A 144,179-nucleotide genomic window follows, 5' to 3' on the forward strand; every position below is an offset into this window, starting at 1 on the left:
GGTGGGACTGACTGGATCTGTGCAGTTTAACAACGTGAAAAGAGCATGAGTGCTATACATAGGAGAGGAAAGAAGCGAGGGGCCAATGTTGATGGAGTGTAGAGAGTTAATGCCAGGGCGGTGGATGTGTGTGAATGCAGCGGCCAGGATTAAAATTACACAAATGCATATGGTATATATTTGTTGCACTCCTAATGTACAGGGAGTAGATGTATATAAATGTCTTACCTATCTCCTGCCCTGTCTAACTGCCATGTTATAACTGCCAGTACTTTGATAAACTGTACTTGGATAAAGTGTGCATAAATGCCCCCTGCATAAATGCTATCCCCAAGCTATGTCTGAATATATAGGAGGATAAGACTTAGAACTTTTTTTTTTTTTTTGGGCTCTCTCTCTTCTCGTTAATCAATCACACTAAATTGAGACACCAGGACCCAATAAAATGTTGTGGTCAAATAAACACATATCCAGCACTACATGGATCATAAAGCACTTTGAAAAGTTTCTTGACCTCACAACATAAGGGGACAAGCAGAGTAAGTTGAAAAAACTATATACCAGATATAAGCTTGCAGAGTTGAAAACACAGAGATAGCATTCAGGATTAACTGCTTGCTGATATTGAATGGAGACACAGGAGTGGATTCAGAGCAGAGATTGGAAAAGCTGGTTACCATATAGAAGCTTGCAGAGTTGAAATCACAGAGATAGCATTCAGGATTAACTGCTTGCTGACATTGAATGGAGACACGGGAGTGGATTCAGAGCAGAGATTGGAAAAGCTGGTTACCATATAGAAGCTTGCAGAGTTGAAATCACAGAGATAGCATTCAGGATTAACTGCTTGCTGACATTGAATGGAGACACAGGAGTGGATTCAGAGCAGAGATTGGAAAAGCTGGTTACCTGTATGAAGAGAATAGAGATGCGTGTCACATTCATCCATGTTATAACTGCCAGTACTTTGATAAACTGTACTTGGATAAAGTGTGCATAAATGCCCCCTGCATGCTATGTGGGCTGTGTTATATACTATGTGGGCTGTGCTATATACTATGTGGGCCATGCTATATACTATGTGGGCCGTGGTATATACTATGTGGGCTGTGCTATATACTATGTGGGCTGTGCTATATACTATGTGGGCCATGCTATATACTATGTGGGCCGTGGTATATACTATGTGGGCTGTGCTATATACTATGTGGGCTGTGCTATATACTATGTGGGCCGTGCTATATACTATGTAGGCCGTGCTATATACTATGTGGGCCGTGCTATATACTATGTGGGCCATGCTATATACTATGTGGGCCGTGCTGTATACTATGTGGGTTGTGTTATATGCTATGTGGACTGTGCTATATACTATGTGGCTGTGCTATATACTATGTGGGCTGTGCTATATACTATGTGGGCTGTGCTATATACTATGTAGACTGTGTTATATACTATGTGGGCTGTGTTATATACTGTGTGGGCTGTGCTGTATACTATGTGGGCTGTGTTATATACTATGTGGGCTGTGTTATATACTATGTGGACTGTGTTATATACAGTTGTGGCCAAAAGTATTGACACCCCTGCAATTCTGACAGATAATATTGTTTCTTCCTGAAAATGATTGCAATCACAAATTCTTTGGTATTATCTTCATTTAATTTGTCTTAAATGAAAAAACACAAAAGAGAATGAGGCAAAAAGCAAAACATTGATCATTTCACACAAAACTCCAAAAATGGGCCAGACAAAAGTATTTGCACCCTCAGCCTAATACTTGGTTGCACAACCTTTAGCCAAAATAACTGCGACCAACCGCTTCCGGTAACCATCAATGAGTTTCTTACAATGCTCGGCTGGAATTTTAGACCATTCTTCTTTGGCAAACTGCTCCAGGTCCCTGATATTTGAAGGGTGCCTTCTCCAAACTGCCATTTTTAGATCTCTCCACAGGTGTTCTATGGGATTCAGGTCTGGACTCATTGCTTGTCACCTTAGAAATCTCCAGTGCTTCCTCTCAAACCATTTTCTAGTGCTTTCTGAAGTGTGTTTTGGGTCATTGTCCTGCTGGAAGACCCATGACCTTTGAGGGAGACCCAGCTTTCTCTCACTGGGCCCTACATTATGCTGCAAAATTTGTTGGTAGCCTTCAGACTTCATAATGCCATGCACACGGTCAAGCAGTCCAGTGCCAGAGGCAGCAAAGCAACCCCAAAACATCAGGGAACCTCCGCCATGTTTGACTGTAGGGACTGTGTTCTTTTCCTTGAATGCCTCTTTTTTTCTCCTGTAAACTCTATGTTGATGCCTTTGCCCAAAAAGCTCTACTTTTGCCTCATCTGACCAGAGAACATTCTTCCAAAACGTTTTAGGCTTTTTCAGGTAAGTTTTGGCAAACTCCAGCCTGGCTTTTTTATGTCTCGGGGTAAGAAGTGGGGTCTTCCTGGGTCTCCTACCATACAGTCGCTTTTCATTCAGACGCCGATGGATAGTACGGGTTGACACTGTTGTACCCTCGGACTGCAGAGCAGCTTGAACTTGTTTGGATTTTAGTCGAGGTTCTTTATCCAACATCCGCACAATCTTGCGTTGAAATCTCTTGTCAATTTTTCTTTTCCGTCCACATCTAGGAAGGTTAGCCACAGTGCCATGGGCTTTAAACTTCTTGATGACACTGCGCACGGTAGACACAGGAACATTCAGGTCTTTGAAGATGGACTTGTAGCCTTGAGATTGCTCATGCTTCCTCACAATTTGGTTTCTCAAGTCCTCAGACAGTTCTTTGGTCTTCTTTCTTTTCTCCATGCTCAATGTGGTACACACAAGGACACAGGACAGAGGTTGAGTCAACTTTAATCCATGTCAACTGGCTGCAAGTGTGATTTAGTTATTGCCAACACCTGTTAGGTGCCACAGGTAAGTTACAGGTGCTGTTAATTGCACAAATTAGAGAAGCATCACATGATTTTTCGAACAGTGCCAATACTTTTGTCCACCCTCTTTTTTATGTTTGGTGTGGAATTATATCCAATTTGGCTTTAGGACAATTCTTTTTGTGTTTTTTCATTTAAGACAAATTAAATGAAGATAATAATAACAAATAATTTGTGTTTGCAATCATATTCGGGAACAAACTGAGTATTATCTGACAGAATTGCAGGGGTGTCAATACCTTTGGCCACAACTGTACTCTGTGGGCTGTGCTATATACTATATGGGCTGTGCTATATACTATATGGGTTGTGCTATATACTATGTGGGCTGTGTTATATACTATGTAGGCTGTGTTATATACAACGTGGCTGTGCTATACTATGTGGGCTGTGTTATATATTATTGGGGGTATAGTATATTCTATGGGGGAGGCTGTGTCATATACTATGGGGGCTACATTATATTCTATTGGGGGCTCTTTAGATTTTATGAGGTAGGATTGCATCATACTCTTTGGGGCTACATTATATTCTATGGGGGGATGTATTATATTTATTATACTCTGAGGGGTGATTGCATAATACCCTATGAGGGGGGCTACATTATACTATATGAGGGGGCCTACTTTATACTATATGAGGGGTGCTGCATTATACTCTATGAGGTGGTTGCATTATACTCTGTGGGGTGGTTGCATTATACTCTGTGGGGTGGTTGCATTATACTCTGTGGGGTGGATGCATTATACTCTGTGGGGTGGTTGCATTATACTCTGTGGGGTGGCTGCACTATGCTCTATGGGGTGACTGCATTATACTATTTGTGGGCTGCATTATACTGTATCGAGGACTATGGGGGGAATACATTATACTATATGAAGAACTATGGGGTGCATTATACTATGGGAAGTGAATTGTACTACATGGATGACTCTGGTGGTGCGTTATACTATATGGAGCACTATGAAGAGTGTATTATACTATGTGGAGGACTGAGCAGTGTATTTTCATATATGGAGGACTATGATGAGTATATTATACTATATGGAGGACTATGGGAAGTGTATAACACTATATGGAAGACTGAGGAGTGTATTTTACTATATGGAGGACTATAGGGAGTGTATTATACTATATGGAGGACTATAGGGCACATACAGTCATGGCCAAAAGTATTGACACCCCTGCATATCTGTCAGATAATACTCAGTTTCTTCCTGAAAATGATTGCAAACACAAATTCTTTGGTATTATTATCTTCATTTAATTTGTCTTAAATGAAAAAACACAAAAAGAATTGTCCTAAAGCCAAATTGGATATAATTCCTCACCAAACATAACAAAGAGGGTGGACAAAAGTATTGGCACTGTTCAAAAAATCATGTGATGCTTCTCTAATTTGTGTAATTAACAGCACCTGTAACTTACCTGTGGCACCTAACAGGTGTTGGCAATAACTAAATCACACTTGCAGCCAGTTGACATGGATTAAAAGTTGACTCAACCTCTGTCTTGTGTCCTTGTGTGTACCACATTGAGCATGGAGAAAAGAAAGAAGACCAAAGAACTGTCTGAGGACTTGAGAAACCAAATTGTGAGGAAGCATGAGCAATCTCAAGGCTACAAGTCCATCTCCAAAGACCTGAATGTTCCTGTGTCTACCGTGCGCAGTGTCATCAAGAAGTTTAAAGCCCATGGCACTGTGGCTAACCTCCCTAGATGTGGACGGAAAAGAAAAATTGACAACAGATTTCAACGCAAGATTGTGCGGATGTTGGATAAAGAACCTCAACTAACATCCAAACAAGTTCAAGCTGCCCTGCAGTCCGAGGGTACAACGGTGTCAACCCGTACTATCCGTCGGCATCTTAATGAAAAGGGACTGTATGGTAGGAGACCCAGGAAGACTCCACTTCTTACCCCGAGACATAAAAAAGCCAGGCTGGAGTTTGCCAAAACTTACCTGAAAAAGCCTAAAACATTTAGGAAGAATGTTCTTTGGTCAGATGAGACAAAAGTAGAGCTTTTAGGGCAAAAGCATCAACATAGAGTTTACAGGAGAAAAAAGAGGCATTCAAAGAAAAGTACATGGTCCCTACAGTCAAACATGGCGGAGGTTCCCTGATGTTTTGGGGTTGCTTTGCTGCCTCTGGCACTGGACTGCTTGACCGTGTGCATGGCATTATGAAGTCAGAAGACTACCAACAAATTTTGCAGCATAATTTAGGGCCCAGTGTGAGAAAGCTGGGTCTACCTCAGAGGTCATGGGTCTTCCAGCAGGACAATAACCCAAAACACACTTCAAAAAGCACTAGAAAATGGTTTGAGAGAAAGCACTGGAGACTTCTAAGGTGGCTGGCAATGAGTCCAGACCTGAATCCCATAGAACACCTTTGGAGAGATCTAAAAATGGAAGTTTGGAGAAGGCACCCTTCAAATATCAGGGACCTGGAGTAGTTTGCCAAAGAAGAATGGTGTAAAATTCCAGTAGAGCATTGTAAGAAACTCATTGATGGTTACCGGAAGCAGTTGGTCGCAGTTATTTTGGCTAAAGGTTGTGCAACCAAGTATTAGGCTGAGGGTGCCAATACTTTTGTCCGGCCCATTTTTGGAGTTTTGTGTGAAATGATCAATGTTTTGCTTTTTGCTTCATTCTCTTTTGAGTTTTTTCATTTAAGACAAATTAAATGAAGATAATAATACCAAAGAATTTGTGTTTGCAATCATTTTCAGGAAGAAACTGAGTATTATCTGACAGAATTGCAGGGGTGTCAATACTTTTGGCCATGACTGTAATAATATATGGAGGACTATGGGGTGTGCATTTTACAATATGGAGGACTGTGGTACACATTATAATATATGGCGGACTATGGTGTGAATAATACTAAACAAGCAAAATGCTGTTTATTCATCTAGTGATTGGATTGTTTATGCTGGAAGAAAAATCATTGTTCTCGGCAGCACATCGCCGGTGTAAACTGTAGATGTGCTGCTGATAACATGATACTGTATGGGGACAGAATGATCTAATAGTGATTGTTCTGTTCCCATCATTATTCCTCAGCCGGTGTAAAGAGGCCGGGAAACAAGTGTGGAACGATTTCAATATTGTCGATCACGCTTGTTTAGCGGCCTGAACTCAGCGCATGTAACTACAACCGAAATGCTCCTCTGTGATGTGCCATATGTCAGCATTTGGACCCCTTTTTAAACTTTGCCTAAAACCGGCCCTGTGTGTCACGGTAAGTTTGTAAAACCATTTAGCTCCAGATAATTGTATAAACAGGTCAGTTTTAAGCGGTAAAGGATAGGGAAGGTGACCCGTGACTCACAGGCACAGCCCTCCATCCTTCTACCAAACCCCCCACGGTGACCGGAGAGGAGCATGGCCGTATATGAGCCTCAGTCGGACTCCGGAAGGGAGGAAATAAATGAGATTTGGGCATTTTGGTTTCACTAAATTTTGTATTTAGAAACTTATTAAACCAAGTCCAAGTTATGATCTCCCATGCAAGGGAGCGTAAACTAACAATTTACCATACATTCAATAAACTTCAAATAATATAAGGGAGACAGGACATAGACAGGGTAGGGAAAGGCACAAAGGATTTATTTATACAATATCCAATAATCTATAATGGTGTCATCAATAACCAATCCAGGGCGATTAAAGCGGTTATGCAACCCCGTATTGTAGGATCATATATGAATCCCATCCCAGGCCGTGACAAGTTCTCAGTTGGCTACGGAGAGAGCCTCCGTGCCTGATCCAGTTGAGTATCTGAGTGAAGCTCCATCCAGGGATGCCGAACCCTGAAAAAAGAATCCAACCTGTCGATTCTAGTTGCTTCTATTCTTTCATATAACATAATGTCATTCATCTTTTCACCATAGATAATGACAGTGAGGGCGACTTCCACTTGGCTGCAATGTGGATTTTAGTGGCCATACATAAGTAGTTTACTAGCTTCTGAAAGCTTTTTGGAAGCCGGGAAGGCCTGGTTCCCATTAAAAGGGTAGAAGGTTCCAGAACAACCGGTCCACCATACATCTGTGCTATCAGACGCTTCACCTTCTCCCAAAGCCCAGAAACCACCGTACAAGTCCACCAAATATGTCTCATGTCACCAGATATTCCACAGCCCCTAAAACAGTCTCCTGAGATATTGGGGAAAATACTGTGAATTTTTTCCGGTACATAATAGACTCTGTGCAATAGTTTTAAGGAGGTCTCCACAAGGGAAGTCTGGTGACTACCTCTTCATAGGGTGTCATAGCTACGATACCATTCATCAATTGACTGTTCGAACCCCAAATCCTCCTCCCATTGTAACATATACTTTAATTTCTTATCATCTTGTGGAGAATTTATAGCATAGTAGATCAATGAGATCATTTCCCTGCCCAAAGGGTTATTTAGACATTTATTTTCAAAAGTCCTTGCCCTGAGTGTAGTATCGCTCGGGAGGATCTGCTTTGCAAAGTGGGAGATCTGGTTCAGTCGCATTACCTCCCTAACTGGAGGGTCAAATTTTTGAGCAAATTCCTGTCTGTCAAGTAAGATATTAAATGGGGAACACAAATGTTTAAGTATATGAATACCTTTCAGCTTCCACCAAGAAAAAATTTGTGGCTCAAGGCCTGGAGGGAACATGGGGTTTTGTAATATAGTTGTCAGGGGAGAAGGGCTTGATTGTAAGTTATATTTAAACCGGACTTTCCTCCAAAGAAGCAACGAGTGGACTGTAAAACGAGCCACATTCATTAACCCCCGTGGAAGTCAGTCTGTGGTCCACATTAGGCCTGATAAAGAGAATGGTTTGGAGAGAAATGATTCCAGAATAACCCATCTCGGACTATTGGGATATGAACACGCACTTATTAATGGAGCAATCTGTGCCGACTTGTAATAAAGTGTAAAATTAGGGAGGGATAAACCCCCTTCTTTTCTGTGACGGAACATAAGTTTTTGCACAATTCTGGGTTGTTTTCCGAGCCAAAGAAACTTAGACTTCATAGAGTGTAAATGAGTGAACGTTCTGGCTGGTACCATAATTGGGAGGGACCTAAATAGATATAAGAAGCGAGGCAGCGACACCATTTTTAATGCATGTAATCTGCCGGGCCAGGATAACTTTGAGGAAGCCCATCTATCCAGGTCTCTCTGGAAGTTATGGATCAGTGGAGTGTAATTCCACCTAAACAGAGGTGACCTGTTGGCTGTTAAGTTGATACCCAGATATGTTAGATAATGTTCTTTGTGTATAAACCCAAAATGGGAGGCTATATTAGTTTGCTCTTAGGAAAATTTACAAATAATGCTTCGGATTTATCAATGTTAATCTTTGACCCTGAGATCTTCTCAAATTCGTGAGGGAGTGTAGTGTGGGGGCTTATTAATGTTAGCAGGAGATCATCCGCAAAGAGGCTGACTTTATATTGGTCTCCCATATTCTCAGGGCCCAGGATATTCTGATCTCTCCTTATTGCTTCCACAATGGGTTCCATTGAAAGTGCAAAAAGATCCGGAGATAGAGGACAGCCCTGCCTGGTACCCTCTGAATATTAATTGGAGGGTGATGTGGTGACGGGAGTTTTACATAAGCGATAGGGCTATCATATAACAATTGGAGGCACTTTATAAGTTTAGGGTAGAATCTGATTTCCGATAGAACCGTAAAGAGATATGTCCAGGACGCCGAATTGAAAGCCGTCTCAATATCTAATACAAGCAGGAGAAGTCGCTTTCGTTGTAGGTTAGTTGTATGAATAATATTTAACGCTCTCCTAATATTATCTGGGGCCTGTCACGCTGGTATAAAACCAACCTGATCCCGATGGATGAGGTGAGGGAGGATTTTATTGGTCCTGTTAGTCACAATGGATGTAAAGATTTTGAAGTCAATGTATAAGAGGGATATAGGTCTATAATTTGTTGTGAGATGATCTTTCTTAGGATTAGGGATTACGGTTACATGCGCCACATAGAGCTCAGGGGGCAGCTGTGAGCCATTTAGTAGTGAATTACAGAGGTTTTTATATGTGGTGTCAGCACATCGCTGCATTTTTTATAATATATTGCTGTAAGACCATCCGGTCCCGGGGCCTTTCCTCTTTTTAGTTTTTTGAGTGTTGAAACTATTTCCTCCTCAGAGATGTGTAAATGGAGTTGTTGTGCCGCGGACTCAGTCAGGTTAGGTAGATGTAGTGTGTGAAGGAATGACTCCAGTAGTGAGGGGGGTGATTGTGGGGCGAATACAAACTCTGGGAGTATTCATTATAAGTGCTATACATGACATCGGGGTGGGCTGAGATCTGACCCTTAGGGTCTTTTATAGAGGAGATTATATGCAGTGACTCTCTCATTCTGAGCTTACGAGCGGCATCTTATTAGGCTTATTGGCATGGTGATAAAACGCGGCTTTACTCCAAGTTAGCGCCTCTCCGTTCTGGTGGTGAGAATGGCGTCTAATTGTCATTTCATATCTTGTGTTTGTGTAGATAAGTATAGGGGTGAAGAGCGCTGATTGGCCAATTCTAACTCCTGCAGTTTCTCCTCCAGTCTGGGCTGTAATTCAGACCTTTCTTCTTCCTGTCGGCCGATAACTTATCACAGAACCGGGAATAGATTTTCTGTGCGCGAGTCACATTGCTCCAAGTGAGGCCTCCTCCGCTGTGTGAGTTTAGGGGAAATTTGTTATATCTTCTCTTATAGCGGTTACATTAGAGATTTGGGCATTTTAGCTCCTGGTGTGGAGTCGATAGCACAATCATATGCCGCCATATAGTAGACGGCCGGTAACTGGTGAGAATTCCCTCATGTGTGGGGTCTATTTCCCTCCAGAGAAATCACACGTTACATTCCACACATAACACTGTGTAGAGAAGGCGGCGCGGGGTAATTGTGCCAGTAGTGAGGGGCGAATAATGGCGGGAATGTCACTGACTGAGGAGAAGGCTCCATGGAGCGTCTTCACTCCGGAGATCATGTGACCCCTGACTCCTCCCCTCCTGTGACCTCATCACAGGTCCTGGGCACAGAGCAGCCATATATGTGGAGTGCGGCTCTGCAGGTTAGTGATGGGCAGTCCGGCTCTTCTGTCTCCTTTTCCCACTTTTCTCCCTCCTGTCCCTTCACTATAAAGCCTGGGCCTCATTATACAGCTGTACAGGGGTCTAGTGAAGGCTTTTTAGCCCTTTCCTCAGACTGTAGCTCCTGGGAACAGGCCCTCACTCCTGTCCCTTCACTATAAAGCCTGGACCTCATCATACAGCTGTACAGGGGTCTAGAGAAGGCTTTTTAGCCCTTTCCTCAGACTGTAGCTCCTGGGAACAGGCCCTCACTCCTGTCCCTTCACAATAAAGCCTGGGCCTCATTATACAGCTGTACAGGGGTCTAGAGAAGGCTTTTTAGCCCTTTCCTCAGACTGTAGCTCCTGGGAACAGGCCCTCACTCCTGTCCCTTCACTGTAAAGCCTGGGCCTCATCATACAGCTGTACAGGGGTCTAGTGAAGGCTTTTTAGCCCTTTCCTCAGACTGTAGCTCCTGGGCACAGGCCCTCACTCCTGTCCCTTCACTGTAAAGCCTGGGCCTCATTATACAGCGGTACAGGGGTCTAGTGAAGGCTTTTTAGCCCTTTCCTCATACTGAAGCTCCTGGGAACAGGCCCTCACTCCTGTCCCTTCACTATAAAGCCTTGGCCTCATTATACAGCTGTACAGGGGTCTAGTGAAGGCTTTTTAGCCCTTTCCTCAGTCTGTAGCTCCTGGGAACAGGCCCTCACTCCTGTCCCTTCACTATAAAGCCTGGGCCTCATTATACAGCTGTACAGTGGTCTAGTGAAGGCTTTTTAGCACTTTCCTCAGACTGTAGCTCCTGGGAACAGGCCCTCACTCCTGTCCCTTCACTATAAAGCTTGGGCCTCATTATACAGCTGTACAGGGGTCTAGTGAAGGCTCTTTACTCCTTTCCTCAGACTGTAGCTCCTGGGATCAGGCCCTCACTCCTGTCCCTTCACTATAAAGCCTGGGCCTCATTATACAGCTGTACAGGGGTCTAGTGAGGGCTTTTTAGCCCTTTCCTCAGACTGAAGCTCCTGGGATCAGGCCCTCTCTCCTGTCCCTTCACTATAAAGCCTGAGCCTCATTATACAGCTGTACAGGGCTCTAGTGAAGGCTTTTTAGCCCTTTCCTCAGACTGTAGCTCCTGGGATCAGGCCCTCACTCCTGTCCCTTCACTATAAAGCCTGGGCCTCATTATACAGCTGTACAGGGGTCTAGTGAAGGCTTTTTAGCCCTTTCCTCAGACTGTAGCTCCTGGGCACAGGCCCTCACTCCTGAACCTTCACTATAAAGCATGGGCCTGATTATAAAGCTGTACAGGGGTCTAGTGAAGGCTTTTTAGCCCTTTCCTCAGACTGTAGCTCCTGGGAACAGGCCCTCACTCCTGTCCCTTCACTATAAAGCCTGGGCCTCATTATACAGCTGTACAGGGGTCTAGTGAAGGCTTTTTAGCCCTTTCCTCAGACTGTAGCTCCTGGGCACAGGCCCTCACTCCTGTCCCTTCACTATAAAGCCTGGGCCTCATTATACCGCTGTACAGGGGTCTAGTGAAGGCTTTTTAGCTCTTTCCTCAGACTGTAGCTCCTGGTCACAGGCCCTCACTCCTGTCCCCTCACTATAAAGCCTGGGCCTCATTATACAGCAGTACAGGGGTCTAGTGAAGGCTTTTTAGCCCTTTCCTCAGACTGTAGCTCCTGGTCACCATGTGATCTCACCATAACCCTAGCAAGCTAATTAAGGTGTGAAACTTTGATCAAAATTATCTCAGTACACAAATCTCCAAGGGTGCCCAAAGTTTTGCATCGCCCCTTTTTCCTTTTTGCAATTATGAAATTGTAAAAAGTCCATATATATATATATATATATATATATATATATTTATATATATATATATATATTTTTATTATTTTTGCCTAAAATACAAAGGCCATGTGTGATCTTAGAGGTTCGGCCTTTTAGAGATCATTTCATCTTCATCTTACTACTGCTCACAATAACGGTCATTTTGACCCGGGGCGCCCACACTTTTACATGCCGCTGTCAATGCTTCATCCCGCTGGTGCTCAATATTTAATAGGGTCTCGCTATTAAACTTAATGAAAAGTTTGGTGAATTTCTTTGAGCTGTTATTACTAGAGATGAGCGAATATCGTCGGAGAAGTTGTTATTGGCTAATATCGCTTACCGAATAGCTGCATCGAGACCCCGGATCCCTGGAGCGCTCCCGATAATCAGCTGCATGTGTCGCCCTCCATGCAGGTGCTGTGACTATCACACAGCGCGACACACGCAGCTGATTATCGGGAGCGCTCCAGCACACTGAGTCCTGGACACACTGAGGCCCCTGATCATGTGACCCCTGACTCCTCCCCTCCTGTGACCTCATCACAGGTCCTGTGTGCACAGAGCAGTCATATATGTGGCGGACACTCCTGGATCTTCTGCTTTCTGGGCCGGTTCCTCCTGTGAGTCCTATTAACCCTTTTGCTCCCTGTATTCTCCTTTCTGACAGGACAATATCTGAATTCGGATAGTGTGACAGGAATTTAATCAATGTGGAAGGAAAAAATGACAATTTTACTTTTTTCCTAACGAAAATGTGACTTTAGCCCCAAAATTGTCAGCGTAACAAATCCTTATTTCCCCCACTGTGGTTTGTAGACTCCATATACAGATCCCTTAAGTGCGAAAAGAGCTGAATTCCCCACTTAAGTTATTGCATTTGGAAATTGCCTCCACTGGGAATTTATCTCCAGGTAAAGGCACAATTGTGTCTCCATGGGGGTTGTGCTCACAGCCCAACATCGTGCGGCCTCCAAAGAAATGCCACCCCGCACCATTACTGACCACTGCCAAACCGGTCATGCTGAAGGATGTTGCAGGCAGCAGATCGCTCTCCACGGCGTCTCCAGACTCTGTCACGTCTGTCACATGTGCTCAGTGTGAACCTGCTTCCATCTGTGAAGAGCACAGGGCGCCAGTGGTGAATTTGCCAATCCTGGTGTTTTGTGGCAAATGCCAAGCGTCCTGTACGGTGTTGGGCTGTGAGCACAACCCCCATCTGTGAACGTCGGGCCCTCAGACCGTCCTCATGGAGTCAGTTTCTAACCGTTTGTGCAGACACATGCACATTTGTGGCCTGCTGAAGATCATTTTGCAGGGCTCTGGCAGTGCTCCTCCTGTTCCTCCTTGCACAAAGATGGAGGTAGCGGTCCTGCTGCTGGGTTGTTGCCCTCATACGGCCCCCTCCACATCTCCTGTTGTACAGGCCTGTTGCCTGGTAGCACCTCCAGCCTCTGGACACTACGCTGACAGACACAGTAAACCTTCTTGCCACAGCTCGCATTGATGTGCCATCCTGGATGAGCTGCACTACCTCAGCCACTTGTGTGGGTTGTAGAGTCCGTCTCATGCTACCACAACTGTGAAAGCACAACCAACATTCAAAAGTGACCAAAACATCAGCCAGAAAGCATTGATACTGAGATGTGGTCTGTGGTCCCCACCTGCAGAACCACTCCTTTATTGAGGGTGTCTTGATAATTGCCAATAATTTCCATCTGTTGTCTATTCCATTTGCACAACAGCATGTGAAATTGATTGTCAATCAGTGTTGCTTCCTAAGTGGACAGTTTGATTTCACAGAAGTTTGATTTACTTGGAGTTATATTCTGTTGTTTAAGTGTTCCCTTTATTTTTTTGAACAGTGTATATAGATAGAGAGATTTTTTTTCTTTGCGTTGGAGGGTCCAATTCCAGCTATTGCTGTGGGATCTGTGATTTCTATCTACTCCACTGTGTACAGGATAATAGAGTATAATAAAGTAGTTATGGACGTGACGTAACTAACATTGTGCAGTGACTCTGCTTTCCATATAGTGATGGATATTTCTTGTTGCTGAAACTGTGATCTTTTTTTCCACTTTAAACCCCTCTGATCAGTGCGATCATACAACATACAAGCCCCTGATGGCTCCGGTGATGCCCTGTACTACTGTAGTGCCGTGTATCATCACTGCCTGTCAGTGTAATACTAACAGCCCCATACACATGAGATAAGAGTTGGCTGAACGGTCATTTGGCAGACGGCGATCTCTCCCGACTCCCCCATACACACAAATATTCCAGCTTTCCTGTGGTCTGTATGAGAGAGTCGCCTCCAGACTCCTCTAGAGGAGGATTATCTACAGGAAGAACAGACGGATTATCCTCTGAAATTCAGGATGTCAGATCCTTCTCTGCCCTGGCATCATCTGTCGGGAGGCCCCCAAATACATTATATGGTCGGCCAAACCCCCCGAAATCAGTGCTTTCATAGAACTTTAGTCTACTGTGTATGGGGGCATTATAAGGTAACTTATTGGACGCTGCCTCTGGCCCGGCCTAATAGACCTTCATACATTGCAGCCCAGACCCCATTATTAGGCATGTAAGTATCGGAGTAACTAGGCCGCCCCATACTATCGAGTACTTGGAGGCGGGGGGCATTCAGCCAAACTCTGTCACACCTTCTTAGATGTCATGTTTGCTTTTCAGGGTTTTTGTTGCAGCCTCCTCTGTGCCGTCCCTGCGGTGTACATCTATTTTCTGGGGCCCAAAAAGATTCATTTCTTTTTAATAAATGTTTAACATGTTAACATTTATAAAATGTGTCTTCTTCTTTTTGCTTATTTTTTTCTTCTTATAAGAATTGTTGGAGACAATTTTTCTTTAGAAACTTTTTAACCCCTTAACCCCCAAGGGTGGTTTGCACATTCATGACCAGACCAATTTTTACAATTCTGACCACTGTCCCTTTATGAGGTAATAACTCTGGAACGCTTCCATGGATCCCAGTGATTCTGACACTGTTTTCTCATGACATATTGTACTTCATGTTTGTGGTAAAATTTCATTCATATAACTTGTGTTTATTTGTGAAAAAAATGGAAATTTGGCGAAAATTTAGAAAATTTTGCAATTTTCCAACTTTGAATTTTTATGCCCTTAAATCACAGAAATACTGCACACAAAATACTTAATGAGTAATATTTCCCACATGTTTACTTTACATCAGCACTATTTGGGAATCAAAATTTTTTTTTTGTTAGGAAGTTATAAGGGTTAAAAGCTGACCAGCCATTTCTCATTTTTACAACACCATTTTATTTTTACGGACCACAGTACATTTGAAGTCACTTTGATGGGTCTATATGATAGAAAATACCCAAAAGTGACACCATTCTAAAAACTGCACCCCTCAAGGTGCTCGAAACCACATTCAAGATGTTTATTAACCCTTCAGATGCTTCACAGGAATTTATTGAATATTTAAAAAAAAATGAACATTTAACTTTTTTTCACAAAAAAACTACTTCAGGTCCAATTTTTTTATTTTACCAATGGTAGCAGGAGAAATTGGACTGCAAAAGTTATTGTGCAATTTGTCCTGAGCACACTGATACCTGATATGTGGGGAGGAACCACTGTTTCGGCGCATGGCAGACCTCAGAAAGGAAGGACCGCCGTTTGACTTTTTCAATGCAAAATTGGCTGGAATTCAGATCGGACGCCATGTCACGTTTGGATAGCCCCTGATGTACCTAAACAGTGGAAACCTCCCACAAGTGACCCCATTTTGGAAACTAGACTCCCCAAGGAACTTATCTAGATATGTGGTGAGCACTTTGAACCCCCAAGGGCTTCACAGATGTTTATAAAGTACAGCCGTACAATTAAAAAATCATTTTTCTCGTTCGCCTTATTGGGGGACACAGAGACCATGGGTGTATGCTGCTGCCACTAGGAGGCTGACACTATGCAAAAAAAGGTTAGCTCCTCCTCCGCAGTGTACACCCCACCGACCGGCAGGAATTTCCTCAGTTTAGCTTAGTGTCAGTAGGAGGTGGACACGGGTCCTTCATTGGACCCATATCTACCTCGATGTGCGTCGTTTCAGGTCTTAGGCGGGATACAGTGTGAACGGTCACAACTGTACTCCCACAAGAGACTATGAGTACGGTGTGTACTATCACCCCGTATCCTCATAGTTCTCCGGGCGGACCACGGGCTCAGCACAGGACGTGCCAGCGACGACGGATGGTCCTTGCCCCCTGCCTCCCACCCACTCGCCCACCAGAGCCTGTCGGTTGGACAAGGCGCGAAGACGGAATGGACAGACAGCTTGGGATATGGAAGGTACCTTTATTGGACCGGAAGAAGACACCACCGCTCCCAGAGTCTCCACAAGGACGCCAAAGTAGCGCCGCAGGTTATCAGCGGCCGGCGCTTCCCAGTCGCGGTGGGTGGCGTCTGGGAGCAGGGCTAGGGCGGCATTCTTCTTAGGGGTGGGCGCGGCTGCGCCGCAGTTCTTCCGCACCGCCCAGTGCTGACAGGCGGCCGCCGTGTCTATTTTAGCCTCCGGCTTCAATTTGGGCCTTCGCGCCCGTCGCGGCCACGCCCCCATCCGCTCTCCTAGGCCGTTGCCTTCCTAAGCCCTCCCACCGCCTCTTCAGGCTTGTGGCTGGGAAGGGGGGGCGGGTTTTCCCTCTGGTGGAGGCGACTAGCTCCGACTTCTTCTTGCACAGAAACCGCGCTTTTACTTCCTCATGTCGGGCTGTCGCCATCTTTGCAGCCTGACAGCCGGAGACCAAAGCAGAGACCAGCGCTTCCTGTCGGTCCCTGGCCAGTTGCAGGAGCCTAATTCATCTCTTTCGGGGTCACCAGACCGTGAGTACTTCTGCATCTGCAGACTGACACCCTACTCTGCCTTTCTGTCCCTCAACCTTCCGGCAGTTCCGCAGGTTTTCATCTTCTCTTCCTTCACCATGTCTACTTCTAAGCCTGATCGTGGCTGTCCGCCAGTCCCCACGGGCACCCTAGTCCAGTTCTTTGCATGCTCCTCTTGCAATCGCAAACTTCCCTCAGGTCAGCCTACTCCCATCTGCCTGGACTGCAGCAATCCCGTTCAGCATGACCCCGTCCAGGAACCACCTATTGCGCCACGGGAAAGCGAACCACCCATTCCTGGCTGGGCCTCGTCTCTTTCACAATCTGTGGCCGACCTCACCAGGGTGTCTCAGTCCCTAGTGGCCGTTCTTGACAAGTTGCCCCTGGACACTTTTGCAGGGTCCAGCAGGTCACAAGACGCTCCATCTGAGCCAGCTAGCAGAAGCCGCAAAAGGCCCAGGCAGGATCTCCGGCCGGAATCCTCTCCTGGCCCATCATCTGCACCTAGTCCTTCCCAGCAGTCGCCCTCCCGTGCCTCCTCACCCGAGTCAGGTGAAGCGTTCTCGGATATGTCTTCTGAAGGGATTGTAGAGCTGGAATCTGGCTAGGACGCGGACATGAAAGTTACAGTACAGAACCTCATCGCGGCAATTAACCACACCTTCAAAATCTCTGACTCCCCTGCGAAATCTTCAGATCAGGAGGTTTCGTTCAGACTGGAGGAAACACCCTCCAGGGTATTTCCTTTTCATTCCGAGTTTGGAAAGATTTTTGCAAGAGAAAGGGAAGATCCGACCAGACGCTTTCAAAGAGGAAAGCGTCTCGGCGTACTGTACCCGTTTGCTAAAGAGCTCACGGATAACTGGTCTGCCTCTCCCTCGGTGGACCCGCCCGTGTCCAGACTGTCTAATAGCACGGTTCTCCCGCTTTCAGGTGTGACGTCTTTAAAGGATTCTAATGATAGAATTATAGAATCCCTGGCGAAGTCTGCCTTCGAAGCGGCTTCGACGCCGGTATGCCCAATCTTTGCTTCATCTTGGGCAGCAAAGGCCATAGCTACTTGGGCAGAGGATCTTCATCAGGGCATCCTAGAGAAAGCACAACCAGATCGATTGGCCGATCCCGCCAATCAGATTTCCCATGCGGGGGATTATCTGCTTTCTGCTTCTTTGGATGCCGCATCCTGCACAGTTCAGGCTTCAAGCAACGTCGTGGCAATCCGACGTACAATTTGGCTCAAAGCTTGGCAGGCGGACTTGTCATCTAAAAAGTCTCTTACTAATCTGCCTTTTCAGGGAGTACGCCTCTTTGGATCCCAATTGGACCAGATTATTAAGGACGCCACCGGAGGCACGAGTTCCCTCCTCCCTCAGTCCAAGCCTCGCAGACCTCCACTAAGGCGTCAGTTTCGACCCTTTCGGGCTTTCCGCCGTTTCAATACGGCGGAGACATCCTCCAACCAACAAAGGCTGTGTAACAACCTTGCTGGCGTCACTGCATGGCCTCCCATCCCCCGCACACCAACTTACTTTCTGCTTCAAGCCATGCTGTGAAATCTGTCTGTTGCCAGCCCTGAGCTCCATGTGCTATGCCTCTTCTTCTTCTGCTTGCTCTCCATGTTTCCTGACTGTGTGTATAGGGGGGCGGCGCCTGAACTCTCTGGTTCTTATGCAGTCTGGGTGCACCTGGGTAATCTGTCCCTGACCAATCACCTGGAGCCCTTGACTATTTAGTTTCACCACTCCCACTGAAACATTGCCTGTGCAATGTCTAAACTCAGTTAGGTCCTTGCTGCTGAACTAGCCAGGCCCTGTTCTGTGTATCTCCTTCTCTGTAGGAATACTCTGTCTCGCTTTGTCCCTTGTCCGCCTGCCAGGAGGCAGAATATCCTGGCCCTTGAGTCTTGTTCCCTGTACCTTGTCCGTGCTCTGTCTCAGAATATCCTGGTCCTTGTGTCTTTGCCCCTGTGTCTCTGTCTGAACTCAGTCTTACCTCTGTCTGTCAGTCTCCTTGTTTGTGGTTCCTTCTCTGCCGTGTCTTTCCTTGTGTCCTCCCTGTGTGTGCATCTGCACCCTCGCAGCTTTATCTGTGTTCCGCACTTCTGCGGCTCTGCCTGCTCCGCACTCCTGCGGCTCTGCCTGTTCCGCACTCCTGCGGCTCTGCCTGTTCCGCACGCCTGCGGCTCTGCCTGTTCCACACGCCTGCGGCTCTGCCTGTTCCGCACGCCTGCGGCTCTGCCTGTTCCGCACTCCTGCGGCTCTGCCTGTTCCGCACTCCTGCGGCTCTGCCTTCTCCGCACTCCTGCGGCTCTGCCTTCTCCGCACTCCTGCGGCTCTGCCTGCTCCGCACTCCTGCGGCTCTGCCTGCTCCGCACTCCTGCGGCTCTGCCTGCTCCGCACTCCTGCGGCTCTGCCTACCTACATCTCCTGTGTGAACAGGTCCAAACCTGTTCTCTCATATACCACTCCTTCCTGCCTATATCCATACCTGCATCTCCTGTGTGAACAGGTCCAAACCTGTTCTCTCATATACCACACCTTCCTGCCTATATCCATACCTGCATCTCCTGTGTGAACAGGTCCAAACCTGTTCTCTCATATACCACACCTTCCTGCCTATATCCATACCTGCATCTCCTGTGTGAACAGGTCCAAACCTGTTCTCTCATATACCACTCCTGCTTGCCCTGTGTCTCCAAGCCGTGTCCGCTTGCCCAGTGTCTCCAAGCCGTGTCCAGTGTCTCCAAGCCGTGTCTGCTTGCCCAGTGTCTCCAAGCCGTGTCCGCTTGCCCAGTGTCTCCAAGCCGTGTCCAGTGTCTCCAAGCCGTGCCCGCTTGCCCAGTGTCTCCAAGCCGTGTCTCCAAGCCGTGCCTGCCTGCCAGTGTACCAAGCCGTGCCTGCTTGCCCAGTGTCTCAGCCTGCTTGTCACTCGCACCTGTCCAGGTGTCCTGTTCCCGAGTGGGATCAGCAGCCACAGCCAGACACCACCCTGGAGTGGCACCCGGCAGCTACCTGCCGCACAAGCCTGACCTCACCATCAGAGGCTCCAGTGAAGACCAAGGTAGATGTCGCAGTCACGCCCCTTCCAGGGTAGTCTGGTCTGTGGCACAGTGGGGCCACAACCCCCGGCTCGCGCCATTCAGCCAAGGCGCGAGCGTGACAGGCCGCAGGCACGCCAACATAGGAAGAAAGTTTCATTCAGACCCACTCCCTCTTGGCGATCCCACTCTTCACAGGGCAGACCATCCAGATCCAGATCTGGATGCTCCACTTCAGCATGACTATCCTCTGACTCCCGAGGGTCCCTTCCAATTGGGAGGTCGACTCTTGTTCTTCAAGGACGTCTGGCTGGCCTCAGTAGAGGACACCTCGGTCAGGGAGGTCGTATCGTCAGGATACAAGATAGAGTTCGTCTCTCTTCCACGGGATCGTGTTTTCAAATCCCGTCCTCCAAAAGATCCAGCCTTGATCCCAGGGTTCTTTACGGCCATCGCCTCTCTCCTCAGTTCCGGGGTGATTGTGCCCATTCCCGAATCGGAGCGGTTCACAGGGTTTTATTCAAACCTATTCGTGGTGCCGAAAAAAGATGGGACGGTTCGACCCATCTTGGATCTCAAGCGGCTCAACAAGAGAGTCCGTCTTCGCCGCTTCTGGATGGAGTCGGTTCGTTCGGTAATCGCTTCCATGGAGGAGCAGGAATTCATGTGTTCAATAGACATCCAAGATGCCTATCTACATGTTCCCATATTCTCCGGACATCAGAAGTTCCTGCGTTTTGCGGTTCGCCAGGAACATTACCAGTTCGTTGCGCTGCCCTTCGGTCTCGCCACCGCTCCCAGAGTCTTCACGAAGATCATGGCTGCGTTGATGGCCTTGTTGAGGATCAGAGGTCTCGTTCTTTTTCCGTACCTCGACGATATTCTGATCAAAGCTCCCTCTTTTCACCAGGCGCGCCTAAGTTTGAAGATCGTCCTAGACACTCTTTCCAATTTCGGGTGGATCGTCAACAGGAAAAAGTCCTGTCTGGTTCCTTCTCAACGCCTTGTGTTTCTGGGCCTACTGTTCGACACTCGTCGGTCAAGGGTCTTTCTCCCACGAGAGAAGATTCTCTCCCTGCAGCAGGATCATAGAATCATAGAATCATAGAATCGTAGAGTTGGAAGGGACCTCCTGGGCCATCTGGTCCAACCCCCTGCTCAAAGCAGGATTCGCTAAATCATCCCAGTCAGATGTCTGTCCAGCCTCTGTTTGAAGACTTCCAATGAAGGAGAACTCACTACTTCTCGTGTCAGCCTGTTCCACTCATTGATCACTCTAACTGTCAAAAAGTTTTTTCTAATATCTAATCTGTGTCTCCTCCCATTCAGTTTCATCCCATTGCTTCTAGTCTTTCCTTGTGCAAATGAGAATAAAGTTGATCCTTCTACAATGTGACAGCCCTTTAGATATTTGTAGACGGCTATTAAGTCTCCTCTCAGTCTTCTCTTTTGCAAACTAAACATTCCCAAATCCTGCAACCTTTCCTCATAAGACAGGGTTTGCAGACTGGCCACCATTCTGGTCGCTCTTTTCTGAACTTGCTCCAGTTTGTTGATGTCTTTTTTAAAATGTGGTGCCCAAAACTGGACACAATATTCCAGATGAGGTCTGACCAAAGAGTAGTAGAGGGAAATAATGACTTCACGTGATCTAGACTGTATGCTTCAGTTAATACATCCTAGAATTGCATTTGCTTTTTTTGCTGCTGCATCACACTGTTGACTCATATTCAGTCTGTGATCTATTAGTATACCCAAGTCTTTTTCACATGTGCTGTCACTTAGCCCTATTCCTCCCATTCTATATATGCTTTTTTCATTTTTATTGCCCAGATGTAGTACTTTGCATTTCTCCCTGTTAAAAACCATTCTGTTAGTTGCTGCCCACTTCTCCAGTTTATTTAAATCTTTTTGAATCCTCTCTCTCTCTTCTCTAGTATTAGCTATCCCTCCTAGCTTTGTGTCATCAGCAAATTTAATCAGTTTGCCCTCAATTCCTTCATCTAAATCATTGATAAAGATGTTGAACAATACAGGGCCCAGGACAGAGCCCTGTGGTACCCTACTTGAGACATTCTTCCAACTGGATGTGCAGCCATTTACGACCACTCTTTGGGTCCGATCACTAAGCCAGTTATGAATCCACCTAACAGTTGCCTTGTCCATTCCATACTTAGTCATTTTTTCAATAAGGATTGTATGAGAGACTTTGTCAAATGCTTTGCTGAAGTCAAGATATACTATATCTACAGCATTTCCTTGATCCACCCAATCAGTGATTCCATCATAGAAGGAAATTAAATTAGTCTGACATGACTTATTAGTTACAAACCCATGCTGACTCTGTATAATCACTTCATTCTTATCCAGGTATTGACATACATGTTGTTTAATAATTTGTTCAAAGATCTTTCCTGGTATAGAAGTCAGACTCACCGGCCTATAGTTGCCTGGGTCCACCTTCTTCCCCTTTTTGAAGATAGGAACAACATTTGCTCTTCTCCAGTCTTCTGGCACTTCTCCTGTTCTCCAAGAATTTTCAAAGATTATGGAGAGGGGTTCAAAAATTTCTTCTGCTATCTCCTTCAGTACTCTGGGGTGTAATTCATCTGGACCTGGAGACTTGAATTCATTTAGGTTAGCTAAGTGTTTCCTCACTATCTTTCTGTTTATAGATATCCTGGATTCTTCTATTCCCTTAATAGGACAGTGAATAACAGTTGATGTTACATTTCCTTTCTGAGAGAAAACAGATGCAAAATAGGAATTTAAAAGTTCAGCCTTCTCAACATCCTGTCTTACCATTTCATCATTTTCATCCTGTAAAAATCCTATAGCATCTTTGACTTTTCTTTTACTTTTGACATATCCCCAAAAGCCTTTATTATTGCTTTTGACATCTCTTGCAAGCCTCAATTCATTTTCAGCTTTAGCTAATCTGATTTGTGCCCTGCAGGTTCTGCAGACAGCATTATATTCTTCTTTAGATATGCCTCCCTCTTTCCATTGTATAAACATTTTTTTCTTCCTTTTTAGCATGTGCTTAAGTTCTGTGTTCATCCATCCTGGTTTCCTTAAATGCTTCCTATTCTTCCCTCTTTTTGGAATTGTTAACAACTGTGCTTTGAGAATTTCATTTTTCAAGATTTCCCATCCTTCCTGGACATTTTTGTCTTTAAGGATATCCAGCCATTGGATCCCTCCAATTCTCTTTCTGAATCCCTTAAAATCTGCCTTTCTGAAATCTAACCTTGACGTCTGAGTCTTCACAGGTCTTCCGCCTCTAGTTATACAAAATTCTAAAATAGCATGGTCGCTACCTCCTAGGGTCCCAACCACTTTTACCTCCTCTACCATTTCCTCCCTGTTTATAAGGATTAGATCCAAGGTAGCAGTTCCCCTTGTTTTCTCCCTTACCTTTTGGAAGATAAAGTTGTCAGCAAGAGATGATAAGAATTTCCTTGACCTGTTAGTTTTGCCTGCGTGAGATTCCCAACAAATGTCTGGATAGTTGAAATCTCCCATGACAACTATGTCATATTTTTTGGAGAACTTGGCCATTTGATGCATAAAGAGTTCATCCATATCTTCGGCTTGCACAGGCGGCCTGTAGTAAATGCCTACAATGGTGTCCTTTCCATTGTTCTGTCCTTGTATTCTTACCCAAACAGTTTCCACAGAACTCCCAGTCTCTGAAGCTTCAATCTCTGTGCAGATATACGCGTTTCTAACATACAATGTGACACCCCCTCCTCGTTTATCAAGTCTGTTTCTTGCAAATAAGTTGTATCCTTCTAGTCTTGTATTCCAATCATGTGTATTGTCCCACCAAGTTTCAGTGATTCCAATGACATCATATTTCTTTTCCTGTGTTAGTAGTTCCAATTCTCCTTGTTTGTTGCCCATGCTTTGTGCATTAGTATAGAAACATTTTAGTTTGTGATTGGTTTCTCTTTCTCCAATATTTTTATTAATTAGATTCTTTCGTCTTTGTTCTTCCTTTCCACTTCTAATAGCAGAGTTCTCAATAGCATTTGTCAGGTGTATGGCTTTTTCTGGTCTTTTGCTTCCCTTCCCATGTTGTTCTAGTTTAAAGCTCTCCTTACAAGTGTAGCAAGGCGACTTCCAAATACCTGCTTTCCAGTCTTCGTAAGGTGCACCCCATCTCTAGCAAGTAGTCCATCGTATAAGTAGTTCACTCCGTGATCCAGAAATCCAAATCGTTGCTGATGGCACCATCGACGTAGCCAGTTGTTCACCTGCAGAATCTTATTCCACCTCCTTGTTCCATGGCCATCCACTGGGAGGATGGAAGAGAAGACCACCTGCGCTCCCAGTTCTTTCACTTTCTTGCCTAAGTCTTCAAAGTCTCTGCAGATGGTTTCCAGGTCGTTTCTTGTGGTGTCATTTGTCCCCACATGTAGTAGCAGGAATGGGTAGTCATCTGTAGGTCTGAAGAGTCCTGATATCCTGTCAGACACATCTTTAATTTTTGCACCTGGAAGACAGCACATTTCTCTTGAAGTTATATCCGGTCTGCAGATAGCGGCCTCTGTTCCTCTCAACAGGGAATCCCCCATGACCACCACTCTCCGTTTCTTCTTCACAACATTTTTCTTTCTCCATCCAGGAGGACTCTGAAGGCGTACAAGGTTGCTGTTTGTTGGCAAAGTCTTATCCTGATGTATTTCTTCATCGTTTTCCTGCGTGAGAGCCTGGTACTGGTTTCTGAGCAGTATGAGTGCTGACTGCCTCCTGATCCTCCTGCTTCTCTGGGTCACATGTCTCCATTCCTCTGTTTCTTCAGGTGCACTTCGAATTTCTTCTCTTTCTGTAACATGAAGAGAGAATTCTGCTCTGTCCAAGAACTCTTCACCTTCCTTAATGATCTTCAACGTAGCTAACCTCTCTTCGAGATTTTGCAACTTTTCCTCCAACAGGGTCACAAGCTTGCATTTGTGGCATGTGAAGTTTGGCTTTTCCACTGGTAAATCTGTAAACATGTAGCAAGAAATGCAGCTCACCAAATGGCTCCTGGCCTCTTTCATCTTGAGATTTCTTAAAAACGATGAAAGATGAGCCAAAATTCGCGCTCGGTTTTTCCAATTTCCTCTTTTCAGCTGCAACGGCCAAAACCCAGTGATCGTTGAGCTCGCGGAGACTCTTCACTTATCCCAGAAGGCACTGGGAATATGCAAATGATCTCCTCAAGACTCTTCCCCTGGTTTTCCAATTTCCTCTTTTCAGCTGCAACGGCCAAAACCCAGTGATCGTTGAGCTCACGGAGACTCTTCACTTATCCCAGAAGGCACTGGGAATATGCAAATGATCTCCTCAAGACTCTTCCCCTGGTTTTCCGATTTCCTCTTTTCAGCTGCAACGGAAAAACCCAGTGATCGTTGAGCTCGCGGAGACTCTTCACTTATCCCAGAAGGCACTGGGAATATGCAAATGATCTCCTCAAGACTCTTCCCCTGGTTTTCTGATTTCCTCTTTTCAGCTGCAACGGCCAAAACCCAGTGATCGTTGAGCTCGCGGAGACTCTTCACTTATCCCAGAAGGCACTGGGAATATGCAAATGATCTCCTCAAGACTCTTCCCCTGGTTTTTTTTTTGATGTACGATCGCTGCAGACCACACAATATCCGTCCCTCCGAACAACCATGAGGGTCCTGGGAAAGATGGTGGCGGCAATAGAGGCAGTTCCCTTTGCCCAATTTCACGCCAGACCTCTCCAACATGCCATTCTGTCGCGGAGGAACAGGTCTGCTCTGTCCCTGGATCGCCCTGTTCGTCTTTCATGCCGGATCAAGCGGTCTCTCAACTGGTGGTTGACGTCACCTCTCATCCTCTTGGGGCGGTCTTTTCTTCCCATTCACTGGCAGATTGTAACAACGGATGCCAGCCTCCTCGGATGGGGGGCAGTGTTCCGCAATCACACTGTTCAGGGTCGTTGGTCGACTCGGGAATCAGCCCTGCCGATCAACGTCCTAGAGATACGAGCAATTTATCTGGCTCTCGTCCACTGGGAGAGGCTCCTCAGGGGCCTGCCTATCCGCATTCAGACAGACAATGCCACAGCGGTGGCATATGTCAACCGCCAAGGAGGAACACGGAGCGCCTCAGCCCTGGCAGAAGTGTCCAAGATCCTTCAGTGGGCAGAGATTTCGGTACCGACAATCTCCGCGGTACACATTCCCGGCGTGGACAACTGGGCCGCCGATTTTGTCAGCCGCAAGGGTCTCGCGGCAGGAGAGTGGTCCCTACATCCGGAGGTGTTTCTTCAGCTTTGCCGTCGTTGTAGATCTGCTAGCCTCTCACCTCAACTGGAAAGTCCCACAGTTTGTATCCAGGGCTCGAGATCCTCTCGCAGTGGGCGCCGACGCTCTGGCCATTCCTTGGTCGCAGTTCGAGCTGTTGAAGAAGATCAAAGCAGAAGGAATTCCAGTCATTCTCATCGCCCCGAATTGGCCCAGAAGGTCTTGGTTCGCGGACATTGTCAACCTTCTCGCGGATGCCCCCTGGAAGCTTCCAGACAGGGCAGATCTGCTGTCTCAAGGCCTGATTTGCCACCCCAATTCTCGGCTGCTCAATTTAACGGGGTGGCTGTTGAGACCGAGGTTTTGAAACGAGCAGGATTCTCCGGTCGAGTAGTTCATACCATGATCCGAGCCAGGAAGCCATCGTCTTCCAAGATTTACTACCGTACTTGGGAGGCCTATTTCACTTGGTGTGAGGCCAATAACATCGCGCCCATGTGCTTTTCGCTCCCTTCCGTTCTGGCGTTTCTTCAGGCAGGGCTGGATGCGGGGCTTGCTCTCAGTTCCTTGAAGGGTCAAGTTTCGGCGCTGTCCATTTTGTTTCAGAAGACGTTGGCCTCCCGCCCTCAGGTCAAAACCTTTCTTCAGGGCGTGGCTCACACGGCTCCTCCGTACCAAGCGCCCGTGGATCCATGGGATCTTAATTTGGTTCTTGAGGTTCTGCAAGGTTCTCCTTTTGAACCTCTCAGGGATGTTTCCCTTTCTCTCCTTTCTTGGAAGGTAGCTTTCCTGGTGGCCATCACTTCCATCCGGCGCGTGTCGGAATTAGCGGCTCTTTCTTGCCGCTCTCCTTTCTTGGTACTTCAGCAGGACAAGGTAGTTCTACGGCCTCCGCCCTCTTTTCTTCCGAAGGTAGTATCCTCCTTTCACCTCAATGAGGATATTGTTCTGCGGTCCTTCTGTCCAAGTCCTACTCACCCTCGGGAGCGGTCCCTGAACAAGCTGGATCTGGTCAGGGCGATGAGAATCTATCTGTCTAGGACGACTTCCTTGCGGAAGACAGACTCTCTTTTCATCATTCCAGATGGGGAGCAGAAAGGTCACCCGGCCTCCAAGGCTACTATTGCTCGCTGGATCAGATCGGCAATTTTGGAGGCCTACCGGGTTAAGCATCGAGTGGCCCCTCCGGGGATCAGAGCGCACTCTACCCGGGCAGTGGGTGCTTCCTGGGCGGTACGACACAGAGCCTCCACGCTGCAGCTTTGCAAAGCTGCAACCTGGTCATCGGTTCACACGTTTGTGAAATTCTACAAGGTCCACACCTACGCTTCGGCGGATGCCAGCCTAGGTAGGAGGATTCTGCAGGCAGTGGTGGTGAGTCCACTGGCCTGATGCAAGTTTGTTTCCCACCCCAGGGACTGCTTTGGGACGTCCCATGGTCTCTGTGTCCCCCAATAAAGCAAATGAGAAAACAGGATTTTTGGGTTGCTTACCGTAAAATCTGTTTCTCGGAGCCTTTATTGGGGGACACAGCACCCTCCCATGTTCTACAACTCCTGTTCTTACTTTGGTTGATTGGTTACAGTTGAGTTGTTTGTTCTGTTCTCAATCTGTTCTGTTACTTCTCCTACTGCTTTCTCACTAACTGAGGAAATTCCCTGCCGGTCGGTGGGGTGTACACTGCGGAGGAGGAGCTAACCTTTTTTTGCATAGTGTCAGCCTCCTAGTGGCAGCAGCATACACCCATGGTCTCTGTGTCCCCCAATGAAGGCTCTGAGAAACAGATTTTACTGTAAGCAACCCAAAAATCCTGTTTTTTTACCCCCAATTGTTATTTTCCCAAGAGCAACAGGACCCCAATAGTTATTGTGCAATTCGTCTTGAGTACGATACGTGGGGGTAAACCACTATTTGGGCGCATGGCAGAGCTCGGAAGGGAAGCAGCGCCATTTGACCTTTTTGGCTGGAATTGAGATCGGACGCCATGTCGCGTTTGGAAAGCCCCTGATGTGCCAAAACAGTGGAAACCCCCCAATTCTAACTCTAACCCTAGCCCTAATGGGAAAATGGAAATATTTTTATTTTTTATTTTATTATTTTTCCCTAAGTTAAGGGGGTGATAACGGGGGGTTTGATTTACTATTTATGGCAGGTTTTTATGTTTGGCGACTGTCGCACGCTAAAAGATGCTTTTTATTGTAAAAATAGTTTTTGCATCACCACATATTGAGAGCTATAATTTTTCCATATTTTGACCCACAGAGTCATGTGAGATCTTATTTTTTGCGGGACGAGTTGACGTTTTTATTGGTACCATTTTCGGGCTTGTGACATTTTTTGATCGCTTTTTATTCCGATTTGTGGGACGCAGAATGAACAAAAACCAGCATTTCATGAATTTCTTTTGGGGGGTGCGTTTACACTGTTCTGCGTGCGGTAAAATTGATAAAGCAGTTTTATTCTTCGTGTCAGTACGGTTACAGCGATTCCTCATTTATGTCTTTTTTTATGTTTTGGCGCTTTTATGCACTGAAAACAATTTTATATAAAAAATAATTATTCTGTGAGCTATAACTTTTTTATTTTTTCGCTGATGACGCTGTATGGTGGCTCGTTTTTTGCGGGACAAGATGACGTTTTCAGCGGTACCATGGTTATTTATATCCGTCTTTTTGATCGCGCGTTATTTCACTTTTTGTTTGGCAGTATGATGATAAAGCATTATTTTTTGCTTCGTTTTTTATTTTTTAAGAGGTTCAATAAAGGCGTTAATTAGTGGGACAGTTTTATAGGGCGGATCGTTACGGATGCAGCGATACCAAATATGTGTACTTTTATTTATTTTTTTTTTTAAAAAATGAATTTATTAGGGACTATATATATTTTAAATTTATTTAGCGATTTTTTTTTTTTTTTTTTTTTATAAATTATTTTTACACTTTTTTTTAAACTTTATTACATTGTCCCAGGGGGGACATAACTGTCATGTGACAGATCGCTGATCTGCTGTGAGAGATCAGCGATCTGTCACAGGCAGTGCTGCAGGCTTCCTCATTCTGGCGCTTTGCAGCCATGAGGAAGCCGCCTCCCTGCAGGCTCCCGAAGGTCCCCGCCACCATTTTGGATTCGGGGACCTGCAGGGAAGGAGACCCCCGCAGCAGTGCTGCACATCGCGCTGCTGTGGGGGGTCTCAGGGAAGCACGGAGGGAGCCTCCTTGCCGATGCTTCCCTAAACCCCCGGTACACTGCGATCGTGTTTGATCGCAGTGTGCCAGGAGTTAACGTGTCGGGGGCGGTCCGTGACCGCCCCTGACACATAGTGTCGGGTGTCAGCTGTGATAATCAGCTGACACCCGGCCACGATCAGCTGCATTCACCCCGTGAGCGCAGATGATCGTGCTAGACGTACTATTCCGTCCTTGGGACTTAGGTCCCAGGTCACATGGACGGAATAGTACGTCTAATGTAGGAAAGGTGTTAATATCGGCTTTTTCTGGAGTTTTTCCTGTAATATGGGAAAGCCTAAGGCCAGAAATAAACCCCATAAATCACTGTACATGGAGACTTTGGGATCAGATCATTTCTGTCCGCGTTGATTGTGGAAACTAAAAATCTTTTCTAAAAGCCTCAAACTTCTGTGTGTGACTCAGAGCTGAGATCTAACGTGATAGAAGATTCCAGTGCGGGGAAGACGGGAAACCTTCATATAGACGGCCGGTGGGGATGGAGGCAGTGACCGACTCTGGCCAAATCTATTTCTAGTGCCGCACTAGAAGATGAAGATGTCGTCCTCATCATGAAGGAGTTATTTCTCATGTTGTGTGTAATGAATATCTACTGCAGTATTGCTAATGCCGATTCCAGTGTCGGTAATGAGACGAGAATTAGCGTTATGGAAGATGAGTCTATGAGGAACGTGTTCAGCTGCCGACTCCGAGGAGGAAACTGCTTGTTGTCTGTGGCCTAAATATATAGGTTTTATTAGTAGATGTCAGGGAAGAAAACTAAGCCCTGTAAAATAATAAATCTCCTCATATGTTTCCCTTATTATCTCCAGTAATTGTATTATTACACAGGATTCTTATGATGTTACATCGGATCATCTTCTTCTCATTCAGGTCTCTACAATATCGGATCCTCTCAGTGAAGATCTTCTACAAAAGAGAATTTTCCTGATTTACCCATCAAGGATGGATATGGACAGAGACAAGATGGCGGAGAGGATGTTACACCTCACCCTAGAGATCCTCTTCCGTCTCACTGGAGAGGTGAGAGATTCTGATGACGTCACATTACATCATTCTTATCTATGGGAATAACAGATGGACAGAACTGGAGAGGTGAGGACTCTGGAAATGTCTGTAGTGAGATTTATTAATGTGTCTCTCCATAACCAGGATTACACAGTGGTGAGGAAGACCTCTAGTGATCACTGTCAGGACCCTGTGTCTGAGGGATGGGTAAGACCCCTGAGCCCAATCATGGGGCCTCCACCTCCCCCCCTGACCCATGAGGACATCAATGACCAGAAGATCCTAGAACTCCTCTACAAGATGATTGAGCTGCTGACTGGAGAGGTGACACTGCTGGGAGTGCTGGGACATTACACAGTAACACTATGAAGGGATCGGGGGGATGACGGTATCATTGTATGTGTCAGGTTCCTATAAGGTGTCAGGATGTCGCTGTCTATTTCTCCATGGAGGAGTGGGAGTATTTAGAAGGACACAGAGATCTGTACAAGAATGTCATAATGGAGGTTCCCCAGCCCCTCACATCTCCAGGTAATAGACAGGATTAAATACACACGGCCTATAATTATCTGTATGTAGAGAATGAATTCAGTCCCTGTATGTGTTTCCTCCAGATCTATCCAGTAAGAGGACAACACCAGAAAGATGTCCCTGTCCTCTTCTTCCACAGGACTGTAAGCAAGAAGATCCCAGTGCTCCTCAGGATCATCAGGTAGATGGAGAGAAGGTGTCAGGAGATCTCCCCTATGATGTGTAGACGACTGTGAAGGTCTTGTGCTCAGTCTTGTTTTATCCACCAGTATTATATGTTTTATACTTGTGTAATGAGAACGGTGGAGATGGCAGGATTAGAGCTGATCATAGATGGGACTTCTCCATCTGTCGGTGACTTTTACAATATTTGTTTCAGGGTGAAGATCTGACCCATATTAATACTACAGAGACATATGTGAGAGATGATGAGTGGTGTAAAGAGGAAATTCCCACATATGACTACCCAGGTGAGTAGTAACCACTGAATGCAGAGAAGTCACAGATTCTTCTCAGTCACCGGCTGTGGCTGCTTTATCGGTGGTGTAGTCCGGCCGTATTACCATGATCACCATTTTGCCTCTAGACCACAACATTCTCCGCCATCCAAAACTGTTCAAATGACATAGACTGGGAAACTGAAACCTGCGTATCTCAGAAAGGAAACCAATTTCTGTCAGTGTCCAAGGATAATTATCTGTCACCACTTGTGCAGGGCCCAACTAGAGGGACGGCCCTTCTGGACTTAATTTTAAGCAACAGGCCAGATAGAATAACAGAAGTACGAGTCGATGGATGTGATGAACAGGGGTAGTTATCCCACCGCTGCCACCAATATGTGACGAACAGCCCACCGTTGGGCAGAGATGCAGGAACTGGTCTTTAATCATCAGGTCCCGTAGCTGCTCAAAGGATTCAACCGACAGTCCATGGATCCACTGGTCAAAGTGGGTCCTGAGTCCTTGCACTACATCACTGTAGCTATCATGTGGGCCACGTTGGAGGTGTCGGAACTTCTTTCGGTATACCTCAGGTGTCAGCCGATATTTGGCGATCAGCGCCTCCTTTATGGCGCGATAGTCATCATCATGCGCTTGCGGAAGAGAAGCAAACGCCCCCAGAGCTTTGCCTTTTAGCCCTGGGGTCAAGTACCTGGCCCATTGGTCTTCGGGCAGTCGGTACTGTCTGCAGGCTTTCTCAAAGGCTCGCAGAAATGTGTCCAAGTCCCCGTCCTTTTCCATCACGGGGAAATGCTCTGGCCGGGGTTTAGGAGTCTGGACGCTGCTGGGCTCACCGCTTCGGGCTGTGGGGGTATGCCCCCCTTGTCGGAGCATCTCCAGCTCATGGGCTCTCTGAGCCTCAGCTTGGCGCTCAGCTCTCTCCGCCTCTCGCTTGGCTCTCTCAGCCTGGGCCTGGCGCTCGGCTTGGGCCTCCTGCCGATATTGCTGGATCAGCCTCCCCCGTGCTTCACTGTCTTCGGCAGGGAGTGCGTCCAAGGCCTCTTGCATGTAGGGGTCCAGCGTGCTCTGATTGAATGTGGGGCCAGCGCTCATGAGTGGAGCCTCTGCTGCAGCCCCATTGCCACTTGGGCCAACGTCTGCGCCCGCTGGATTCTGGTCGTTGTCCAGCTGCACTAGACCCGCGATCATTTGATCTTTGGTTCCGCCTGCGGCGTCTATGCCTCAGTTCGTGCATAACCCAGTTAGGGTGTCCGTTTTCTGCTGCTGATACCACTCCACTCTCATCTGCGCCATGGTTGCCAAATAAAAGATAGAAAAGAAAAACGAAGAAACGGGAGGGGATACTTGCAAGTACACACTAATGTCTCAGGACTAGTAACCACTGAGTCTGTTCTCCAAAACCTATGATGCAGGATTCCCGCAGGAACCATGTAGGTTTTTAGTGAGAGGAATGATTGCTCAAACCAAATCACTAATGCTCTAGGATTATCCCACCGCTCTGCCACCAATATGTGATGAACAGCGGTAGTTATCCCACCGCTGCCACCAATATGTGTCGAGCAGCCCACCGCTGCTCGTCCGATACGGCGACTGATGGGGGTCCCGCTGCCACCAAAACGTGACGGACAGCGGACCCTGTGTCACCACTATGTCACAGTCCCACCACTGACACGGGTGTATCAGCGGACGGAGGGACGAGACACACTGCCGGCACACGGCTATCACAGGCACAGTGGGGGGGCTTATCTTAGTTATCCCACCACTGGCACCATGTGACCAAAAATATCCAGCAAGCTAATCTCGCTCTACAATTTGCCGCAGGGGAGTATTTTGGGTGCCCCACCACTGCTATCAATCTTCTAAGTACTGCGGGGATTTATGTACATCCCACTTCCTCAGTTCCACTTCGGAACTCGCAGCTCTCCGGCGCCCCCCTTACCCTCAGGCCAGTCAGGGAACTGCACCTAGGATAATTGGTCGCCGGATGGGCTGCCTGTTGTGAACCGGCAATTAGGCTTCTGCAGTAAGGGAATTATCAATGCTGTGGCCGCAGCCCCTCATTCAGCAATATAAGACCCTTCTGTACTGCCAGCAAGCCGCAATAGCCGTACACAACGCGCTGCCACCAGTCACAGTTACTTAATTCACAGTGTTAAATTAAGAGGGTCCGTGGCAAACCCCTTGAATTAGTAGCGATTATCTATCAAAGGCGTATAGTTCGATTCTTAGAGCATGGAGGCAGACTAAATATCAAATCATTTATTTTCCGAAAGAGGACAGTGATTACAGATAAGTTGCTATAAAGTTGAGACATTAATTATGTACAGTTACAAATATAAAATAAAAGATGGATGAACATAAAAAGTACACTCACGGTTGTTCATGGCTCTTTAGGCAAAACCATGCGGCGGAGAAAGAAGGCGGAGCCACATATCTCCACTCATCTGGAGTTCTTGTCAGCACGAGGATTGGAGCCCTCCTCTGCTGGTTTTGCCAAGGGAATGCCTTATAGACTCTGTGATGTGACATCACGGAGAGGTGCATTCTGGGTTAATCCCACCTCTCTCATCCAAGTTATAATTTGGCTACAAAACTTAGATTAGCTATAACTTTATGGGAGAAGCTGGTATGGACTCATCAGTGGTATCATGTTTCCCAGCGTAATGAGCCCACCAAGGAAACATCATACATCTATGCGATATGACCGTCCATTTGGGAGCAAATCATATCTCAGGGTCTGGACATGTTAGAACTGTGGAAGTGACACTGTAGCGGAGCTGGGACCGCTCAGATTACCAAAAGATGATTTTCATATCTCTACTTTGTATGGTTTTCGCAGGGCAGGCTCTTAAAGGTTTACTTCTAACCTTGATTTCAGACAAAGACCCTTTTCCCGCACTTTTTTTTTTTTCTTTCAGTTGAGGCTGAGAGAAGCCAAATGGTGTGACAGGAAGTGTCCTGGTTTATAGCACTTTGGGGGAAGGGAAACTACTACAGTGTACCATGTAACTCAGAAGGGGAAGAGAGGGGGCTGCAGCCCCACTGCCAGGCTGGCAGTTTTCAATGTCATAGAATGCCGGATTTTTCTGGAAAACCGAAAACATCATATCTTGTAGACATTGTACATCACAATGGGCACCTAGGGAACAGTGAGCACAATATAATACAATTCCACTTGTCCTTCAGTAAGGTGCCCTGGAAGGGGGTTACAAAAACGCTGGATTTCAGGAAAGCAAAGTTTGATGAGCTTAGATAGGACCTTCGCCGAATTGATTGGGACAATGTCCTCAAAAATAGGAGCACAGAAAATAAATGGGAAATATTTAAATCAGTTTTACACACCCACTGCGAGCTAGCCATACCGTACAGAAATAAAGGGGCTAGGAACAGGAGAACACCAATGTGGCTAAATAAGGATGTAAAAAGGGCAATAAATAACAAGAACAAGGCATTTAGGAAGCTAAAACAAGAAGGCAATGAAGAAGCGTTAAAAAGTTATAGAGAAAAAAATAAAATGTGTAAAAAACAAATACATTTAGCAAAAGTGGAAACTGAGAGACTCATTGCTAAGGAAAGTAAAACAAACCCCAAACTATTCTTTAATTATATAGACAGTAAAATGATTAAAATTGATGGTGTCGGCCCTTTAAAGAACAATGAGGGTGAAATCATAGAGAGCGATGTGGGAAAAGCAAATGTTTTAAATACTTTTTTCTCAACAGTGTTCACACAGGAAAAGGATTTGCCAGAGGAAATGCAGAGTGATAATGTAAACTCCCCATAAAGTATTACCTGCCTAACCCAGGAAGAAGTGCAGAACCGCCTTAGTAAGATTAAAATTGTCAAATCACCAGGCCCTGATGGCATTCACCCTCGGGTATTAAGGGAGTTAAGTAATGTGATAGACAGGCCTCTATTCCTTATATTTAAAGACTCTATGGAAACAGGGTCTGTTCCTTTTGATTGGCGGCAAGCAAATGTGGTACCAATATTCAAAAAGGGGTGTAAAAGGGAACCTGAAAACTATAGGTCGGTAAGCTTAACATCTGTTGTGGGTAAAATTTTTGAAGGGTTTCTAAGGGATACCATTATGGAATATCTCAATGTTAATAAATGTTTAACTCCATATCAACATGGAGTTACGAAGGATCGCTCCTGTCAGACTAACCTGATCAGCTTCTATGAGGATGTAAGCTCTCAAATGGACCCAGGAGAATCATTGGATGTCATTTATCTCGACTTCTCTAAAGCATTTGACACTGTCCCACATAAAAGATTGGTAAGTAAGATGAGAAAGCTTGGGCTAGGGGAAAATGTGTGTAGATGGGTAGGTTGCTGGCTTAGTGATAGAAAACAAAGAGTGGTTATTAATGGGGAACACTCAGATTGGGCCAGGGTTACTAGTGGGGGACCACAGGGTTCTGTATTGGGCCCCCTACTATTTAATATATTTATTAATGATCTAGTGGATGGCTTACACAGTAAAATATCAGTATTTGCAGATGATACAAAACTATGTAAGGCAGTTAACACAAAGGAGGACAGTTTGCAACTACAGACAGATTTGAGTAAATTGGAGAATTGGGCTGAAAAATGGCAAATGAGGTCTAACACAGATAAGTGTAAGGTTATGCACATGGGAAGGAGAAACAGATGCTACAATTACTTACTAAATGGGAAACTGCTGGGGAAATCAGACATGGAAAAAATAGGGTCATGGGATGCATTAGAAGAGGTCTGGGGACACGAGATGAAAACGTAATTCTCCCTCTGTACAAATCACTCGTCAGACCACACTTGGAGTATTGTGTGCAATTTTGGATGCCGGTGCTCAAGAAAGACATTACTGAACTTGAAAGGGTTCAAAGGCGGGCTACTAAAATGATAAATGGAGTTGGTTCACTACAATACCCAGAAAGGTTATCAAAATTAGGTCTATTTGGATCGCCCCCTGTTGTTGGCAGGGCAGGGCCGTAGGGTACTTGGTACCGGGCCCGTTGATCTCAATGGGAGTTGTCACGGCAGCTGTGACCCGGTCCATGGCCCTGGGCGTCCATTGTAAAAGGAAGATTGCAAGTGCGTTCGGATAATGTTTAAAGTTTATGAGTGGATGATTCGTGACGCCACCTGTGGTGCTCGGCAATGGAGATGTTAAGCCGACGCTGCAGACAGATCCTCTGGGACAGATGGTGTGGTGCAGCAATGATGTTGTGGCCCTCCACAGGTAGGGCTGTAGTCCCAGGGCACAGTAGATGAAGAGATAGGGAAGAGACGTAGATGGTGCAGTGTTAAGCACAGAGATGTAGCAGTGCTGAGTGTGTTGGCGCAGGAATAAGCGGAGGACACCAGGGCATGTAGTTCCAAAGCTTTATTCACAGTCTGTTGTGTGTACCGCATCCGTGCCATTTCGTCCAGGTCAGGAGCTCAGCCAACTTCCAGGCAAGATGAAGCACTCCGTTCCAACACTCCGCCAACATATGCCTTTCCTGAACGTCTCCCTTCTAGCACCTATTTGAAGTACTCACAGTACTGAGTTACACTGGAGTTCCTCCTTTTAGATGTTCTTTGAACTCAACTTGTACGGCAGACAGCTGTAGCCTGCTTCGGGGACTCCTTGCTACTAAGTCCCAGCTCACTCAAGTTGTTGTTGTGCCCCCAAGTCTTGTGTGGGAATAAAGTGGTGACAACTTCTATTCCTCCGGTGTCTGCTGCAGGACCATTAGTATTCATACAACCTCGGGGACCTTACCCCGGCCTTGCGCTTAGAACTTGAGGAAGGGCTCTGCTCTAACCCTAGTCCTTAGTTCTCTTCTCCTTACGCTCCATACAAAACAATCTTTCTTATGGAGAAATAGGCTTTCTGAATATCTCTTTCCTGGATGCTTTTCTTGTGAGTAACAGTATAGAAGGTTACGAATAACATAATATTATAGATAGATGGTTGACCCAGCTTAGGGGAAGGAATTTTTTTCCCTATGGAGAAAATTGGCTTCTACTCTGTGGGTTTTTTGCCTTCCCCAGGATCAACAATGCAGAACAGCTGCACTAAAAATAGGCTGAACTAGATGGACATAAGGTCTTCCTTCAGCCTTCAAAACTATGTTACTAGCTTACTTTGGGCATTGAAAGCCCTTTTCTATTGAACTTACAACGTGGAGGTTCCACTTGGTATTAGAAGATGCTGACCGTTACCTGCCCAGATCTGTAACTATAAAGCCAAATGACAGCGTACGTAGAATGTGCTGAGAATATAGAAAATCACTCGAAGAAAGGTATTATGCTGGGCCTGTAAGAGAAAGCGGAGGGTAATGATGCTGTTGGCTTCCTAGATCCCTGAGATCTTATTGGATGAATCTTCTCTCCCTTCTGTGCTACTGAATGTCTCATGGTCCCTACAAGACCAGGTCCAGTCTTTCTGGCCAAACTTCCCTCATGTAGTCTCAATCAACAGAGACGGCTCCCACTAAATTGGAAAGAAACAAGAGAATGCTGGAGTCCAGATCTAAAGCAGTGCAAACTTTTATTGACAAAAAACAGGCACATATAGAGTAACAGAACAATCATGATAGTATAATAAAAAGGCAATAAATGACTGCCCGGAGCCCACTGAGACAAACAAATCAGCAACAAATAAATTTGTTATCATGTGAAAAGCACTCAGGCCCTTTGTAAGGGAAATGGATTAGTGCAGGTAAAAAGTGCTGGGGAGTCTGCACTGAAAAGAGTTAATCCACAGAAGTCTATGGCACTAGACCCTGGCAGTATGAATCTATAATGCTGCGGCAATGAGTATGACCCCCACTGATATCTAATTCGCTGTGGGCAATATAATCTGAAAATGCAGCATATCATAAGGGGGCAGTAAGACATCACCACCGCACCAGTGTCCCCGCAGTAGCGAGTGCAGTACAATCCAGGCAGAAAAACGACCAGCACTGTGTATTATATCTATTGCACAGATGCCCAAACGAAGGGGAAGAGAAATATCATTGTATGTACATACCCATCATGTCCTGGTGCAAAGAGAGCGCTGATCTGTGCACCCCAACACGTGTTTCGCTGTGAAAATACCGCTTCCTCGGGGGGGCGTATAATATTGTGGCTATTGTGAGGTTAGAAAAAAAATTACATCCAGCAAAATGTCACCAGTGGCCCCTGTCCAGTAGCCTCTATCTCTTACTTATAGATGCTCCTGCGCAGGCGCCGCCATCGCCGGTGACATTTTGCTGGATGTAATTTTTTTCTAAGCCTCACAATAGCCACAATATTATAGGCATTATCAACAATAACATCAATGTTATTATATGCATTATGTAATAATGGGGGCAGGTCAGTGAGGGGTCAGCGACCTGTCATAAGCCAATACAGATGAATATGTAATCAGAGCACCACATAAAGCCCCGCCCGCAGCCCCACCCACAGCCCCGCCCCAGAGCACGAGAATCTCATTAACTGAAAACTACAAATACAGATTACACAACAGCCACAAGACGGATTTCATCACCAGGTATCACTGTAATCAGTATAACGGCGCTGACCTGACAGCGTCTGTAGGTTACTGAGCACAATCCTGCTGACAGGTTCCCTTTAAGACATCTCCGCTCTGCACTATTATACACAGTTCTCTATAAATGTGTAATATTTCTTCATGAATCTCATCTGACAGAAAATATTGGATCTTACGATAGTTTAGATTGTGACGTCACCGAGCCCCATACTCTAATTACCCCAGAGAGGTTTCACCACTAGCTGCTCATTTATTACTGATGGAGACTGTGGAGTTTGATCATTTCAGTAGATGTTATTGTCTATAGTCACAGTGTTTGATTACAGTAGTGTCCAAAATCCTCTGATTTAACCTCTTCCTGCAGCCAGTTTTGTGTTCTTAATCAGACCCCATTATTAATATCTGACGTGTGTCACTTTATGTGGTGGTAATTTTGGAATTATTCACAAAGGATAATAGAAAACAAATGGATCTTACAAATTATTTTCCAGCTTCACACTATACCCTACATACAATTGTACACTACTGTCTGGGCACATGGCAGTGTTCAGAAGGGAAGGAGCACCATTTAGCGTTTTGAATGCAGATCTAGCTGGAATAGTTTGCAGACACAATGTATTGGGAGCACTGTTCATGGTCACCTGGCAGCTCAAAAGATGTCCACCATGATCATGCTTGGCTCTACTCTGCTTTCCATATCCCAAGGATTGCCTTGCTCATCGCCCTATAACACCCTTACATGGATCTGGACTTACACAGGGACCCCTAGGCTTGGACCATGGTGTTACCTGCTATTCTGTGGAGTTAGATGGCAAGAAGAATAGTCAGGTAGCTGGGTCAGAACCAGAAGGACAGAATACAGAATCAGAAGACACAAGAGTAGTCAGTAATCGGACCACAGTCACTGCAGGAGATAAATACACAAGCCGCAAGCTGAGCCCAGAGGACTGAACCAGAGGAGAACAGCGCTGTATTAGTGGACACATCGCGATTTAACATGTCCCTTTCGTCACATTATTTTCAGGGTATCATCATTTCTGTCCAGGCCTATTTAATGTGTGGAAGCCTGGTTGAAAGCAATGTCTGACTTTCATTTATTAATTTTCATAGATTTTTTATTTATTGTTACTTTTGTCAGATTCAAGTTACCATTGTGGGTTTTTCTGTCATCAAATGAAGGGTAACATCAATTTAGACCACGTGTGTAGGAGGAGTGAATATTGTGACTCCACAGCCACTTTCCAGAAATTAACACGCAGTGGATGTTGGAGAGTGAAAATTACACATTTGCCATGTTATTACCCAGCACATAGTGCCCAGATTGTGCTCCAGGAGACACCGCAAATTAAGTGGATTCTTCTCACTATAATATTGCTAAATACAGGGATCCTAAATGTTGTTTGCGCACACTGCAAGACTCCGAAGTGAGAGCGGATTTTGCTGGATTGGTTTATAGAAACCTTGTTGCTTTTCAACAGCCTTTGAGCCACTAATAGTGCGGGAACCTCTGTTTTTCCACTGACAGATGATGGACCTGAGTGGGGACTTGTTTTTTGTGAGATGAGAATTGGTATTATTTTCGCCTACATAACATTGATTGGTTTCTTTTTATTTGATATTTGGGAGGCAGAATGAACCAACAGTTGAACACCGCACACTACTGATCATCCAACAAGGTTTTCTATTAGACTGTGAACAGTCTTTGTCTTGGTAAAAATTAAAGTTTTTTTACATAGCTTGCCATTTTTATGGACAGTTTAAATAGAAATGTTCAAAAATATAAAACTCAAGGATATTTTATTAATAAATAATAATTGTTTTCTATCTTAGCAGATGACTGTACCAGGAGATCAGAGGGACAGCTGACATCTTCAATTTTTAAATCTGATGATCTTGAGATCCTACAAGATACAACTGAAGTGATAGTTATTACTCCAGATATATCATCATCCATTCACAGCAAAGATCTGTCATCTGATCCTATGAAACAGGTCCCATCTTCTGATTCTTTACTGACTACTAAGGAAAATCAAAGACACAAAAGAGGCATTAAAAAACAAACTGCTCCTAAAGCAAAGAAGTCATTTTCATGTTCAGAATGTGGGAAATGTTTTAATGAGAAATCATATTTTGTTAGACACCAAAGAGCTCACACAAGGGAGAAGCCCTTTTCCTGTTCAGAATGTGGGAAATGTTTTAACTGGAAATCAGAATTTGCTACTCACCAGAGAACTCACACAGGGGAGAAGCCTTTTTCCTGTTCAGAATGTGGGAAATGTTTTAACAATAAATCAGATTGTGTTAAGCACCAGAGAATCCACACAGGCGAGAAGCCTTTTTCATGTTCAGAATGTGGAAAATGTTTTAACAATAAATCAGATTGTGTTAAGCATCAGAGAACTCACACAGGGGAGAAGCCTTTTTCCTGTTCAGAATGTGGGAAATGTTTTGCACATAAATCACATTTTGTTACCCACCAAAGAACTCACACAGGGGAGAAGCCTTTTTCCTGTTCAGAATGTGGGAAATGCTTTAACCAGAAATCACATTTTGTTACTCACCAAAGAACTCACACAGGAGAGAAGCCTTTTTCTTGTTCAGAATGTGGGAAATGTTTTAGCGAGAAATCATATTTGGTTAAACATAATAGAACTCACACAGGGGAGAAGCCTTTTTCCTGTTCAGAATGTGGGAAATGTTTTGCACATAAATCACATTTTGTTACCCACAAGAGAACTCACACAGGGGAAAAGCCTTTTTCCTGTTCAGCATGTGGGAAATGTTTTGCACATAAATCACATTTTGTTATCCACAAGAGAACTCACACAGGGGAGAAGCCTTTTTCCTGTTCAGCATGTGGGAAATGTTTTACACAGAAATCATATATTGTTAATCACCAGAGAACTCACACAGGGGAGAAGCCTTTTTCCTGTTCAGAATGTGGGAAATGTTTTAAACAGAAATCAGTGCTTCTTACTCACCAGAGAACACACACAGGGGATAAGCCTTTTTCATGTTCAGAATGTGGGAAATGTTTTGCACTGAAAAAAAATGTTGTTACCCACCAGAGAACTCACACAGGGGAGAAGCCTTTTTCCTGTTCAGAATGTGGGAAATGTTTTGCATATAAATCAGATTGTGTTAGGCACCAGAGAACTCACACAGGGGAGAAGCCTTTTTCCTGTTCAGAATGTGGGAAACGTTTTGCATATAAATCAGATTGTGTTATCCACCAGAGAACCCACACAGGGGAGAAGCCTTTTTCATGTTCAGAATGTGGAAAGTGTTTTAACCACAAAGGGAGTCTTGTTCCACACCAAATAAGTCACAGAGGGGAGAAACCTCTTAAATGTTAAATAAATCTTGATCACCATCAGAGATCCCACACAGGGGAGAAGCCTTTTTGCTGTTCATAATATGGGAAATATTTTAACCAGAAATGGAATCTAACTAATAATATTTATTTTTATATAGGGCTAACATATACCGCAGCCCTTTACAGTTTGCACACATTATCATCACTGTTCCCAATAGGGCTTACAATGTAAATTACCTATCTAGTCTTTGGAATGTGTGAGGAAACCCACGTAAACATGAGGAGAACATACAAACTCCTTGCAGATGTTGTCCTTGGTGGGAGTTGAACCCAGGACTACAGCGCTGCAAGGCTGCAGTGCTAACCACTGAGCCATCTCACCATAGAACTCACACGGGGAGAAGCCTTTTTGCTGTTTAGAATGTGTGAAATATTTTAACCGGAAAGCGCTTCTTGTTAGACATCAGAGCAGTCAAACATAAAAGAAGCCTTTTTCATTTTCTTAATGTGGGAAATATTTTACTTGGAAATCAGCTGTTAATAAACATCAGAAACGTCACATAGGGGAGAAGCCTTTTTCTATTTTCATAGTGTTGGAATAGTTTTAACCAAAATTGAATCTTCTTAAATGGGTTGTCTCTTGTCATTCCTCATGTTTGCTGACAAAAGGATAAAACTAAACTTTATTAATTCCAAATGTAAAACTATACCCATAATTCACCCCCTGAATGTTAGTCAGTAGGTGGCTAATAGAAAAAAACATATACCACACATCTCAGTATATAGGGTGAGGTGACATACACACTCACTCTCCAAGCCTCTTATTTCTACGTGTTTCATTGTGATCACCAAAGGCGTCATCAGGTGACTATTTAATATTGATCTATATTCAAGCGAGACTAGACAAAAAAAACTTAAACTCATGTATCATGTTATCCAAAACAGAAAACTAGCCCCATATAGGCAGATCCCAGACTTCAAACTATATACTTCATATAGTTTTTACATCACGAGGGACACGGATCTATCATTCTACAGGAAACAACCTAGGGGTTTTCAGCCTCGGTTGGAAGAATATAGATCTGCTCCATTCACCATCGCTGAACCATGGATATGTTTGGAGAAGCCAGGTTATGATCCTCGGATCAACTGGCCTTTTACCTTGTATGGACTGTATGGATTGTCATCTTCCTACACTTGTCGTTACCTCCTCTCTGTGTGTGCCACAGGTGGGGTAGTGACCCTGGGAGCGAATCAGCGGAAGGCTGAGACTCTGTAATGTGCACTCTGTTGGGTATTTTGCTGGGACTGTTCTATGTGTTATCTGCCTGTTTTGTGGTACAATAAAGCATTGCCACACTGTTTTACCCTCACTGTGTGTTGTCTGAGTAGCGTTATGCCCATATTAAAGGGAGAGCCGGCATTTGGTGGGACAATTCCTGTTCCATGTGTTTTCGGCCACAGAACCGGGGCGCCCGCTGACCACCCCATGTTTCCACAGGCATGCTTCAATAGTCTCAACGGGAGGCTAGAAGCTGCTATAACCCGATCAGCTCTGCTACATACAGGCAATGATCACTTCACCTGCATGTAGCAGAGTTGCTCACTTGCTATGAGCGCCGACCACTGGGCAGTGCTCATAGGATCCGGCAGTGACAGCCATACAGGTCTGCTGGAGACCTCTGGTTGTCATGCCAACCCATCAGTGACCCGCGCTCACATGACAGGGTCACCAATGTGCGGGACTTCTGGCCCATCATGTGTGAGAAAAGATGTAGGCTCAGCGCCGGGGCCCCCATCAAAAGGAGGGAGTCCGATATCAGCGTACATTTACACCTGATGTCAGAAAGGGGTTAAAGGGGATTGTTTATACAGAGACAGAAGTGGTAATTAATCATGTGTACATACAAATAATTACAAAAATACACAGCTTCTAATGTTAAATAGTATATAGTTACCACAAGAAAATATAATTTGTGTAAATCAAGTGTAGATATTAGTGTTGAGCATTCCGATACCGCAAGTATCGGGTATCGGCCGATATTAGCTGTATCGGAATTCCGATACTTAGTTCCGATACTTTTTTCATATCGAATACCGGAATCGGAAGTTCCCATAATGCTAGGAGCCCGCTCGATTTGATTCAGCCAATGGGGATCCTCAAAAGTGTGGGCACATCCTGTTAGGCATGTAGGCATGTTAACTACTGGCATGGCTGTGATTGGCTGCTGAAATGATGTCATGATGCACTATAAAAACCGTTGCAGCCGCCATTTCTGGTCACTCTGCTGTGAATTCAGTTAGGGACAGGCTGCTGTTGAAGACTGTGAGGGACAGTTAGAAATAGCGATCATCCAAAATATCTATTGCTCTACCCAGGCTACATAATCCACCACTGTAGCATTTTTGTAGCCCAGCAGCGCTGTTTTAATAGCTGTCTGCAAGGGCTGTGTGAGTGCAGACCCACGCTGTGTAGTGTGTCCTGCAGGCACGTCTGGTTGTAGGCCGGCCAGCGTGTGTCTCTGCCTCATACACATTTTTCTTTTATTGCTGCTTTTTTTTCTCCTGTATAGTGTGCTTCCATACGTATCCATATACGTTGGCTGCAAACACTAAAGGAGTGGACAGCGGAGCCTTTCAGCAGCCTTTCAGTGCTATAGCCCATTTCTCTGCACTGTTTTTGGTTGATAGGTCTCTCTGTGTGTGAGTGCAGCTCACGTTGCAGTGTGTTCTACAGCCATCGCTAGCTGTAGTCCGCTCAGCGTGCGTCACTGCCTCATACATAGTCCTTTTTTTGCAGCTAATTTAGCCAGATTTTTTCTCCTATATTAGTGTGCTTCCAACCGCATCCATTGTCATTGGTTGGTTGCAAACACTATATAGGATTAGATAGAGGAGCCTTTTTGCTGGCTTGTGCCCTTCAGGGCCAGCCAGACAGACTAGTATCACCCTATTTTGTGATACTATAGCTTTCAAACTTTGGTCACATCCTTTTCTTTCGCCCCCCCCAAAAAAAGGAAATAAAGTTCACCAAACACTCCACTTTACAGTTGTCTAGGCCACATTAGATCATATTAAAGTGTAGTACACACACTCTTAGCCAAATTAGTGTTTCTTATACTGGTTAGCAGGTGTTCAGGAATAAGAACACTAAGCGCCCCCTTTTTTACTTTTCTGCCTATCTATCAGTCTACCAAGATGAAGAAGGCAGGGAGTAAGGCACGTGGTCGTGGCCGTGTAGTTTCAGCAGGGAGAGGACGGGGGGATTCAGCAGGGAGAGGACGTGGGGATTCGGTGTCTCCTGCGGCCACCAGTGACCCGGCATCCCCCACTTTTACCAGGCAACAGTCCTTCATGCGCAGCTTTGTAGGACCTCGCCGTACCCCACTGCTGCGTGACGAACAAATTGAAGCCGTTGTCGGATGGATGGCAGCTAACGCATCCACTTGAATGACTTCCGCATCCTCCCAAGGCCAGAGCACTGAAGAGCAACCATCTGTCTCTTCACCACCTGCCAAATTGCCCAGGCAGTCTGAGAGCCCTGGACAGGAGCCATCTCAATCTTTACTTCTGTTCTCAGAATCTGTTGGCTTGGAAAGAGGTGGCCAGCAAGCAGCATTCTAGAGCGTGAAGAAGAGGGAGTATGCAGTGATGCGCAACTGCTTTGTCCCTCTGAATCTGAAGAGGCGGGTGGGCCAGTGCCTATTGTCAGCACACCTCAGTGCTCATCTGATGATGATGAGACTCAGTTGCCAATTTCTGGTGCGTACGGTGCTGGCGAGACAACTCAGGACCAGCCGGTGCTTGAAGAGGGGAGTGGAGATGATGAGGTCCTTGACCCATCATGGCGTCAGCCACAGGAAGGTGGTGGGAGCAGCTCTGAGGAAGAGATTCCCCGAACGGCCAAAAGAGGAGGGAGAGGGCGGGGGCAGACTTGGTTGCCTGTAGCCTCCACTTTGGCACCCGTGAGGAGCAATCCTCTTCCAAAACACAAAACGGGCGCTCCCAGGACTTGCAGTGCGTGGTCTTTTTTTGACACAGTTGCAGATGACATTTGCTTTGTCAAATGCAAGCTGTGTCATCAGAAAGTGAAACGAGGGAAAAATGTGAGCAACCTCAATACCACAAATATGTGGAAACATGTGCGTACCAAGCACAAGGTGGAGTTACATACACACACTGAAGATGTAGGCCAACCTTCAGCAGCACCTACCACCTCTTCAGCTCGTGTTGGGGCCTCTTCCTCCAGCTCACACACAGCTGGTTCGGCTTCCTCACTGGAACGCCATGGAAGAACCACTGCCACTGTTGTCCAGAGACCCAGTGAAATTCCACCCACTGAACCACGTTCGCAGTCATCATCACACTCACAGGCCACTCACCAGCAATCGGTAGCACAGGCATGGGAGAAAAAGCGGCCATACTCGGCAAACCATCCCCGAGCACTGGCTCTGAATGCCGGCATTGCCAAACTACTGGCCCTTGAGATGCTGTCATTCAGGCTGGTGGAGACTGACACCTTCCGGAACTTTATGACATTGGCAGTTCCACAATACAATGTGCCCAGCCGCTTTTATTTCAGCAGGCAAGCCGTCCCTGCCCTGCAAAAGCATGTGGAGGGAAAAATTAAAAATGCGCTGCTAAATGCCGTCAGTAGCAAGGTCCACCTGACCACCGATGCGTGGACAAGTAGCCATGGACAGGGACGATACCTTTCCCTCACTGCCCATTGGGTCAATGTTGTGGAGCCGGGTACAGATCTGGAGAGTGGCTCTGTACGTATTCTGCCAACTCCAAGGATTGCAGGAATGCAGTCTGTACATATTGAGCCCTCCTCCTACTCAGCACTGCGTGAGCCTGTTAGGCTAGATATGAGCACAGGTGTGGCCAAACGTCAACAGGCCGTCCTTAAATTAATTTCTTTGGGGAATCGGAGCCACACAGCACAGGAGCTCTGGAATGCCATCAAGAGCGATGTGTGGTTTGTGCCAGCGAATCTCCAGCCAGGTTTGGTAGTGACAATGGCCGAAATCTAGTGGCAGCTCTGGGCCTAGGCAACCTCACTCACATACCATGTCTGGCACACGTGCTCAATTTGGTCGTGCAGAGCTTTCTGAGGGACTATCCGGATCTTGATGCACTGCTGCACAAGGTTCGCCTAGAGTGTGCTCACTTGCGGCGTTCCAGCATGGCAAGATCGCGCATTGCATCTCTGCAACGCCGATTCCGCCTGCCAGAACATCGCATCATATGTGACCTCCCCACCAGGTGGAATTCAACGATATGTTGGAGCGGTTGTGTGAGCAGCAGGCAGCAGTAATGGAGTACCAGCTGCATCAGGCGCAAACAAGTCGCACTGTGCGCCGGACACACTTCACCACCACTGAGTGGGCCACTATGAGGAACATCTGCCAAGTTTTGCGTGCCTTCGATGACTCCACGCGGATGGCCAGTGCAGATGATGCACTAGTCAGCATGACTGTCCCCCTCATCTGTCTGCTTCAAAAAACCTTACAAGCACTAAGTGAGGAGGTTTTTGAAGAGGTCGAGGATGAGCAGTCAGAAATGCCATCTGCTTCTGGCAAGTCTGCGCAACGTGCTTCCACACAAAGGCCGAGGCAGGGGACACTTAGTGAGGAGGATGACGAGGAGTCAATGGAGGAGGAGGAACACATCTCTCCAGAGGAGGGAGGTACACAAGGCTCTAGTAGTCAGTGTGTACAGCGAGGGTGGGGTGATGCTGAGCAGGCAGAGATGCTGCCTCAAGCTGGGGACAGCGTTTCTGGTCCAGTTGGCAGTCTGCAGCACATGGTTGATTTCATGCTGCAGTGCTTGTTAAATAACCGCCGCATCGCCAACATTCTCCACACGGCTGATTATTGGGTGTACACCCTCCTAGATCCTTGCTACCGGGGCAACTTACAAAGCCTCATACCACAGTTGAACCGGGAGCGAAAAATGCGGGAGTACCAAGAAACACTTGTGCAGGCCATCATGTTCTCCATTCCCCCCGCAAGTGTTGCTGGTAGTGCTTTTTCAAAGCAGCCATGTGGGTAGAGGCAGTGGAGGAAGCTCTGCACAAAGAGGTAGCAGAGGCAGTGCCGCAGGACAAGGCAAGGCCAGTATGGCCCAAATGTGGAAAAGTTTTGTGGGACCGCCACAAACGGCTACACCATCACAGATGGCTCCAGTCAGCAGGAGGCAACGTTTCCGTCAGATGGTGACAGACTACTTGTCTTGCCCTGTTAGTGTTCTCCCAGACGGCTCTTCCCCGTTCAAGTATTGGGTCTCTAAGCTGGATACATGGCCAGAGCTTAGCCAGTATGCATTGGAGGTGCTGGCTTGCCCTGCTGCCAGTGTATTATCGGAACCTGTCTTTAGTGCTGCAGGTGGTGTGGTAACAGACCGTCGCACACGACTATCCGCCGATTATGTTGACCGGCTTACTTTCCTGAAAATGAACAAGGCCTGGATCTCACCTGAATTTGCCAGTCCTCTTCCAGAATAAATAATTGGCTGGCAACAGGATCCAGGTCTCCTGTTGTGTTCATGTTTCTATGACCTGAACTTTATTTCCTGGGCTACAGCAACGCCCGTTGTTGCTCAGAAGTGCTGTCCACACAGACAAAACACTCGCTCATGTGTAAGTGGGGTTCGGTAACGTCAGCTGATCCCCTGCTGTGTGTACGGCAAAGTGTCCTGCTCCCTCCACAGTCAAACAACCTCAGATTTACACCTGGCTCCAAGTAGGCCTCGGCCTACTACCTGATTTTCCCTGGGCTCCGACACCACCAGTTGGTGCTCAGAAGTGCTGTCCGCACAGACAAAACACTCGCTCATGTGTAAGTGGGGTTCGGTAATGTCAGCTGATCCCCTGCTGTGTGTACGGCAAACTCTCCTGCTGCCTACAACTTCTGACTACCTCTGATTTAATATGTTCTCTGATTTGCCCTCTGTCTCCACTCTGTTTTGAGTATTTCCTCTGGCCTACAACACCGCCTGTTTCTGCTCTCAAGTGCCGTCTGCACAATCCACACTTGTTCCTGTGTTACCTGGGTCCTGTAACATCTGCTCATCTCCAGAGGTGAGCACGGCAATGTCTCCTGCTTTGTCTACATTCCCACTACTTGTAGTGGAAATGTGGACAGAGCAGGAGACATTGCTTGACTCACCTCTAGGGAGAAGCTGCTGTTACAGAACCCCAGTAACACAGGAACAAGTGTGGGTTGTGCAGACGGCATTTCAGAGCAGCAACTGGCGTGGTTGGAAGCCAGAGGAAATACTCGAAACAGAATGAAGACAGAGGCCTAATTGGAGTACGTTGACAGTTAGTAGTAGTCTAGAAACAATCGCAAACTGCCACCAAGTAGGCCTCGGCCTACTACCTGATTTTCCCTGGGCTCGACACCGCCAGTTGGTGCTCAGAAGTGCTGTCCGCACAGACAAAACACTCGCTCATGTGTAAGTGGGGTTCGGTAACGTCAGCTGATCCCCTGCTGTGTGTACGGCAAACTCTCCTGCTCCCTCCACAGTCTAACAACCTCAGATTTACACCTGGCTCCAAGTAGGCCTCGGCCTACTACCTGATTTTCCCTGGGCTCCGACACCGCCAGTTAGTGCTCAGAAGTGCTGTCCGCACAGACAAAACACTCGCTCATGTGTAAGTGGGGTTCGGTAACGTCAGCTGATCCCCTGCTGTGTGTACGGCAAAGTGTCCTGCTCCCTCCAGTCTAACAACCTCAGATTTACACCTGGCTCCAAGTAGGCCTCGGCCTACTACCTGATTTTCCCTCGGCTCCGACACCGCCAGTTGGTGCTCAGAAGTGCTGTCCGCACAGACAAAACACTCGCTCATGTGTAAGTGGGGGTCAGTAACGTCAGCTGATCCCCTGCTGTGTGTATGGCAAAGTGTCCTGCTCCCTCCACAGTCAAACAACCTCAGATTTACACCTGGCTCCAAGTAGGCCTCGGCCTGCTACCTGATTTTCCCTGGGCTCCGACACCGCCAGTTGGTGCTCAGAAGTGCTGTCCGCACAGACAAAACACTCGCTCATGTGTAAGTGGGGTTCGGTAACGTCAGCTGATCCCCTGCTGTGTGTACGGCAAAGTGTCCTGCTCCCTCCACAGTCAAACAACCTCAGATTTACACCTGGCTCCAAGTAGGCCTCGGCTTGCACCCTGATTGTCCCTGGCTTCCAACAACGCTAGTTGGTGCTCGGAAGTGCTGTCCACACAGAAAAACACACTTGTTCATGTGAAAGTGGGGGTCAGTAACGTCAGTTGATCCCCTGCTGTGTGGAGGGCAAAGTGTCCTGCTCCCTCCAAAGTCAAAATACCTCAGCTTTACACCTGGCTCCTAGTAGGCCTCGGCCTGCACCCTGATTGTCCCTGGCTTCCAACAACGCTAGTTGGTGCTCGGAAGTCCTGTCCACACAGAAAAACACACTTGTTCATGTGAAAGTGGGGGTCAGTAACGTCAGCTGATCCCCTGCTGTGTGGAGGGCAAAGTGTCCTGCTCCCTCCAAAGTCAAAATACCTCAGCTTTACACCTGGCTCCTAGTAGGCCTCGGCCTGCACCCTGATTGTCCCTGGGCTCCAACAATGCTAGTTGGTGCTCGGAAGTGCTGTCCACACAGAAAAACACACTTGTTCATGTGAAAGTGGGGTTCGGTAACGTCAGCTGATCCCCTGCTGTGTGGAGGGCAAACTGCTGCTTCCTCCAAATTCAAACAACGTCTTATCTTAAACTGCCTCCAAGTAGGCCTCAGCCTACAAAATGACTATCCCTGGGCTCCAACATCGTCAGTTGTTGCTCGGAAGTGCTGTCCACACAGAAATAAACACTCGTTCATGTGAAAGTGGGGGTCAGTAACGTCAGCTGATCCCCTGCTGTGTGGAGGGCAAAGTGCTGCTGCCTCCAAATTGTAACTACTTCAGATTTAAACACTCTCTGATTTGGCCTCTGTCTCCACTCTGTCTCTAGTATTTCCCCTGACCTCCAACACCGCCAGTTCCTGCTCACAGTTGCCGTCCACGCATTCCACACGTGTTCCTGTGTTACTGGGGTTCTGTAACGTCAGCAGATCCCCCAATATGTGTCCGCCACTGTCTCCTGCGCTGTCCACCTTCCCACTGTAAGCGGTGGGAATGTGGACAGAGGAGGAGACAGTGGCAGGCACTCATCAGGGGATCTGCTGACATTACAGAACCCCAGTAACCCAGGAACACGTGTGGATTGGGCAGACGGCTACTGTACGCATAAACTGGCGGTGTTGGTGGTCACGTGAAATCCTGGAAACAGAGTGGAGACAGATGCCTAATTGGAGCACGTTGACAGTCTGTTGTAGCCTACAAACAAGCTAAAACTGACACCAAGTAGGCCTTGGCCTACACCATGATTGTCCCTGGGCTCCAACAACGCCAGTTGGTGCTCGGAAGTGATGTCCACACAGAACAAAACACTCGTTCATGTGAAAGTGGGGTTTGGTAACGTCAGCTGATCCCCTGCTGTGTGGAGGGCAAACTGCTGCTTCCTCCAAATTCAAACAACGTCTTATCTTAAACTGCCTCCAAGTAGGCCTCAGCCTACAAAATGACTATCCCTGGGCTCCAACATTGTCAGTTGTTGCTCGGAAGTGCTGTCCACACAGAAATAAACACTCGTTCATGTGAAAGTGGGGGTCAGTAATGTCAGCTGATCCCCTGCTGTGTGGAGGGCAAAGTGCTGCTGCCTCCAAATTGTAACTACTTCAGATTTAAACACTCTCTGATTTGGCCTCTGTCTCCACTCTGTCTCTAGTATTTCCCCTGACCTCCAACACCGCCAGTTCCTGCTCACAGTTGCCGTCCACGCATTCCACACGTGTTCCTGTGTTACTGGGGTTCTGTAACGTCAGCAGATCCCCCAATATGTGTCCGCCACTGTCTCCTGCGCTGTCCACCTTCCCACTGCAAGTGGGAATGTGGACAGAGCAGGAGACAGTGGCAGACACTCATCAGGGGATCTGCTGACATTACAGAACCTCAGTAACCCAGGAACACGTGTGGATTGGGCAGACGGCTACTGTACGCATAAACTGGCGGTGTTGGTGGTCACGTGAAATCCTGGAAACAGAGTGGAGACAGATGCCTAATTGGAGCATGTTGACAGTCTGTTGTAGCCTACAAACAAGCTAAAACTGCCACCAAGTAGGCCTCGGCCTACACCATGATTGTCCCTGGGCTCCAACAACGCCAGTTGGTGCTCGGCAGTGTCTTTGGCACGGGTACTCCCTGTTGCCCAGCCTGTTTTCAGCACGCCTGCTGTTTCCGAGTAGTGTCAAGGTCACTATGCCACCAATCCGTTGTCCTGTCGCCTTGCGGCCGGGTTAGCCGACTCTACAGTGCCTGCAGTTTAGGTGACTCCTATGTGGGCTGCGGGAACTGGCACTGAAGGCTGGATCCGTAGTGCCAATGGGACATGGACCCCCTGTAGGACTGTGGGTTTTGGTAACTGCGGCCGGCTTGCGGCCTGGCTACTTTGCTTTGAATGGGTACCTTCTGCTACCCACCCGGGTTCCAGCACTGTCTGCTGGTTCTCGCCAGAGCCTTTGGCCTAGGTGCCTCCATCTCGGTATCCGAAGTCCAGCACCGTCAGCTGGTCCTTGGTAGTGCTTTTTAGCACAGGTACCTCCTGCCTAGTAACTGTGGTCCAGCACTGTCAGTTGATCCTCGGTAGTGCCATTGGCTCTTGTTCCTTCTGCTACCCATCCGGTTGCCAGCACTGTCTGCTGGTTCTCGCCACAGCCTTTGGCCTAGGTGCCTCCATCTCGGTATCCGAAGTCCAGCACCGTCAGCTGGTCCTTGGTAGTGCTTTCTAGCACAGGTACCTCCTGCCTAGTAACCGTGGTCCAGCACCGTCAGCTGTTCCTCGGTAGTGCCATTTGCTCTTGTAGCTTTTGCTACCCATCTGGGTTCCAGCACCGTCAGCTGGTTCTCGGCAGTGTTTTTGGCACGGGTACTCCCTGTTGCCCAGCCTGTTTTCAGCACGCCTGCTGTTTCCGGGCAGTGTCAAGGTCACTATGCCACCAATCCGTTGTCCTGTCGTCTTGCGGCCGGGTTAGCCGACTCTACGGTGCCTGCAGTTTAGGTGACTCCTATGTGGGCTGCGGGAACTGGCACTGAAGGCTGGATCCGTAGTGCCAATGGGACATGGACCCCCTGTAGGACTGTGGGTTTCGGTAACTGCGGCCGGCTTGCGGCCTGGCTACTTTGCTTTGAATGGGTACCTTCTGCTACCCACCCGGGTTCCAGCACTGTCTGCTGGTTCTCGCCAGAGCCTTTGGCCTAGGTGCCTCCATCTCGGTATCTGAGGTCCAGCACCGTCTGCTGGTCCTTGGTAGTGCTTTTTAGCACAGGTACTTTCTGCTTAGTAACCGTGGTCCAGCACCGTCACTTGGTCCTCGGTAGTGCCATTGGCTCTTGTTCCTTCTGCTACCCATCCGGGTGCCAGCACTGTCTGCTGGTTCTCGCCACAGCCTTTGGCCTAGGTGCCTCCATCTCGGTATCCGAGGTCCAGCACCGTCAGCTGGTCCTTGGTAGTGCTTTTTAGCACAGGTACCTTCTGCTTAGTAACCGTGGTCCAGCACCGTCAGTTGGTCCTCGGTAGTGCCATTGGCTCTTGTTCCTTCTGCTACCCATCCGGGTGCCAGCACTGTCTGCTGGTTCTCGCCACAGCCTTTGGCCTAGGTGCCTCCATCTCGGTATCCGACGTCCAGCACCGTCAGCTGGTCCTTGGTAGTGCTTTTTAGCACAGGTACCTTCTGCTTAGTAACCATGGTCCAGCACCGTCAGTTGGTCCTCGGTAGTGCCATTGGCTCTTGTTCCTTCTGCTGCCACTACGGGTTCCAGTACTGTCAGCTGGTTCTCGCCAGTTTCTCAGCCTTCTTGTACCTTCTGCTACATTTCCAAGATCAAGCTTTTTGAAATTGTCTTTGGTAATCCTTATTGATCTCCATGACGACGACCCTGATGACGACGACCCTGAAGACCACACCAAAGAAGACCAGAAATATGACCCTAAATAATATGACCAAGAGGACAAAGAACATGAAGACAACCACCAAGATACAGAACAAAAGACAGAAGAACAAGAAGCAGAAGAAGCAAAAGCAGAAGAACAGAAAGCAGAAGAACATTAAGCATAAGACTAAAAATCAGCATAGAAGATATCAAAATTATAAGCAGAAGAAGACTAAGCAGTAAATGGGGGTGAGTCCGTTCCTCCTCGTGGTGCCCCTGGAAAATGCCTGCTGCTGCAGGCCAAACTGAACGCGGACAAATCCTGTTGTAAATCTTTTGTGACAGGCAGAACGTAAGGTGTAATCTTATAACTTTTATAGATAAGTACTACAGGAATGCCTGTCACCATAAGAAAATGAAGAAAAAGAAGAATAGGAAGAAGATGAAGAAATAGCATATGAAAATTAATAATAGCTGAATAAGAAGAATATGAAGAATGGAAAAAAAAATAATGGGAAGAAGGTGAAGAAGAAGAAGATGAATAAGGTGAAGAAAAAGTTGATAAAAAAAATGCTACTGCTGCGGATCATGAAGGAGAAAGTGTGGGAGAAGTACAAAAGAAGGTGAAGAGCATGGAAGTTGTGAAACATACATATCTGACAAAATATAAAAAAGTTAACATAGTCAATATCTTTTTAACTCCGAACGTCTTGAAAAAAAAAATTGGAATTAATGCTATGCCATGTGATTTGAATAAACCACTATGCTTTTAATGTCTCCTCCACCTCCCACAATACATTCTACATGATTCTTATTTGTTTTCAATTATGTAGAATTAGCCAACAAGGAAATAAAGGGCTTTTTTTAATTCCGATACCGGAAGTCCCATTGACTTGAATGGGACTTCCGGTATCGGAATCGGCGATACCCGATATTTTTTTCGTATCGAGCGATACCATCCGATACGATATTTTTGGGTAACGAACGGTATCGCTCAACACTAGTAGACATAAAAATTCAGGCAAATGTCAAATGTTCAAAAACACAGCAAAGAGGCAGAGATGCTTACCTGCCCAGGCCTCCAAGCAAATGCACTGTCAGGGTGAGTGGGCCCATATAGTTAGGATGGGGGCAACACAGGTACAAGAATACCGATGAGACAACCGCTCACAACCTACCAATGTGTGGAGGGGCGGTTGCTTGGTATATTAATGCACCATGAAGACTTGTATGCTCTGCTGTTCACACAATGGTAATGCACAGCATCCAGGCTAACAGCCTATTAGTTACACCCATACTATTAGATCAGGCGGGCTGCCTAGCGCCATCCAAATGCATCCAATGTGAACAGACACCACAGTTTACAAGACTGAATGGGCCTAACTGCACCCTTAAAAATAAAGTGCAAACAACACATATAAAAAATATGAGAGGTATTAGTAAATATTTTGGCCAAATAACGTAAGCAAGTAACCCACGTCATGCGTTGGCCTAAAAAAGTGTCAAAGGACTCACAGAAATTGCTTTTTCTACTTCACCACTGCTGCTGCTGCTAATGTTTTGGCGTTGAAGAATTGACTGTCCAGAGGTTGGAAGTCAACAGCTGCGATGTGAACGGTGTGCTTCACTGGTGTCTTGGGGAAAAGCTCTCTTAAGGTTGTGTAAAAGTGTGTTTTTAAAAGCATTCACTGTTCCCTTTCTAGGGCGGGAATCATCTGGCAAAATTTGGTTTTATAACGTGGATCTAATAAAGTGGCAACCCAGTAGTCAGCATTATTCCTAATCATAACTATACGGGGATCATGTTGCAGATAGTACTGCAAGAAGGCACTCATATGTAGGGCTCTACCATGAGGTCCAAGCCCATGCTGTGTTGGTGGCTGGGTAACAATGAGGCTCGTTTCCTCCATCCCATCCCGCCAACCACGAACAACAGAGAGGGGAGGATTATCCTCTTCATCTGACAGTTGCTTGCCCATCACCTCTTCCTCCTCCATTTGTTCCTCAGATCTTGCACTTTAGATAACAGCTTGTCTGTTATCACCAACCCCCCTCGATCACAGTAATCCACCCTCCCTTGGCACCCACCTGTGTGGCAACAGTCTTGAACTTAGAGACAATATTATCCCTTCTACATCCTCTGCTTCCTCCTTTTCTCCTCTTCATCTAGGACCACCATCTCTTCCCGCAGGCTATTCAAAGTCTTCTCCAGCATATAGATGACCGGACTAGTGATGCTGATGATGGCAGCATCAGTGGTAACCATCTCAGTAGATATTTCAAAACAGTGCAGAAGGGTGCAGAGGTCCTTAATCTGTGTGCACCCTGTAAATGTGACATGCGCCATGTCCGTACTGCGCTGGCCCAGGCTATACGACATGACATACTGCATCAGGGCTTGTTGCTGCTGCCACAGTCACTGCAACATGTGCAGAGTGGAATTCCACCGTTTATCAATGCAAGTCGATGAGGAGAGGGATACGAATGGCAGAAATGAGCACACAGCTTACGTGCTTTCTGGAGCAGCTCATCCAGGCCAAAATAGTGGCTGAGAGAACACTTTACCACCCGGATGAGGACATGAGCCATGAAAGGCACGTGTGTGGGCTTGCCTTGCCGTAGGGCTGCCACCAGGTTTGCACCGTTATCGGGCTTGGCCTTCCCTGCATGCAGGTTCAGTGGAGACAGCCATTGATCAAACTGAGCCTGGAGAACTGTCCACAACTCTTCAGCTGTATGACTGCAATCTCCAAGACATATGGAATATGGAATGGAATACATGGCTAGAAGGATATAACTTATTTGCAAGAAACAGACTTGATAAATGAGGAGGTGTCACATGGTATGTTAGAAACGCGTATATCTGCACAGAGATTGAAGCTTCAGAGACTGGGAGTTCTGTGGAAACTGTTTGGGTAAGAATACAAGGACAGAACAATGGAAAGGACACCATTGTAGGCATTTACTACAGGCCGCCTGCGCAAGCTGAAGATATGGATGAACTCTTTATGCATCAAATGGTCAAGTTCTCCAAAACATATGACATACTGTAGTTGTCATGGGAGATTTCAACTATCCTGACATTTGTTGGGAATCTCTCTCAGGCAAAACTAACAGGTCAAGGAAATTCTTATCCTCTCTTGCTGACAACTTTATCTTCCAAAAGGTAGGGGAGAAAACAAGGGGAACTGCTACCTTGGATCTAATCCTTATAAACAGGGAGGAAATGGTTGAGGAGGTAAAAGTGGCTGGAACCCTAGGAGGTAGCGACCATGCTATTTTAGAATTTTGGATAACTAGAGGAGGAAGACCTGTGAAGACTCAGATGTCAAGGTTAGATTTCAGAAAGGCAGATTTTAAGGGATTCCGAAAGAGAATTGGAGGAATCCAATGGCTGTGTCACATCGCCGTCAGACATAGGGACTGCTGTTCCTGCCTCGGCCACTGGGAGGCACCGGACTGTCACATTGCCGTCAGACTCGAGGACTGCTGTTCCAGTCTCGGCCACTGGGAGGCGCTGGACTGTCATGTCGGCATCAGACACAGGGACTGCTGTTCCTGCTTCAGCCACTGGGAGGCACCGGACTGTCACGTTGCCGTCAGACTCGAGGACTGCTGTTCTGGTCTCGGCCACTAGGAGGCACCGTGGTTCGCCCGTGGGTGGTGGTGACTGAGAAGGGGCTCCTGCGCAGGCATCTGGTGGGTGGAGGCTCTGCTCCTGTCAGTCATGAAAGGATTGGTGCATCACCATCTGGCCTGGTCCTGGGGGCGATCCAAATGACGTCATCAGACTGTGAGCCTGTGAGGGATAGCCTGATCTTTCAAATACCTTGGGGCCTGTCTTGCAAGCCGCCAGATATAGTCTTGGTTTCCCCAGTGTACTAGTGTGTTATTTGCTATTGCTGACTCTGACCTTAGCCTGGATTTTGACTCTGATACTGCCTGCTGATTTTGTACCTCTGTTGCCCTCCTGGTTTAAAACTCTGACCTTGGCCTGGATTTTGACTCTGCTACTGTCTGCAGATTTTATACCTCTGCCGCCCGCCTGGTTTAGACCTGGACTCCTGACTACTCCTTCGGTTCCATTAATTTATCCCTTTCTGGTGACCGTCCTGCTCTGGTCCACTGCTCTTATACAGACAGCTACCTCCTGGGCTCTGCTGTAATTCCAGATCCCTGTATAGGGGTAAAGGGTCTCTGGGTTGCTCGGGGTGCTGTCTCAGTTGCAGTCCAGACTCGCACCAGACGGTTGTCACATTATATCTGGCCCAAAATCGTTTTTATATATCCAGCGTATATATAAAAGCATTATCCCTGAACTTTTTTTTTCCCTCTCCTGCCTCGCTGGCTGAGCTGATTCTTTGGCTAAAAGCACCTGTTACCTGCTTCATTCCACAGCATGGAGGAACACTCCCATTCTCCTACACAAGCATGCTGCAGTCTGGAGACTTCAGGGAAAACGCTGGATGTCAGAAGTCTTCACTCCCGGGACGTCAGCCCCTGGGCAGCTCTGGTCATGCCTGCCCAGGGGCCCAGGTACTGCTGGCAGATGCTGCTAAAGTTTTTTTTACCCATCTCTCTGTCATACCTTAAAAAGTCTCTGTGTTTGGAGGCTTATGTGGATAGTGGTTCTGAGGGAAACTTTGTGGATTTCATGGTGGCAAAGAAGCTTGGTGTACCACTGCTGAGGCTTAATGCCCCTATTAAAACCACTGCGATTAATGGCACATCTATTGTCCAGGGTGGAGTATAGTTTGTTGCTGCAGAAATTGCAATGTCAGTGGGGACACTACATACTGAACATGTGTCATTTTTTGTGATTGATAATTTATCACCGCAGTTATTTTGGGTATGCCATGGTTGCTTACACATAATCCGGTCATAGACTGGCACCTGGGTGATATTGTGCGTTGGAGCCCACATTGTCAGGACAACTGTATATCGCTATCGGTGAATCAAGTTGAAATCAAACCTCTCTTTGTACCGTACGTATTTAGAGATTATGGGGATGTTTTTTCCATAGTGGAATCAGAGAAATTACCCCCTCACAGAGACTATGATTGCCCCATAGACTTGATACCAGATTCTCGGCTCCCAAAGGGGAGAATATTTAATCTCTCTGGTCCAGAGCGTCAGGCCATGAAAGACTACATAGCAGACAGTTTACATAAGGGGTTTATTAGACCGTCCACCTCACCTGTTGGAGCTGGGTTCTTTTTTGTGGAAAAGAAAGATGGTGGTCTCAGACCTTGCATTGATTACCGTGAGTTAAACGCAATCACTGTAAAAAAAACAGCATCCGCTTCCACTCATCCCTGATCTTTTTAATCAGCTGTTGGGAGCCCGTTGGTTTATGAAGCTTGATCTCTGTAGAGCATATAATCTTGTCCGTATAAGAAAGGGAGATGAGTGGAAGACCGCATTTAACACACCCCTTGGCCACTTTGAGTACCTCGTAATGCCGTTCGGGCTCAGTAACGCACCTGCTGTGTTTCAGAATTTTGTGAACGATATCTTCAGAGACATCTGTGGAGTATATGTAGTCATTTGTTTGGATGACATCCTGATCTACTCTGCTGACCTTATAATGCACGTCCAACATGTCTATTCTGTTCTCCAGAGACTTAAAGAACATTCTCTATTCGCCAAACTAGAGTAATGCGTTTTTATGGCTGAGGAGGTACAGTTTCTGGGGTATATTGTCTCAGCTAAAGGGTTCGCATGGATCCTGCCAAGATCCAACTCATTAAGGAATGGGTACAACCCATGTCTCTTAAATCGCTGCAGTGATTCTTAGTGTTCACCAACTATTATCACAAATTTATTAAAGGTTTTTCGGAGATCACTAAACAACTCACGGATTTGACCCGAAAAGGGGCGGATGTGGTTAATTGGAAGCCTGAGGCACTTCAGGCATTTTCTGTTTTAAAAGAATGTTTTGCTTCTAACCCGCTATTGATTCAGCCTGATCTAGACTGCCCCTTTGTTGTAGAGATTGATGCCTCTGAGGTTGGAGTAGGAGCAGTGCTATCGCAGGACTTGTCTTAACTCTATACTATTTAACATCAGAAGCTGTGTATTTTTGTAAGTTTTTGTACATATACATGATTGATTACTAATTCTGTCTCTGTAAAAACAATCCCCTTTACAACATCAAGCATAAATGTACTTCCTCCCTTTGATGTGGGCTCCGGCGGTGAGCCCACATATTTTCCGGCACATGTCAGCTCTTTTGAACAGCTGCCATTTGCCCCTAACAGCCTCTGACAGCGGCATTTAATGCGCACTTCCAGCAAGATTGACGGAAATCCCGCCCATCGGTGACTCCGTCACATAATCTTGGGTCACCGATGGGTTGGCATGACAACCAGAGGTCTCCAGCAGACCTCTATGCTTGTCACTGCCGGAATGCTATAAGCACTGCCCGCTAGACAAAACCACATGGACCAGGGATCGTCCTGCCAAACTGCCCCTCTCCTTTTAACATGTTCAAAACGCTACTCAGACAACACAGGGTGAGGGTTAAACAGTGTGGTCAATGCTTTATTGAACTACAAAACAGGCAGATAACACACAGAACAGTCCCAGCACAGTACCCAAGATGGCACACATTACAGACTCACCCTTCTACTGACCCGCCGGGATAATAGCTGCTGTGACATCAGACATTCCAGGGTCACTACCCCAGCTGTGGAACACATACAGAGAGGAGGTAATGACAAGTGTTGGAAGATGACAGTCCATACGAGGCCAGTTGATCTGAGGATCACAGCCTGGCTTCATCTTCCAGGGTCGACTACTCCACCTGTGGCATGAACACAGAGAAGAGGTAATCACAACCTGACTTCTCCAAACATATCCATGGTTCAGTGATGGCCAATGGAGCACATCTGTATTCTTCCAACCGAGGCTGAAAACCCCTAGGTTGTTTCCTATAGAATGATAGATCCGTGTCCCTTGTGATGATGTTGTGGCTGCTGTCCTGTCTCTTTTACTTTGGATGTATAGATGTCTTGGCAGAATCTCTCTGGCTGTTTCTCTCTCAGTCTCTTTATACAGAGGCATTTAACCTATTTTTAGACTTAACAAGTGTCTCTCATTCAGTATTTACATAAAGGGTAAGAATGGAGATGAGATTATTATAGCATTATAGCAATATTGATTATTTAAACTATTTGCATAGTTTATCCCTTTCTACTGTAAGCCCCCGTCACACACAGTGAGACCGCTAGCGAGATCGCTGTTGAGTCACAAGTTTTGTGACGCAACAGCAATCTCACCAGCGATCTCGCTGTGTGTGACATGTATCAGCGACCGCCCCCCCTCCGGGTATCGCTGATCATGCTCGAATGCCCTGGACATTTTTTCGATCGTTGGTCTCCTGCTGGCCAGCATGCATCGCTGTGTGTGGCAGCGGGAGACCATCGATCAGTGAGCTTGAGCTAGTATCCAAGGTAAACAGCGGGTAACTAAGCGGCGCTTAGAAACCTGCTGTTTACTTTGGATACCAGCTCCCAGCGCCAGCACGCTGGTATCCAAGGTAGACAGCGGGTAACTAAGCGACGCGCGTGCTTGTTACCCGCGTCGTCACTGGTCCTGATCGCTGGTGAGATCTGCCTGTTTGGCAGTTCACCAGCGATCATGTAGCGACACAACAGCGATCCTGACAAGGTCATATCATTGTTGGGATCTCTGGTGCATCACTAAGTGTGATGGGAGCTTTAGAATTCAACAAACTGGCTCAGTAACACAAGGCATAATTAGCATATCAGCAAACATCACTAGTGATCAAGGATATGCACACAATAAAAGTCAATATTACCGACTTACACAAACAAAAGTCTGTTTTCATGACCAACTAGAAGTCTTCACAATGCCATGGGTAGAAAAAAAAGTTTTTAAAAATATAAAAAAATGAAAGTTCTAATCACCCCCCTTCACAATAAAACAATAAAAAAACAAACATACACATATTTGTTATAGCCGCGTTCAGAATCGCCAAATCAATATAAAAAAGAATTAACCCGATCACTAAATGGCGTAACGAGAAAAAATGTCATAACGTCAGAATTACTTTTTTTGGTCGCCGCAACATTGCATTAAAATGCAATAAAGGATGATCAAAAGATCGTATCTGCACCAAAATGGTCTCCATTAAAAACGTCAGCTCGGCACACAAAAAATAAGCCCTCACCCAACCCGAGATCATGAAAAATAGAGACGCTACGGGTATCGGAAAATGGCGCAATTCTTTTATACTTTACCTAATAAAGAGGAGTTATTTTTACTGATACAGTGGGTATGGAAAGTATTCAGACTCCTTTAAATTTTTAAATTGTTTCATTGCAGCCACTTGGTAAATTCAAATTCATACTATCTATTCCTGACACTGGATTGGCTTATAAACTTCCGAAGTATATAGATTGAGGTCTGGCATCTGCCAATATGGGGCTAGTTTTCTGACTGTTTCTGATAACAATACATGATTTTAGTTTTTTTTTTGTTTAGTCTCGCTTGAGTATATGCCAATATTATATAGTCTCTTGATGAGTCGTCTTTGGTGACAACCACGAAACCAGTAGAAATGAGAGGCTTGGAGAGTGAGTGTGTATACGTCACCTCACCCTACATACTGAGACGTGGGGTATATGTTTTTTTCTATTAGTCACTTTCCGACTAACCTTCAGGGGGTGAATTATGGGTATAGATTTATATTTGCAATTAATAAGGTTTAGTTTTATCCTTTCGTCAGCAAACATGAGGAATGACAAGAGACAACCCATTTAAGAAGATTCAATTTTGGTTAAAACTATTTCAACATTATGAACATATAAAAGGATTCTCCCCTATGTGACGTCTCTGATGTGTATTAACAGTTGATTTCCAAGTAAAAAATTTCCCACATTAAGAAAATGAAAATGTGTGTGACAGCTCTGATGGAGATCAAGAAGCGCTTTCTGGTTAAAATATTTCCCACATTAACAGGAAAAAGGCTTCTCCCCTGTGTGAGTTCTCTGGTGCTTAACACAATCTGATTTATTGTTAAAACATTTCCCACATTCTGAGCAGGAAAAAGGTTTCTTCCCTGTGTGGATTCTCTGGTGCTTAACACAAACTTATTGTTAAAATATTTCCCACATTCCGAACATGAAAAAGGTTTCTCCCCTGTGTGAATTCTCTGGTGGGTAACAAAATTTGATTTCTGTGGAAAACATTTCCCACATTCTAAACATGAAAAAGGTTTCTACCCTGTGTGAGTTCTCTGGTGCTTAACACAAACTGATTTATTGTTAAAACATTTCCCACATTCTAAACATGAAAAAGGCTTCTCTCCTGTGTGAGTTCTCTGGTACCTAACCCTATCTGATTTTTTTTTTTAAACATTTCCCACATTCTGAGCATGAAAAAGGCTTCTCCCCTGTGTGAGTTCTTTGGTGATAAACAAAATGTGATTTCCATGTAAAATACTTCCCACATTCTGAACATGAGAATGACTTCTTTGCTTTAGGAGCAGTTTGTTTTTTTAACCCCTTCCCGACCTGTGACACAGCGTATGCGTCATGAAAGTCGGTGCCAATCCGACCTATGACGCATACCCTGTGTCATGAATTCAAAGCCCCCCTGCGGGTCGGGTGACCGGGGTCAATGAAAGGTCACCTGACCCGCAGATACAGGGGGCTTTGTAATTCACCACAGGGGGCGTGGCTTCTCCCCCACGTGGCTACGATCGCTCTGATTGGCTGTTAAAAGTGAAACAGCCAATCAGAGCGATAGTAATATTTCATCAATGAAAATTGATGAAATATTACAATCCAGCCATGGCCGATGCTGCAGTAGCATCGGACATGGCTGGAGACACCGATTTGACCCCCCCCACCGGCGATCGCCCCCCCTGCCACTGAATGACAGCGGCGATCTGCCGCCGCTGTCATCATCTGCCCCCCCTCCCATTCCCTTCGCTCCCCGCCAGCTTCTGATCCCCCCCTCAACCCACTCTCACCGCCCCCGGCACCTTCAAAGTCCCCCCGTCGCTCCCGGTGTCCGGCGGGTTCGGTTCATGGGCGCCGCCATCTTAGAAAATGGCGGGCGCATGCGCAGTGCGCCTGCCCGAATCTGCCGGCTGCAGATTCCATTATTTCATTTTGATCACTCTCAGAGTGATCAAAATGAAATAAAAAGTAAATGAACCCCCCGATTATCACCCCCATAGGTAGGAAGAACTAATAAAATAAAGAAAATATTTTTATTTTTATTTTTCCATCAGGGTTAGGGTTAGGGTTGGAAAGAGGGTTAGGGTTAGGGTTAGAAAGAGGGTTAGGGTTAGGGTTGGAAAGAGGGTTAGGGTTGGAAAGAGGGTTAGGGTTAGGGTTGGAAAGAGGGTTAGGGTTGGAAAGAGGGTTAGGGTTGAAAAGAGGGTTAGGGTTGGAAAGAGGGTTAGGGTTGGAATTAGGGTTAGGGTTGGAAAGAGGGTTAGGGTTGGAAAGAGGGTTAGGGTTAGAATTAGGGTTAGGCTTGTGGTTAGTGTTATGGTTAGTGTTGGGTTTAGGGGTGTGTTGGGGTTAGGGTTAGGGTTGGGATTAGGGTTAGGGATGTGTTGGGGTTAGGGTTGTGGTTAGGGGTGTGTTGGGGTTAGGGTTGGAGTTAGAATTGAGGGGTTTCCACTGTTTAGCCACATCAGGGGGTCTCCAAACGCGACATGGTGCAACCTTTGATTCCAGCCAATTTTGCGTTCAAAAAGTCAAATGGTGCTCACTCCCTTCCAAGCCCCGACGTGTGCCCAAACAGTGGTTTACCCCCACATATGGGGTATCAGCGTACTCAGGAAAAATTGCACAACAACTTTTGGGGTCTAATTTCTCCTGTTACCCTTGGGAAAATAAAAAATTGGGGGCTAGAAAATTATTTTTGTGGAAAAAAAATGTTTTTTTCATTTTCATGTCTCTGCATTATAAACTTCTGTGAAGCACTTGGGGGTTGAAAGTGCTCACCATACATCTACATAAGTTCCTTGGAAGGTCTAGTTTCCAAAATGGGGTCACTTGTGGGGGGTTTCCACTGTTTAGGCACATCAGGGGCTCTGCAAACGTAATGACGACTGCAGACTATTCCATCAAAGTCTGCATTTCAAAACGTCACTACTTCCATTCCGAGCCCTGACGTGTGCCCAAACAATGGTTCCCCCACACATATGGGGTATCAGCGTACTCAGGACAAACTGGACAACAACTATTGGGGTCCAATTTATCCTGTTACCCTTGTGAAAAAAAAAATTGCGGGCTAAAAATGATTTTTTTTGAGGGAAAAAAATGATTTTTTATTTTCACGGCTCTGCGTTATAAACTTCTGTGAAGCACTTGGGGGTTCAAGGTGCTCACCATACATCTAGATAAGTTCCCTGGGGGGTCTAGTTTCCAAAATGGGGTCACTTGTGGGAGGTTTCTACTGTTTAGGCACACAGGGGCTCAGCAAATGTAACATGACGCCCGCAGACCATTCCATCAAAGTCAGCATTTCAAAATGTCACTACTTCCCTGCTGAGACCCAACGTGTGCCCAAACAGTGGTTTCCCCCCACATATGGGGTACCAGCGTACTCAGGACAAACTGGACAACAACTTTTGGGGTCCAATTTCTCCTGTGACCCTTGTGAAAATAAAAAATTGCGAGCTAAAATTTCATTTTTTGAGGAAAAAAAAAGATTTTTTATTTTCATGGCTCTGCGTTACAATCTTCTGTGAAGCACTTCGGGGTTCAAGGTGCTCACCACACATCTAGGCAAGTTCCTTATGGGGTCTAGTTTCCAAAATGGGGTCACTTGTGGGGGTTTCCACAGTTTAGGAACATCAAGGGCTCTGCAAATGTAACATGATGCCCGCAGACCATTCCATCAAAGTCTGCATACCAAAACGTCACTACTTCCCTTCCGAGCCCTGACGTGTGCCCATACAGTGGTCATCCCCCACATATGGGGTATCAGCGTACTCAGGACAAACTAGACAACAACTTTTGGGGTCCAATTTCTCCTGTTACCCTTGTGAAAAAAAAAAATTGCAGGCTAAAAATCATTTTTTTTGAGGGAAAAAAATGATTTTTTATTTTCACGGCTCTGCGTTACAATCTTCTGTGAAGCACTTGGGGTTCAAGGTGCTCACCACACATCTAGATAAGTTCCTTGGGGGGTCTTGTTTCCAAAATGGGGTCCCTTGTGGGGGGTTTCTACTGTTTAGGCACACAGGGGCTCAGCAAATGTAACATGATGCCCGCAGACTATTCCATCAAAGTCAGCATTTCAAAATGTCACTACTTCCCTTCCGAGCCCCGACGTGTGCCCAAACAGTGGTCTCCCCCCACATATGGGGTACCAGCGTACTCAGGACAAACTGGAAAACAACTTTTGGGGTCCAATTTATCCTGGTACCCTTGTGAAAATAAAAAATTGCAGACTAAAAAATTTTTTTTTGGAAAAAAAAAAGATTTTTTATTTTCACTGCTCTGCATTATAAACTTCTGTGAATCACCTGGGGGTTCAAAGTGCTCACTATGCATCTAGATAAGTTCCTTAGGGGGTCTAGTTTCCAAAATGGGGTCATTTGTGGGGGAGCTCCAAAGTTTAGGCACACAGGGGATCTCCAAACACGACATGGTGTCCGCTAATGATTGGAGCCAATTTTCATTTCAAAAAGTCAAATGGCGCTCATTCCCTTCTGCGCCCTGCCGTGCACCCAAACAGTGCCCCCCCCACATATGGGGTACCAGCGTACTCAGGACAATCTGGACAACAACTTTTGTGGTCCAATTTCTCCTGTTACCCTTGTGAAAATAAAAAATAGCGTGCTAAAAAATCATTTTTGAGGAAAAAAAAATGATTTTTTATTTTCACTGCTCTATGTTATAAACTTTTGTGAGGCACTTGGGGGTTCAAAGTGCTCACTACACATCTAGATAAGTTCCTTAAGGGGTCTAGTTACCAAAATGGTGTCACTTGTGGGGGAGCTCCAATGTTTAGGCACACAGGGGCTCTCCAAACGCGACATGGTGTCCGATAACGATTGGAGCTAATTTTCCATTCAAAAAGTCAAATGGCGCTCCTTACCTTCCGGGCCCTGCCCTGCACCCAAACAGTGGTTTATGACCACATATGAGGTATTGGTGTGCTCAGGAGAAATTGCCCAACAAATTTTAGGATCCATTTTATCCTGTTGCCCATGTGAAAATGAAAAAACTGAGGCTAAAAGATAATTTTTGTGAAAAAAAAGTACTTTTTTTTTTTAACAGATCAATTTGAGAAGCACCTGGGGGTTCAAAGTGATCACTATGCATCTAGATAAGTTCCTTGGGGGGTCTAGTTTCCAAAATGGGGTCACTTGTGGGGGAGCTCCAGTGTTTAGGCACACAGCGACTCTCCAAACGCGACATGGCAACCGCTAAATATTCCAGCATATTTTCCATTCAAAAAGTCAAATGGTGCTCCTTCCCATCTGAGCCCTGCCGTACGCCCAAACAGTGGTTTATGACCACATATGAGGTATCGGTGTACTCAGGGGAAATTGCCCAACAAATTTTAGGATCCATTTTATCCTGTTGCCCATGTGAAAATGAAAAAATTGATGCTGAAAGGAAATTTGTGTTGGAAAAATTAAAATGTCCATTTTTTCCTTCCACATTGCCTTAGCTGTTGTGAAACACCTGAAGGGTTAATAATCTTCTTGAATGTGGTTTTGAGTAGCTTGAGGGGTGCAGTTTTTAGAATGGTGTCACTTTTGGGTATTTTCTGCCATATAGACCCCTCAAAGTGACTTCAAATGTGAGGTGGTCCATAAAAAAAATGGTTTTGTAAATTTTGTTGTAAAAATGAGAAATCGCTGGTCAACTTTTAACCCTTATAACTTCCTAACAAAAAAATATTTTGCTTCCAAAATTGTGCTGATGTAAAGTAGACATGTGGGAAATGTTATTTAGTAACTATTTTGTGTCACATAACTCTCTAGTTTAACAGAATAAAAATTCAAAATTTGAAAATTGCAAAATTTTCAAAATTTTCGCCAAATTTCTGATTTTTTCACAAATAAATGCAAAAATTATAGACCTAAATTTACCACTAACATGAAGCCCAATATGTCACGAAAAAACAATCTCAGAATCGCTAGGATGCGTTGAAGCGTTCCAGAGTTATTACCTCATAAAGTGACACTGGTCAGAATTGCAAAAAATGGCCAGGTCATTAAGGTCAAAATAGGCTGGGTCATGAAGGGGTTAATGCCTCTTTCGTGACTTTGTGACTTTGATTTTCCTTAGTAGTCGGTAATGAATCAGAAGATGGGACCTGTTTCATAGGATCAGATGACAGATCTTTGCTGTGAATGGATGATGGTATATCTGGAGTAATAGCAATCACTTCTGTTGTATCTTGTAGGATCTCAAGATCATCAGATTTAACAATTGAAGATGTCAGCTGTCCCTCTGATCTCCTGGTATAGTCATCTGCTAAGATAAAAAAACAATTATTTTTTAATAAAATATCCTTGAGTTTTATATTTTTGAACATTTCTATTTAAACTGTGCATAAAAATGGCAAGCTATGTAAAAACTATATTTACCAAGACAATGACAGTTCACAGTCTAATAGAAAACCTTGTTGGATGAACCAGTAGTGTGTGATGTTCAACTGTTTGTTCATTCTGCCTCCCAAATATCAAATAAAAAGAAACCAATCAACGTTATGTTGTAAAATATCAGTATTTCTATAAAAAAAAATATAGATTAATTCACATATGCAGAGTCTAACTAGCTAGCAGAAACTCTGGTCACTGGATGAGCTATTCTGAGGATTTTGGCTGATACATCTGTTCCCTGCTTGTCAAACCTATAGGTCACTTGTCAGAACTGTCAATATGTGACTATTTATGATGAATGGTTCTCCATAGGTTTAAGTTTCTTAGGCTAAGATAATAACTATATGCAAAGTGTTAAAATAACTAAAGTTCTTCTAATATGGAAGAGGCTACGAATATAGCGGCAAATCACCGTATGTGATTATAGGACAGACACTAATGCAAGTCTATGGGTCAAAATAGTATAAAAGCCAGCCTAACTCTTGTTCAGGAGATCTCCCATAAGCTGGAGACTCTCGAACACACGGACCACAGCTGCTCAACTCAAGGCCATATGTAAGAACAGTTGAATGTTTGTTTTTTCCTTCAATTTTTATTGCATGTCATGTACTCACTTTTCTTCATTTTTGTAATCATTTTTTGAATGAACAATTAAACAAGATTTATTTTATCCACAATTCAGCATCGCTTTTCCTTTTTATCCTCACCGTGCTCTTACTTGAAAAGTAAGAAAGAGATATTTTCATTTTGGCGAGCTCAGGCCAGGTTGACCTTTTGTGCTAATTTTGGCTGGCATTCCTTCATCGTTTGTACACGGGGGGAAAACTCTGCTAAAAACACACCTGTTGTACAAAGCCTCCTCAGGAATTCCACCATTTCACGTCACAAAGATCAGACTGAATCTACAGACGACGGGTGAGGATCTCCAACCATAAAGAGCTGCATGCGTCCCATCCAGACGGAGGTCTAAGGATTTCAGTAAAGACAAAGGACCATCCATAGACGGTTGGATCAACCCAGCAGAGGAAAAGACGCTCCATAGGTGAGAAAATGGATTTTATACATAATTATTCTAAGAAAAGTAACATAGAGTTTAAGTATGTTCATAGTCATACAGATGCACAATTATGGTCTAGTTTGTATAATCAATGTGAACAATCTGAAATATAATCCTTAAAGGGTTCTCAAATCAAACTCATATATTAAATCCCTAAAACGATACTTTATTGTTTAAAAACCACAAATGTGGTACACACCAGAAAAAATGTGACAGAAAATGAAAAAAAAAAAGAAGTGTTCAAAAATAGCCCACACTAGGGTAACCCCTGTGAGTCCCTAATCGTTTACTGAGCTGTACCCTGCCTGGCTGCGGAGGTTGGCACCCTAAGGGGGGAACGTTGTGGCGCCCCCGCTCACGATGGCTATCCCTGGGGGCCCTGACAGACCCTACAGCCACTAGTGGTCCCTTCTACCCGATATAAGGGAACCCCTAGTTCTAGACAGAGATCAAGCCTGCTCTATAGAGGACCCTGTGTCCCAAGAAAAGAGGTTAAAAACAATTTAGAACACACATGGCATGGGGTGGCATGTTAAAGTCCCACAAAAAAAAAAAAAATATAGAGACAACTTCAAGGCAGCCCAGTGGGATAACTCAGTTCAGATCATGCCTAAATCTTATACACAAGATAAGGAGAGGCATCTTTTACTCAATTGAAAGCCATAGCTCAAAAAATGATTGAGGAATGGCTAAAAAATGCCATCAATAGTCTCCCACTAATAGAAATATATGGGGAACGCAGAGCTGCAACAGCGGTACTTATCTGCGTTTTTCGCCACCTGCCATCAAATCATGAATGCCTCAACGCGTTTCGCCTTCTATTTGCACCTTTATGGGACACGAATTATCGTAGCATCGGGCCTCCTGATGAGCCCTGGAAGGCGAAACGCGTTGAGGCATTCATGATTTGATGGCAGGTGGCGAAAAACGCAGATAAGTACCGCTGTTGCAGCTCTGCGTTCCCCATATATTTCTATTAGTGGGAGACTATTGATGGCATTTTTTAGCCATTCCTCAATCATTTTTGAGCTATGGCTTTCAATTGAGTAAAAGTTGCCTCTCCTTATCTTGTGTATAAGATTTAGGCATGATCTGAACTGAGTTATCCCACTGGGCTGCCTTGAAGTTGTCTCTATATTTTTTTGTGGGACTTTAACATGCCACCCCATGCCATGTGTGTTCTAAATTGTTTTTAACCTCTTTTCTTGGGACACAGGGTCCTCTATAGAGCAGGCTTGATCTCTGTCTAGAACTAGGGGTTCCCTTATATCGGGTAGAAGGGACCACTAGTGGCTGTAGGGTCTGTCAGGGCCCCCAGGGATAGCCATCGTGAGCGGGGGCGCCACAACGTTCCCCCCTTAGGGTGCCAACCTCCGCAGCCAGGCAGGGTACAGCTCAGTAAACGATTAGGGACTCACAGGGGTTACCCTAGTGTGGGCTATTTTTGAACACTTCTTTTTTTTTTTTCATTTTCTGTCACATTTTTTCTGGTGTGTACCACATTTGTGGTTTTTAAACAATAAAGTATCGTTTTAGGGATTTAATATATGAGTATAATCAATGTGAAGCAGAAAATGTTAAAATTGATAAGAGGTTTTTCTCAGTAAAAAAGTTACAAAGAAAGCTTCAAAATGTCATGCACATGGTCCGAGTGTACAATAATTTAGTCTTTAAGAAAACTGAAACATATAAAACTTGTACTGTCACACAGGAAACTGATCACACTGACAAACACGGTGACACACAGGAGTCTGACGGGGATTACTTTGATGATCCAAATTGTTTGATATTGTCAGAGCATATTGAACAATAATTGGAAGATCAGATTGATACTCGGACAGAGTTATTGTCCAAATTGCGACCAGACATAAAAAAGGTTTCTGCTAATACAAGATCAACAGGTAAACAGGAGGACAGTGCTGCTGCCTCATCATTTGTACCAGACACACAAGATCCAGATGTCACAGTAGAGGATTTATGGGCAGATGACATACAATGGAAAAAAATTACATGACAGAGAAGCACGCATTAATCTGAAAATACACGATCAGTTAATGAAAATTGTAAAAGACATTCCAAATTACAACGATAAGATGGACGCCTTTTATAATGCGGACATTTTTTAATCAAACACAAATTCAATCTTAATGATGAACAAAAAAATAAGATATTCAAAGTATGGCTTCCTTCACATATGGGAAAAAGATTACTGACCACACCCAGATTAAATGACTTTTCGCCGCATGCCGCCGGAACCCTAAACCGGATGTGTGAAAGAGGCCTTAGACAATTGGTATTGTTTACAACCGGAGAAGATGTGGCGCCCGTGGGGCTTCAGTCGCCACAGAGGTACTGCACCTTCTCCTAAGGTGTAGTGCCCCACCATCCAGGTAAGGTGGGAGCTCCTGACCACACTCCACACCTGCATTCCACAACCACACTCCACACCTGCATTCCACACACAGGATAGTTCAGTGGGGCCACCTAACAGCTTCAGGCTGGGGGTTAGCAGAGCACCCCTCGTGGAACCCTGCTTCGTAACACGAGATGTGCTGGGAGGCGGGTGGAGTGAGATGATGCAAAAGAGTGGGAAGAGTGAGAGTTAGTGAGCAGTTGGTTAGAGGAGAGAGAAGATAGGTGTCTGAGGGACGTGCTGCAGCAGGTCCCAGTGATCTGGGCTGCTGGCACGAGAAAGACCAGAGAAAGAGACTAATAAGATTGATAACCTAACCTTCCATAAGAGAGATAGAACAGATCGGAACGAAGGAGAATAGAAGAACGGTGGGAAGCTGGTTGAAGAAAGACAGAGAACCCTTCCTGTTATGAATGAGTCACCGTAGGAGGCAAAAGCAGAAATACAAGCTAAGTCCAGAAAACCAGAGAAGTTGGCAACTATCAGATTGCAGACCCCTGAACCTATCAACACAACTAGCAGTAGCCATGGGGGGTTCCTACGATGCCCTTGACCCCTCGATCACAGCCGGAGAAATACATAGGCCTAAAGAAAGAAAGGGGAAAACTAAACTGCCCCAGAGCAGACCCCAAAGCAATAGGCAGCCCCCAACATATAATGACGGTGAAGCAAGATGAAAATACTAACACAGACAGAAAGATAGACTGAGCAAAGACGGAGCCCAAAACTACCTAGATAGGAAAGGACAGGAAGGCTGCTGTCTGCAATCTGCCAAAACCCTATCAAAGACATAATCCAGCAAGCTGATATGAAAAAGGCCCTGAAGCAGCTAGGCTTCAAAAACTAAATCAGCACTCAGGTATTTTCAGAAGACAGAGCTAAATGAATTCAGCACACCCCAGCAGGGAATGGCAGAAATACAGAAAAACAAAGCAAAACAAAGTCTAAGCACAAAAGCAAAAGGCCGAGCAGCAAACTTAGCTTTAGAGGAGCAGGAATTCAGACTGGTCTCCAAGGATCCCACAGAGAAAACACCCGCAGGGCAGAAGGGCGTCGGCAGCCTTATATCCAGTCAGTAACTCCACTCAGCCAGTCATCAGCAGCCTGATGTGTTTGATAATCAGGCTCACTACCTTTCTTTACCAGAAGAGGGAGTTCCTCGGGCCTCAGTAATGAAGGGGAAAATGAACTCACAACAGTACCTCCCCCTTGAGGAGGGGTCACCGAACCCTCAACTACGCCACCAGGGCGATCAGGGTGAGCCCGATGAAAGGCACGCACCAATCTTTTGGCATGAATATCAGAGGCAGAGACCCAGGAATTATCCTCCTGACCATAACCCTTCCACTTAACCAAATACTGGAGTCTCCGTCTAGCCAGACGGGAATCCAGTACTTTCTCTACGTCATATTCCATGTTACCTTCAACCAATACAGGGTCTGGAGGTGCCACCCCCGGAACAACAGGTTCAACAAACCTCTTCAACAAAGATTTATGGAACACATTATGGATTTTAAATGTGACAGGAAGAGCCAAACGAAAAGAGACCGGATTAATAATCTCCACAATCTTGTAAGGTCCAATAAATCTAGGCTTAAACTTAGGAGAAGCCACCTTCATAGCAATATTTTTTGATGATAACTACACCATATCACCAACCTTAAACTGGGGACCAATGGTCCTATGTCGGTTGGAAAACCGCTGGGCCTTTTCCTGGGAGAGAGATAACTTATCCACCACTTGGTCCCAGATCTGGTGCATTCTCTCCACCACAGTGTCAACACCTGGGCAGGCAGAGGGCTCCACCTGCCCTGAAGAAAATCGAGGATGAAACCCAAAGTTACAAAAAAAAGGTGACATCAAAGTGGCAGAACTAGCTCTATTATTTAAAGCAAATTCGGCCAAGGGCAAAAATGAAACCCAATCATCCTGATCAGCGGAAAAAAAACATCTCAAATACGACTCCAAGGTCTGGTTTGTTCTCTCTGTCTGCCCATTGGTCTGAGGGTGAAAAGCAGAGGAGAAGGACAACTGAATTCCCAGCTTGGAACAGAAAGTCCTCCAAAATCTAGACACAAACTGAACTCTTCTGTCAGATACAATGTTCTCAGGAATCCCGTGCAAGCGAACGACCTGTTGTAAAAACAGGGGCACCAACTCAGAGGAAGACGGCAACTTAGGGAGTGGTACAAGATGAACCATCTTAGAGAACCTATCACAAATCACCCAAATAACAGTCATGCTTTGAGAGACAGGCATATCAGAGATGAAATCCATTGAAATATGGGTCCATGGCCTCTTGGGGACAGGCAAAGGCATCAACAACCCACTAGAGCGAGAACACGATTTGGACCGGGAGCACGTCCCACAGGACTGCACAAAATTCCTGACATCACGAGACAAGGAGGGCCACCAAAAAGACCGACTCACCAGATCTCTAGTACCAAAAATACCTGGATGACCAGCCAAAGCAGAGCAATGAACTTCAGACATCACTCTCTTCTTCCACTGGTCAGGAACATACAACTTTCCACTGGGACAACGCTCAGGTTTGTCCTCCTGGAACTCTTCCAGAGCACGTCTCAAATCGGGCGAGATGGCAGAAAGAACTACCCCTTCGCCTAAGATGGTAGCAGGCTTGGTCACCACAGGAGAATCAGCAAAGAAGCTCCTAGAGAGGGCGTCTGCCTTGACATTCTTTGTTCCAGGAAGAAAAGAAACCACAAAATCAAAACGTGTAAAAAACAAGGCCCACCTAGCCTGTCTAGGGTTCAAGCGCTTAGCCGACTCTAGGTAAATCAAATTCTTGTGGTCAGTGAGGACCACGACTTGATGCTTAGCTCCCTCCAACCAATGTCTCCACTCCTCAAATGCCCATTTCATGGCCAACAGTTCCCTATTCCCCACATCATAGTTACGTTCAGGTGGAGAAAACCTTCGGGAAAAGAAAGCACAGGGATTCATTTTAGATGTTACAGGATCCTTTTGGGACAAAACAGCTCCTGCACCAATCTCAGAAGCATCCACCTCTACCTGGAATGGAAGTGAGACATCAGGTTGCCGCAAAACCGGGGCGGAGGTGAATCTTCGCTTCAGCTCCTGAAAGGAAGAAACAGCTTCCGGAGACCATTTCAACACATCAGCACCCTTTTTAGTCAAATCAGTCAATGGCTTGGCAATACTAGAAAATTTAGCTATAAATTTCCGATAAAAATTAGCAAAACCCAAAAACTTCTGGAGGGCCTTCAAAGAAGTGGGCTGAACCCAATCGTGAATGGCATGTACCTTGGCCGGGTCCATTTCAATAGTTGACGGGGACAAAATAAATCCCAAAAAAGAAATCCTCTGTACTCCAAAAAGGCATTTAGATCCTTTGACATACAGGGAATTCTCCCTCAAGATCCGGAACACAGTCCGAATATGTTCCACATGAGAATCCCAATCCTTGGAGAAGATCAAAATATCATCCAGATAGATAATCAAAAATTTATCGACAAAATCTCGGAAAATATCGTTCATGAAGCACTGGAAGACAGAAGGGGCATTAGTGAGCCCAAAAGGCATCACCAGGTACTCAAAATGTCCCTCCGGAGTATTAAACGCCGTCTTCCATTCATCCCCATGCTTAATGCGAATAAGATTATACGCCCCCCTGAGGTCAAGCTTGGTAAACCAGCAAGCACCTTTAACTCTGGAGAATAGATCAGAAATCAGAGGTAACGGATACTGATATTTAACAGTAATTTTGTTGAGGGCACGATAATCAATACAAGGTCTTAATGATCCATCCTTTTTGGCTACAAAAAAAAACCGGCACCTAAGGGTGACGAGGATGGTCTAATATGACCCTTCTCCAACGCCTCCTTAATATAGGATCGCATAGCCTCGTGCTCGGGTACAGATAAATTGAAGAGCCGACCCTTGGGAAATTTACACCCCGGGCTCAGTTCAATTGCACAGTCATAACTCCTATGAGGAGGCAGAGACGCAGACTCATTCTCACTAAATACATCATAAAAGTCCGCCAAATAATCAGGAACATCATGCGACTGAGGAGAGGTGGAAAACACCGGAGCCTCACTAAAGGCACACCGACAACCCCAACTCACCACAGACACAGATTTCCAATCCAAAACTGGATTATGAATCTGTAACCAGGGAAACCCCAGAACAATAGTATCATGCAGATTATGCAACACCAAAAATCTGCAATTTTCTTGATGGTCTGGGGCGACCCGCATTACCACCTGGGTCCAAAACTGGGGTTTATTTTTAGCCAAAGGAGTAGCATCAATCCCCCTCAAAGGGATAGGCGTCTGCAGAGGTGTCATCGGAAATCCACAACGTTTAGCAAAATCCAAGTCCATTAGGTTTAGGGCTGCTCCCGAATCCACAAAAGCCTTGGCGGAAAATGTGGACAGGGAGCAGATCAGAGTAATAGCCAGAAGAAATTTAGGTTGAACATCCCCAACAGAAAACGTGTGTGCAAAGCGTTTCTCTCATTTAGGACAGACAGAAATAATATGCGAGGCATCTCCACAGAAAAAACACAACTTATTACGCCTTCTGAACTCCTGACGCTGCTCTCTGGAAAAAACTCTATCACATTGCATAGGTTCAGACATTTGTTCAACAGGTGTCAACACCTCTCGTGCAGCTTTGCGTTCGCGCAAACGCCGATCAACCTGAATGGCTAATGACATAGAATCGTCAAGACCAGAGGGAACAGGAAATCCCACCATAGTATCTTTTACGGCTTCTGACAACCCCTTCCGAAAGAGAGCAGCCAAGGCATTATCATTCCAGGTAGTAAGTACTGCCCACTTTCGGAATTTTTGACAGTACAATTCTGCAGAATCACGACCCTGGCTCAATGCCAGCAGGGTCTTTTCAGCCTGATCAATGGCATTAGGTTCGTCATACAACAACCCCAAAGCTTGAAAGAATGCGTTCACATTAGTCAGAATAGGATCATCTGGTTTCAAAGAAAATGCCCAATCCTGGGGATCGCCACGCAGCAAAGAGATGACAATTTTAACCTGCTGCGTGGAGCTCCCTGACGAGTTAGGCTTCAAGGCAAAAAATAATTTACAATTATTTTTGAAATTCAAAAATTTAGACCGATCCCCAAAAAATACATCAGGTGTAGGAATCTTTGGTTCAGCAGCATGTGAATGAGCAAGGTAGGCGGAAATTCCCCGCACTTTCGCAGCGAGCTGCTCCACACGATCAGACAATTGATTTATCTCCATTGAGAGAAAAAAAAAAAATTCCCCCTACGGCCTCAGAGATATAGAGGAAAAAATATACACTTTTTTTTTTTTTAACAATTCTTTCCTGCTATTGAGTTCCCTAGAATCTGCGGTATGGCGGGTGATTCTGTTATGAATGAGTCACCGTAGGAGGCAAAAGCAGAAATACAAGCTAAGTCCAGAAAACCAGAGAAGTTGGCAACTATCAGATTGCAGACCCCTGAACCTATCAACACAACTAGCAGTAGCCGTGGGGGGTTCCTACAATGCCCTAGACCCCTCGATCACAGCCGGAGAAATACATAGGCCTAAAGAAAGAAAGGGGAAATCTAAACTGCCCCAGAGCAGACCCCAAAGCAATAGGCAGCCCCCAACATATAATGACGGTGAAGCAAGATGAAAATACTAACACAGACAGAAAGATAGACTGAGCAAAGATGGAGCCCAAAACTACCTAGATAGGAAAGGACAGGAAGGCTGCTGTCTGCAATCTGCCAAAACCCTATCAAAGACATAAGCCAACAAGCTGATATGAAAAAGGCCCTGAAGCAGCTAGGCTTCAAAAACTAAATCAGCACTCAGGTATTTTCAGAAGACAGAGCTAAAGGAATTCAGCACACCCCAGCAGGGAATGGCAGAAATCCAGAAAAACAAAGCAAAACAAAGTCTAAGCACAAAAGCAAAAGGCTGAGCAGCAAACTTAGCTTTAGAGCAGGAATTCAGACTGGTCTCCAAGGATCCCACAGAGAAATCACCCGCAGGGCAGAAGGGCGTCGGCAGCCTTATATCCAGTCAGTAACTCCACTCAGCCAGTCATCATCATCAGCCTCAGGTGTTTGATAATCAGGCTCACTACCTTTCTTTACCAGAAGAGGGAGTTCCTCGGGCCTCAGTAATGAAGGGGAAAATGAACTCACAACACCTTCCAGTCCAGAGAGCGCAAAGGCCGGGGCCCAGTCCCCAAGGTTGATTGGATCTTTATGTCCGGCAACAGACACCGGAGGAGTAGTGAACCGCTAACGCCTTGCTCCCATCATAGACTTGGGACACAACAGCAACTGAATAGAGAGCTGGGATGCAGTGAGGAGTCCCCAAAGCAAGCTACAGCTGTCTGTCATACAAGTAAAGACTAGGAACACCTAGGGAGAAGCATTCCAGTGTAACTAAGTACTGGAGTGCTTCGCACCTAAAGGCGCATTGGAGGAGTCGTTCAGTGAAGGTACATATTGGCGGAGTGTGGAATGGAGAATCCTATCCTGCCTGGAGGTTGGCTGGAGTCCTGACCTGGAGAACACAGTACGGAGGCAGGCAGTTGTGTGAACTGCAAACAGTGAGTAAAGCTTTGGAACTGCATACTCTGGTGTCCTCCAGTTATTCCAGCACCGCTACACCTGAGTAACAACATCTATACCATTCTTCACCTCTCCTCATCCATTGCACCTACACTGCCCTGGGACTACAGCTCCACCTGTGGAGAGCTATACCATCTCTGCTGCACCACACCATCAGTCCCAGTGGATCTGCATGCAGCGTTGGCTCAACACCTTACTTGCCAAACACAACGGGTGGCGTCACAAACTATTCTACCATTAACTACATCACCGCCATTGATATTGGGCGCCCAGGGCCACGGACCGGGTCACCGCTGCTGTGACACATTCCCGCCTGACACCGGCCTGGTACCAAGTACCCCGCTGCCCTGGGTGTGCGAGGGCGACCCAATTTTGGTGTCACGAACAGGATGACGAGACCCGATGCCATCGGGTTCTGTGTGCCTTGGATTTACAACTTTTGAAAATGTGCAGAAGACCAAATTTAATAGACTCTAAAATGGACATTAGAAATGGCTGCTGGTGCGGAGAAGAAGGGCGTGAAGAGATGGGAGGTCCTAAGAAAAGACCGCGAAGAGTATTGGGCCGTCCCTGCCTGAATTACTATCTGACAGATGCATGGCCCACCCCCGAGGGGTTCGTATACTGGCTTCGTATGGAGGCGCTGGAAGAAGACGCCGCCCCGGAAGGAGGGGCAGAGGAAGCCAGTGGCGAGCAGAAGGGTGGAGCAAAGAGAAGAATGCCAGAACGCCATTTTGGAGAGTGAGGGAAAGAGGCCTGCGGAGCGCGGGCAAGTGCAAACCCTTGGCGCCATGGCTGACGGCTCCAACCCGAACTCCGGAATGAACCGCCAGCAATTAGAAGATGAAATCGCTGAACTGACTACCCGTCTGCAGCTACGAAGAGAAGCGCTGGAGAAGCTGAGACGGCAGCGCGCCCCGGCGGGGCCTACACCAGCGGTACCACCCTCTCCATCGGTACCCGTGGCTACTGCACTGGACTGTCCCCGGGCGGCGCTGACCTACACATCTACTTTGACCGTGCGGTTGAGCACCACCGGCCCGGAGAAGTTACCGGAGGACCCGGGAGTGGAAGCAGAGTTCCCGCTTGGACCTGGCGCGGCTGCGCCGGTCCCCACAGAGACCCCTGCGGATCCAGAACCCGCAACTGCTCCTTCATCATCTGCACCGGAGCCGAGGCCGCACTGCCGGGAGACCTCAGGTATGTCTGATGTTCCTTCCCCTGAGAAGACCCGGGGTTGCCCCACCGTTGCAACGGCCGGCCAGGTTGTGTTAGACCTGGTCTGGGACCGGGAAGCCAGTCCCCGGGAGGAGATACCGGAACCCCCAACGGTGGCACTGCAGGCCCCAGTAGGCCAAAGCAGGCCCCGGGAGGAGCAGAATGAGGCCTATTGTCGAGCCACCATTAAAAAGCTGGCAGATGAGTACCGGGAGAGGGAGCAGAGGAGTTTGGCTGTACTGGGCCCAGATCTGAAGAGAAAAGTGAGGACCCGTGCTGGGCATTATGGTTCCCAGGATGCAGCTGGTTAGGGGCAGGTGCTTAATGTGAATAAGGAGAGGTTTTGGATTCATCACGGACCCCAAAGCATTGGTGACCTGTTCTTCAACCGGCGGGATGTGGAGCCCCATCTGAGGAGAGGGCATCCAGATGGAGACCTGCAGCCTGGGGAATATGTGACGTTTACCCTGCCTCATGACTCAGGGGATGGTACACCCTGAATGTACGACGTATCCCTGCAGAGTTCATCGAGAGGTACCTGCCATCAAGACCAGTCAATGCTCCATCCACCGGTACCCCACAGACTGCTCAGGTACCTGTTTCCAAGAACAAGGCTGCTATTGCATCACCTCCAGTTCGGCGGCCCAAACCAAAGATCTTTGGCTTGACACCGTGGGAAGAGGAGTACCTGCGGATTGCTAATGACTACTTGGAATCTGGTAGCCGTTAAAATAATTTACAAAATCTCGTTACCCAGGAGGGTTTTCTTTGCACCAGTTGTGCCTTGTTTGCTATCATGTTTTTACGGTAGCACTTTTGTTGCCTGCTTTTGATTGGCAGTGTTTTTCTACAAATGGAACTGTGGAGATCATGAACGCTGTGTGATCCAAAACTTTCTTGTAAATAGTTTGCACCCCTTTGGGTGCTCTCTCTTGGTTTTACATATAAAGACTTTGCGAAGATGATGTTTTTGAATGGACACTTTTCGAAGAATGATGTCTACCTCAAGGGACACTGAAAGAAATCCCGGCTGGGAGCAGTGTTCAGCACTTTGCAAGAATTTTGAATGTTTTATGATAACGTATTTGATAATGTTGTGTCTTATGAAAAGTAAATGTCTTTTATAGAGTTAGAAAAGTTTTGAGATAGAATGTGAGAATTGAATAAAGACTGAAGAATTGAAAGTGACAGGTGACAGGCCAAGAGTAGATGGTCAGTGTCTTGCGTCCAGTAGAGAAAGAGAAAAAGAGAATAATTGATAGCAAATGTAATAAAGAAAATGTGTTGAGTATAGCACTTTGAATTAAGAATTGCACTTAAGTAAATTTTTGATACTAAGATAGGAAGTTAGCCTGTTTGTAACGTTTAAGAAATGTGCCTCCTACATTAGGAAGATTAGATAAGTATTGTTAAACAGCATTTACAAATTTTTGTGTGTTCCTGTATTGTACCTTTTGTTGTCTTGCAGCCCGCGGACATGCTGTGATTAACGGGGGGGGTATGTGGCGCCCGAGGCTTCAGTTGCCACAGAGGTACTGCACCTTCTCCTAAGGTGTAGTTCCCCACCATCCAGGTAAGGTGGGAGCTCCTGACCACACTCCACACCTGCATTCCACACACAGGATAGTTCAGTGGGGCCACCTAACAGCTTCAGGCTGGGGTTAGCAGAGCACCCCTCGTGGAACCCTGCTTCGTAACACGAGATGTGCTGGGAGGCGGGTGGAGTGAGATGATGCAAAAGAGTGGGAAGAGTGAGAGTTAGTGAGCAGTTGGTTAGAGGAGAGAGAAGATAGGTGTCTGAGGGACGTGCTGCAGCAGGTCCCAGTGATCTGGGCTGCTGGCATGAGAAAGACCAGAGAAAGAGACTGATAAGATTGATAACCTAACCTTCCATAAGAGAGATAGAACAGATCGGAACGAAGGAGAATAGAAGGATGGTGGGAAGCTGGTTGAAGAAAGACAGAGAACCCTTCCAGTCCAGAGAACGCAAATTCCGGGGCCCAGTCCCCGAGGTTGATTGGATCTTTATGTCCGGCAACAGACACCGGAGGAGTAGTGAGCCGCTAACGCCTTGCTCCCATCATAGACTTGGGACACAACAGCAACTGAATAGAGAGCCAGGACGCAGTGAGGAGTCCCCGAAGCAGGCTACAGCTGTCTGTCATACAAGTAAAGACTAGGAACACCTAGAGAGAGGTATTCCAGGGTAATTAAGTACTGGAGTGCTTCGCACCTAAAGGCGCATTGGAGTAGTCGTTCAGTGAAGGTACATATTGGCGGAGTGTGGAAGGGAGAATCCTATCCTGCCTGGAGGTTGGCTGGAGCCCAGACCTGGAGAACACAGTACGGAGGCAGGCAGTTGTGTGAACTGCAAACAGTGAGTAAAGCTTTGGAACCGCATACTCTGGTGTCCTCCAGTTATTCCAGCACCACTACACCTGGGCACCAGCCTCAATATCATTCTGCGCCTCTCCTCATCCATTGCACCTACACTGCCCTGGGACTACAGCTCCACCTGTGGGGAGCTATACCATCTCTGCTGCACCACACCATCAGTCCCAGCAGATCTGTATGCAGCGTTGGCTCAACACCTTACTTGCCTAACACCACGGGTGGCGTCACAGACTATTCTACCATTAACTACATCACCGCCACTGATATTGGGCGCCCAGGGCCACGGACCAGGTCACCGCTGCTGTGACACATTCCCGCCTGACACCGGCCCGGTACCGAGTACCCCGCTGCCCTGGGTGTGCGAGGGCGACCCAAAGACATGCCTACAGTTGATATTTTAGGGAATTTACAAACAAATATTTCCGATGATCCATTCTCTTTTTTGGTAAAATTTGAGCAGGCCTATAGAATGGTAATGGACCTTAGACCTCACGAAGAGGTCGGCCAGGTATCTATCACATAGATAGTATGTGAAAATACAGTATATACTGCTCAGGGAACACTTAACTTTCAGAGATAATTTCCAATTTGTCTGCACTATTAATTAACAGCTGTTACAATACCAAACTAGGGCAGTCCCTATAGGAGAAAAATCACAAGAATAAAACTGTATTTTCACTTACTATCTATTCCTGACACTGGAGGGGTTTATAAACTTACACAGTATATAGTCTGAGGTCTGGGATCTGCCAATATGTGGCTAGTTTTCTGACTGTTTCGGATAACATGATACATGATTTTAGTTTTTTTTGTCTAGTCTCGCTTGAATATAAGTCAATATTAAATGGTCTCCTGATGAGTCGTCATTGGTGAGGATGATGAAACAAATAGAAATTAGAGGCTTGGAGAGTGAGTGTGTATACGTCACCTCACCCTATATACTGAGATGTGGGATATATGTTTTTTCTATTAGTCACCTTCTGACTAACCTTCAGGGGGTGAATTATGGGTATAGATTTACATTTGGAAGTAATAAACTTTAGTTTTATCCTTTTGTCAGCAAACATGAGGAATGACAAGAGACAACCCCTTTAAGAAGATCCAATTTTGGTTAAAATGATTCCAACAAAGGCTTCTCCCCTATGTGTCATCTCTGATGTTTATTAACAGTTGATTTCCAAGTAAAATATTTCCCACATTAAGAAAATGAAAAAGGCTTCTCCTCTGTGTGACTGCTCTGATGTCTAACAAGATGCTCTTTCTGGATAAAATATTTCCCTATTTCCCACATTCTGAACAGGAAAAAGGCTTCTTCTCTGTGTGGGTTCTCTGGTGCCTAACCAAATTTGAGTTAAGATTAAAACATTTCCCACATTCAGAACAGGAAAAAGGTTTCTCCCCTGTGTGAGTTCTCTGGTGCCTAACCAAACTTGAGTTAAGATTAAAACATTTCCCACATTCTGAACAGGAAAAAGGCTTTTCCCCTGTGTGAGTTCTCTCGTGCCTAACCAAATTTGAGTTAAGATTAAAACATTTCCCACATTCTGAACAAGAAAAAGGTTTCTCCCCTGTGTGAGTTCTCTGGTGCATAACACAATTTGATTTTTTGCTAAAACATTTCCTACATTCTGAACAGGAAAAAGGCTTCTCCCCTGTGTGAGTTCTCTGGTGAGTAATAAAATGTGATTTTTGTTTAAAACATTTCCCACATTCTGAACAGGAAAAAGGCTTTTCCCCTGTGTGAATTCTCCAGTGCCTTATCAAATGTTTGTTAATATTAAAACATTTCCCACATTCTGAACAGGAAAAAGGCTTCTCCCCTGTGTGAATTCTCTGGTGTATAACAAGGTCTGATTTCTGATTAAAACATTTCTCACATTCTGAACAGGAAAAAGGCTTCTCCCCAGTGTGACTCCTCTGGTGCCTAACCAATTTTGAGTTAAGATTAAAACATTTCCCACATTCTGAACATGAAAAACGCTTCTCCCCTGTGTGAATTCTCTGGTGGTTAACAAAATATGATTTCCGTGTAAACTATTTCCCACATTCTGAACTTGAAAATGACTTCTTTGCTTTAGGAGCAGTTTTTTTTTTATTGCCTCTTTTGTGACTTTGATTTTCCTTAGTAGTCAGTAATGAATCAGAAGATGGGACCTGTTTCATAGGATCAAATGACAGATCTTGGCTGTGAATGGATGATGGTATATCTGGAGTAATGGCATTCACTTCAGTTGTAGAATCATAGAATCATAGAATCGTAGAGTTGGAAGGGACCTCCTGGGCCATCTGGTCCAACCCCCTGCTCAAAGCAGGATTCGCTAAATCATCCCAGTCAGATGTCTGTCCAGCCTCTGTTTGAAGACTTCCATTGAAGGAGAACTCACCACTTCTCGTGGCAGCCTGTTCCACTCATTGATCACTCTAACTGTTAAAAAGTTTTTTCTAATATCTAATCTGTGTCTCTTCCCATTCAGTTTCATCCCATTGCTTCTAGTCTTTCCTTGTGCAAATGAGAATAAAGTTGATCCTTCTACAATGTGACAGCCCTTTAGATATTTGTAGACAGCTATTAAGTCTCCTCTCAGTCTTCTCTTTTGCAAACTAAACATTCCCAAATCCTGCAACCTTTCCTCATAAGACAGGGTTTGCAGACCGGTCACCATTCTGGTCGCTCTTTTCTGAACTTGCTCCAGTTTGTTGATGTCTTTTTTAAAATGTGGTGCCCAAAACTGGACACAATATTCCAGATGAGGTCTGACCAAAGAGGAGTAGAGGGCAATAATGACTTCACGTGATCTAGACTGTATGCTTCTGTTAATACATCCTAGAATTGCATTTGCCTTTTTTGCTGCTGCATCACACTGTTGACTCATATTCAGTCTGTGATCTATTAGTATACCCAAGTCTTTTTCACATGTGCTGTCACTTAGCCCTATTCCTCCCATTCTATATATGCTTTTTTCATTTTTATTGCCCAGATGTAGTACTTTGCATTTCTCCCTGTTAAAAACCATTCTGTTAGTTGCTGCCCACTTCTCCAGTTTATTTAAATCTTTTTGAATCCTCTCTCTCTCTTCTCTAGTATTAGCTATCCCTCCTAGCTTTGTGTCATCAGCAAATTTAATCAGTTTACCCTCAATTCCTTCATCTAAATCGTTGATAAAGATGTTGAACAATACAGGGCCCAGGACAGAGCCCTGTGGTACCCCACTTGAGACATTCTTCCAACTGGATATGCAGCCATTTACGACCACTCTTTGGGTCCGATCACTAAGCCAGTTATGAATCCACCTAACAGTTGCCTTGTCCATTCCATACTTAGTCATTTTTTCAATAAGGATTGTATGAGAGACTTTGTCAAATGCTTTGCTGAAGTCAAGATATACTATATCTACAGCATTTCCTTGATCCACCCAATCAGTGATACCGTCATAGAAGGAAATTAAGTTAGTCTGACATGACTTATTAGTTAGAAACCCATGCTGACTCTGTTTAATCACTTCATTCTTATCCAGGTATTGACATACATGTTGTTTAATAATTTGTTCAAAGATCTTTCCTGGTATAGAAGTCAGACTCACCGGCCTATAGTTGCCTGGGTCCACCTTCTTCCCCTTTTTGAAGATAGGAACAACATTTGCTCTTCTCCAGTCTTCTGGCACTTCTCCTGTTCTCCAAGAATTTTCAAAGATTATGGAGAGGGGTTCAAAAATTTCTTCTGCTATCTCCTTCAGTACTCTGGGGTGTAATTCATCTGGACCTGGAGACTTGAATTCATTTAGGTTAGCTAAGTGTTTCCTCACTATCTTTCTGTTTATAGATATCCTGGATTCTTCTATTCCCTTAATAGGACAGTGAATAACAGTTGATGTTGCATTTCCTTTCTGAGAGAAAACAAATGCAAAATAGGAATTTAAAAGTTCAGCCTTCTCAACATCCTGTCTTACCATTTCATCATTTTCATCCTGTAAAAATCCTATAGCATCTTTGACTTTTCTTTTACTTTTGACATATCCCCAAAATCCTTTATTATTGCTTTTGACATCTCTTGCAAGCCTCAGTTCATTTTCAGCTTTAGCTAATCTGATTTGTGCCCTGCAGGTTCTGCAGACAGCATTATATTCTTCTTTAGATATGCCTCCCTCTTTCCATTTTATAAACATTTTTTTCTTCCTTTTTAGCATGTGCTTAAGTTCTGTGTTCATCCATCCTGGTTTCCTTAAATGCTTCCTATTCTTCCCTCTTTTCGGAATTGTTAACAACTGTGCTTTGAGAATTTCATTTTTCAAGATTTCCCATCCTTCCTGGACATTTTTGTCTTTAAGGATATCCAGCCATTGGATCCCTCCAATTCTCTTTCTGAATCCCTTAAAATCTGCCTTTCTGAAATCTAACCTTGACGTCTGAGTCTTCACAGGTCTTCGACCTCTAGTAATCCAAAATTCTAAAATAGCATGGTCGCTACCTCCTAGGGTCCCAGCCACTTTTACCTCCTCAACCATTTCCTCCCTGTTTATAAGGATTAGATCCAAGGTAGCAGTTCCCCTTGTTTTCTCCCTTACCTTTTGGAAGATAAAGTTGTCAGCAAGAGAGGATAAGAATTTCCTTGACCTGTTAGTTTTGCCTGAGTGAGATTCCCAACAAATGTCTGGATAGTTGAAATCTCCCATGACAACTATGTCATATTTTTTGGAGAACTTGGCCATCTGATGCATAAAGAGTTCATCTATATCTTCGGCTTGCACAGGCGGCCTGTAGTAAATGCCTACAATGGTGTCCTTTCCATTGTTCTGTCCTTGTATTCTTACCCAAACAGTTTCCACAGAACTCCCAGTCTCTGAAGCTTCAATCTCTGTGCAGATATACGCGTTTCGAACATACAATGCGACACCCCCTCCTCGTTTATCAAGTCTGTTTCTTGCAAATAAGTTGTATCCTTCTAGTCTTGTATTCCAATCATGTGTATCTTGTAGGATCTCAAGATCATCAGATTTAAAAGTTGAAGATGTCAGCTGTCCCTCTGATCTCCTGGTACAGTCATCTGCTAAGATAAAAAACAATTATTTTAATAAAATATCCTTGAGTTTTATATTTTTGAATGTTTCTACTTAAACTGTAAATAAAAATGGCAAGCTATGTAAAAATCTTTTTTTACCAAGACAATGACAGTTCACAGTCTAATAGAAAACCTTGTTGGATGAGCCAGTAGTGTGCGGTGTTCAACTGTTTGTTCATTCTGCCTCCCAAATATTGAATAAAAAGAAACCAATCAATGTTATGTAGGCGAAAATAATACCAATTCTTATCTCACAAAAAACAAGTCCCCACTCAGGTCCATCATCTGTCAATGGAAAAACAGAGGTTCCCACACTATTAGTGGCTCAAAGGCTGTTGAAAAGCAACAGGGTTTCTATAACCCAATCCGGCAAAATCCGCTCTCCCTTCGGAGCCTTGCAGTGTGCGCAAACAACATTTAGGATCCCTGTATTTAGCAATATTATAGTGAGAAGAACCCACTTAATTTGCGGTGTCTCCTGGAGCACAATCTGGGCACTATGTGCTGGGTAAGAAAATGGCAAATGTGTAATTTTCACTCTCCAACATCCACTGCGTGTTAATTTCCAGAAAGTGGCTGTGGAGTCAAAATATTCACTCCTCCTAAGGATTATTACCCTCAGTGAATTAATTTATAAAATGGAATTACTTTATGGGGATTTCTACTTTTCTGGTTTTCTGTCATTTAGTTATATTAGGGCTTCTGCATATGGTGTGTCCAATCTCATCTGGGATCTGTTCCTGCTGTCCAGGTGGAGTAATCTGCTCCCTACTTCAGCCAATTGGAAAGTACCACACCCTACTAAAGCGCAAAGCACATGGCCGGAATCTGCCAGATACAGCGCTGTTCTCCTCTGGTTCAGTCCTCTGTGCTCAGCTTGCGGCTTGTGTATTTGTTTCCTGTTGTGACCATGTCCCGTTTACTGACTACTCTTGTGTCTTCTGATTCTGTATTCTGTCCTTCTGGTTCTGACCCAGCTACCTGACTATTCTTCTTGCCATCTAACACCACAGAATAGCAGGTAATACCATAGGCCAAGCCTAGGGGTCCCTGTGTAAGTCCAGATCCATGTAAGGGTGTTAAAGGGCGATGAGCAAGGCAATCCTTGGGATATGGAAAGCAGAGAAGATAGAGCCAAGCATGTTCATGGTGGACATCTTTTGAGCTGCCAGGTGACCATGAACAGTGCTCCCAATACATTGTGTCTGCAAACTATTCCAGCTAGATCTGCATTCAAATAGCTAAATGGCGCTCCTTCCCTTCTGAACACTGCCATGTGCCCAGACAGTAGTGTACAACCGTATGTAGGGTATAGTGCGAAGCTGGGAAATAATTTGTAAGATCCATTTGTTTTCTATTATCCTCTGTGAATAATTTATCACCACATAAAGTGACACACGTCAGATATTAATAATGGGGCCTGATTAAGAACACAAAACTGGCTGCAGGAAGAGGTTAAATCAGAGGATTTTGGACACTACTGTAATCACACACTGTGACTATAGACAATAACATCTACTGAAATGATCAAACTCCACAGTCTCCATCAGTAATAAATGAGCAGCTAGTGGTGAAACCTCTCTGGGGTAATTAGGGTATGGGGCTCGGTGATGTCACAATCTAAACTATCGTAAGGTCCAATATTTTCTATCAGATGAGTTTCATGGAGAAATATTACACATTTATAGAGAACTGTGTATAATAGTGCAGAACTGAGATGTCTTAAAGGGAACCTGTCAGCAGGATTGTGCTCAGTAACCTACAGACACTGTCAGGTCAGCGCCGTTATACTGATTACAGTGATACCTGGTGATGAAATCCGTCTTGTGGTTGTTGGTAATCTGTATTTGTAGTTTTCAGTAATGAGATTCTCGTGCTCTGGGGCGGGGCTGTGGGCGGGGCTTTATGTGGTGCTCTGATTACATATTCCTCTGTATTGGCCTATGACAGGTCGCTGATCCCTCACTGACCTGCCCCCCATTTTTATGTAATGCATATAATAGTGATGAAAACATAGCTAGAATCAAAGGTAGATATAACAATCATATTTCTTGATTAGAGATACAGTCCATGAATCATGAAAAGCAATAAAGAACCTTTGGGAGCTTAGATCCCTAGAATAGAGTCAAAAGAAGGTGTGTGTATAAGAAAAGTCACAAATTCCATCTAATCCCTGTTTATCAAAAAAAGTATGACAAAGCCTTTATTTAAATCCACCAAAACAGGGCATATAAATATACATATAAAATGCTCCACACCTTATGTACAAAAACTAATAAAATCAGGCGGACAGCAACACAACCATGGTGCGGCCACACAGGCATGAGGTAATTAAGACAGAGAGCAACACGATGTGATAGTAACCTAAGAGGAGTATTACATGTGCGAAGCTCCCTTAGGCTACTTTCACACATCAGTTTTTCGCCGTCAGGCGCAATCCGGCGTCGTGCCAGAGCGCCGGATCCGGCAAATGTTATGTAAAACCGGATGTGTGAAAGATGCCTTAATCACACATGAACATGAAAAGAGGCGTTTAGAAAGACAATCAAACCGCAAATGTACATTCAGCAAATAAACACTGGCAAATATAGGGATACGTATGCACACCACATATTGCCAAAGTGAGAGTATCGTTCCGTATTATATTACCATAGACACGTATTGTGGAGACAAAAAAAACAGTAACAAAATATGAAAGCCAATGCTCACATGAGATTGAACCAAACCCTCTTACCCATGTTCAAAGATGCCTGTGCGCCACGCCAAGGCCCCGACGCACGTTTCGCTCTCGCTTCCTTATTTTTGATAATCTATAGATGACTATTGTGAGGGTTAGAAAAAGATTAGAGCCAGCAAAACGTCACCAGTGGTGGCGGCGCCTGCGCAGTAGCACCTATAATAAGTAAGAGATAGATGCTACTGGACAAGCACCGCTGGTGTCATTTTGCTGGATGTAATTTTTTTCTAAGCCTCACAATAGCCACAATATTAAAGGCATTATCACCAATAATATCAATGCTATTATATGCATTATGTAATAATGGGGGGCAGGTCAGTGAGGGGTCAGCGACCTGTCATAAGCCAATACAGATGAATATGTAATCAGACCACATAAAGCCCCGCCCACAGCCCCGCCCCAGAGCACGAGAATCTCGTTCACTGTTAATTTAATGTATAAAGCTCAAAGTGTGTATGTATGTGTGTATGTATGTGTGTGTGTATATGTGTGTATGTCCGGGATAGGCATCCGCACCGTCGCAGCTACAGCCACAAAATTTGGCACAGTCACATTTCTGGACCCCGAGAGCGTCCTAAGCTATGTTGTGAGGGGAAATTTTAACCCCGCACGTTCCAATTCACCAAACAATTTTGCCCCTATCTACATACTGGGGGAAAAAGTGTGTGCGCGTCAAGCCCCGCCCCTCATTATGATGTCATAATGCCCCTATTTGCATACTGGGGAAGCAGTGTGTGCGTATCAAGCCCCGCCCCTCATTATAATGTCACAATGGTTGCCATGGCGACGCTGATGTCATCATAGGTTGCAAGCCCCGCCGCCGCTCATTATGATGTCATAATAGTTGACTATGGGATGGAGGATATGTATGATGGGTATATGGGCACTGGACTATGGGACGGAGGATATGTATGATGGGTATATGGGCACGGGACTATGGGATGGAGGATGTGTGATGGGTATATGGGCACTGGACTATGGAATGGAGGATATGTATGATGGGTATATGGGCACTGGACTATGGGATGGAGGATATGTATGATGGATATATGGGCAAGGGACTATGGGATGGAGGATGTGTGATGGGTATATGGGCACTGGACTATGGGATGGAGGATATGTATGATGGGTATATGGGCACTGGACTATGGGATGGAGGATATGTATGATGTATATATGGGCAAGGGACTATGGGATGGAGGATGTGTGATGGGTATATGGGCACTGGACTATGGGATGGAGGATATGTATGACGGGTATATGGGCAAGGGACTATGGGATGGAGGATGTGTGATGGGTATATGGGCACTGGACTATGGGATGGAGGATATGTATGACGGGTATATGGGCAAGGGACTATGGGATGGAGGATATGTATGATGGGTATAAAGGCACAGGACTATGGGATGGAGGATGTATGATGGGTATATGGGCACTGGACTATGGGATGGAGGATATGTATGATGGATATATGGGCACGGGACTATGCGATGGCGGATATGTATGATGGGTATATGGGCATGGGACTATGGGATGGAGGATATGTATGATGGGTATATGGGCATGGGACTATGGGATGGAGGATGTGTGATGGGTATATGGGCACGGGCCTATGGGATGGAGGATATGTATGATGGGTATATGGGCACGGGCCTATGGGATGGCAGATATGTATGATGGGTATACGGGCACTCGACTATGGGATGGCGAATTTGTATGATGGGTATATGGGCATGGGACTATGGGATGGAGGATGTGTGATGGGTATATGGGCATGGGACTATGGGATGGAGGATGTGTGATGGGTATATGGGCACTTGACTATGGGATGGAGGATATATATGATGGGTATATGGGCACGGAACTATGGGATGGAGGATGTGTGATGGGTATATGGGCATGGGACTATGGGATGGCGAATATGTATGATGGGTATATGGGCACGGGACTATGGGATGGAGGATGTGTATGATGGGTATATGGGCACGGGACTATGGGATGGTGGATATGTATATGGGCACGGGACTATGGGATGGAGGATATGTATGATGGGTATATGGACACGGGACTATGGGATGGAGGATATGTATGATGGATATATGGGCATGGGACTATGAGATGAAGGATGTGTGATGGGTATATGGGCACTCGACTATGGGATGGCGAATATGTATGATGGGTATATGGGCATGGGACTATGGGATGAAGAATATGTATGATGGTTATATGGGCATGGGACTATGGGATGGAAGATGTGTGATGGGTATATGGGCACTCGACTATGGGATGGAGGATATGTATGATGGGTATATGGGCACGGGCCTATGGGATCGTGGATATGTATGATGGGTATATGGGCACGGGACTATGGGATGGAGGATAATTATAATTTGCTATAACTAACCACAGTTAGTTACTATGCCCAGGCAGCACCGGGGTCTTCAGCTAGCTACAAATAAAGATTAAACAACAACCACAAGACAGATTTCATCACCAGGTATCACTGTAATCAGAATAACGGCGCTGACCTGACAGTGTCTGTAGGTTACTGAGCACAATCCTGCTGACAGGTTCACCTTAAATTTAGATCTCAGACATTTGGAAGTGGCAATGGAGAGATTTTTTTCAAAACTATCAGGGAGTTACAGACTCACATAAGTGAGGCCGGCCGATCCCGCCACAATCAAACCATCATACAGAATAGAGAGTCAAGGGTTCAGTGCACACTCATAAGATGTATAATGCAGAATTTCATTTATTACAGTCCAAAATACTGGTCTTACAAATGAGCAGTAGTCATAAACATAGCAACCAAGGTTGTAAAAAGGGACAACAGCTACATCAGACATTTCGCCCCTCCCGGGTCTTACTCACTGAATCACTAACAGAAAAGAATGAAATGTAAATACAACGAAACAGACAAAACTGTAAGTACGAACAAAAGAATAAGTAACATAAAAGGTAAGACCCGCTCATTTGTAAGAGCAGCTTTTTTTGGACTGTAATAAATGAAATTCTGCATTATAAATTATATGAGTGCGCGGTGAACCCTTGACTCTCTTTTATTTGGGACTTCTCAGTCCTTACACCAGCACCTCCCCTATTAGACTGTGTGCGCCCCAATACTATACCTCTATCATCATACAGAATGAACAGGTAAAAAAGACATAATTTATTACTCTATGTAACATCCCCAACAACAACGTAAATATGAAGGGAGAACTCCATCACTAAAACAGGGTTGCCCTCATTTATGGTGGATCATTGGAGCCACTGTGAGTCCTGACCAGAAGAGTAGAGAAAGTATTAGCGCCCCCATTTCAGGAGAGACCGTGCAGTAATCTGAATTCATTAGGATCAAAAACAATGTAATTTATGACGAGGAGTGAATCCATGAAACCAGGGCTGGAGCCAACACATCTCCTGCAGGCGGGAATAAATGTATATTACAGCCCTCAGCCACGCACAGCTTAGAGATCTATCATGGCACAGGTGGAATGTTTGTCCTGTAGATTATCACAATCCTCCTGGAAGTTAGTTGGTTTTAATACAAATTGAAAAGTCAGGATAAAGGGAAACTCTGCTGTTATTGGACAGAAATTCACACTCGGCCTCACTGCACATTTACTGTTGTCACTCATAAAAGGGAAGTTTGGCCAGAAAGACTGGACCTGGTCTTGTAGGGAACATGAGACATTCAGCAGCACAGAAGGGAGAGAAGATTCATCCGATAAGATCTCAGGGATCTAGGAAGCCAACAGCATCATCACCCTCCGCTTTCTCTTACAGGCCCAGCATAATACTTTTTTACAAGTGATTTTCTATCTTGTCAGCACGTTCTACGTACGCTGTCATTTGGCTTTATAGTTACAGATCTGGGCAGGTAACGGTCAGCGTCTCCAAATACCAGGGGGTAGGTGGATCCTCCAGGTGGGAAGTTCTATAGAAAAGGGCTTTCAATGCCCAAAGTCATTTGAACAGTTTTGGGTGGAGGAGAATGTTGTGATCTAGAGGCAAAATGGTGATCATGGTAATACGGCCGGACTACACCACCGATAAAGCAGCCACAGCCGGTGACTGAGAGGAATCTGTGACTTCTCTGCATTCAGTGGTTACTACTCACCTGGGTAGTCATATGTGGGAATCTCCTCTTTACACCACTCATCACCCCTCACATATGTCTCTGTAGTATTAATATGGGTCAGATCTTCACCCTGAAACAAATATTGTAAAAGTCACAGACAGATGGAGAAGTCCCATCTATGATCAGCTCTAATCCTGCCATCTCCACCGTTCTCATTACACAAGTATAAAACACATAATACTGGTGGATAAAACAAGACTGAGCACAAGACCTTCACAGCCGTCTACACATCATAGGGGAGATCTCCTGACACCTTCTCTCCATCTACCTGATGATCCTGAGGAGCACTGGGATCTTCTTGGTTACAGTCCTGTGGAAGAAGAGGACGGGGACATCTCTCTGGTGTTGTCCTCTTACTGGATAGATCTGGAGGAAACACATACAGGGACTGAATTCATTCTCTACATACAGATAATTATAGGCCGTGTGTATTTAGTCCTGTCTATTACCTGGTGAAGTGAGGGGCTGGGGAACCTCCATTATGACGTCCTTGTACAGAACTCTGTGTCCTTCTAAATACTCCCACTCCTCCATGGAGAAATAGACAGCGACATCCTGACACCTTATAGGAACCTGACACATACAATGATACCGTCATCCCCCCGATCCCTTCATAGTGTTACTGTATAATGTCCCAGCATTCCCAGCAGTGTCACCTCTCCAGTCAGCAGCTCAGTTATCTTGTAGATGAGTTCTAGGATCTTCTGGTCATTGATGTCCTCATGGATCAGGGGGTGAGGTGGAGGCCCCGTGATTGGGCTCAGGGGTCTTCCCCATCCCTCGGACACAGGGTCCTGACAGCGATCACTAGAGGTCTTCTTCACCACTGTGTAATCCTGGTTATGGAGAGACACATTAATAAATCTCACTCCAGACATTTCCAGAGTCCTCACCTCTCCAGTTCTGTCCATCTGTTGTTCCCATAGATAAGAATGATGTAATGTGACGTCATCAGAATCTCTCACCTCTCCAGTGAGACGGAAGAGGATCTCTAGGGTGAGGTGTAACATCCTCTCCGCCATCTTGTCTCTGTCCATATCCATCCTTGATGGGTAAATCAGGAAAATTCTCTTCTGTAGAAGATCTTCCCTGAGAGGATCCGATATTGTAGAGACCTGAATGAGAAGAAGATGATCCGATGTAACATCATAAGAATCCTGTGTAATAATACAATTACTGGAGACAATAAGGGAAACATATGAGGAGATTTACTATCTTACAGGGTTTAGTTTTCTTCCCTGACATCTACTAATAAAACCTATATATTTAGACCACAGACAACAAGCAGTTTCCTCCTCGGAGTCGGCAGCTGAACACGTTCCTCATAGACTCATCTTCCATAACGCTAATTCTCGTCTCATTACCGACACTGGAATCGGCATTAGCAATACTGCAGGAGATATTCATTACACGCGACATGAGAAATAACTCCTTCATGATGAGGACGACATCTTCATCTCCTACTGCGGCTCTAGAGACAGATGTGGCCAGAGTCGGTCACTGCCTCCATCCCCACCGGCCGTCTATATGAAGGTTTCCCGTCTTCCCCGCACTGGAATCTTCTCTCACGTTAGATCTCAGCTCTGAGTCACACACAGAAGTTTGAGGCTTTTCTGGAAGAACAGGACAGGAGAGATCTGAGGCCGATGTCTCCATGTACAGGGTTTCCCCTCGGGATAAGAGGCTTTTCTATCCCTTTCCCCCAATTAGAGGGGACACCTGTGGATATCGGGGTCTTTACCGGCTGCAGTCCTGGGGGGATTTACTCGGTAACGTGGACGTTGGACAAATGTCACCATCAATTCCCATCAGAGAGAAGGAACATCGCTCCTCTATTCAGCTCTATGGATCCAGGATGAAATCCACTGCGGCCCCTGCAAGAAAAGAGCGAAGTCTGGTGAGACCCCCGAGGCCGGAGATTTCTACAGCTGCTCTGTGCGCACAGGACCTGTGATGAGGTCACAGGAGGGGAGGAGTCAGGGGTCACATGATCAGGGGCCTCAGTGTGTGCAGGACTCTGCTGTGCTGGTTGTCATGGTGCTGGATGAGGGGAAGTTTTTGTGTGGGGTCAGGAGGGGTTTACAGGGTGGATGTAGCAGAGCCGTGTGTGTACGAGGTGTACGGAGCGGAGCCGTGTGTATACGAGGTGTACGGAGCCGTGTGTGTGAGGTGTACGGAGCGGAGCCGTGTGTGTACGAGGTGTACGGAGCGGAGCCGTGTGTGTATGAGGTGTACGGAGAGGAGCCGTGTGTGTACGAGGTGGACGGAGCGGAGCCGTGTGTGTACAAGGTGTACGGAGCGGAGCCGCGTGTGTACGAGGTGTACGGAGCGGAGCCGCGTGTGTACGAGGTGGACGGAGCGGAGCCGTGTGTGTACAAGGTGTACGGAGCGGAGCCGCATGTGTACGAGGTGTACAGAGCGGAGCCGTGTGTGTACGAGGTGTACGGAGCGGAGCCGTGTGTGTACGAGGTGTACGGAGCGGAGCCGTGTGTGTACGAGGTGTACGGAGCGGAGCCACGTGTGTACGAGGTGTATGGAGCGGAGCCGCGTGTGTACGAGGTGTGTGGAGCGGAGCCGCATGTGTACAAGGTATACGGAGCGGAGCTATGTGTGTACAATGTGTACGGAGCAGAGCCACGTGTGTACAGTTGTGGCCAAAAGTATTGACACCCCTGCAATTCTGTCAGATAATACTCAGTTTCTTCCTGAAAATGATTGCAAACACAAATTCTTTGGTATTATTATCTTCATTTAATTTGTCTTAAATGAAAAAACACAAAAGACAATGAAGCAAAAAGCAAAACATTGATCATTTCACATAAAACTCCAAAAATGGGCCAGACAAAAGTATTGGCACCCTCAGCCTAATACTTGGTTGCACAACCTTTAGCCAAAATAACTGCGACCAACCGCTTCCGGTAACCATCAATGAGTTTCTTACAATGCTCTGCTGGAATTTTAGACCATTCTTCTTTGGCAAACTGCTCCAGGTCCCTGATATTAGAAGGGCGCCTTCTCCAAACTGCCATTTTTAGATCTCTCCACAGGTGTTCTATGGGATTCAGGTCTGGACTCATTGCTGGCCACCTTAGAAGTCTCGAGTGCTTTCTCTCAAACCATTTTCTAGTGCTTTTTGAAGTGTGTTTTGGGTCATTGTCCTGCTGGAAGACCCATGACCTCTGAGGGAGACCCAGCTTTCTCACACTGGGCCCTACATTATGCAGCAAAATTTGTTGGTAGTCTTCAGACTTTATAATGCCATGCACACGGTCAAGCAGTCCAGTGCCAGAGGCAGCAAAGCAACCCCAAAACATCAGGGAACCTCCGCCATGTTTGACTGTAGGGACCGTGTTCTTTTCTTTGAATGCCTCTTTTTTCTCCTGTAAACTCTATGTTGATGATTTTGCCCAAAAAGCTCTACTTTTGTCTCATCTGACCAGAGAACATTCTTCCAAGACGTTTTAGGTTTTTTCAGGTAAGTTTGGGCAAACTCCAGCCTGGCTTTTTTATGTCTCGGGGTAAGAAGTGGGGTCTTCCTGGGTCTCCTACCATACAGTCCCTTTTCATTCAGACGCCGACGGATAGTACGGGTTGACACTGTTGTACCCTCGGACTGCAGGGCAGCTTGAACTTGTTTGGATGTTAGTCGAGGTTGTTTATCCAACATCCGCACAATCTTGCGTTGAAATCTCTTGTCAATTTTTCTTTTCTGTCCACATCTAGGGAGGTTAGCCACAGTGCCATGGGCTTTAAACTTCTTGATGACACTGTGCACGGTAGACACAAGAACATTCAGGTCTTTGGAGATGGACTTGTAACCTTGAGATTGCTCACGCTTCCTCACGCTTCCTCACAATTTGGTTTCTCAAGTCCTCAGACAGTTCTTTGGTCTTCTTTCTTTTCTCCATGCTCAATGTGATACACACAAGGACACAGGACAGAGGTTGAGTCAACTTTACTCCATGTCAACTGGCTGCAAGTGTGATTTAGTTATTGCCAACACCTGTTAGGTGCCACAGGTAAGTTACAGGTGCTGTTAATTACACAAATTAGAGAAGCATCACATGATTTTTCGAACAGTGCCAATACTTTTGTCCACCCTCTTTTTTATGTTTGGTGTGGAATTATATCCAATTTGGCTTTAGGACAATTCTTTTTGTGTTTTTTCATTTAAGACAAATTAAATGAAGATAATAATAGCAAAGAATTTGTGATTGCAATCAGTTTCAGGAAGAAACTGACTATTATCTGACAGAATTGCAGGGGTGTCAATACTTTTGGCCACAACTGTATCTGAGACTAGCAATTAGGCACACAAGTCTGTGGTACGTGCTTTTCACGCATTCATGGGTTCTGTTTCATACAAGGGATGAACTATTCCTCCTGCTCCTAATCCCTGTAACGTTTTCCCTGTCATGAATTGTTGTGGCATATCCTTTTTCTTATATATTATAGTACGGCTCACCCCCTATCAATCAGGCATTTTAATTGTTTCCCAGGAGGAAGATTTAATTAAGTGATTAGTGATTGGACCATCCTGTGGGGGAACCGCTATTCTTGTTTCCACTTCTCCGGGTCTGTTCTCCCCTCTTTCCTTTTCTTCTCTCCCCCTGTGATGTATACCTGCCGCCTGCACCACAGTTTTCACAGCATTATTAAATGCATCCGGAGGTGTATTCACCATAACAGGAGTTGCCTTCTGCTGCTTCTTCACTTTCCTAATATTAATCTGGTCATCTATCCCCTGAACATGGGAAGGGATTGTATATACATTCTGGCCGTACTCTCATCACTTCTGTTCTCAGATCTTCCTTCAGTCCTATCAGTAACATATTTTTACAAATCTGGCCTCTCTGGGGTTTTACAAATCATAGTTATGAGGTGTAAGGGTTGTCTGCAAGCGAAATGTAAAATGTTTCCTCATTTCTCCCCTCCGTAGGAATTGCTTGGGGCTGTTCCTTACCGGAGTGGAGAGACTGTCTGTGAACCCCTGTGGCGACCCAAGGGTAATAAGTATAGAGGAGAAGCATCATATACAAGTCAGCTAGTTTGCATCTGCGGAGACATGGGGATCAGTCCTCCCCCCGTGTTTGGCACCTATGGGACCCCTGGCTGATGGTATATCACCAGGGTCTGCCAGAGATGGGGCGTATAGAATTATACAGATGTTAAGACTGCAGACACAGAAGAAATCTCCTGTCAGCACATAACTTCGCTCTTTGGGCTGATTAAGGGGGGCTGGTCTCATCCCCTCCGCTACTACAGGGGCGCAGGGAGCTGTGGAAACACAGACTTATCTTGGGAAGGGGAGCAGCCTGTGTGTGGAGACGCTGCAGATTGCCTGACATACATTCTCTCATTCTAACTTCATCACACTTAGTATTAACTTCATCATTCATCATAACTTCTTAGTAATAACTTCATCATTCTTAGCATTAAAACACAACATATCATTCAGAGGTTCTGATCCACTCTGCAACTTGCACACCATAATCACATTTTCCAATCCATACAGCATGCTCCTTACTTAAACACTTGTTGTATCTCTCAGCATCCAAACATCCTTTCCTTGGCACTTCTGCCTTTTCAAGACTTGTCAGCGGTATTGTTAACTGCTCCATAATCCTGCAGGTCCTTTATCTTATATCTCGGATCCGTAGTCTGTCCTGACCTGGTGTGCCTAGCACCATAACAGCTGTCAAGGGTAGCGACCCCTGTCTTCAGCCCTGTTATGTATTAGCCGGATCCCACTGGTCTACTACAATAGCCAGCAATCCCACTATCAAAGCAATAACCTGAACCGCAGCTCTGTTCTGTCCTAATGCTGATACATACTCTCCCAAACAATTAGACAGAATACTGTCAACAACACAGCTCCAAACACAAGCGCTGTATACTCCTCATACATCTGGATCTGAGCCCTTACTAGACTCTGAATATGGAAGATCTATTCCTGAATCCACTCCGGGTTCAATAAGATAATATTCGTGCGTGATATTATCTTGCCACTTTGGCATATACCCTCTAGAGTCCAATACATCTACCCAGCTTTTAAACAATGTACATGACAAGAATATACTCCGTGCCTATACTGGTGAACTGAACACAGACCCTTATCACACAGCATATGGTGCACACATGGTAAGCATCTGTCTGACACTTCAATCACATCCATACACGCAGTGCTTCTGTACTCTCCCGCTCCCCGCATCTTATCAAAAATGCTCTAGTGCCAATGGACAAAAACATGAATCGCATCTATTTGTAGAAACTCTTGCTTGGTTCACTATATCCTCTAATTAGCGTCCTATCTGAGTACCGGGTTACATACAAAAAACATTTACATTCCCATAGATTATCTTCACGTGAGTTTCCCTCTTCACTACAAACTCCCACCCAGGACCTTCCTATAAGTTTTTTTTAAAAGTAGCAACTAACCAGAGAGTTTTATCTTACTCACTGCTTTGAGGAATGAAAAGGGTATTTATACACTGAGCACAAATCATTTAGTCTCCATACATCAACAGCGCAGCTTAGTGCCCCACAACACAGATATAACAAAATCAGGACCACAGTATAATCAGAACAGTCCATCACAGCATTATCAGTACTACTTATCAATTAATATCTGACAAGGCATCAACAAACAAAAGAAGAATAAAAGTTAGAACAAACATAAACCAAGTATAGCAAAGCAGGATCAAGACAATCTGATTGCAATATTCTCAATATTAACAAACACTGACATCATTACAAACAGAAAGACAGGAACCTTTGTTATAGATACAGACAAAACAAATGGGAAATCATCGCACTTCATCCTGAAACAAAACAATTGTTAACAGCACTTAAACAGACAATCAAGCAAGAGATAACAAATAATATATACCTTTTTACCCAAGGGCTTTTCCCATTAGAAATCCCCACAGACTGACTCCAGAAATCCTCCTTTCCCGGAGAGAAAACTGTGTGAGTAACAATTCTACTCACTTACCCGGGATCTGGTTTTCTGTTCAGGATAGAGGCCGTCAATTGTTCAGTCTGAGATGAAAGTCAAAGGGGAATATTATATCTCGCTGGGGAAAACAAGTTGTCGGAGAAGGGATTTCTATGTCTCCTCGGGTATAGCTCAGGAGGAGCTTTTGCCTAGGTACCTAGGATTGGGAGAAATAAAACGAGAGACACAGGTTGCTTGTCTATCAAGTAAATCTCCTTTATTAGGGGGGTCAGGCTGGATCTTTTATAGCCCACTAGAAGAGGAAATGAACAAATATGGACAATTCCGTAACATTGTGTAACAATTGGCAAAAATGGAGGAGAGCTTACACAATAATTGGTAAGAATGATAGTTATATAACGATATGTCAACTATATCATGAGTTATGAGATATTATTTAATTGGAGGTGACGGGTATGTGGGGGTTTTGGCATTTCCCTTATGTCAATTTAACAATTCGTGGAACCATATCCTGTTAGTACATTTTGCCCAGATAGATATTTGGCCTCGACATATTTAGACATTATTCAAGGAAGAAAAGGGGAATTTGGAACTGACCACTGGCAGAATTATCCAACCACGTAGGCAGATGATAACAATAAAAATAGTGTCACGGGTTACAAGCTGTTTTTCAGTTATTTTTCTAGATTTAAGGAAACTAAGATTAACCATTTCTTTGACAAAGTGTACATTCAAGTGGCCTCTCCTCCTCTTTCTCCTCCTCCTACATCACACCCAGTACAGTTCATAGATGTGGCACAAAAATTCCATTAACTTCCAACCGCATCCCAACTATCCAACCTTTCAATTGACTGTACGGAACCACAGATGGGTGAGTCTGAAGAGCTGTTCACACATTCTATCCCGAATTCATCAGAAGTGTACTCAAAAGCTTCACAGAGTCAAGAGGAGGAAATCTGCACCGATGCCCAAAATTTATTCAGCTGGATCCGGGGCAGGACAAAGTAGGGTCTGAACAGGATCCTGACCCTCATCAGCAGACGCTTACCCCTGGGGGAGATGGTCCTGATGAGACTCAGATATCTGAGGCTCATGTGGATTGTACTGTGCTGTCAGGGCAAGAAGAGGAGGGTGACTCCAATGGCGAGGAATGTGATAACATGGAGGATGATGATGATGAGGTGATAGATCCCAGTTGGTGTGAACATAGAGACACACAGCTGAGTAGGTCATCTGAGAAGAAAAACGAGGTTAGGCTGCGCTGTACATCGCAAACACGCAGTGAGGCAGCCACGACGAGCGATGCATCCTCAGCCACAACTGTGCCTCTGACCAGCAGCGTCCATGGGTCTGCAGTTCGCAGAGGTGGCAAGGGTTGCCTAATGTGGGCCTTTGACACTGCAAATTATGATCCAACTCACGTAATCTGTCAACTTTGCAAAAAAAAAACTGAGCCGAGGTAAAAAGTGCAATAATTTGACTACAACATGAACTTTCACATGCACAATCAACACAAGGGCTTTAAAAGTGAACCTGTAAATTATAGGCCAGTAAGTCTAACCTCTATTGTTGGTAAAATATTTGAAGGGTTTCTGAGGGATGTTATTCTGGATCATCTCCATGAGAATAACTGTGTAACGCCATATCAGCATGGGTTTATGAGGAATCGCTCATGTCAAACCAATTTAATCAGTTTTTATGAAGAGGTAAGCTATAGGCTGGAACAAGGTGAGTGATTGGACATGGTATAGCTTGATTTTTCCAAAGCGTTTGATACCGTGCCACACAAGAGGTTGGTACACAAAATGAGAATGCTGGGTCTGGGGGAAAATGTGTGTGAATGGGTAAGTAACAGGCTTAGTGATAGAAAGCAGAGGGTAGTTATAAATGGTATATTCTCTAACTGGGGACGCTGTGACCAGTGGGGTACCACAGGGATTCGTGTGGGACCTATTCTAATCAACATATTTAGTAACAATCTGGTAGAAGGTTTACACAGTAAAATATCGATATTTGCAGATGATGCAAAACTATGTAAAGCAGTCAATACAAGAGAAGATAGTATTCTGCTACAGATGGATCTGGATAGGTTGGAAAGCTGGGCCAAAAGGTGGCAGATGCAGTTTAGCAATGATACATGTAAGGTTATACACATGGGAAGAAGGAGTCCATATCACCATTACACACTGAACAGGAAACCACTGGGTAAATCTGACATGGAGAAGGACTTGGGGATCCTAGTTAATGATAAACTTACCTGGAGCAGCCAGTGCCAGGCAGTGGCTTCCAAGGAAAACAGGATCATGGTGTGCATTAAAGAGGTCTGGATACACATGATGAGAGCATTATACTGCCTCTGTACAAATCTCTGGTTAGACCGCACATGGAGTACTGGTACAGTTTTGGGCACCGGTGCTCAGGAAGGATATAATGGAGCTAGAGCGAGTACAAAGGAGGGCAGCAAAATTAATAAAGGGGATGGGGGAACTACAATACCCAGAGAGATTAGCAAAATTAGGGTTATTTAGTCTATAAAAAAAACAACTGAGGGGCAATCTAATAACTATGTATAAGTATTTAAGGGGAAAATACAATCACTCCGAGGATCTGTTTATACCAAGGAAGGTGACGGTCACAAGGGGGCATTCTCTGCGTCTGGAGGAGAGAAGGTTTTTCCACCAACAGAGAAAAGGATTCTTTACTGTTGGGGCAGGGAGAATTTGGAATTCCTTGCCTGAGGAGGTGGTAAAGGCGAACTCAGCCGAGCGGTTCAAGAGAGGCCTGGATGTCTTCCTGGAGCGCAACAATATTGTATCTTACAGTTATTAGGTTCTTTAGAAGGACGTAGATCTGGGGATTTATTCTGATGGAATATAGGCTGAACTAGATGGACAAATGTCTTCTTTTTAACTATGTTAACATGCTTTACTGTGGGAATTCCACTGCACAAAAATGCGGACCAGCAGACATCAACAACCATCAGCCGCCCCTTCAATCACATCTGCTGCTTCCTCCTCCTCGGTTACTGTATCAACTATTGAGACGTAGATCTTCAACCACAAAACCTCACGTTCTGTACTTGCGCCAATCACGCTGACTGAGATGCCGCCTTCAGCTGTAACGGAACCGGACAAGCCTAGTTTTTGACTGATCAGAGAGAACGATCACACCACAAGTTTCTCAAACCACAGTAACATCTCCGCCTGCAACTCTCACAGTCCAGCAGTTTGTCCCGTTCATCGTTCTCCGCCCTCTCTCAGCACTGCAGCTAGCCCATGGTTCCGCAGTTATGGTCACGTAAAAGATAGCTTTGTCATGCGTAGGAGGAAACAAAGAGGTTGAACTCCACCATCTCCAATTTGTTGGCCGCGGAAATGCTGCCTTTCTGCCTGATACAGACAGTTTCCGAAATCTGATAGCTGTTGCAGTCCCCCAGTACCAATTACCCAGTTGTCATTACTTTTCTAAGAAAGCTGTGCCTATGCTACACCAGCATGTCGCAGACATCACCCGTTCCATGAAAAAATCGCTGTCTGCTAGAATGCATTTCATCACAGACACTTGGACGAGTAAGCATGGCCAAGGGCATTACATCTCGCTGACTGGGCACTGGGTGACTCTACTGGCTGTGGGGACAGATGCTGCTCCACAAGTCTTCGAATCCCCAAGGCTTGCAGGACAAACCTCTACATTTAACACTTCCTCCACTACTTTTGCCTCCTCTTTCACCTCTAGGGCCTCCACCTGTGCCCTCAACCTCTGCCTTAATGAGACACGCGTTCCAAGTGCGGAGCAGACCCCCACCACCTCCGTACTGCACAACATGGGCTCTCTGCAATCAGGCAGTCTTAAAATTGATATGTCTTGGAGATCGCAGTCATACAGCTAAAGGGTTGTGGACAGTTCTCCAGGCTCAGTTTGATCAATGGCTGTCTCCGCTGAACCTGCATGCAGGGAAGGTGTTAAGGGTGCAAACTTGGTGGCGGCCCTACGGCAAGGCAAGCCCACACACGTGCCTTGCATGGCTCATGTTCTCAACTTGGTAGTACAGCGTATTCTCCACCACTATTCTGGCCTGGGTGAACTGCTCAAGAAGGCACGTAAGCTGTGTGCTCATTTCTGCCGTTCACACCCCTCTCCTCATCGACTTGCAGTGGAATTCCACTCTGCACGTTGGAGCGACTGTGGCAGCAGCAACAAGTCCTGACGCAGTATGTCATGTCATATAGCCTGGGCCAATGCAGTATGGACCTGGCGCAAGTCACATTTACAGAGTGCGCACAGATTAAGGACTTCTGCACCCTTCTGCACAGTTTCAAAATGGAGGGATGAGATGGAAGAAATGAGCCTCATTGTTACCCAGCCACCAACACAGCATGGGCTTGGACCTCATGGTAGAGCCCGACATATGAGTGCCTTCTTGCTGCACTATCTGCAACATGATCCCCGTATAGTTATGATTAGGAATAATGCTGACTACTGGGTTGCCACTTTAATAGATCCACATTATAAAACCAAATTTTGCCAGATGATCCCCACCCTAGAAAACGAACAGCGAATGCTGGAGTATTGAAACACGCTTTTACACAACCTTAAGGCCGGTTTCAAATTTGCATTTCAGGGCGCAGCGATGGCCTGCGCACGGCCGCCGCTAAGCACCGCCACTGCCGCGCCTCCTCCGGTAGCTCCGCCTACCGGCGCATGAAGCTGCAAGTGTCCTGCGTCCCCTATCTTTATCACTGGGGATGCAGGCCGTGCGCAGTATGCGTTTGGTGGCGCATGCATCCTTTTGATGGTGTGCCGAGCGCAGCCAAACGCAACTTGTGAAACCGGCCTAAGAGAGCTTTTCCCCAATACGGCAGTGAATCACACCGTTCACATCGCAGCTGTAGACTCAATTCTTCAACGCCAAAACATTAGCAGCAGCAGCAGTGGTGGAGGTAGAAGCGATTTCTGTGAGTCCTTTGACACTTTTTTAGGCCAACGCATGACGTGGGTTACTTGCTTACGTATTTTGGCCAAAATATAAACTAATACCTCTCATATTTTCTATATGTGTTTTTTGCACTTTATTTTTCAGGGTGCAGTTGGGTCCATTCAGTCTTGTAAACTGTGGTGTCTGTTCACATTGGATGGCGCTAGGCAGCCCGCCTGATCTAATAGTATGGGCGTAACTAATAGGCTGTTAGCCTGGATGATGTGCATTCCCATTGTGTGAACAGCGCCGCATACAAGTCTTCATTGTGCATTAATATACCACGCAACCGCCCCTCCATACATTGGTAGGTTGTGAGCGGTTGTCTCATCGGTATTCTTGCACCTGTGTTGCCGCCATCTTAACTATATGGGCGCACTCACCCTGACAGTGCATTTGTTTGGAGGTCTGGGCAGGTAAGCATCTCTGCCTTTTTGCTGTGGTTTTGAACATTTGACATTTGCCTGAATTTTTATATTTACACATATTATATTTTTTGTCTTAACTCTATACTATTTAACATTAGAAGCTGTGTATTTTTGTAATTATTTGTATGTATACATGATTAATTACCACTTCTGTCTGTAAAAACAATCCCTTTTAACCCCTTTCTGACATCGGGTGTAAATGTACGCTGATGTCGGACTCCCTCCTTTTGATGTGGGCTCCGACGTTGAGCCCACATCTTTTCTCACACATGATGGGCCAGAAATCCCGCACATCGGTGACCCTGTCACGCGATCACGGGTCACCGATAGGTTGGCATGACAACCAGAGGTCTCCAGCAGACCTCTATGGTTGTCACTTCCGGATCCTATGAGCGCTACCCAGTGGTCTGCGCTCATAGCAAGTGAGCAACTCTGCTACATGCAGGTGATCTGATCATTGCCCGCATGTAGCAGAGCCGATCGGGTTATAGCAGCTTCTAGCCTCCCATTGAGACTATTGAAGCATGCCTGTGGAGACATGGGGTGGTCAGCGAGCACCCCGGTCCGCTGGCCGAAACGACATGGATCAGGGATCCTCCCACCGAACGCAGGCTCTCCCTTTAACATGGGAATAACGCTACTCAGACAACGCACAGTGAGGGTAAAACAGTGTGGGCAATGCTTTATTGTACCACAAAACAGGCAGATAACACATAGAACAGTCCCAGCAAAATACCCAACAGAGTGCACATTACAGAGTCTCACCCTTCCGCTGATTCGCTCCCAGGGTCACTACCCCACCTGTGGCACGCACAGAGAGGAGGTAACGACAAGCGTAGGAAGATGACAATCCATTCAGTCCATACAAGGTAAAAGGCCAGTTGATCTAAGGATCACAACCTGGCTTCTCCAAACGTATCCATGGTTCAGCGATGGTCAATGGAGCAAATCTGTATTCTTCCAACCAAGGCTGAAAACCCCTAGGTTGTTTCCTGTAGAATGATAGATCCGTGTCCCTTGTGATGTAAAAACTATATGAAGTATATAGTTTGAGGTCTGGGATCTGCCAATATGTGGCTAGTTTTCTGTTTCGGATAACATGATACATGATTTTAGTGTTTTTTTGTCTAGTATCGCTTGAACATAAATCAATATTAAATAGTCTCCTGATGAGTCCTCTTTGGTGAGGATGATGAAACCCGTAGAAATGAGAGGCTTGGAGAGTGAGTGTGTATACATCACCTCACCCCATATATTGAAATGTGGAGTATATGTTTTTTTCTATTAGTCACCTTCTGATTAACCTTCAGGGGGTGAATTAAGGGTATAGTGTTATATTTGGAATTAATAAGGTTTAGTTTTTTCCTTTTGTCAGCAAACATGAGGAATAACAAGAGACAACCCATTTAAGAAGATTCAATTTTGGTTAAAACTATTCCAACATTATAAACATAAAAAAGGCTTCTCCCCTATGTGACGTCTCTGATGTTTATAAACAGCTGATTTCCAAGCAAAATATTTCCCACATTAAGAAAATGAAAACGGCTTCTCCCCTGTGTGACTGCTCTGATGGTGATCAGGAAGCGCTTTCTGGTTAAAATATTTCCCACATTCTGAACAGAAAAAGGCTTCTCCCCTGTGTGGGTTCTCTGGTGAGGTGGCTCAGTGGTTAGCACTGCAGCCTTGCAGTGCTGTAGTCCTGGGTTCAACTCTTACCAAGGACATTTGCAAGGAGTTTGTATGTTCTCTCCGTGTTTGCATGGGTGTCCTCCCACACTCCAAAGACATACTGATAGGGAATTTACATTGTGAGCCCCATTGGAGACAGCGATGATAATGTGTGCAAACTGTAAAGGGCTGTGGAATATGTTAGCACTATATAAAAAGAAAGATTATTATTATTAGTAACATTCCATTTCTGGTTAAAACATTTCCCACATTGTGAACAGGAAAAATGGCTTCTCCGATGTGATCAAGATTTAGCTTCCATTTAACATGAAAGAAGTTTCTCCCCTGTGTGTCTTATTTGGTGCCTAACACAATCTGATTTAGTGTAAAAACATTTCCCACATTCTGAACATGAAAAAGGCTTCTCCCCTGTGTGAGTTCTATGGTGATTAACCAAATCTGATTTCTGGATAAAACATTTCCCACATTCTAAACATGAAAAAGGCTTCTCCCCTGTGTGAGTTCTCTGGTGCTTAACCAAATCTGATTTCTGGTGAAAACATTTCCCACATTCTAAACATGAAAAAGGCTTCTCCCCTGTGTGAGTTCTCTGGTGTCTAACAAAATGTGATTTATGTGCAAAACATTTCCCACATTCTGAACAGGAAAAAGGCTTCTCCCCTGTGTGAGTTCTATGGTGATTAACCAAATCTGATTTCTGGTTAAAACATTTCCCACATTCTAAACATGAAAAAGGCTTCTCCCCTGTGTGAGTTCTCTGGTGTTTAACCAAATCTGATTTCTGGTGAAAACATTTCCCACATTCTGAACAGGAAAAAGGCTTCTCTAATGTGTGAGTTCTCTGGTGTCTAACAAAATGTGATTTATGTGCAAAACATTTCCCACATTCTGAACAGGAAAAAGGCTTCTCCCCTGTGTGAGTTCTATGGTGATTAACCAAATCTGATTTCTGGATAAAACATTTCCCACATTCTAAACATGAAAAAAGCTTCTCCCCTGTGTGAGTTCTCTGGTGCTTAACCAAATCTGATTTCTGGTGAAAACATTTCCCACATTCTGAACAGGAAAAAGGCTTCTCCCCTGTGTGAGTTCTCTGGTGTCTAACAAAATGTGATTTATGTGCAAAACATTTCCCACATTCTGAACAGGAAAAAGGCTTCTCCCCTATGTGATTTCTATGGTGATTAACCAAATCTGATTTCTGGTTAAAACATTTCTCACATTCTGAACAGGAAAAAGGCTTCTCCCCTGTGTGAGTTCTATGGTGATTAACCAATTGTGATTTCCAGTTAAAATATTTCCCACATTCTGAACAGGAAAAAGGCTTCTCCCCTGTGTGAGTTCTATGGTGATTAACCAATTGTAATTTCCAGTTAAAACATTTCCTGCATTCTGAACAGGAAAAAGGCTTCTCCCCTGTGTGAGTTCTTTGATGATTAACCAAATCTGATTTCTGGTTAAAACATTTCCCACATTCTAAACAGGAAAAAGGCTTCTCCCCTGTGTGAGTTCTATGGTGAGTAACAAAATGTGATTTATGTGTAAAACATTTCCCACATACTGAACAGGAAAAAGGCTTCTCACCTGTGTGAGTTTTATGGTGAGTAACAAAATGTGATTTCAGTGTAAAGCATTTCCCACATTCTGAACAGGAAAAAGGCTTCTCCCCTGTGTGAGTTCTTTGGTGTGCAACAAAATGTGATTTCCATGTAAAACATTTCCCACATTCTGAACATGAGAATGACTTCTTTGCCTTAGGAGCAGTTTGTTTTTTAATGCCTCTTTTGTGACTTTGATTTCCCTTAGTAGTCAGTAATGAATCAGAAGATGGGACCTGTTTCATAGGATCAGATGACAGATCTTTGCTGTGAATGGATGATGCTATATCTGGAGTAATAGCAATCACTTCAGTTTTATCTTGTAGGATCTCAAGATCATCAGATTTCAAAATTGAAGATGTCAGCTGTCCCTCTGATCTCCTGGTACAGTCATCTGCTAAGATAAAAACAATTATTTATTTATAAAATATCCTTGAGTTTTATATTTTTGAACATTTCTACTTAAACTGTCCATAAAAATGGCAAGCTATGTAAAAAGCTTTAATTATTTACCAAGACAATGACAGTTCACAGTCTAATAGAAACCTTGTTGGATGAGCCAGTAGTGTGCGGTGTTCAACTGTTTGTTCATTCTGCCTCCCAAATGTAAAGCATAAAAAAAACAATCAATGTTATGTAGGCCAAAATAATACCAATTCTTATCTCACAAAAACAAGTCCCCACTCAGGTCCATCATCTGTCATTGGAAAAACAGAGGTTCCCACACTATTAGTGGCTCAAAGGCTGCTGAAAAGCAACAAGGTTTCCATAAACCAATCCAGCAAAATCCGCTCTCACTTCGGAGTCTTGCAGTGTGCGCAAACAACATTTAGGATCCCTGTATTTAGCAATATTATAGTGAGAAGAATCCACTTAATTTGCGGTGTCTCCTGGAGGACAATCTGGGCACTATATGCTGGGTAATAAAATATCAAATGTGTAATTTTCACTCTCCAACATCCACTATTCATTTCCGGAAAGTGGCTGTGGAGTCAAAATATTCACTCCTCCTACACACATGGTCAAAATTGTTGGTACCCCTCGTTTAATAACAGAAAAACCCACAATGGTCACAGAAATAACTTGAATCTGACAAAAGTAGAAATAAATCAAAAATCTATGAAAATGAGCAAATGAAAGTCAGACATTGCTTTTCAACCATGATTCCAGAGAATTAAAAATAAATAAATAAATAAAACTCATGAAATAGGCCTGGACAGAAATGAAGGTTCCCTTAACTAAAATATTTTGTTGCACAACCTTTTGAGGCAATCACTGCAATCAAACGATTCCTGTAACTCTCAATGAGAATTCTGCACCTCTCAACAGGTATTTTGGACCACTCCTCAAGAGCAAACTGCTCCAGTTGTCTTGTGTTTGAAGGTTGCCTTTTCCAGATGACATGTTTCAGCTCTTTCCAAAGATGCTCATAAGAATTTAGGTCAGGGCTCATAGAATACCACTTCAGAATAGTCCAATATTTTCCTCTTAGCCATTCTTGCGTGTTTTAGCTGTGTATTGTGTGTCATTATCCTGTTGCAAGACCCATGACCTGTGACTGAGATTCTAGACACCCTGTGCCATATGCAGCAAAGCAGCCCCAGAACGTAACAGAGTCTCCTCCATGTTTCACAGTAGGAACAGTGTTCTTTTTGTGATATGCCTCATTTTTCCATCTGAGAACATAGAGCTGATGTGACTTGCCAGAAAGTTCCATTTATATCTCATCTGTCCATAGGAAATTCTCCCAGAAGCTTTGTAGCTTGTCAACATGTAGTTTGGCAAATTCCAGTCTTTTTTTTATGATTTTTTTCAACAATGGTGTCCTCCTTGGTTGCCTCCCATGAAGACCACTTTGGCTCATACAATGACAGATGGTGCGATGACACTGATGTTCCTTGAGCTTGAAGTGCACCTTTAATCTGTTTAGAAGTTTTTCTGGGCTCTTTTGTTACCATTCGTATTATCCGTCTCTTTGATTTGTCATCAATTTTCCTCCTGCGGCCACATCCAGGGAGGTTGGCTACAGTCCCATGGAACTTACATTTCTGAATAATATGTGCAACTGTAGTCACAGGAACATGAAGCTGCTTGGAGATGGTCTTATAACTTTTACCTGTAACATGTTTGTCTATAATTTTCTTTCTAATCTCCTGAGACATCTCTCTTCTTTGCTTCCTCTGGTCCATGTTGAGTGTGATACACACCATGTCACCAAACAGCACAGTGAGTATCTGTAGCCTCTATACAGGTCACTCACTGATTCCAAGACTGTAGACACCTGTGATGCAAATTAGTGAACATACCTTGATTTACACATTCTGTGGAAGCTTGATTGAAAAGCAATGTCTCACTTTCATTTGTTCATTTTCATAGATTTTTTTATTTATTATTACTTTTGTATTACTTTTGTCAGATTCAAGTTATTTCTGTGACCATTGTGGATTTTTCTGTCATTAACAGAGGGGTACCAACAATTTTGACCACGTGTGTATAGAATACAACCATCAATGAATTATTAATTAATTAATTACATGGAATTACTTTATGGGGATTTCGACTATTCTGGTTTTCTGTCATTTAGTTATATTAGGGCTTCTGCATATGGTGTGTCCAATCTTATCTGGGATCTGTTCCTGCTGTCCAGCTGGAGTAATCTGCTCCATACTTCAGCCAATTGGAAAGTACCACACCCTACTAAAGCGCAAAGCACATGGCCGGAACCTGCCAGTTACAGCTTTGTCTCCTCTGGTTCAGTCCTCTGTGCTCAGCTTGCGGCTTGTGTATTTGTTTCCTGCTGTGACCGTGGCCCGTTTACTGACTACTCTTGTGTCTTCTGATTCTGGCCTTCTGGTTCTGACACAGCTACCTGACTATTCTTCTTGCCATCTAACACCACATAATAGCAGGTAACACCATGGTGCAAGCCTAGGGGTCCCAGTGTAAGTCCAGATCCACGTAATGGTGTTAAAGGGCGATGAGCAAGGCGATCCTTGGGATATAGAAAGCAGAGAAGATAGAGCCATGCATGGTTATGGTGGACATCTTTTGAGCTGCCAGGTGACCATGAACAGTGCTCCCAATACATTTTGTCTACAAACTATTCCAGCAAGATCTGCATTCAAATAGCTAAATGGCGCTCCTTCCCTTCTGAACACTGCCATGTGCCCAGACAGTAGTGTACAACCGTATGTAGGGTATAGTGCGAAGCTGGAAAATAATTTGTAAGATCCATTTGTTTCCTATTATCCTTTGTGAATAATTTACGACCACATAAAGTGACACACGTCAGATATTAAAAATGGGGCCAGATTAAGAACACTAAACTGGCTGCGGGAAGAGGTTAAATCAGAGGATTTTGGACACTACTGTAATCACACACTGTGACTATAGACAATAACATCTACTGAAATGATCAAACTCCACAGTCTCCATCAGTAATAAATGAGTAGCTAGTGGTGAAACCTCTCTGGGGTAATTATTATTTATTTCTATAGCGCCCATTAATTCCATGGTGCTGTACATGAGAAGGGGGGTTACATACAAAGTTATAGATATTGTTAACAGTAAACAAATTTACAATGACAGACTGGTACAGAGGGGAGAGGACCCTGTCGTTGCGGACTTACATTCTACGGGATAGTGGGGAAGAGACAGAACGTCGGGGGTGCAGCAGCTCTGGTGGAGATGAGGCGGCAGCTCGGGCGGTGGTGAGGCGGCAGAATCGTCATTGCAGGCTGTAAGCTTTCCTGAAAAGATGGGTTTTCAGGTTCCGTTTGAAGGAACTGAGGGTGGTGGATAATCGGACGTGTTGAGGCATGGCATTCCAGAGGATAGGGGATATTCAGGAGAAATCTTGGAGGCGGTTGTGTGAGGAACGAATAAGTGTGGAGGAGAGTAGGAGGTCATGGGAGGATCGAAGATTATGTGAGGGAAGATATTGGGAGATTAGTTCAGAGATATAGGGAGGGGAAAGGTTGTGGGTGACTTTGTAGGTCGGTGTTAGTAGTTTGAACTGGATTCGTTGGGGAATTGGGAGCCAATGGAGAGATTTGCAGAGAGGGGGAGACAGGGGAGTGGCGAGGAGAGAGGTGGATTAGTCGGGCAGCAGAATTGAGGACAGACTGGAGTGGTGCAAGAGAGTTAGCAGGGAGGCCACAGAGGAGAGTGTTGCAGTAGTCAAGGTGGGAGATGATGAGGGCATGTACAAGAGTTTTAGTAGATTGAGGACTGAGGAAGGGACGGATTCTGGAAATATTTTTGAGTTGGAGGCGACAGGAGGTAGCAAGAGATTGGACGTGTGGTTTGAAGAACAGGGCAGAGTCGAGAATTACAGCGGATTTCACGTGCTGGAGAGAGTGTGATACCGTTTACCATAATAGATAGATCGGGTAGGGAAGATATGTGAGATGGAGGAAAGATAATGAGTTCAGTTTTATCTATGTTGAGTTTTAGGAAGCGAAAGGTGAAAAAGGAGGATATGGCTGATAGACACTCCGGGATTCTGGACAGCAGAAAGGTGACATCTGGGCCAGAGAGGTAGATCTGAGTGTTGTCCACATAGACATGGTACTGAAAGCCATGGGACTTTATGAGTTGTCCTAGGCCAAGAGTATAGATGGAAAAAAGTAGGGGCCCCAGGACAGAGCCTTAGGGGACTCCAACAGAGAGGGGGCGGGATGAGGAGGTAGTGTGGGAATGGGAAACGCTGAATGTGCGGTCAGAAAGGTATGAGGAAATCCAGGACAGGGCAAGGTCTTTGATGCCAAGGGAAGAAAGAATCTGTAGCAGTAGGCAGTGGTCAACTGTGTCAAAGGCAGAGAACTGGTTAAGGAGGATGGAGAACTGTCTGTTAGCTTTGGCTGTGCGTAAGTCTTTAGTACTATTGGTCAGTAATGTTGGGTTGAGGAAAGGACGGATTCTGGAAATATTTTTGAGCTGGAGGCGACAGGAGGTAGAAAGAGCTTGGATGTGCGGTTTGAAGGACAGGGCAGAGTCAAAGGTTACTCCGAGGCAGCGGACTTCCGGTACTGGGGAAAGTGTGATGTCATTAATTGTTTTAGTTAGGTTGGGTAAGGAAGATCTGTGAGATGGAGGAAAGATGTTGAGTTCAGATTTGTCCACTAATCTTCACTCTCCTTCGCTATCCCCAAACCCCTGAACCTTCTAACCAAATAACTATCTTCCCTTCTCTATTACCCCCCCACCTCGCTTTATCTGCAGACATACTCCTTAACCGCAGACCTATCCTACTAACATACAATACAAGACGATCACTCTCCTTCACCCACCTGCTTTCCCTTTCTCTGCTTCTTCTCACTGCTGGTGACATATCCCCCAATCCTGCCCCCCGCCTCATACATCCCACTAATCCTCACCCCTATCTTTCTCACACTAAGAGAAACTACTGCAATCTCTCACACTTAAAACCTGTGCCACTGACCCCCTCCCTCCCGCACCCTCTTTCTGGAGCACTTTGGAATGCTCGCTCCATCTGCAACAAGCTCCACGTGATCCACGACCTCTTTATCTCCCACAACCTTTCCTTCCTGGCCCTCACTGAGACCTGGCTGACACCCCCTGACACGGCCTCCCCGGCCGCACTGAGTTACGGCGGTATCCCCTTTACCTACACTCCTCGCCCTGGCAACAAACAAGGCGGAGGAGTGGGTTTCCTCCTTTCTAAAAACTGCTCCTTCAATCCTATCCAACCCCCACCCTCCCTTATCCTCCCTTCTTTCGAGGTTCACTCTGTCCGTGTTTACTCTCCCTCTAATCTCTAAATGGCTGTCATATACCGACCACCGGGCTCAGCCACTGCCTTCATCGACCAATTCTCCACCTGGCTCCTCCACCTTCTCCCTTCTGACATCCCAACCATCATCATGGGGGACTTCAATATCCCTACTGACACCCACCAGCCTCCAAACTCCTGTCACTTACCTCATCCTTTGGACTTACTCAGTGTTCCTCCACAGCCACCCACACAGATGGACATACATTAGACCTCATCTTCACCCGCCTCTGTTCCCTATCTAATCTCACAACCTCTCCCTTCCCCCTATCTGACCACCATCATGCTTATGCATGCCCTCATCATCTCCTGCCTCGACTACTGCAACATCCTTTTCTGTGGTCTCCCTGCTAACACCCTCGCACCTCTCCAGTCCATCCTTAACTCTGCTGCCCGACTAATTCATCTCTCTCCTCACTACTCTTCCGCTTCTCCCCTCTGCAAATCTCTTCACTGGCTCCCATTCCCTCAGCGTATCCAGTTCAAATTACTAATACTGACCTACAAGGCCATCTATAACCTGTCTCCCCCATATGTCTCTGAACTCATCTCCCGATACCTTCCCTCACGTAATCTCTGGTCCTCCCAAGACTTCCTTCTCTCCTCCACACTCATTCGCTCCTCACCCAACCGCCTCCAAGACTTCTCCCGAACTGCCCCTATTCTCTGGAATTCTTTGCCCCAACAAGTCCGACTATCAATCACATTTGGATCCTTCAGATGGAACCTGAAAACCCACCTTTTCAAGAAAGCCTACAGCCTGCAATAACTCCGCTATCTCCTCCCTCACCACTACCGGTGATATCACCATCCTGTAGCATGTAAGCCCGAAAGGGCAGGGTCCTCTCTCCCCTCTATCAGTCTATCATTGTTAGTTTGTTTACTGTAAGTGATATCTGTAATCTGTATGTAACCCCTTCTCATGTACAGCACCATGGTATCAATGGTGCTAAATAAATAATAATAATAATTAGTGGAGCAAAAATGGTGATGGCAAATGTAAGCATGGTTAAAGAGCAGAGTAAAAAAAACAAACAAGTAAAGTAAGAAAGCAGTGGTTAGGCTGTGTTCACACACACAGCGTTTTTTTAGCGGTTTTTACCGCGGTTTTCGCTATAAAACCGCTAAAAATAAGCTGCACAGTCATTTCTATGCATTTTGCACTTTTTGTGCACATTGATGCGTTTTTTACCGCGAAAAAACCGCATCGCGGTAAAAAACGCAGCATGCTCATTAATTTTGCGGATTTTCCCCGTTTTAGGCCTCTTCCATGCGGTTTTAAACCGCTGCGGAAAAAAAACGCATCAAAAACGCATCAAAACCGCGCAAAATACCCAAGCGGAAAAATAGGTGCGGTTTCTGGGAAGGGATTCAGGTTTTTGAGCAGAACATTTCTGCAACGTGTGCACTTAGCCTAAGTCTTACCTTTTGACCAATTTCTGGTATATTTCTCATGTATCACTTTAAATATGTCACTTCAAATGATGTCACATCTGACCAAGGTCATTTCTGACCTTCTCTGTTCAACTTATACCATTCAACTGTCCATGAAATGAAGCAAGGTGAGTGAGGGAGGGAGGAGGAGGAGGGAATTGGAGGACGGTTTACAGCAGGGGGCAATTAACAGATAATTAGAGTATGGGGCTCGGTGTCGTCACAATCTAAACTATCGTAAGGGCCAATATTTTCTGTCAGATGAGCTTCAAGAGGAAATATTACACATTTATAGAGAACTGTGTATAATAGTGCAGAGATGAGATGTCTTAAAGGGAACCTGTCAGCAGGATTGTGCTCAGTAACCTACAGACACTGTCAGGTCAGCGCCGTTATACTGATTACAATGATACCTGGTGATGAAATCCGTCTTGTGGTTGTTGTGTAAAATGCAAAATGTCACCGGTGATGGCGGCGCCTGCACAGTAGCATCTATCTCTTACTTATACATGCTACTGCGCAGGCGCCGCCAACGTCGGTGACATTTTGCTGGATGTAATTTTTTTTTTCTAAGCCTCACAATAGCCACAATATTATAGGCATTATCCCCAATAATATCAATGCTATTATATGCATTATGTAATAATGGGGGGCAGGTCAGTGAGGGGTCAGCGACCTGTCATAAGCCAATACAGATGAATATGTAATCAGAGCAACACAAAGCCCCGCCCACAGCCCCACCCACAGCCCCACCCCAAAGCACGAGAATCTCATTAACTGAAAACTACAAATAAAGATTACACAACAGTAAACCAGAGTTGCCCTCATTTATGGTGGACCATTGGAGCTACTATGAATCCTGAGCAGAAGATTAGAGAAAATAATATTGCTCCCCATTTCAGGAGAGATTGTGCAGTAATCTGAATTCCTTAGGATCAAAAACAATGTAATTGGTTGTAAATTCTATAGAAAAGGGATTTCACTGCCCAAAGTCATTTGAACAGTTTTGGGTGGAGGAGAATGTTGTGGTCTAGAGGCAAAATGGTGATCATGGTAATACGGCCGGACTACACCACCGATAAAGCAGCCACAGCCGGTGACTGAGAGGAATCTGTGACTTCTCTGCATTCAGTGGTTACTACTCACCTGGGTAGTCATATGTGGGAATCTCCTCTTTACACCGCTCATCATCTCTCACATATGTCTCTGTAGTATTAATATGGGTCAGATCTTCACCCTGAAAAAAATATTGTAAAAGTCACAGACAGATGGAGAAGTCCCATCTATGATCAGCTCTAATCCTGCCATCTCCACCGTTCTCATTACACAAGTATAAAACATATAATACTGGTGGATAAAACAAGACTGAGCACAAGACCTTCACAGCCGTCTACACATCATAGGGGAGATCTCCTGACACCTTCTCTCCATCTACCTGATGATCCTGAGGAGCACTGGGATCTTCTTGGTTACAGTCCTGTGGAAGACGAGGACGGGGACATCTCTCTGGTGTTGTCCTCTTACTGGATAGATCTGGGGGAAACACATACAGGGACTGAATTCATTCTCTACATACAGATAATTATAGGCCGTGTGTATTTAGTCCTGTCTATTACCTGGAGATGTGAGGGGCTGGGGAACCTCCATTATGACGTTCTTGTACAGATCTCTGTGTCCTTCTAAATACTCCCACTCCTCCATGGAGAAATAGACAGCGACATCCTGACACCTTATAGGAACCTGACACATACAATGATACCGTCATCCCCCCGATCCCTTCATAGCGTTACTGTATAATGTCCCAGCATTCCCAGCAGTGTCACCTCTCCAGTCAGCAGCTCAATCATCTTGTAGATGAGTTCTAGGATCTTCTGGTCATTGATGTCCTCATGGATCAGGGGGTGAGGTGGAGGCCCCGTGATTGGGCTCAGGGGTCTTCCACATCCCTCAGACACAGGGTCCTGACAGCGATCACTAGAGGTCTTCTTCACCACTGTGTAATCCTGGTTATGGAGAGACACATTAATAAATCTCACTACAGACATTTCCAGAGTCCTCACCTCTCCAGTTCTGTCCATCTGTTGTTCCCATAGATAAGAATGATGGAATGTGACGTCATCAGAATCTCTCACCTCTCCAGTGAGACGGAAGAGGATCTCTAGGGTGAGGTGTAACATCCTCTCCGCCATCTTGTCTCTGTCCATATCCGTCCTTGATGGGTAAATCAGGAAAATTCTCCTCTGTAGAAGATCTTCACTGAGAGGATCCGATATTGTAGAGACCTGAATGAGAAGAAGATGATCCGATGTAACATCATAAGAATCCTGTGTAATAATACAATTACTGGAGATAATAAGGGAAACATATGAGGAGATTTATTATCTTACAGGGTTTAGTTTTCTTCCCTGACATCTACTAATAAAACCTATATATTTAGGCCACAGACAACAAGCAGTTTCCTCCTCGGAGTCGGCAGCTGAACACGTTCCTCATAGACTCATCTTCCATAACGCTAATTCTCGTCTCATTACCGACCCTGGAATCGGCATTAGCAATACTGCAGGAGATATTCATTACACGCGACATGAGAAATAACTCCTTCATGATGAGGACGACATCTTCATCTTCTACTGCGGCTCTAGAGACAGATGTGGCCAGAGTCGGTCACTGCCTCCATCCCCACCGGCCGTCTATATGAAGGTTTCCCGTCTTCCCCGCACTGGAATCTTCTCTCACGTTAGATCTCAGCTCTGATTCACACAGAAGTTTCACACATCTCCAGTTCCAGACACTGACTGAGAGAATCAGCCTCCATTTTATCTGCCACACCCCTGGGAATGGGACATGTAAGCAGTCATTCCCACCCATCACTGGAATGGCCTAATAACTCTCTCAGCACTATATGTGCTGGAGCATTCTTCCGAGCTCACATCACCGCAGCTAAGAGCCACGATGACACATATCTCCCCTCAAGGACTCGTCCGGTGCCCATCTTACACCCCCATACACATTAGACTAAAGTTCCATGAAAGCACTGATTTCGGGGGGATTGGCCGACCATATAATGTATTTCGGGGCCTCCCGACAGATGATGTCAGGGCAGAGAAGGATCTGGCATCCTGAATTTCAGAGGATAATCCGTCTGTTCTTCCTGTAGATAATCCTCCTCTAGAGGAGTCTGGAGGCGACTCTCTCATACAGACCACAGGAAAGCTGGAATATTTGTGTGTATGGGGGAGTCGGGAGAGATCGCCGTCTGCCAAATGACCGTTCAGCCAACTCTGATCTCATGTGTATGGGGCCGTTAGTATTACACTGACAGGCAGTGATGATACACGGCACTACAGGAGTACAGGGCATCACCGGAGCCATCAGAGGCTTGTATGTTGTATGATCGCACTGATCAGAGGGGTTTAAAAAAGGTTTAAAGAGGAAAAATATCACAGTTTCAGCAACAAGAAATATCCATCACTATATGGAAAGCAGAGTCACTGCACAATGTTAGTTACGTCATGTCCATAACTACTTTATTATACTCTATTATCCTGTACACAGTGGAGTAGATAGAAATCACAGATCACACAGCAATAGCTGGAATTGGACCCTCCAACGCAAAGAAAAAAAACCAATCTCTCTATCTATATACACTGTTCAAAAAAATAAAGGGAACACTTAAACAACAGAATATAACTCCAAGTAAATCAAACTTCTGTGAAATCAAACTGTCCACTTAGGAAGCAACACTGATTGACAATCAATTTCACATGCTGTTGTGCAAATGGAATAGACGACAGATGGAAATTATTAGCAATTATCAAGACACCCTCAATAAAGGAGTGGTTCTGCAGGTGGGGACCACAGACCACATCTCAGTACCAATGCTTTCTGGCTGATGTTTTGGTCACTTTTGAATGTTGGTTGTGATTTCATACTCATGGTAACATGAGACGGACTCTACAACCCACACAAGTGGCTCAGGTAGTGCAGCTCATCCAGGATGGCACATCAATGCGAGCTGTGGCAAGAAGGTTTGCTGTGTCTGTCAGCGTAGTGTCCAGAGGCTGGAGGTGCTACCAGGAGACAGGCCAGTACACAAGGAGACGTGAAGGGGGTTGTAGGAGGGCAACAACCCAGCAGCAGGACTGCTACCTCCACCTTTGTGCAAGGAGGAACAGGAGGAGCACTGCCAGAGACCTGCAAAATGATCTTCACCAGGCCACAAATGTTCATGAGTCTGCACAAACGGTTAGAAACTGACTCCATGAGGATGGTCTGAGGGCCCGACATCCACAGATGGGGGTTGTGCTCACAGCCCAACACCGTACAGGACACTTGGCATTTGCCACAGAACACCAGGATTGGCAAATTCACCACTGGCGCCCTGTGCTCTTCACAGATGGAAGCAGGTTCACACTGAGCACATGTGACAGCCGTGACAGAGTCTGGAGACGCCGTGGAGAGCGATCTGCTGCCTGCAGCATCCTTCAGCATGACCGGTTTGGCAGTGGTCAGTAATGGTGTGGGGTGGCATTTCTTTGGAGGCCACACGATGTTGGGCTGTGAGCACAACCCCCATGGAGACACAATTGTGCCTTTACCTGGAGATAAATTCCCAGTGGGGGCAATTTCCAAAATACAATAACTTAAGTGGGGAATTCAGCTCTTTTCACACTTAAGGGATCTGTATATGGAGTCTACAAACTACAGTGGGGGAAATAAGGATTTGTTACGCTGCCAATTTTGGGGTAAAGTCACATTTTTGTGAGGAAATAAAGTAAAATTGTCATTTTTTCTTCCACATTGCTTATATTCCTCTCACACTGTCCAAATTCAGATATTGTCGTGTCAGAAAGGAGAATACAGGGAGCGAAAGGGTTAATAGGACTCCCAGGAGGAACCGGCCCAGAAAGCAGAAGATCCAGGAGTGTCCGCCACATATATGACTGCTCTGTGCACAGGACCTGTGATGAGGTCACAGGAGGGGAGGAGTCAGGGGTCACATGATCAGGGGCCTCAGTGTGTGCAGGACTCAGTGTGCTGGAGCGCTCCCGATAATCAGCTGCGTGTGTCGCGCTGTGTGATAGTCACAGCACCTGCATGGAGGGCGACACATGCAGCTGATTATCGGGAGCGCTCCAGGGATCCGGGGTCTCGATGCAGCTATTCGGTAAGTGATATTAGCCAATAACAACTTCTCCGACGATATTCGCTCATCTCTAGTAATAACAGCTCAAAGAAATTCACCAAACTTTTCATTAAGTTTAATAGTAAGACCCTATTAAATATTGAGCACCAGCGGGATGAAGCATTGACAGCGGCATGTAAAAGTGTGGGCGCCCCTGGTCAAAATGACCGTTATTGTGATCAGTAGTAAGATGAAGATGAAATGATCTCTAAGAGGCCGAACCTCTAAGATCACACATGGCCTTTGTATTTTAGGCAAAAATATTAATAAAAAAAAATATATATAGACTTTTTTACAATTTCATAATTGCAAAAAGGAAAAAGGGCGATGCAAAACTATGGGCACCCTTGGAGATTTGTGTACTGAGATAATTTTGATCAAGATTTCACACCTTAATTAGCTTGTTAGGGTTATGGTGAGATCACATGGTGACCAGGAGCTACAGTCTGAGGAAAGGGCTAAAAAGCCTTCACTAGACCCCTGTACAGCTGTATAATGAGGCCCAGGCTTTATAGTGAAGGGACAGGAGTGAGGGCCTGTGCCCAGGAGCTACAGTCTGAGGAAAGGGCTAAAAAGCCTTCACTAGACCCCTGTACAGCTGTATAATGAGGCCCAGGCTTTATAGTGAAGGGACAGGAGTGAGGGCCTGTGCCCAGGAGCTACAGTCTGAGGAAAGGGCTAAAAAGCCTTCACTAGTCCCCTGTACAGCTGTATAATGAGGCCCAGGCTTTATAGTGAAGGGACAGGAGTGAGGGCCTGTGCCCAGGAGCTACAGACTGAGGAAAGGGCTAAAAAGCCTTCACTAGACCCCTGTACAGCTGTATAATGAGGCCCAGGCTTTATAGTGAGGGGACAGGAGTGAGGGCCTGTTCCCAGGAGCTACAGTCTGAGGAAAGGGCTAAAAAGCCTTCACTAGACCCCTGTACAGCTGTATAATGAGACCCAGGCTTTATAGTGAAGGGACAGGAGTGAGGGCCTGTTCCCAGGAGCTACAGTCTGAGGAAAGGGCTAAAAAGCCTTCACTAGACCCCTGTACAGCTGTATAATGAGACCCAGGCTTTATAGTGAAGGGACAGGAGTGAGGGCCTGTGCCCAGGAGCTACAGTCTGAGGAAAGGGCTAAAAAGCCCTCACTAGACCCCTGTACAGCTGTATAATGAGGCCCAGGCTTTATAGTGAAGGGACAGGAGGGAGAAAAGTGGGGAAAGGAGCCAGAAGAGCCGGACTGCCCATCACTAACCTGCAGAGCCGCACTCCACATATATGGCTGCTCTGTGCACAGGACCTGTGATGAGGTCGCAGGAGGGGAGGAGTCAGGGGTCACATGATCAGGGGCCTCAGCGTGTGCAGGACTCTGCTGTGCTGGTTGTCATGGTGCTGGATGAGGGGAAGTTTCTGTGTGGGGTCAGGAGGGGTTTACAGGGTGGATGTAGCAGAGCCGTGTGTGTATGAGGTGTACGGAGCGGAGCCGCGTGTGTACGGGGTGTACGGAGCGGAGCCGCGTGTGTACGAGGTGTACGGAGCGGAGCCGCGTGTGTACGGGGTGTACGGAGCGGAGCCGCGTGTGTACGGGGTGTACGGAGCGGAGCCGTGTGTGTACGAGGTGTACGGAGCGGAGCCGCGTGTGTACGAGGTGTACGGAGCGGAGCCGCGTGTGTCCGAGGTGTACGGAGCGGAGTCGCGTGTGTACGAGGTGTACGGAGCGGAGCCGCGTGTGTACGGGGTGTACGGAGCGGAGCCGCGTGTGTACGGGGTGTACGGAGCGGAGCCGCGTGTGTACGGGGTGTACGGAGCGGAGCCGCGTGTGTACGGGGTGTACGGAGCGGAGCCGCGTGTGTACGGGGTGTACGGAGCGGAGCCGCGTGTGTACGGGGTGTACGGAGCGGAGCCGCGTGTGTACGGGGTGTACGGAGCGGAGCCGCGTGTGTACGAGGTGTACGGAGCGGAGCCGCGTGTGTACGAGGTGTACGGAGCGGAGCCGCGTGTGTACGAGGTGTACGGAGCGGAGCCATGTGTGTACGAGGTGTACGGAGCGGAGCCGCGTGTGTACGAGGTGTACGGAGCGGAGCCGCGTGTGTACGAGGTGTACAGAGCGGAGCCGCGTGTGTACGAGGTGTACAGAGCGGAGCCGCGTGTGTACGAGGTGTACAGAGCGGAGCCGCGTGTGTACGAGGTGTACAGAGCGGAGCCGCGTGTGTACGAGGTGTACAGAGCGGAGCCGCGTGTGTACGAGGTGTACGGAGCGGAGCCGCGTGTGTACGAGGTGTACGGAGCGGAGCCGTGTGTGTGCGAGGTGTACGGAGCGGAGCCGTGTGTGTGCGAGGTGTACGGAGCGGAGCCGCGTGTGTACGAGGTGTACGGAGCGGAGCCGCGTGTGTATGAGGTGTATGGAGCGGAGCCGCGTGTGTACGAGGTGTACGGAGCGGAGCCGCGTGTGTATGAGGTGTATGGAGCGGATCACTGTGTGTACGAGGTGAAATGTTTTTGACTCCAATTTTTAAATTTCACAGAGTAAAATGGAGCCATAATTTACACAGAAATTTCTCCATAAACCTGAGGCCAGGAATGACTGCACACGGCCGGGCTCCAATGGGGAGAGTCACTGTTTTGCTTTTGGAGCAGTAATTTGGCAGTCCTCTCTTGTGGGGACCAATTGTAAAGCCCCCGATGTTTGTGGACAACATGCAACCCCCTAAAGTGACCCCATTTCAGACACTGTGCCCATCAGGGAAGTCATCTAAGGGTGTAATAGGCATTTTTATCTTACAGGTGTCACTGATTTCTTTACCACTTGCTGTGAAGATAATATTACATTTGTTCCGAGGTGCAGCGCGGGGTTCAGCGCAGGGACATCTGAGTGGGCTCCTAACCAGGCGTTATGGTGGTCTCTCACATGCCCTCTCAGCGCCTCCCTACTCACTATGGCCACTGCAGCTTCTCAGCATGTTGCTTCCATTTAGCCTTGGGGGATTGGCCAGTCTCTACAGGAATTTAACCCTGCTGTGTCCTTCACAGATTAGGTTCCCCAGCCTATCCCGTGCCGGCAGGTCCTATATTAGGCAGCTCCACCATCCGCTCTCTGCTGGATATTGGTTCCTAGGCAGTTCACTTTGCCTGTTGTACCTCACACTCGAGTCTCTGACCCACCAATCAGCTGATGTAGTCTTGGGGACTACCCTGGAGTAGTTCCTGGTGTCTACCGGCTGTCCGGCCTATCCTCTCCACCAGTAGCTCTAGTGAAGTCCTGGTGGACACCTACTTAGGCTGAGTGCAGACGGAGTTTTGAGCCCTGCGTATTTTTCCATGCAGAATGGAAGAAAACCGCAGGTCAAATGACCTGCATTTTTCCTGCGGATTTCTTCCATTTTTCACGCGGTTTTCATGCGGTTTTTGTGCGGTTTTCCATTGCGGTTTTCCCCCTGCGGATTTGGTGACAGGGGAGATAGAAAACCGCACAAAAGAAGTAACATGCTGCGGATTTTGTACCGCAGGAAAACCGCGCGGAAAAATCCGCAGCGTCTGCGCAGAGTTTTTTTTTTTCCATTCATTTTAAAGGTACTGTACATCACAATGCGGATATGCAATGTTTCTGCGCGGTAAAATCCGCTGCGGAAACGCTGCATATCTGCATCGTGTGCACATGGCCTTACACCTCTCTAGGGTAAGCCTGGCCGATGGTGCAGTGGGTCCACATCCACCAGTGTTACACCAAGTAACTGTACACACCTCACAACTTTTGAAGCACAGATAGAGGCACAGATCATGCGGCGCACATAGCAGCAAATTTTGGCCTCACCCTAATCCACGGCCATTTACCACTGCTTTCTCCCCCGGCAGGAGGAGTTGTCAGAGGGACGCTGGTAGTGAGGGAAATTCAGCAGACGCCTGAGACTGCAGGGCGTAGACCCAAATCCGGGACTGACTGCTGTATCCGGGACAGTTGGGACTGGAGATGAGCAGGTGGATTCATGGCTCTCTGGTCCAGCGTGCGTGGGACCTGGGGATTATTTTTTGTGCCGTCATTCACAGTCGGAGCCTCCAGAACGTTCTCCTCTTTATGTAGCGTCACTATACGACATCCGGCTTATTTGTGTCTGTAAGGCGGTGTTCACACATTGCAGAAATACGGTGTTTTTTGTTTTCTGCAGGATCCGCACCATCTACAATAACAATCTTCTCCCCCTTATTTGATGCGTTCTTGGTGCAGATGTGAAGCTGCGGTTTTAGGCTATGTGCTCACGTAGCGTTTTAAAACGCACAATGAAAATCGGACTCCTTCCCAGAAATCACGCGGTTTTTTCCACGCGATTTCACCGCGATTCTGTTCACGATTTTGCCGCGATTTTCTCAAGCACTTTCCAAGCGATTTGAAGCATCGCTTGGAAAGTGATTGACAGGTTGGTCACACTCGTGAAACATAGTGTTTGACAAGTGTGACTAGGTTTTTACTATTGAGGCCGCCTATGCAGCATCAATAGTAAAAGATAGAATGTTAAAATGCTAAAAAAAAAAAAAAAATCGGGGTATATTTACCTTCCGGCGTCCTGCGCTGCCATCCCGGCCTCAGCGTTCCCAGTAATGCCTTGCGAGACCTGTGATGACGTAGTCTCGCGTTACTATAGCGATCTCGCGAGACCACGTCATCACAGGACCTTGCCGCAAGGCATTACTGGGAACGCTGAGGCCTGGAATGGCAGCGCGGGACGCCGGAAGGTAAATATACCCCGATTTTTTATTCTTTTTTTTACAGGGGTATGGTACCCAGGGCCTGGAGGACAGTCTCCTCTCCTCCACACCGTGGGTACCAACCGCACATGAGACGCTTAACTTCCCGCATGGTGGGCATAGCCACATGCAGGAAGTCAGCGATTCTCATGCATTCCTATGGGTAATTCTTTGCAATTCCGCACAAAAGAATGAGCATGCTGCGATTTTTTCCGCGATGCGATTCCGCCGTGGAAAAAAGCGCAGCATTAGCACAGCATGTGCGGAATGCCATAGGAATGCATGGGGGGGCGTTCTGTACACGATTTCTAAACGTTTTTGCAGCGTTTTCGCGCCGAAAATCGCGGCAAAAACGCTTAAAAATCACATCGTGGGCACACAGCCTTAATGCGCTTTTTAGAGGACAGAAAAGCTTTGATTCTGCACCTAATAAAGTTTCTGCAGTTTTTTACCTGCGATTTTATTAGAGAGAGAAAATCTCCAAATCCGCACAGATCAGCCGCGTCCTCGGGCGCACAGCGGGCGCCTTTTATGGTAAAGTAGTTTTTATTAAAGATTTATTTACGTAAATGGGGTAAAGAAAAAGGGGAGACAGATTATAAATACCCAGTAATACAGACAAGAACCAAACAACAGCAAAAAGAGAAATGTAAAGTCATGAAAGAGGCAGAATAAAGGGGAGAAAGGGTTAAGGAGGAGACTGGGGAAGGAAAAATAGGGTTTGTTAACCCCTTACAGACCTTGCTCTTTTTCGTTTTTGCGTTTCCGTTTTTCGCTCCCCTTCTTCCCACAGCCATAACTTTTTATGTTTCTGTCAGTATGGCCATGTTAGGGCTTGTTTATTGCGGGACAAGTTGTGCTTTGGAACGACATCATTGGTTTTACCATATCGTGTACTCAAAAATGGGGAAAAATTCCAAGTGCAGTGAAATTGCAAACAAAGTGCAACTCCACAACTTTTTACCATATTCCCCAAATGCTAAGACTGCCCTGCCATTATGATTCTCCAGGTCATTACAGGTTCATAGACACCAAACAGGTCTCAGTTCTTTGTATTTAAGTGGTGAAAAAAATCCAAAATTTGTTGGAAAAAAATTGCGCCATTTTCATGATCTCGGGTTGGGTGAGGGCTTATTGTTGCTGAGTGGATGTTTTTATTGAACCCATTTTGGTGCAGATACGATCTTTTCATCATCCGTTATTACATTATAATGCAACATATAATACATATAATGCAATGTCACTGCAACCAAAAAAACGTAATTCTGGCATTTTGCCTTTTTTTCTCACTACGCCGTCTAGTGATCGGGTTGTTCCTTTCTTTATGGATAGATCGGGCGATTCTGAACGTGGCGATACCAAACTTGTGTATGTTTGATTTTTCTTTTGTTTTATTTTGAATGGTGTGAAAGGGGTGTGATCTGAACTGTTATATTTTTTTTTTTTTTTAATATTTTTAAAAACATTTTTTTAACTTTTGGCCTGCTTCAATAGTTTCCATAACTCTGCAAAGGAATACGTGGATTTCATCCGCGCTGCCCAAATGATGAACTTCCAGAATGTTAATAACGTTTGAGAGTTGTTTATTCTACGCGTTTCAAGGTTTTTTCAACCTCTTCTTCAGGAATTACCACATGAAGCATACACAGGTGATGCATTAAGTACACACAGATTTCAAAAAATGAGCTCCAGTCAGATGACAGATGTGAAAGTTCATAGTTAGCAGACAGTATAAATACTCATAGTAAGAGTTAGACGCTGTTCTTATATTCACATGTCTATTATAACTTCACAGGTTGTTGAGCAAAAGGAAAAAAATAAGGAAAATTAAAAAACACATATATACTGAGCAAGAAAAGCAAATCTCGGACACGAACTCCTAGAGATCTGCCTCAGCTTCCTCCAGCTCTGCCGCCCGACAATCAGACCACGCGGCTATACTAACAAGCTCCTGCAAGCGGATCCAATGTGGAAGAGACATAGGATGAAATAAACCATTAGATAAACATTAAATTGTAAGGATCTAAATTTTAATCAATTAAAAATAAATGTTTTATTAGTAAAAAAATAATATACATTTTTTAAAAATCTCAGGTTCGGCTTTTTAGGCCGGGGTCACACTAGCGATTAAATCGGACGAATGCAATGCAATAAAAAATCGCATTGCATTCGTCCCAATGTTATTCTATGGTGCTTCTCCTATCATGCGATTTTTGATCGGATCCGATCCTCGGACCGAGACAATCACAGCATGCTGCGATTGTCACCGATTTTCGGATCGGATTCGACAATGCAAGTCTATGGGGGCGAGAAAAAATGGGACTAAAAACGGACCAGATGTGTGACTTGCGATAAAATCGCACCCGGTGTCCTTTACCAAAAGCCGGCAATTCTTCCAATACAGTAAAATCACAGAGACCGGTTAAATAAAGAATGAATAGATCTAGACACATATATATATATATATACATGTCATAGAGACACATTTATATATATATATACACACATACATGTCATAGAGACACATTTATATATATATATACACACATACATGTCATAGAGACACATTTATATATATATATACACACATACATGTCATAGAGACACATTTCTATATATATATATATACACACATATATGTCATAGAGACACATTTATATATATATATGTTATACATGTCATAGAGACACATTTATATATATATATGTTATACATGTCATAGAGACACATTTATATATATATACACACATACATGTCATAGAGACACATTTATATATATATATATATACACACACATGTCATAGAGACACATTTATATATATATATATACACACATACATGTCATAGAGACACATTTATATATATATATGTTATACATGTCATAGAGACACATTTATATATATATATGTTATACATGTCATAGAGACACATTTATATATATATACACACATACATGTCATAGAGACACATTTATATATATATATATATACACACACATGTCATAGAGACACATTTATATATATATATATATATATATATACACACACATACATGTCATAGAGACACATTTATATATATATATGTTATACATGTCATAGAGACACATTTCTATATATATATGTTATACATGTCATAGAGACACATTTATATATATACACACATACATGTCATAGAGACACATTTATATATATATATATATACACACACATGTCATAGAGACACATTTATATATATATATATATATACACACACATACATGTCATAGAGACACATTTATATATATATATGTTATACATGTCATAGAGACACATTTCTATATATATATGTTATACATGTCATAGAGACACATTTATATATATATATATATACACACATACATGTCATAGAGACACATTTCTATATATATATACACACATACATGTCATAGAGACACATTTCTATATATATACACACATACATGTCATAGAGACACATTTCTATATATATATACACACATACATGTCATAGAGACACATTTCTATATATATATACACACATATATGTCATAGAGACACATTTCTATATATATATACACACACATGTCATAGAGACACATTTATATATATATATATATACACACATACATGTCATAGAGACACATTTATATATATATATATATACACACATACATGTCATAGAGACACATTTCTATATATATATATACACACATACATGTCATAGAGACACATTTATATATATATATACACACATACATGTCATAGAGACACATTTCTATATATATATACACACATATATGTCATAGAGACACATTTCTATATATATATATATACACACACATGTCATAGAGACACATTTATATATATATATATATATACACACATACATGTCATAGAGACACATTTATATATATATATATACACACATACATGTCATAGAGACACATTTCTATATATATATATACACACATATATGTCATAGAGACACATTTCTATATATATATATACACACATACATGTCATAGAGACACATTTATATATATATATACACACATACATGTCATAGAGACACATTTATATATATATATACACACATACATGTCATAGAGACACATTTCTATATATATACACACATACATGTCATAGAGACACATTTCTATATATATATACACACATACATGTCATAGAGACACATTTCTATATATATATACACATACATGTCATAGAGACACATTTCTATATATATATATATACACACATACATGTCATAGAGACACATTTCTATATATATATATATACACATACATGTCATAGAGACACATTTATATATATATATATACGCACATACATGTCATAGAGACACATTTCTATATATATATATACACACATATATGTCATAGAGACACATTTCTATATATATATATACACACATACATGTCATAGAGACACATTTATATATATATATACACACATACATGTCATAGAGACACATTTATATATATATATATACACACATACATGTCATAGAGACACATTTCTATATATATACACACATACATGTCATAGAGACACATTTCTATATATATATACACACATACATGTCATAGAGACACATTTATATATATATATATACACACATACATGTCATAGAGACACATTTCTATATATATATACACATACATGTCATAGAGACACATTTCTATATATATATATATATACACACATACATGTCATAGAGACACATTTCTATATATATATATACACATACATGTCATAGAGACACATTTATATATATATATATACGCACATACATGTCATAGAGACACATTTCTATATATATATATACACACATACATGTCATAGAGACACATTTCTATATATATATACACACATACATGTCATAGAGACACATTTCTATATATATATACACACATACATGTCATAGAGACACATTTCTATATATATATACACACATACATGTCATAGAGACACATTTCTATATATATATACACACATACATGTCATAGAGACACATTTCTATATATATATACACACACACATGTCATAGAGACACATTTCTATATATATATACACATACATGTCATAGAGACACATTTCTATATATATACACACATACATGTCATAGAGACACATTTCTATATATATATACACACATACATGTCATAGAGACACATTTATATATATATATACACACATACATGTCATAGAGACACATTTCTATATATATATACACACATACATGTCATAGAGACACATTTCTATATATATATATATACACATACATGTCATAGAGACACATTTCTATATATATATATATACACACATACATGTCATAGAGACACATTTATATATATATATATATACACACATACATGTCATAGAGACACATTTCTATATATATATACACACATACATGTCATAGAGACACATTTCTATATATATATATACACACATACATGTCATAGAGACACATTTCTATATATATATATATACACATACATGTCATAGAGACACATTTATATATATATATATACACACATACATGTCATAGAGACACATTCCTATATATATATACACACATACATGTCATAGAGACACATTTCTATATATATATACACACATACATGTCATAGAGACACATTTCTATATATATATACACACATACATGTCATAGAGACACATTTCTATATATATATACACACACACATGTCATAGAGACACATTTCTATATATATATATATACACATACATGTCATAGAGACACATTTATATATATATATATACACACATACATGTCATAGAGACACATTTCTATATATATATATATACACATACATGTCATAGAGACACATTTATATATATATATACACACATACATGTCATAGAGACACATTTCTATATATATATACACACATACATGTCATAGAGACACATTTATATATATATATACACACATACATGTCATAGAGACACATTTCTATATATATATACACACACACATGTCATAGAGACACATTTCTATATATATATATACACACATATATGTCATAGAGACACATTTCTATATATATATACACACATACATGTCATAGAGACACATTTCTATATATATATACACACATACATGTCATAGAGACACATTTCTATATATATATATATACACACATACATGTCATAGAGACACATTTCTATATATATATATATACACACATACATGTCATAGAGACACATTTCTATATATATATACACACACATGTCATAGAGACACATTTCTATATATATATACACACACATATATGTCATAGAGACACATTTATATATATATATACACACATACATGTCATAGAGACACATTTCTATATATATATACACACATACATGTCATAGAGACACATTTCTATATATATATATATATATATACACACATACATGTCATAGAGACACATTTCTATATATATATATATACACACATACATGTCATAGAGACACATTTCTATATATATATATACACATACATGTCATAGAGACACATTTATATATATATATACACACATACATGTCATAGAGACACATTTCTATATATATATACACACATACATGTCATAGAGACACATTTATATATATATATACACACATACATGTCATAGAGACACATTTCTATATATATATACACACACACATGTCATAGAGACACATTTCTATATATATATATACACACATATATGTCATAGAGACACATTTCTATATATATATACACACATACATGTCATAGAGACACATTTCTATATATATATACACACATACATGTCATAGAGACACATTTCTATATATATATATACACACATACATGTCATAGAGACACATTTCTATATATATATATATACACACATACATGTCATAGAGACACATTTCTATATATATATACACACACATGTCATAGAGACACATTTCTATATATATATACACACACATATATGTCATAGAGACACATTTATATATATATATACACACATACATGTCATAGAGACACATTTCTATATATATATACACACATACATGTCATAGAGACACATTTCTATATATATATATATATACACACATACATGTCATAGAGACACATTTCTATATATATATATATACACACATACATGTCATAGAGACACATTTCTATATATATATATACACATACATGTCATAGAGACACATTTATATATATATATACACACATACATGTCATAGAGACACATTTCTATATATATATACACACATACATGTCATAGAGACACATTTCTATATATATATACACACATACATGTCATAGAGACACATTTCTATATATATATATACACACATACATGTCATAGAGACACATTTATATATATATATACACACATACATGTCATAGAGACACATTTCTATATATATATACACACACACATGTCATAGAGACACATTTCTATATATATATATATACACACATATATGTCATAGAGACACATTTCTATATATATATATACACACATACATGTCATAGAGACACATTTATATATATATATATATACACATATATGTCATAGAGACACATTTATATATATATACACACATACATGTCATAGAGACACATTTCTATATATATATATATACACATACATGTCATAGAGACACATTTCTATATATATATATATACACATACATGTCATAGAGACACATTTCTATATATATATATACACACATACATGTCATAGAGACACATTTCTATATATATATATACACACATATATGTCATAGAGACACATTTCTATATATATATATACACACATACATGTCATAGAGACACATTTATATATATATATACACACATACATGTCATAGAGACACATTTCTATATATATATACACACATACATGTCATAGAGACACATTTCTATATATATATACACACATACATGTCATAGAGACACATTTCTATATATATATATACACATATATGTCATAGAGACACATTTATATATATATATACACACATACATGTCATAGAGACACATTTCTATATATATATACACACATACATGTCATAGAGACACATTTCTATATATATATACACACATACATGTCATAGAGACACATTTCTATATATATATATATATACACACATACATGTCATAGAGACACATTTCTATATATATATACACACATACATGTCATAGAGACACATTTATATATATATATACACACATACATGTCATAGAGACACATTTCTATATATATACACACATACATGTCATAGAGACACATTTCTATATATATATATACACATACATGTCATAGAGACACATTTATATATATATATATACACACATACATGTCATAGAGACACATTTCTATATATATATATACACACATACATGTCATAGAGACACATTTATATATATATATACACACATACATGTCATAGAGACACATTTCTATATATATATATACACACATACATGTCATAGAGACACATTTATATATATATATACACACATACATGTCATAGAGACACATTTCTATATATATACACACATACATGTCATAGAGACACATTTCTATATATATATATACACACATACATGTCATAGAGACACATTTATATATATATATACACACATACATGTCATAGAGACACATTTCTATATATATATACACACATACATGTCATAGAGACACATTTATATATATATATACACACACATACATGTCATAGAGACACATTTCTATATATATACACACATACATGTCATAGAGACACATTTCTATATATATATACACACATACATGTCATAGAGACACATTTCTATATATATATACACACATACATGTCATAGAGACACATTTCTATATATATATATATACACATATATGTCATAGAGACACATTTATATATATATATACACACATACATGTCATAGAGACACATTTATATATATATACACACATACATGTCATAGAGACACATTTCTATATATATATATATACACACATACATGTCATAGAGACACATTTCTATATATATATACACACATACATGTCATAGAGACACATTTCTATATATATACACACATACATGTCATAGAGACACATTTCTATATATATATATACACACATACATGTCATAGAGACACATTTATATATATATATACACACATACATGTCATAGAGACACATTTCTATATATATATATACACACATACATGTCATAGAGACACATTTCTATATATATATATATATATACACATACATGTCATAGAGACACATTTCTATATATATATACACACATACATGTCATAGAGACACATTTCTATATATATATACACACATACATGTCATAGAGACACATTTCTATATATATATATATACACACATACATGTCATAGAGACACATTTCTATATATATATATATACACATACATGTCATAGAGACACATTTCTATATATATATACACACATACATGTCATAGAGACACATTTCTATATATATATATACACACATACATGTCATAGAGACACATTTATATATATATATATATACACACATACATGTCATAGAGACACATTTATATATATATATACACACATACATGTCATAGAGACACATTTCTATATATATATATACACACATACATGTCATAGAGACACATTTCTATATATATATATATACACATACATGTCATAGAGACACATTTCTATATATATATACACACATACATGTCATAGAGACACATTTCTATATATATATACACACATACATGTCATAGAGACACATTTCTATATATATATACACACATACATGTCATAGAGACACATTTCTATATATATATATACACACATACATGTCATAGAGACACATTTATATATATATATATACACACATACATGTCATAGAGACACATTTCTATATATATATATATACACACATACATGTCATAGAGACACATTTCTATATATATATATATATACACATACATGTCATAGAGACACATTTATATATATATATACACACATACATGTCATAGAGACACATTTCTATATATATATATATACACATACATGTCATAGAGACACATTTCTATATATATATATATACACACATACATGTCATAGAGACACATTTCTATATATATATATACACACATACATGTCGTAGAGACACATTTATATATATATATACACACATACATGTCATAGAGACACATTTCTATATATATATATACACACATACATGTCATAGAGACACATTTCTATATATATATATACACACATACATGTCATAGAGACACATTTATATATATATATACACACATACATGTCATAGAGACACATTTCTATATATATATATATACACACATACATGTCATAGAGACACATTTATATATATATATACACACATACATGTCATAGAGACACATTTCTATATATATATACACACATACATGTCATAGAGACACATTTCTATATATATACACACACATACATGTCATAGAGACACATTTATATATATATATACACACATACATGTCATAGAGACACATTTCTATATATATATATATACACACATACATGTCATAGAGACACATTTCTATATATATATATATATACACATACATGTCATAGAGACACATTTCTATATATATATATACACACATACATGTCATAGAGACACATTTCTATATATATATATACACACATACATGTCATAGAGACACATTTATATATATATATACACACATACATGTCATAGAGACACATTTCTATATATATATACACACATACATGTCATAGAGACACATTTCTATATATATATATATATACACATACATGTCATAGAGACACATTTCTATATATATATATACACACATACATGTCATAGAGACACATTTCTATATATATATATACACACATATATGTCATAGAGACACATTTCTATATATATATACACACATACATGTCATAGAGACACATTTCTATATATATATACACACATACATGTCATAGAGACACATTTATATATATATATACACACATACATGTCATAGAGACACATTTCTATATATATATACACACATACATGTCATAGAGACACATTTCTATATATATATACACATACATGTCATAGAGACACATTTCTATATATATATATACACACATACATGTCATAGAGACACATTTCTATATATATATATACACACATATATGTCATAGAGACACATTTCTATATATATATATACACACATACATGTCATAGAGACACATTTATATATATATATACACACATATATGTCATAGAGACACATTTCTATATATATATACACACATACATGTCATAGAGACACATTTATATATATATATACACACATATATGTCATAGAGACACATTTATATATATATATACACACATACATGTCATAGAGACACATTTCTATATATATATATACACACATACATGTCATAGAGACACATTTATATATATATATACACACATATATGTCATAGAGACACATTTATATATATATATACACACATACATGTCATAGAGACACATTTCTATATATATATATATACACACATACATGTCATAGAGACACATTTCTATATATATATATATACACATACATGTCATAGAGACACATTTCTATATATATATACACACATACAGTGGGGAAAAAAAGTATTTAGTCAGTCAGCAATAGTGCAAGTTCCACCACTTAAAAAGATGAGAGGCGTCTGTAATTTACATCATAGGTAGACCTCAACTATGGGAGACAAACTGAGAAAAAAAAATCCAGAAAATCACATTGTCTGTTTTTTTTTCATTTTATTTGCATATTATGGTGGAAAATAAGTATTTGGTCAGAAACAAGCAATCAAGATTTCTGGCTCTCACAGACCTGTAACTTCTTCTTTAAGAGTCTCCTCTTTCCTCCACTCATTACCTGTAGTAATGGCACCTGTTTAAAAATGTTATCAGTATAAAAAGACACCTGTGCACACCCTCAAACAGTCTGACTCCAAACTCCCCTATGGTGAAGACCAAAGAGCTGTCAAAGGACATCAGAAACAAAATTGTAGCCCTGCACCAGGCTGGAAAGACTGAATCTGCAATAGCCAACCAGCTTGGAGTGAAGAAATCAACTGTGGGAGCAATAATTAGAAAATGGAAGACATACAAGACCACTGATAATCTGCCTCGATCTGGTGCTCCACGCAAAATCCCACCCCGTGGGGTCAGAATGATCACAAGAACGGTGAGCAAAAATCCCAGAACCACGCGGGGGGACCTAGTGAATGAACTGCAGAGAGCTGGGACCAATGTAACAAGGCCTACCATAAGTAACACACTACGCCACCATGGACTCAGATCCTGCAGTGCCAGACGTGTCCCACTGCTTAAGCCTGTACATGTCCAGGCCCGTCTGAAGTTTGCTAGAGAGCATTTGGATGATCCAGAGGAGTTTTGGGAGAATGTCCTATGGTCTGATGAAACCAAACTGGAACTGTTTGGTAGAAACACAACTTGTCGTGTTTGGAGGAAAAAGAATACTGAGTTGCATCCATCAAACACCATACCTACTGTAAAGCATGGTGGTGGAAACATCATGCTTTGGGGCTGTTTCTCTGCAAAGGGGCCAGGACGACTGATCCGGGTACATGAAAGAATGAATGGGGCCATGTATCGTGAGATTTTGAGTGCAAACCTCCTTCCATCAGCAAGGGCATTGAAGATGAAACGTGGCTGGGTCTTTCAACATGACAATGATCCAAAGCACACCGCCAGGGCAACGAAGGAGTGGCTTCGTAAGAAGCATTTCAAGGTCCTGGAGTGGCCTAGCCAGTCTCCAGATCTCAACCCTATAGAAAACCTTTGGAGGGAGTTGAAAGTCCGTGTTGCCAAGCGAAAAGCCAAAAACATCACTGCTCTAGAGGAGATCTGCATGGAGGAATGGGCCAACATACCAACAACAGTGTGTGGCAACCTTGTGAAGACTTACAGAAAACGATTGACCTCTGTCATTGCCAACAAAGGATATATCACAAAGTATTGAGAGGAAATTTTGTTTCTGACCAAATACTTATTTTCCACCATGCTATGCAAATAAAATGAAAAAAAAAACAGACAATGTGATTTTCTGGATTTTTTTTTCTCAGTTTGTCTCCCATAGTTGAGGTCTACCTATGATGTAAATTTCAGACGCCTCTCATCTTTTTAAGTGGTGGAACTTGCAGTATTGCTGACTGACTAAATACTTTTTTTCCCCACTGTACATGTCATAGAGACACATTTCTATATATATATACACACATACATGTCATAGAGACACATTTCTATATATATATATATACACACATACATGTCATAGAGACACATTTCTATATATATATACACACATACATGTCATAGAGACACATTTATATATATATATACACACATACATGTCATAGAGACACATTTCTATATATATATACACACATACATGTCATAGAGACACATTTCTATATATATATACACACATACATGTCATAGAGACACATTTCTATATATATATATACACACATACATGTCATAGAGACACATTTATATATATATATACACACATACATGTCATAGAGACACATTTCTATATATATATACACACACACATGTCATAGAGACACATTTCTATATATATATATACACACATACATGTCATAGAGACACATTTATATATATATATACACACATACATGTCATAGAGACACATTTCTATATATATATATATATATACACACATACATGTCATAGAGACACATTTATATATATATATATACACACATACATGTCATAGAGACACATTTCTATATATATATATACACACATACATGTCATAGAGACATATTTATATATATATATACACACACATACATGTCATAGAGACACATTTCTATATATATATATATACACACACATGTCATAGAGACACATTTATATATATATACACACATACATGTCATAGAGACACATTTCTATATATATATATACACACATACATGTCATAGAGACACATTTCTATATATATATATACACACATATATGTCATAGAGACACATTTCTATATATATATATACACACATACATGTCATAGAGACACATTTATATATATATATATACACACATACATGTCATAGAGACACATTTCTATATATATATACACACATACATGTCATAGAGACACATTTCTATATATATATACACACATACATGTCATAGAGACACATTTCTATATATATATATACACACATATGTCATAGAGACACATTTCTATATATATATATACACACACATGTCATAGAGACACATTTCTATATATATATACACACATACATGTCATAGAGACACATTTCTATATATATATACACACATACATGTCATAGAGACACATTTATATATATATATACACACATACATGTCATAGAGACACATTTCTATATATATATACACACATACATGTCATAGAGACACATTTCTATATATATATACACACATACATGTCATAGAGACACATTTCTATATATATATACACACATATATGTCATAGAGACACATTTCTATATATATATATATACACATACATGTCATAGAGACACATTTATATATATATACACACATACATGTCATAGAGACACATTTCTATATATATATATATATATACACACATACATGTCATAGAGACACATTTCTATATATATATACACACATACATGTCATAGAGACACATTTCTATATATATATATACACACATACATGTCATAGAGACACATTTCTATATATATATATATACACACATACATGTCATAGAGACACATTTATATATATATATACACACATACATGTCATAGAGACACATTTCTATATATATATACACACATACATGTCATAGAGACACATTTCTATATATATATATATACACATACATGTCATAGAGACACATTTCTATATATATATATACACACATACATGTCATAGAGACACATTTCTATATATATATATACACACATATATGTCATAGAGACACATTTCTATATATATATACACACATACATGTCATAGAGACACATTTATATATATATATACACACATACATGTCATAGAGACACATTTATATATATATATACACACATACATGTCATAGAGACACATTTCTATATATATATACACACATACATGTCATAGAGACACATTTATATATATATATACACACATACATGTCATAGAGACACATTTCTATATATATATACACACATACATGTCATAGAGACACATTTCTATATATATATACACACATACATGTCATAGAGACACATTTATATATATATATACACACATACATGTCATAGAGACACATTTCTATATATATATATACACATACATGTCATAGAGACACATTTATATATATATATACACACATACATGTCATAGAGACACATTTATATATATATATACACACATACATGTCATAGAGACACATTTCTATATATATATACACACATACATGTCATAGAGACACATTTCTATATATATATACACATACATGTCATAGAGACACATTTATATATATATATACACACATACATGTCATAGAGACACATTTCTGTATATATATATATACACACATACATGTCATAGAGACACATTTCTATATATATATATACACACATACATGTCATAGAGACACATTTATATATATATATACACACATACATGTCATAGAGACACATTTCTATATATATATACACACATACATGTCATAGAGACACATTTATATATATATATACACACATACATGTCATAGAGACACATTTCTATATATATATACACACATACATGTCATAGAGACACATTTCTATATATATATACACACATACATGTCATAGAGACACATTTCTATATATATATACACACATACATGTCATAGAGACACATTTATATATATATATACACACATACATGTCATAGAGACACATTTCTATATATATATATATATACACACATACATGTCATAGAGACACATTTCTATATATATATATATACACATACATGTCATAGAGACACATTTATATATATATATACACACATACATGTCATAGAGACACATTTATATATATATATACACATACATGTCATAGAGACACATTTATATATATATATATATATACACATACATGTCATAGAGACACATTTCTATATATATATATATATACACACATACATGTCATAGAGACACATTTATATATATATACACACATACATGTCATAGAGACACATTTATATATATATATACACACATACATGTCATAGAGACACATTTCTATATATATATATATATATACACACATACATGTCATAGAGACACATTTCTATATATATATATACACACATACATGTCATAGAGACACATTTATATATATATATACACACATACATGTCATAGAGACACATTTATATATATATATACACATACATGTCATAGAGACACATTTCTATATATATATATATACACACATACATGTCATAGAGACACATTTCTATATATATATACACACATACATGTCATAGAGACACATTTCTATATATATATACACACATACATGTCATAGAGACACATTTATATATATATATACACACACATACATGTCATAGAGACACATTTCTATATATATATATATATACACACATACATGTCATAGAGACACATTTCTATATATATATATATATATATACACATACATGTCATAGAGACACATTTATATATATATATATACACACATACATGTCATAGAGACACATTTCTATATATATATATACACACATACATGTCATAGAGACACATTTATATATATATATACACACATACATGTCATAGAGACACATTTCTATATATATATATATATACACACATACATGTCATAGAGACACATTTCTATATATATATACACACATACATGTCATAGAGACACATTTCTATATATATATATATACACATACATGTCATAGAG

The sequence above is a fragment of the Dendrobates tinctorius genome, unplaced genomic scaffold, assembly GCF_039654945.1.
Source record: "Dendrobates tinctorius isolate UK_male_01 unplaced genomic scaffold, ASM3965494v1 ptg000395l, whole genome shotgun sequence".
NCBI lineage: Eukaryota > Metazoa > Chordata > Amphibia > Anura > Dendrobatidae > Dendrobates > Dendrobates tinctorius.